This window comes from Vulpes vulpes, chromosome 14 (genome assembly GCF_048418805.1).
Source record: "Vulpes vulpes isolate BD-2025 chromosome 14, VulVul3, whole genome shotgun sequence".
Lineage (NCBI taxonomy): Eukaryota > Metazoa > Chordata > Mammalia > Carnivora > Canidae > Vulpes > Vulpes vulpes.
The window spans coordinates 4,185,881-4,327,364 of NC_132793.1; the positions used below are offsets into that span (position 1 = coordinate 4,185,881).

At 52.2% G+C, this 141,484-nt stretch overlaps 2 protein-coding genes and 1 long non-coding RNA gene across 9 annotated transcripts; 1 reads left to right on the plus strand and 2 right to left on the minus strand.

The window, feature by feature from the left end:
* Positions 1-44,195: 44,195 nt before the first annotated feature.
* NPEPL1 (aminopeptidase like 1) lies at positions 44,196-61,136 on the minus strand. Its single transcript, XM_072735515.1, has 12 exons — positions 60,889-61,136; positions 60,472-60,657; positions 59,883-60,053; positions 56,130-56,219; positions 55,630-55,711; positions 53,746-53,888; positions 48,602-48,679; positions 47,060-47,160; positions 46,472-46,595; positions 46,042-46,218; positions 45,459-45,569; positions 44,196-44,935 (listed from the first exon to the last, which is right to left on the minus strand). Exons 1-12 carry the CDS (start codon positions 61,036-61,038, stop codon positions 44,777-44,779), a joined length of 1,572 nt encoding a protein of 523 aa, XP_072591616.1. The 5' UTR covers positions 61,039-61,136; the 3' UTR covers positions 44,196-44,776.
* Positions 61,137-71,813: 10,677 nt separating this feature from the next.
* STX16 (syntaxin 16) lies at positions 71,814-98,334 on the minus strand. 7 transcript variants are annotated; one of them, XM_026015124.2, is made up of 10 exons: positions 97,061-98,334; positions 89,270-89,305; positions 89,107-89,118; positions 82,117-82,224; positions 81,588-81,728; positions 80,485-80,650; positions 79,325-79,416; positions 78,621-78,764; positions 77,246-77,326; positions 71,814-74,864 (listed from the first exon to the last, which is right to left on the minus strand). In XM_026015124.2, exons 1-10 carry the CDS (start codon positions 97,139-97,141, stop codon positions 74,760-74,762), a joined length of 966 nt encoding a protein of 321 aa, XP_025870909.1. In that variant the 5' UTR covers positions 97,142-98,334; the 3' UTR covers positions 71,814-74,759. The 7 variants fall into 7 exon arrangements, with proteins under 7 accessions (XP_025870909.1, XP_072591618.1, XP_025870910.1 ...); XM_072735517.1 differs by lacking the exons at positions 89,107-89,118; positions 89,270-89,305 and adding an exon at positions 82,349-82,464; XM_026015125.2 differs by lacking the exon at positions 89,270-89,305.
* On the plus strand, positions 89,930-97,127 carry LOC140595328 (uncharacterized). Its single transcript, XR_011996846.1, has 2 exons — positions 89,930-96,595; positions 96,934-97,127. It is a non-coding gene; the product is annotated as an uncharacterized lncRNA (long non-coding RNA).
* Positions 98,335-141,484: the final 43,150 nt, after the last annotated feature.

A 141,484-nucleotide genomic window follows, 5' to 3' on the forward strand; every position in this document is an offset into this window, starting at 1 on the left:
CAGCCTCTCCCCCGGAGATCGTGTCCAGCACCGCCAGGCTTCCAGCACCTTGTAAGCATCTGTTCCCCGACAGGGCTTCCATGGTTTGTTGAATGTTCTGTCCTCAATCTGTTGAGCTAAACTTGGTTTCTATGCTCTGCAGGTTTACGCTCTTTTGGAAGAAAGGGGGGTGGGGGGTGGGAAAGGATTCCTTTTGAGCAGCTTGCTAGACCTGTCTTGTTATATGAATGATCAATGCAATTCATCTTGAATTTTGATGCAAAAACTGATAGTGACATTTTACCAACAAAGATGTTAGCACAAAGATGTTACCTAGGCTAAGATGATTCCTTCAATTTATTTTTTTGCACACGTAGGGGTGCTGGGCTGTTGGAGCTGTCTTTAGGCAAGGTGTTGGAGCACTGGCAAAAAGATCAAGTCCCAACTGGCCACCATGAAGCCATTAAGTTGGCTCTGCTTTTCCCACCCTGGGAGCACAGGCCTCCCAAACAATCTGCCATCTTCTTCTTGCTCATTTCTTTCTTTGATACAGCTCTCCCCCTTTTGCTTCCTTTCTCTTATTTTTGAATTTCACCATGAGGAAGAGCCTGGGTAAGACTGGACCTATGCCAGTGTTCAGAGTGTGGGGAGCTAAGTAGCTATATGTGCGGGTCAATCAGTGGATGGAAGTGACAGAAATTGCTTCTTCTAGCTCAGAAAACAAAGGCAGGGCTCTTGAGCGTGGTGGGAACACGAGTTTCCCCTGGGATGACCCATCACCTGATGTAATTCATACATGAGAAGGTGATGCTTTGAGCCTTAACAGCTCAGACCCCCTTTGGTTTGCTTTGGTTGAACTCACTGTCCCCCAAAAGTCCACTTGCTTTCCTGGGTCTGAGCCTGAGTCCAAGCTGTCCTGGGCTTTAAAAGGAGCTACTGCTACTCTAGTTGGCCAGCACCATGCCCCGTTCTCCGACGCTCTATGACACATGCACCCCTGGCTGTACCCAGGAAGGTGTCAGGTGGCACACATATGAGTGTATTTTTGCTTAAAGGTCCAGTTAACTATCTTAATGCACATTTGAGGGGGAATATTTAGACCATCTAGATAGTGATTTCAAGGATTATCGCTTAGGATGAGGCTAAGTTTAAAAGGCGAATTGACTTATCAACTTTAAACAGTAAATAATATTGGAAAAACCATAGTGTGTACATGATTGAAGTTGGGGGTGGTGGTTACTGCTTCGCTGCTGGCTTAGGTGTGACTTCCCAAACTGTCTAAGCTCATGAAGACTCCCCAACCTGGACGCTCACCTCCCAATCTGAGGTTACCAAACCCTGCTTGTAATGCGCACCCCATCTTCTGGAGCGGACAGCAGGTTGGCGCTCTGGTTTCCCCCACCGCCGATCCTGGGCAGCCCCTAGGACAGCATCCTGTCCACCTGGGTGCACGAGATGTGGGCTGTTGGGCATGGCAGCTGCACTGTGGCTTCTCTAGCTAAGGGGAACTTGGCGGCGGACGTCCGGGCGTCTCTTGCCCTGCCCCGGGATTAGGGGAAAAGGCAAGCACAGAGACTGACAAAATGGCAAAGGTGTTTTGACTGGTGGAGAAGAAAATGGCTTTCTCTGTTTGTCTTCAATTGCCAGGATGGAGAAAATCAAAGCAAAGCAAAAGAAAATTGCTGCTCTGCAGTGAGCCCGCAGGAGTCCTGACGGCTTGGCGGTTACTGTGAGCCGCCTGGCCGCAGAGGAGGCTGCGAGAAGGGTTTGCGTCAAAGGCGACCTGCCCCCAGTGGTCCTGAAACAGGGACATTACACCGACCCGCCCAGCCCCCAGCCCCTCCGGGAGCCAACAGGAACACGGCTCTCTCCCTTCAGGACCCGAATAATGGAAGTGCCCTTTTGTCTGTTGCATCTCAAGGCTTCGGATTTGAAATTGTGCTTTGAGGTGAAATTCTGAACCCAACCTGAAGTCGCAGTAGGGACCCCTCCCCATTTGCAAAATAAAAACACCCCTGCTCCACAAGTGTCCTTTCTGCTTGAGCCCTGGCTCTCTGGAAATCTGTGGATTACTTAAATAACATTTTCTGCCTTCCAGTTTTGAGGTTTTTCAGAAACACGATTTCCCCAAAGGGCCAGGTGGCTAAAGAAGAAAGGCGTTTCATTTTTTATTGGTCACGAAATAAATAAAATATCTTTCCAAAGTTGTTACTTTTAAATTGGACTGGATTTTTCTCTTTCTTTCGGTTGAACAAGTTGAAGAAAATAATGTCATCTCTTGGCTACCGACCACTAAGATGATTCTGTTTTATCTGGCAATTTATATGCAGAGTGTGATGTATGGTTTAACCTTCCTAATTGGGGGACACACTGTCTGAATTAGTGACAAGTCTGAATTATGGTGCTTTTAAGAAAAAAAATCTTCCATTTGAGTACTTTCAAGTCCATGAAACCATTAGAACTGGTCTTCCGAAGTAGTGTCCAGTGAAGTCTCCCTGCGAATTTTCTTGAAGCAAAGAAAAGAAGAGCTTGTCAGCTTAAATGCCAGGCAGACGAGCACACACTTGAAAACAGCATATTATTTTAGGGTGTTTGAACATCTCCTTTCCGAATTTTATTTGCATGAGCTCATTTGTCCAAATGACTAATTTGGTGAGGTGGGCAGGTGGGGGGAAGGGTGGTTAATAAGCTCCCCTGTGCTGGTTCTGATTTCTTCAGTAGAAGAGTGAATTGTATTCCAGTCCCCTTCTGAGCGACCACAACCTGATCCAGTGTGGTAACGGCCGATAGCTTTTGGGGGTCACCTTTACTGAGGTGATGTCAGCGTGATGGAAGATGCTCAAGAGGAAGCATGGCGGCAGCCTTGGGTGAGGCATCCTCCCAGTGAGGCAGGGAGTGTTCACGGTTGCCTGGAGCCGAGCCCTCTGGAAGACCCAGTACTGGGGGCCAGTTGGGCCAAGTGGTTCTCCTCCGCACCAGCGTTCCCTGACGAGGGCCCACTCTCTGGGAAATGCCTGTCGTTTTAAACAAGGATGTGGCAAGGAGGCAGACAGGTGGCTCACGCTTGCCGCCCTGCCAGGGCTATTAGAAACAAGAAGCTGAGCGCCCGCCGTCGGGGCGGTGGGGGAGCAGGACCCCTCCACCTACCGGGGGCCGTGTGCTGTGTGCTCAGTGGCTCTGAGCTTACGCAGCAGAGACCGGAGGTCGGAGATCCCACGGCTAACAAGGTGGATGGATAGTAAAGGGAAACAGGAGTCCACAGGGGTCTAATGTGAAATATCAATACTCATACATAATTTAAATCCAGTTAGGGATAAAGGTAAACCTGTTTTGATGGTGCTCACTTCTGCTGTAGAACGTGCCAGAAGGGAGGAAGTTTTATGCTCAAAACGACATGCCCACCGTGTCGTCGAGACATCCAAATTTGTCTCAGGCACGGCCGGACTTGTCGTGAGGTCTGTGGGCAAAGCGGCAGGAGGGAAGGTGTTCCAAGGCTTTTGAGGACACATTTCCAAGCGATCCAGGGGGTAGCCCCGGCTTCTCTGCGACCCATGGCAAGGAAGAAGAACCAGCTGGAGGAGCCGAAGCAGAAATGAAAGACAATTAATTGGCCAAAGTCCAAAACAGCTTTCCAGGTGACTTTCCTTTGAACCGGACTCCAGGGCGTGTGTCCATGCAGTAGGATGCCTCTTGTGGTTTGAGGGGCAGTGAGTGAGCATCCCCCTACCATTCGGCGTCAATTGAAACGTGTGTGCGTGTGTGTGTGTGTGTATGTGTGTGTGTGTGTGTGATTGGATCCACACGTAGACGTCAGACATTGTAGAACAAAAGGCCAAGAGCTGAACTTCAGCCTGGGTTTATCTGGATTCCACTGGGTAATTTCTAATGGTAAAAAGAACCACCGTTGCTCTGGAGGCCTGCCACGGTGGGTGCTCGGGGTGTGACGTCGACGGTGCCTTCCCTCCGAGGGGCTCCTTTCCAACTCTTGGGAAAAATCGGAGGCATCATGGGGAAGCAGATCAACTGGTCGTCTTGGTGCAAATGACTCTCATTGTCAGGGACACATGCAGGACCCCGTGGAGATCAGGGGTGCTTATCTGGGGTCATCCACATTTATCTTTGGGGTATTTCGGACAGAAGGATAAATTCTTTGAAGAAATGTTTTAATCCTCTTCTTTGCTATGCCTTGGTTGCATGTCTCTGTTGCACTTTTACTATTTAGGGTCTTTTTTTTACTTAAGTGTGCATTTGGTCAAAAGTAATCACTCAGAAAAATATGGAAGAAAGGGAAAAAAATTCCATGTATTACTTGCTCTTTGCTCCTGTCTTAAAGGATCCCTTTTACTATTTTTTTGCAAAGCCAGAACTACTTAAAGCAGACCCAAGAAAGGCTGTCACCCCGTTTTAGCCTTTATACCAAACAGCGCTGGCTTTTCCGGGAATGAAGAGAGAGGTCATGCAGCGAAATTCCGTTTGGGGTTGACTTTGATGCTCCGACGTCTAGATGCAACTGTAAACATCTTTTAAATTCACAAACCACTCCTAAGAGCCTTTTCTCTTCTAAAAGGAAATTACTTGCAACAAATATGACATGGATTTTCCATCTCCCTTGATTAGTCTCATTTGGTCTGATTTTTATTATTTAAGGCTTACCGACAACGAGAATATACAGTTAGCAATGGTTCTAATTAGATTTTGTGACCTTTAAGGAAGAAAAGGCGGGTCTGGGTCCGGCTGGGCCTGAAACCGCCCGAGAACAGAGCCGGGTTTATGACTGCGTGTCCGCCAGCTCCCGCGGGGCGCTCCGCGTCGGCTCCCAGGACGAGGAGGGGTGCGGGAGGCAAGGGGAGAGGTGCGGGAGGGCCAGGGCGGCGCCGACGCCGAGGTGCTGTCGCCAAAGCGGGGCTTGTGTGCTGACTCCCGCCAACAGATGGTCCGCTAGGAAACAGTGGCGTCAAACAGATCTGCCTTGTGACTGGGTCCATTGAGAGCAAGTGGACTGAGCAGGAAAGATGAGGTCATGGGCACATATAGGAAGCATAGGGAATCTTTTATACGCGCTGATGAAGGGGGGGCATTATGGAGGTGTCCGCACAGCTGGGACAATGGGATATTTGCTGAAGGGCCAACTTGTTAGTCTGAGAGACTGGGGTTGGGGGTGGGATATGCATTTTTCCAAGCCTGTTTTCCATAATGGCTTGAGCTTTGGAACGCATTGACCGGACCCAGCGAGAGATAAATATGTGGTCTGTCGAGGGTCCAATCTTTCCTAAGTGAGGCATTCACAGGAGTTGCAACCCTGGGCCCCGACAAGCAGTAGACAGGAGCCAATACAAATTGGAAAGGCTTTCCTCTTTAGACAGACCTGCTTTTCCTAGCATCTGCAATGACGCTCAGGTGATCCAACATTAATGCCTGCAGTGTACCAGCGCCCCCCCAAAAGTGCCCACGGTGTTACGTATGGCTAAGGTGGACCGTGATGTCCACGGCCCATCGACACACCCGCCTTGGGCATACAGATAGCCCTGTTGGGATGGAGCAGACGTTTATGAAAACGTAAACCAAAAACAGATAAGAATCCCCAACCTGGCCACTTATCTTTGTTTTTCTTTGGTGTGATTCAGGAGGTGAGGGGCTGACAGAGTCACGAGGCCGAAGCTGAAGCTGGAGCAGAGAATTCAGACGAACCCAGTAGACGTGTCGAACACAGAAGTAACCACAGAAGAAAAGGCACGTTTTTAAGCCCGTGCAGACCTCTGACAAGCTCACTCGGGGATAAACCTGGAAGATAGAGTTCAGAGACACAAGAACCAAGTAAAACCTGATCCTGAATACAAAACTATTGAGCTTTCCAGAAGGCACTCAGCTGAGTGTGCCCCAGTGTTAGCAAAGTAAGAGAAGAGAGGGGCACCCCAGCCCTTCCCAGCGTGAGGTGGGCCTTTGTTTCTGTAAAACGTGGTCTTCAGGGGCCAGAGTGGACCCTGGCTCCCTCAGAGTGCTTTTCCCACTCACAAACCCATAAGAGAGAGGGCCGAAGTCACCCATGTCCCTGGGCTTGAGGAAGATGCGCGCATCTTCATGCGAAGATGGCAGCACTCAACCCAACAGCTGGCCTCACCCCGGGCCTCCCATTCATGATCTAGACAACCCCGGATTCTCCGCCCAGGTAAGGACGGTGATCCAAAGGTTAAGGAGGTTAAGTAAGCGGCTCAAGACCCCTCAGCTGGAACGTGCTGGATCCAGGCTCAGACCCGGGACTGAGCACCAAGGTGGGCCTCCTGCTGGACACGCTCTTCTTCTGGCTCATCCCTGCCCATCTATGAGTCAGCCTTCCCAGAGTATCCCATTCCCCCTTCATGATCCCCTAGGATCCTTCCCTCAGAGCGAGTTTGGGCGGCCCGGGATCAGATCCACCTCCACCCTCACTGGCTGGTGTGATCTTGGCCGAATCACTTAATTCTCTGCACCTCAGCTTCCCCGTCCGCACAAGGAGGCTTAACGAGCGACGCTAAGTCAGAGGGGGCTGCTGTAAGATTAAAGGGTCAAAACAGAACCACCCCAGCGCCCGGCAGACAGTAAGTGGCCAATCAGTGCTACTTATGATGCAGACCTTCGCACAGCCGCCCTGTCCTCAGGGGGCGGGCAGGGTGAGGTTGGCTAAGGGCACCCCGAGAAGGTCTCTCTCAGTTCTGTCCGGTGCCTGAGGGCTTCACCTCAGCTCCCACTTTGGACAGGATCCTGGGTCATCCAGGGAAATTCCTCCCAGCACAGGGGCCCCCACCCAGTGCTCCCCGGTCCTTAGCCGGTGGACCCGACAGATGTCATTGCTCTGTCTCTGTGAGGCAAGTGGACAAAAAAGAAATAGTGACGGGCTTGGTGGGCGTCTCATGGGCGGATTGTCACCGATCCCCTGGGCCGGGTTGGTTCTGTCACCAGCAGTGGTGAGTTGATGAGCCTCAGGAGGCTCCCTGGGATCCCTCTTGCCCTCTGCCCGCAGAGATCATGGCCCGCAGGCCGATCCCCGAGGTGCTCCCGGGCGCGGGGTGGGAGGGGGGGTCCCGGGGCCCCGTGTCGCTGTCGCGGTGGCCTTGCTGGGGAAGCATCGTGTGTGGTGGCGAGCTGTCAGGAAGGCAAGCCTTGCAACGGCAGACATGGCTTTCTCTTACGATATCAATTTCTTTTAATTATTCCATTCCAACAACTTTGAAAGTCACTCGGTAAGCTGACAGATGATTTATGCCCCGCATTAGCTCCTGGCGATGACGGCCGAAGGCCTGGGCCACCGCCCCGCCGGCTCTGTGCGCCCTCCCCTCGGCGGGCTGCGGCCCCGGGGAACGGCCACCTGCTGCCAGGCCTCCCCACCCTGGGGGCCTCCCTGGGGTGGGGGGCGTCCCTGTGATGGAAAGGAGACCTCCCCCCTTCTTTCCCTTCCTTCTCTTCACTGGCTTCTCTCCATGGTTTTCCTTAAGGTTATGAAGATCTGAAATCTCTCTGAAGGGAAGAGGCCTCCACGGAGAGCCCCCTGAGACGCAGAGGCTCCCCCTTGCAAGAGGGGCCACAGCAGACCTGGGACAGGAGGTGGGGTGCACCTAGGTAGTCAGGGGGTTACCTGGGTCTAAACACCTGCTCCAGGAAGACACTCAATCGCCTGACAACATGGAAACATAAAGGGCCGTAGAAGAGCACCACAGACACAAACGGGGCTTCAGGCTGGCCCCCCAAGAGCCACCGGGGGGGCCCCTGATGGTGGCAGCAGGTACTCGTTGCCCCAGGAGCCTCCCTGCCCCTGGAGGGTCGCAGGTGAGGGGCCCCCTGAAATCTCTGTCTCCCTGAAGGTCAAGACTGTTTTGTGGGCCAAGGACGTTTATAGAGCTGTAAAAGGGATCATTTTTGCTAATGCCATGAAATTACCCTCTGAGTCGAGTAACAGTGGCCCACGGCAGGTACAGAAGTCATTTTCCTCGAATGTGAAATCTGGCTTTTAGAGAAGTTGGAAGCGGCTCCAGCTGATGTTGACGGGGTCCCTTTTTCTGTGCACTATAAGTGATGCAGACGAGAGCTGTAACTTTGTAAATGGGCCACTTTAAAAAGTCGCCCGGGAGGGCTGGATGGAGCAGGTGCCATGTGCACACCTAATGGTAGAGCGTGAGGGAGGGCCTTGGGGAGCGAGGGGGGCCTGTCCCAGAACCTTCCTTCTGTTGCCCGGTGGCCAAGCGTGGCCGAGGCCTTGCAGGATGGAGGGAAGTGCAGACACCTGGCCGCGAGGAGCCCACCCTGGGTGGGGATGTGTGCGGGTCCCCGGAATCAGGGCAGGAGCATGAGAGGAAGGCAATGATGTTATCTCTGTTTGACAGCGGAGGAAACTGAGGCCAGACAGCACCTGTTGGCTTGCCCGAGGTCACACCGCCACCATACTCAGTGCCTCTGGGGGGTGGGATATCTGGGGGTTCCGGGCTGCCTGTCCCCCAAACCAGGCCACCACCTGGTGCCCAAGGACGCTGGAGAACTGTGTCTGCCCGGAGACTGGAGCCGCTGCTCCCTAGGAGGCCGGCTGGCTCCCAGCCCATCCCGCGGCTGCCGCCCCGATCCCAGCTCCTGCTCAGGCCCCAGGCCCTCAGCTGGCTCACGAGCCCTTCGTGCGCTGATGGGCATCTTACTCCCGGGAGCTCTGAGTTCTTCGAATTGTGAAATGATTCAACTTGTGCCTGGAGTGTCCCTTCCCCAGGCGTCTCTGCCCGGTGGGGCTTCCACCTGGCCTTCTGGACCAATCCAGTCCCCCCTCCAGGAAGCCTCCGGGCTCTCTGCTCTCCTTTGAAGTTCCGTGCCATCTCAGCAGTGGCTCTCATCCAGACCTGGGGCCCCAGACCTGTGCGTGTCCCCAGGACGCCTCTGCTCTCGGCGACGTGCGCCTGTGCAGACAGCGGCCTGCTGTGTTTGCGCCTGTGCCTCCGGCGTGTGGTGCCCGGTCTAGGACACAGCAGCCTCTCGGTGTCAGCTGGTGGCCTCGTCAAACAGAGTGATGCAGTGTCCGTGGATAACGCAGGAATAAACCTCAGACCGTCCGAGCGATCACAATCTCCAGATGAGAGAGCCTGGAATCATTTAAAAAGTTCAGAATGCCCTTTGATGCGAGTGCAATGGATGGGCTATCAAAGGGTTAAAAAAAATGATGTCTTTAGGGTCTAGAGAGGCCACAGGGATGGTAATGCACGTTTTCTGGGGGCCAGAGGGGATGGAGGGACGGCCCCAGCAGGAAGATAAGGAGGAGCTGACCCTGGGCAGGATGTCCCTTGCAGGCGGCAGGCCAGTGGGTCTCAGAGGCCCCCTGATAACCGGCGGCTTTCCCGTTCCCTCCCACCCATTTCGAGAATCCAAGACCGGCAGCACCAGCAGAAAGGCTCCTTTCAGGGTGTTGCCAGCTAGTGATGGGAAACTGAAGAGGCAGGAGTGATCTGTGACCCAGGTCAGGGACCAGCACGTTTCTCTCGTCCAGTGCGGCCGCCCAGACTGCCGTCCTTGGGTTGGCCCGTTAAGCTAGAGGCTGTAACGCTAGACACGCTAGCAGGCAAAGCAAGTGGTTCTTTGAACTTGATTACTTGTTTGAAAATACTTTACTCAATAGAGAAATTGTGAGCAATTGAGCTTTTTTGCAAATCACATATTTTTTTTTAAAATGCATCTGGGGAGTGCCTGTTAAATAGAAAACTTTATGGCTGAGTGCTCCGGGAGAGTGAAAAATTGCTCCCCGTGTAGAGTTTGGGAAAATGGTTATGTTTACATGTTGGGGTTTCTCAAGGTGGGGCCGTGCCCGCCTCAGCGAGGGCAGGGGGCCTGTCTTTGCCGGGGACTCTGCACCAGGCGGTTGTGTCCAAGCCTGAGATGCTGTGCACGATGCCGAGCTATCCCGTGACCCTTACGGGTCGCATGCTCCAGGCTTCCTCCGTCCTCTGTCTGCCCCCGCCCCCGCCAAGGGGCCACACTTGCAGGCCCAGGGCCCTCCAGATGCTTTCGGACGGCAGCGATCCCTTACACAGGCAGGTGCCAAGGGGAGGGTCCCTCGCAGACACAGCTCCCGCCGACAGACGAGGGACGCCACCTACCACCGTCCCCAACACCCTGCACACCTTCGACACGACCTCACAGCTGCGGGTCTAGTGCTGGAATCGAGTTAGTGACGCGGAGGGGCAGAGTCCTCAGGCTGTCTCCCTCCAGTGCTCACGCTCTCCCGAGAGTGTGTTTGCTTTCGGGAGTCCGAAGGAAGTGATTTAATGTGCTCCCGCGGCGCCCTGCACACAGTAGGTGCTCAGCAAACATTTGCTGATTGATCCCAGTGGGCTCTGGCCACGCGTGTTTCTATTATTTTGATTTAATTTTATGTTTTGGCATCTCGGACATGATTTACCACCTTCTTTCTCTCTGGTGTACTTTCTGACTCAGATGCAACATTTGTAAACTTGAAGACAGCTTGTCCGCGAAATTAATTAGAGCAAAAGTTAAGTGCCAGTCATTAGGTTCTTTCTCCCATCACATCATTTTTATAAGACTGTCTGAATGAACTATTGGTCCCCTGCCCCCAAGCGTCCTGGGCGGGGAGGAGGGGGGGCCTCCTAGATCTGAGGCCCCTCCTTGGGAGTCACTGGAAAACCCTCGCAGGGGCAGCCACTAGCCCTGGCTCTCTCCGCTCAGGCTCCTTATGCTCCGATACCCTAGCACGGCATGAGGCAGAAACAAGATTTGCATTGAAAAAAAAAATGAATAAACGCCATCACAAAGAATATTTTAATCCACTGGAAGGAATGTGCTTTTAAAAGTCCGTGCTATGTTTTTTTTTTTTATTGTTATATATAAATAGATCTTCCTAATTACAAATGAAACATCTAATTTGATTTACTGCCTATTGCTGATTCCAATAAAATTTAATTCACCTAAAAGTACTCCTATAATTTTGACTTTTGGTTCATACCCTCTCTTGGTCTGGCGCATCTGCATGGTTTCATGTCCTGCCCCGTCCTCTGTCCCACTGGGGTCTCTGCACAGGGGTGTGTCCCAGGTTGTCAAGAGAGGGGGCAGCGGGCCTAGCAAGATGCGGCCAAGGTCGTTGACTGGGGTCCACATCCCCTGCCACCACGTGGTTGGACAGCTGCCAGGAGTCGACAATATCTCTGACATGCGTGGCCTCTTCCTAACCTCCCACAGGACCCCGGGGCAGCGGCCGAATCACCCCAAGTCCTGCCAAATCCGAGGTGGTTCTCAGGGTGAAACCCACCTGCTCCTGCCCAGGGCCCGGGGAAGCTTCAGCTACTGTGCGTGGGGCCCAGCTCCGGATGGAGAGCACCGAACAGGGTGTCTTGTGGAGAGGGACCCACAGACTCCTGTCCCAGGAAGTGCCCCGTCGGGGTTTTGTGGGCCCAGAGACGGCTGTGGCATCTCCGTTCATGGTTCACCTGAATCAGGGGGCTGATTGTCCTTCCCCGCGTGGACTGACCAGCAAAAATACGTGTTTCTGCTTAAAGAGTGATGGAGGGTCCCAATGGCAAGTGCCTCCCAGGCCCTCCAGACCCACCCCCTGATCTTACAGACGAGGAGGCCAACGGGCAGCAGGCAAGACGGGGGCCTGACCCCACCGGAACAGGGGCTCTCCACCTGCAGGCCTGACCCCATGCGGCCCAGTGCCCCCCACCCCCGAGGGGGGCCCCCTAGGCATGAGGCGGTCTACCTGGCTGGAGAACCTGAACTTTTAGAAGTTTGTAAACTGAAGCATTAAAGAAATCCCAAGACGCTGCGTGTGCGGCTTTCCCTTCCCTGGTTTGGGATAAAGAACGGCCTCCCTCCCTGCGATGCGTGACAATCCAGCAGCGTTACCAGGTTGGGAACTTGGGGGTGAGCTTTTCCTCTTGCCAAAGGAAACAAAGCCACTTTTGAGCATTTTCAGCATACAAAGACAATCTCTTAAAATCACCACCCCGAGACTCGCTTGGGAGAGGGGACGGGCTGGGAGCACCGACTTAATCTGCCTGCCATGCATCAGATTGATTTAGCAGGCAACAAATGTCAGGAGAAATTAGAAAGCGGGTAATAGCCCAAAGAAATGAAAGAAGGCTGACCAGCCTTCAGCAGCGTCGCATGGGGCCAACTTGTGTATTCACGGTGGTTTCTGGGTTTTTTAAAAATTCTCCTTTAATCTCTAGCCTCTGCCGGCCACCAGAACGATCCCTTATGTTTACGAGGCCCGTCCGCACACACCAGGTGCTTTCCCGGGCCCTCACTTGTTCCAGGGCACGTGTGCGTGCCTGCGCGTGTGTGCATCGGGCTGCTTGCCAGGAATTTATCTCTTTCTTCTTTTCTTCGTTAGGCCATTGTTGCGGTCAGATATTTTTTGCACTTTGGACTCTTTCCTTGGACCACAAAACGACATGCTGGCCTCCTCGGGAGAAGCTATTCTCTCTGCCAGGTCTGGTGGGGATTGGACAGGGGGTGGCTGTGGTCGCTCGCCTGCTCGCCGCCGCCCCCCTGGGCTTCCATTCTTCCCGGGCCGTCGTCTCTGGTCACCGAGGCACGAGCTGGACCGACCAGGGCCAGAGTAGCGGTCCCGGTGCTGCCGATGAGGAGGCCCTGCCCCGGGGCCACCACTGCAGACACTGCGCGTGCTGCATGCCTGGTTCAGCATCTGGCTGCGCTGTTCCCAGTTCCAGGGTCTTCTCTCTTAAGGGGAGTTTTAAATGATTTGGTTTGAGGCTTTCCTGATCCCTGGCACGTGCCCGCAGGAGTCCGAGTATCTCACCTCGTGTGGCCCTTGCCCGGTGCCTGACCCCGGGAGCCGTCCTTATACCCCAGGGGGCGCCTGCCCCACTGGTCTCCGAGCCCCCGGCTCCCTGCCCATGCACTGAGGCCCTCTGCCGGGGTCCCCTTCCTGTCCAGGGTCCTATTTCATGCCTCTCTCCTCTGCATCCTCCCCACCGAAGCCTGCATGGGACCGGGAGCAAGGCTGGTCTGAGAGGTTGCCCTGTTGCACAGAAGGCAGTGCGCCCCCCGTTTCTGGAGCAGCCTGCAAAAGCGTCTTCCTGCTTCTGGGTCCTCCTTCCCCACTGGCCTTACCGCCTCCCAGTTCCTCCCAGGCATCCCCTGGCCAGTTCTTCCCTGCAGGTGCCAGTCTAGGTGTGGGGACACAGCCATGAGCGCAGTGCACCGTCTGCTCCTAGGTTGCTGGAATCCCAGTGTCGGGTCCCAGGAGCGGAGGGTGAACCTGCACACCTCACACCTGTTCATCATCCGGGGACCCTCCTGCAGCCACGTTCCATCTGTCTGGTTTTGGAGCAGCCCCCAGAAGAACGTTTTTACGAGACTTTTAGAGCCTTTGCTGAGCATCAGACTAATTGATTGTTGACTCTGTGAGTGGCCAGGGCAGAGAGGCGGCCGGGCTCTAAGGCCCCTTGAACCCTGAGGCTGAGGCCTGCTTGCCGGCCCCTCTGCCTGGCAAGGTCTGCTTCTGTGAGGGGTTCAGGGCCTCAGAGCCGCCCTTGTCCCTAAGAGGCAGGGTGCACATCCTTCTGGTCCTTTCTCCCTCCCTCCTGCAGATGCCCCTGTGTCCCTGGCTGGCATCCTTCTGGCCCCCCGCTGGCTTGGGAGCAGGAGTGTGTGGTCTGTGCCCCATGTGGTAGTGGCAACGCCCCACCGCCTGCCTCATCCCTCCAGGGCTTAGTGCTATGGGACCAGCCGCTGGCTGACCAGGCTTGTCGCGAAGAACAGAAAAGAACAGAAGGAAGGGAAGCAAAGCTGGCAGAGGGGCTCCAGGTGGTGGCCGCCTCCAGAGACAGGCCAGGCAGGACCAGTCATCCCAGGAACTGCCACGGCCGCTGTCACGGCCACTGCCAACCCACTGCTGGGCTTCCGGGGGGGGACAGCGGGCCATGCGAAGCAGGTGTAGGTTTGTCCTGAGCCCCTGACCTTCAAGGTCTGGCCCAACGAGGAACACTCATTAGTCTCAACCCACTTGTAGAGTATGGGAGAGTGTGGGCCACTGGGACCCCCAAGCCCCTGGGCTGGGAGGGGTCTGTTGGCCACCGCAGACTTCCTCCTCACCCCATGACATGTCTGTCTGCCAGCTTCCCCACCCCACCAGGCTTCTTCTCTCCAGCCTGTGGTCCAGACCAGACCCCTTGGGATCAGGGGAGGCAACAGAGCAAGCTCCTGTCCCCAGCCCAGATGCTCACGGAAGCCATGTGGCACCGGTCCACTTTCTCCCAGCCTAGGGTGGGGAGCAGGATGGTCCTGGCTAAAGCAGCTTCTGAAAGAAAAGGTCAAAAGGAAGGTCTGTATCATTGTGTCTTGCCAGAGGTTCCCCAAGACCCAGGATCCAGGAAGAGATGGGGCCTCGTCAGGAAGTCCCCATTCAGACAAAAGCAATCCAGTAGAAGGATGCTGATTTGGAAGCCACTGGAGAAAGCCAGGAAGCTGATCATTAAAAGGTGATTAGGAAAGCTCATTCAGGAGCGGTGGGAGAGCCGAGTCTAAGAGGAAGCCGATGAGGTGGGAGTCTCCCCCTTCCTCACGAACCCCTGGCTCTAGGTAGAACTGACCTGAAAAGCAGAGGTCCACAGTTACCATGGAGCCAAGTGCCCCTGGGAGGAAGACCTGGGCCCTCAGGTCTTAGAGATGGAGCTGGGCCATGGGAAGAGCAGACATGGGAGTCAGGTGCTAGGCTTGCATCTGCTGTTACTGAGAGCACCCACCCTTCTGTCTTGCTGGTCCCTCTGTAGGACTGCAGAAGACCATGTGTTCATCTTTGCTTTTGTCCAGGCCTTTGTCAATTCGTACTTGTCTCCTTCTGTCTATCCAATCATTCACCATCTAACCGTCTTTGATCTGGGCAACCACCCTCCTTCTATCTTTCCATGCTTCCTCTCTTTCACTGATATATCATCTCTATTCCAATACATCCATCTATCCATCTCCCCAACCACTGGGCAACCCACCTTCCCTTGCACTTGCCCACCAATCCATCCATCCATCCATCCATCCATCCATCCATCCACTCATCCTTCCATCCATCCACTTATCCATCCATCCATCTACTTATCCTCTATCCATTCACTCATCCATCCATCCATCTACTCACCTTCTATCCATCCACTCATCCATCCATCTATCCACTCATCCATCCATCCATCCATCCATCCACTCATCCATCCACTCACTCACCTTCTATCCATCCACTCATCCATCCTTCCACTTATCCTTCCATCCATCCACTTATCTTTCCACTCATCCACTCATCCACCCACCGGGTTCCCTGTCTGCCACCCTCATGTTCATCCATAGGAGTCCCTGTATATTGCAGATAATCACACATGTGCACAGTATTTTCTCATTTCCAGTGCTGTTTCGCATTGACTCCAACATATTATCTTCATAGCCACCCCATGGCATAGTCAGGTCAGGGCTCATCATCCTCATTTAGTTTGGAAATAGAACAACTTGCTTAGTTTCAAACAGTAAGGGTTAGAATCTGGTAGCATCCTACCACACCAGGCTGCATCTGACTTGCCTTTGGGTGAGACCCTAGAGATTGTGTGGTTGGGTTAGTTATGAGGTTTGACTAGGAGCAACCAGTCCTCATGGAAATGAAGGTATTACGAGAAAGAAGCCTAGCATTTGCTCAGAGGTTGGTCCCTGAAACCAGAGCAGCTTCCTTCTGTGTTCTTTGGAAATAAAGGTTTTGGGAAAATGAATCAGCTTTCCCACCCATCAACCAGCCTGGTGTGCAATATGTGTGTCCTCATGTATTTGGTGGAGGCACTCAATTTTGCCATTATCCTATTTGGCTACTGGGCCTTCAGGGTAAGCCAGTAAGCCCTGGGCCCACGCATCTCTCCCCAGACTGCTAAGCTTAGCACTTTGGTTTTCTGGGAACAACTGCCCAGAACTCTGGGTTCACGGAGCTGCACTTCCCCTCTGTTGTTGGGGGGCAGGGTGGCCATCAGTTGTCTTTAATAACCCAGGAAATGACAGTACAGCTTTGCCATTGGCTGTCTTAATAGCAGAGAGCGGTCTCTCTCTCTCAATCTCTTTCTCTCTTGAATAGCAATTCCACTGACTCTATTACCGAGATGGCTCTTGCCTTCCATGTCCTGTCCAAGTTGCTATGTTGTTCTTTTATTGTTTCTCTAAAAAGCTCTCTCTAATTAAGGTAAAAGCCAGACACAAACCGGGCTGGGCTGCGTTGTGAGGCACCTGGACTGAGCTGACTGCACAGGTTTCCTTAGGGGCCCTGCAGCTGTCACCTCCTCTTTGTCCAAGGCCTCTGGCTTCCCTTGAGGATCCATCGAAGCCTGGACCGTCACCCCAAGATGTGGGGGGCATTGGCCAGCCAGAGCGGGTCTGCTGGAAGAGACCGGACTGCCTGTAGCACCCTCCACTCTGCCTGTGTTCTGTGGCCAGAGGGCAAGGGGGGCGGTGACCATGGGAGCAGACAGGGTCCCCTCCAGCTTCAGATCTTAAGCGTTATGTCCTATTCTATGTCTTGAGGTTCAGGGAAGTGTCAAAGGCACTGAACTGAGGAAATGGGACAGGTGTCTGGGAACAACAAGCCAACAGTCCAAGCTGGAGAGCATCCAGCACCCTAGGGCCAGGAGGCTGGTCAAGGTCCTGGGGCACTCAATGGATGACGGCTCTGCTTAGGGACAGGAGAAGAAAGGTCAGGGGTTTTTCTGGAGTCAGGAGACATTAGAAGAAGACCTTGAAGATCAAGTCAGGAGAAAGAGACAGAGAGGGCACGCGAGAGCAGGAGAGGGTGTGAGAAATGGATCCCCAGCAGTTTTCAAGGAGCAAGGGAAGCACCACATGCATGAAGGCTCATAGAGCAAAAGACCAGCAGGAATTGGAGGCTGGTGCCCAAGCACAGGTTGGAGGGCGGTGGGGACTCCAAGAATCCAAGCTAAGAAGGGGACGTCTTCTGAGTCAGGAAGGTGCACTCAGCTCCGGGGTCCACTGCTCAGCCACAGCCCTCCTCCTAGGCCAGCCCTCTGGTCCTGGTAGAAATACTCAGCCCGACATGGCTGGGTCCCCTTGGAGGACAGGGTGGCTGAAGCATTCCTGGCAATGGTGCTCATCTAGTTTGGCACAATGCTGGTGGGTCAAGCCCTCCACCTGCAGAAACCCTTGCTGGGGAAGTATGCGTCCCAGGTCACCCCAACCTCAGCACCCACTTCCGCTCTCCCTCCTGCCCCGTGTCATTGGGAGGTATCTTTGCTGGCCTGTCGGTCCTCCCTGTTCCCTGTCCCTGGGAAGAAAAAAAGAGAGGAGACCCACCTGCCAAGGAAACATCTTGTAATTCCAAAGGAGTGAAAAGCAAAAGGCTCGCTGCTCATGTGTCTCTGCAGCTCCCCCGGCCCCAGCAGCTTTGTAAATAAGCCTGAGGAATATTTATCAGGCCTCATAAACTTCCCCCAGAGAGATTCCCCCAGGGACCACCCTGGCTCGGCCCAGCTGCACGTTGCTCCCTCCCTACAAAGCAGGCTGGCTGGGGACACAATGAGCTGTCCCCAGGTCCCAGCAAGGAAGCGGTGGGGGGACGCAAGGTGGTGTCACCTGCTGCCCTCCTCCTCCTCCCAGATTTAGAGGAGCAGTGCCACAAACCCTCCCTGATGGGGGCCCCCGGGGCCTCACCCTAAACTCTTCTCAGAGGGAAAAAGATATTTGCAGGGAGCTTACTGGGGGGCTCGTTCCTCCCACTTGGTCCGGAGCTTCCTGAAGCCCATCCGATCAGATGGTGTCCACTGGCCCAATGAAGAAGATTTAAGGATTATCTTAATAATAAATCAGCAACCAAGCAGCAGACAGCCCCGTAGCGGCGAGGCTTTAGCACCTGCAGCCGTGGCTGCGGCTCCTTTGTCAAGAGTAGATGAGGGGGAATAAAAACTCACTTTTTTCAGGAAAGCAAAGGGAGCCCAGGTGTCCCCAGGGGCCATCTGCCAGCCGAATCATTTGGGGAAAGGTAGTTTTATGGTTTTTCTTTCTTTCTCCTCCAACTAACAATTACTCTTGAAAGCAAAACCTCCTTTTCCCTCTCGGCTTGGCTGAGCCCAGTGAGCTAAGGGGGTTCCCGAGGGGTCAGGACAGCGGAGCACCGAGGCCCCGAGGCCTGGGCCCCAGGGGGGACCTGAAGGCCCAGTGGCAGCGGGATCACCAGCTCTCCGGGGCACGTGCAGGGCCTTAATCTCGACTGTGTGGCTCGGATCTGCACGGGATGAAACGCATCCACTGCGGCCAGTCTGCCCCTGCAGCCACCAAGCTGGATCCGTGGCAACTTCCTGACCCAAAACTTCAACTTGGTCAACCTCGTCTCGTTCCGAAGTGGAGGGGAGAACCAGCTTCAGATGCACCGGCTGGGACCTGCCGGGGGTGCGCGTGGCCTTCCCCGGGGCCACCTCTGGGCCCAGATCTGGACGACTGGGGTCTGTTTGATGGGGTCCTGGCCTGAGCAGGACCCGAGACCTGAGCACAGGCTGAACCACAAGAGGGAGAGGCCCTGTTCCCATATCTTCTCGCACTGATTGTCCCCCTACTGGATTCAGACTGGGTGCAACGTGTCTTCCAAGCCCAGAGAAGCCACCAGGCATCAATCAGTTCCCACCTCTGCATCTCTTCCCCCTACATCCCTACCAGCCACAGTTATTCAGGTGGGATGGGCTCGGCCCAGGAAAGGGGAGTCACATCAATGCTATGAGCACAAAGATGAGCCTGAACAATGGCAAAAGAGGCCGCATCGTGCCCTGAGGCAGGTCCCGCCGCTGCCACGCAGCTCCTAGCAAAGGACAGACCAGAGGACATCATTCTTGCCGAGATCACCAGCCACGCCACCGGCCACCGGCCCCGCCAACCGAGCAGCAGCGGTCGGGCATCCCACACCACCCATCCACATCGGCACCTTCTGGACCAGTTGGAGGAAAAGGCATCACCCAGACCCTCAGTCCTGTTGCGACTCCCCAGCCGAGGAGCTCTGAGCCCGCGTGTGGGCAGGAATCACAGGGACTGACCTTGAATGAGGCCGCACGGGGCTCAGGCACCGTGTCGGGCCATCCGCGCGTCCTTCCTTTCTCCGCTGCTCTTCTCTCCTCTTCCTTCTTTCAAAAAACAATTTCTATGTTAAATTTATCTGCCGTTTGCCAAACCTCTCGTTATGGTTAACTTTGGATGATTTGTTCTATTTTAAATTCTATAATAGTTGAGAACCATGGAGTCAAGTGTACATACACGCATGTATGCATAGATATATAAAGTAAGTGCAAAGGGGGATGCATTTCCACAGGCCGAGCACACGTCGTAACTGGCACCCAGGCCCCGAAACAGACCTTGGCCATATCCCGGAGCCCCCATCGTGCTCCCCTCGGCGGCTCCCTGCCCCTGCGATGGAACCCACCGCCCCGACTTCCAACAATGCAGATTAGGGTTTGCCTGCTTTAAAAAAAAAAAAAAATCAGTCGCTATGTTTTGCTTTGTTTTATTTTGTGAGACAGAGTACCATTTGTTTTCTTTTTAATTACATGCTTAGAAAGAGCACGTTTTAAAAATGGACTTTCTGAGGGACAAACAATATGTTACTTGTCCCCAAAATACGTGGGCAATATGTTAATAGACATTTTATTATCGTTTTGCTCTATGATCTGTTTTGTGGCTTGTCGCAGATTTTCTGAGCAGTGAATCTGGAACATTAAAGGGGGTGCGCGAGGGTGCGGTGGGGCTCGCTGCAGGGGGAGCAGCAGGATGTATTTGTGGTAGCTCTTTTATCCAGGCAAGAGTTACAGGCAGTAAATCCACACACAAGTGCACAATTTAATGAGTTTCGAGTAATGCAAATGCCCGTGCACCACCACTCCCAGCAAGCCAGAGAACATTTCTATTGTCCCAGAAAGTGCCCTCGTGGTCCTTCCGGGTCACACCCACCACAACCACTGCTCCCATTTCCATCGCTGTTGATCACTCTCCCTGCTCATGAACCGCATCCACGTGTAACCAGAGAACAGGTGCTCATTTACTTTCAGACTCATCCCTACTGTTGCATGTATCAGCTTATTCTTTTTTCTTTTACATTGAGTATTTCATTGTATGAACACATACAATGTGTTTTACGTTAATAGACGTTTCAGTTGTGCCCATTTTTTCGGAGGGACATATATTCTTTTCTCTTGATGGGATGAAATTGGTTCGTGATGGGCTGGTTGTGCGTCTACCCTTGTAAGAAGCTGAGCAACAGTCTCCAGAGTGGACGGGCCATCCCGCAGTCCTACCAGCACATTCTTGGGGAGGTGCTCCCCATCCTCACCAGCAAAACATACGATCCGTCACTTGGATGTCAACCATTCTGACCGATGCTGAGAGTGTCTCATTGTGCTTTTGTGTTTGCCCGGTGACCGGTGAGACCAAGTGAGTTTGCGTGGGCTTATCGCCCATTTGCGTGTCTTCCCTGTGAAGTGTCTACGCAGGTCTTGTTGTGTTTTTGTTCTATTTCTTATTGAATTTTAGGAATTCTTTATTCTGGATATAAGTTCCTTATCAGATACATGGATTGCAAATGTTTCCTTCCTCTCCGCGACTTGCCTTGTTACACACTCGGTGTTGACTTTGAGTGAGCAGAGGTACTTGTCATTCTGAAGAAGCCCAATTGGTCAATACTTAATTTTGATGGTGAGTGCCTTTTGGATCCTCTCTAAGAAATCTGCCTGCCTCAAGATCATGAAGATACTCTTGTATGTATTCTGCTAGAAACTTTATAGTTCTAGCTTGTGTGTGTAGGTTCTCTGATCTGCTTCAAATTAAATTTTATGTGTGGTGTGAACTAGAGGTCAAGGCTCATTTTTTCCTATATGTTTCCTGCTTTTCCTAGTCCATTTGCTGAAAAAACATTTCTTTCTCATTGAAGGTGCCACTGCCCTGACACCTCTGTAAAAAAATCAATTGACTGAATACATACAAATCTATCTCTGGATTCTTCATTATGATCCATTGATCTATTTCTCTGTGATTCCATCAATACCACACCATCTTGATTACGGTAGCTTTGGATGCATTTTGAAATCAGAAAGTGTGTGTTCCCCAGCTTGGGTGTTTATTTTCAAGATTGTTTTGGCTATTCTAGGTCCTTCACATTTCCATTTACATTTTAGAAACAATTTGTCAGAAACATTCTACAAAATGTCTCACCGATATTTGGATTGGAATTCTGTTGAAACTATAAATCTCCATAGTTCGGTTTGAAAGAACTCATGCCTTGGCAATACTGAGTCTCCGAGCCATCCACATGGTTTATCCGTTTAAGATTCTTAATTTCTCTTAGCATTGTCTTCTACTTTTTTATATACAGATGCAAGTTGGGACAACGTTTTTTTTAAAAAAATATTTTATTTATTTATTTGATAAGGAGAAGGAGTGGAGAGAGAATGGGAGAGAAAGAAGCATGAGCTGTGGGTAAAAGGCAGAGGGAAGGGGAGAAGCAGACTCTGCCACTGAGCAGGGAGCCTGATGTGGGGCTTGATCCCAGGACCCCATAATTGTGACCTGAGCTGAAGGCAGACATTTAACCGACTGAGCCACCCAGGTGCCCCTGGTGCCCAACTTTAAAGTCATTCTCAAGTATTTCGTGTTTTTTGATGCTATTGTCAATGGAATTGTTTCAAAATTTCATTTCCAATTATTTGCTGCTAGGATAAAAAATATAATTGATTTATATATTTGTATCCTATGGCCTGACTAAAAGTACTTATTAATCCTAGTAGTTACTTCCACATATTCTTTTAAAATTTTTTTAAATTTAAATTAAATTAATTAGCATATAATGGATTATTGGTTTCAGAAGTAGAGCTCAGTGATTCATCAGTTGCATGTGACACTCAGTGCCCATTACATCATGTGGCCTCCTTAACACCCATCACCTGGTTACCCCATCTCCCCACCCACATCCCCTCCAGCAACCCTCAGTTTGTTTCCTATGATTAAGAGTCTCTTATGGCTTTGTCTCCCTCTTTGATTTCTTTTTTTTAAAAAAAGATTTTATTTATTATTCATGAGAGACACAGAGAGAGAGAGAGAGAAAGAGAGAGAGAGAGAGAGAGAGAGGCAGAGACACAGGCAGAGAGAGAAGTAGGCTCCATGCAGGGGGCCCAATGCGGGACTTGATCCTGGGACTCCTAGACCATACCCGGGGCCGAAGGCAGGTGCTAAACTCCTGAGCCACCCAGGGATCCCTCCTTCTCTGATTTCATCTTCTTTTATTTTTTCCTCTCTTCTTCTATGATTCTCTGTTTTGTTTCTTAAATTCCACATATGAGTGAGAGCATATGATAATTGTCTTTCTCTGACTTATTTCACTAGCCTCTAGTTCCATCCATGTCATTGCAAATGTCAAGATTTAATTTCTTTTTGATGGCTGAGTAGTAGTCCACTGTGTGTGTGTGTGTGTGTGTGTGTGTGTGTGTGTGTGTGTGTCCCCTACATCTTCTTTTTCTGCTCATCTGCAGATGGACATCTGGACTCTTTCCATAGTTTGGCTATTGTGGACGTTGCTGCTATAAACACTGGGGTGCAGGTGCCCCTTCAGATCACTACATTTGTATCTTTGGGGTAAATATCTTAGTAGTGCAATTTCTGGGTCACAGGGTAGCTCTATTTTGAGCTTTCTCAGGACCCTCCACACTGTGTTCCAGAGAGGCTTCAGTTTGCATTTCCACCAACAGGGTAAGAGGGTTCCCCTTTCTCTGCATCCTCGCCAACATCTGTCATTTCCTGACTTGTTAATTTTAGTCATTCTGACTGGTGTGAGGTGGATCTCATGGTGGTTTTGATTTGTATTTCCCTGATGCCGAGTGATGTGGAGCATTGTTTCATATGCTTGTTGGCCATGTGTAGGGCTTCTTTGGAGAAATGTCTGTTCATGTCTTCTGCCCATTTCTTGACTGGATTAGTTGTTCTTTGGCTGTTGAGTTTGATAAGTTCTTCATAGATCTTGGATACTAGCCCTTTATCTGACCTGTCACCTGCAGATATCTTCTCCTGTTCTGTAGTTGCCTTTTGGTTTTGTTGACTGTTTCCTTTGCTGTGCAAGAGCTTTTTACCTTGATGAAGTCCCAATGGTTCATTTTGGCATTTACTTCCTTAGTCTTTGGAGACATGTCTAGCAGGAAGTTGCTGTGGCTGAGGTCAAAGAGGTTGACGCCTGTGTTCTCCTCTTGGATTTTAATATTTTCCTGTCTCACATTTAGGTCTTTCATCCATTTTGAGTCTATCTTTGTGTATGGTGTGAGGAAATGGTCCAGTTTCATTCTTCTGCATGTGGCTGTCCAATTTTCCCAGCACCATTTGTGAAGAGACAGTCTTTTTACCATTGGATATTCTTTCCTGCTTTGTTGGAGATTAGTTGATCATAGGGCTAGGGTCCATTTCTGGGGTCTCTATTCTGTTCCATTGATCTCTGTGTCTGTTTTTGTGTCAGGACCACACTGCCTGGATGATCACAGCTTTGTAATAGAACTTGAGGTCTGGGATTGTGACACTACCAGTTTTGGTTTTCTTTTTCAACATTCCTCTGGCTATTCAGGATCTCTTCTGGTTCCATAGAGATTTTAGGATTATTTGTTCCAGCTCTGTGAAATAAGTTGATGGTATTCTCATAGGTATTCCACTGAATGTACAGACTACTGTAGATAGCAAAGATATTTTAACAGTATTTGTTCTTCCAACCCATAAGTATGGAGAGTTTTTTCCATTTCTTTGTTTCTTCCTCAATTTCTTTCATGAGTATTCCATAGTTTTCTGAGTACAGATCTCTTGCCTCTTTGGTTAGGTTTATTTCTAGGTACCTTATGGTTGCAAATGAAAATGGAATTGATTCCTTGATTTCTCTTTCTTCTGTCTCATTGTTAGTGTATAGAAATGCCACCAATTTCCGTGCATTGATTTCATATCCTGCCACTTTGCTGTATTTCTGTATGAACTCTAGCAATTTTGGGGTCAAGTCTTTTGGGTTTTCCACATAGAGTATCATGTCAGCTGCGAAGAGTGAGTTTGACATCTTCTTTGTGAATTTGGATGCCTTTTATTTTCTTTTGTTGCCTGACTGCTGAGGCGAGGACTTCCAGTACTATGTTGAACAGCAGTGGTGAGAGTGGGCATCCTTGTCGTGTTCCTGACCTTAGTGGAAAAGCTTTTAATTTTTCCCCATTGAGAATGATATTCACTGTGGGCTTTTGTATATGGCTTTCATGATATTGAGGTGTGTTCCCTCTATCCCTACACTGTGAAGAGTTTTAATCAAGAAAGGATGCTGTACTTTGTCAAATGCTTTTTCTGCAGCTATTGAGAGAATCATATGGTTCTCGTCCTTTCTTTTATTAATGTAGTGTATCACATTGATTGATTTGTGGATGTTGAACCACCCTTGCAGCCCAGGAATAAATCCCACTTGATCGTGGTGAATAATCCTTTTAAAGTACTGTTGGATCCTATTAGCTAGTATTTTGGTGACAACTTTTGCATCCATGTTCATCAGGGATATTGGCCTATAATTGGCGAGGTCTTTGGGATCAAGGTAATTCTGGCCTCATAGAAAGACATTGGAAGCTTTCCTTCCATTTCTATTTTTTGAAACAGCTTCAGAAGAATCGGCATTAATTCTTCTTTAAATGTTTGGTAGAATTCCCCTGGGAATCCATCCGGCCCTAGACTCTTGTTTGTTGGGAGGTTTTTGATTACTGCTTCAATTTCCTTACTGGTTCTGGGTCTGGGCAGATTTTCTATTTCTTCCTGTTTCAGTTTTGGTAGTTTGTGCATCTCTAGGAATGCATCCATTTCTTCCCAATTGCCTAATTTGTTGGCACATAGTTGCTCATAACATATTCTTATAATTGTCTGTATTTCTTTGGTGTTGGTTGTGACCTCTCCTCTTTCATTCATGATTTTATTTATTTGGGTCCTTTCTCTTTTCTTTTTCATAAGTCTGACCAGGGGTTTATAAATCTTATTAATTCCTTCAAAGAACCAGCTTAGCTTCGTTGATCTGTTCTACTGTTCTTTTGGTTTCTGTTTCATTGATTTCTGCTCTAATCTTTATTATTTCTCTTCTCCTGCTGGGTTTAGGCTTTATTTGCTGTTCTTTTTCCAGCTCTTTGAGCTGTAAGGTTAGGATGTATATTTGAGATCTTTCTTGTTTTTTTTTTTTTTGTTTTGTTTTTGTTTTTGTTTTGAGAAAGTCTTGTGTTGCTGTATACGTCCCTCTTAGACCATCTTTGCTGCATCCCAAAGGTTTGATTATTTTCACATATCCTTTAAAATTTTTTTACATGGTCATGACATCTATATGCATAGTGAGGTTTGTGTTTTCTTTCCAATCTACACAACTTTTATTTTTCTTGCTTTATTACACTAACTGGGAATGTCAGTACAATGGTGAACAGCCAATGGTGAGGGCAGACATTCTTGCCTTGCTACTAGTCTTAGAGGAAAAGCCTTCAACGTTTCAGTAATAAATAAAATGTTAACTAGGATTTTCATATATGTGTATCCCTTATCAGATTGAAAAGGTTCTCTTTTTGTCCAAGTTTGGGAACAATTTTGGTCATGAATAAGCACTGAACTTTGTCAGATACCTTTTCTGTATCTTTTGAAATGATCATATGGTTTTACCCATTTATTTTGTTAATATGGTGAATATTGGTTGATTTAAAATCCTATACCAGCTTTGCGTTCTTTGAAAAGACTACTTAATTATGATGTATTATCACTCTACATGTCACTGAATTCAGTTTGCTAACATTACATTGGGATTTTTGCATCTGATGCATGAAGAATATCATGTGTATAGTTTTCTTAAAATGCCTCTGTCAGGATTTGGTGTCAGGATTACACTGACTTCCTAAGATGATTTGATAAATATTTTTCTTTTGTTTTTTTCTAAAGGAGTCGTGTAAAAGTTGTATTATTTTTTTCCTTGTGTGTTTGATAGAACTCACCAATAAAGCACTTAGGGCCTGGAATTTCCTTGTGTCATCTACATATCTTCTTTGGTAAAGTATGTGTTCAAATATTAAGGCTATTAAAAATCTTTTTTGTCATATCATTAAAGAATTATAAGAGTCTTGGGGATCCCTGGGTGGCTCAGTGGTTTAGCGCCTGCCTTTGGCCCAGGGTGTGATCCTGGAGTCCTGGGATCAAGTCCCGTGTTGGGCTCCTGGCATGGAGCCTGCTTCTCCCTCCTCCTGTGTCTCTGCCTCTCTCTCTCTCTCTCTCTGTCTCTCTGTTAAATAAATAAATAAATAAATAAATAAATAAATAAATAAATCTTTTAAAAAAAAGAATTATAAGAGTCTTTATGTATTGTGGATAAGAGTCTTTTGTCAATGATGTGTTCTGCAAACATTTCTCCCAGGCCATGACTTGCCTTTGCCTTTTCTTAACAGAGTCTTTGGGAAAACAAATGTTTTAAATTGTGATGAAACCCACTAGGATAATTCTCTCATGATCCAAGCTGTGGTGTGTTTCAACAGCTAGCTCCTTTTCACTGCTGAGTAGTATTTCACAGTATGGACATACCACAGCTTATTTAACCATGCTTCCAGTGAAGCCCATCTACGTTGTTTTCATTTTTTTTTTTAAAGTAGGCTCCACACTGAGCTCAAATGTGGAGCTAAAACTTACAACCTGAGATCAAGACCTGAGCTGAGATCAAGAGCCTTCACCAGCTGAGCCACAGAGGCGTCCGCATGTTGTTTCCTTTTTGCCTAGTATGACTAAATCTGCCATGAACATTTTTGTACAGGTTTTTGCATAAACATTAAGTTTTCATTTCTCTGGGTGAATGAACGTCCAAGTGTGCGACTGCTGGGGCATGTCGCAATCATGGTTCATAAGAAACTGCTACATCGTTTTCCAGATTGGCCCTACCATTTCACATTCCCACCATTGATGTACGAGTGACCTGGTTTCTCTACATCCTTCCCAGCATTTGATATTATCACTATTTTTTAAGCCATTCGGATAGATACACCATGATAGCTCATTAGAGGTTTCATTTGCATTTCCCTAATGGCTAATGACGCCGAGCAACTTTCCATGTGCTTATTTGCCATCTATATACCCTCTTCAGTGAAATGTCCATTTATGTCTTTGGCCTATATGATAATTGGACTGGTTGCTTCTTACAGTTTCGAGGATTCCTTATGCATTCTAGATACAAGTCATTTGCTGAATATGTGGTTTGCAGTTATTTCCTTGCAGTGTGTAGCCCGTCTTTTTATCCTCTTAACAGTCTTTTGCAGAGGAAAATTTTAAAATTTTGATGAGGTTCACTTTATCAGTTTTTCCTTTTACAGATCATGCTTTTGGGATCAATTTGAGGAACTCTTTGCCTAGTGCTAGACTCTGAAGATTTTTCTCTTCAGCATTTTTCTAAATGCTTTATGTATAGTATTTAGCTCAATGTTCATTATTTTGCCCATGGAGATCTAATTGCCTGTCTAGCACCATTTGTAGAAAGGCTGCCCTTCCTCTGTGAAACAGCTTTTTCACCTTTGTCAAGAGTCAGTCAGGCATGCATGTGCGGGTCTATTTCTGTGTTCTCCATCCTATTCCACTCATCTATGTGCTTTTCCCTCCACCGATCCCACACTGTCTTCATTCTGTAGCTACAGCATAAGCCTTCATGTCCGGTAAAGTAATTCCTCCCGCTTCGCTCTTCATTGCTGTTTTAGCTATCCCAGGGCCAGTACCTACGTAAATTTTAGAATATGCTTTTTTTTTTTTATGTCTATCACACAAACTTGGACTTTGATAGGAATTGCATTAAACCCATAGATCAGTTTGGGGTGAACTGACATCTTTATTACATTGAATCTTGCCATCCATAAATATGGTATGTTTCTCCATTTAGTTAGGTCTTTATTTCTTCAGCATTTTATAATTTTCAGCATATAAATCATGCACAGGTTTTGTTCCGTTTCCACTAAGGATTTGGTTTTCCTTGGAGCAATTGTACGTACTACTGTATCGTAAATACTTTTTTTAGAGCAGTTTTAGGTGCACAGCAAAATCAAGCAGCAGGTGTAGAGTTCTCATGTGACCCCCTCCCCCGTGCCAGCTACACACCCCCACTACACGCACAGCCTCCTTCATTGCCAATATCTCCCAAGAGTAGTACCTTTGATGCAGTTGATGAGCTACCCTGGCACGTCCTTACCACCCAGCATCCACAGTTTACAGTAGGTTTACTCTCAGGTTGTATGTTCTATGGGTTTAGACAAATGTATAATGGCCTGTACCACCACCCTAGTATCATACAGAGTAGTTCCACTGCCCCTCAAATCCTCTGTGCTCCATCTGTCCATCCCTCCTTGTCCCCAAGCCCCAATAACCACTCATGCCTCCATAGTTTTGTCTTTCCCAGAATGTCATATCGTTGGATGTAGCCTTTTCAGATTGGCTTATTTCACTTAGTAATATGCATTTAAATTTCTTCTTCGTGACTTGATAGCTCATATCCTTTTGGCCTTGAACAATATTCCATTGTTTGCATGTACTACAGGTTATTTATCCATTCGCTCACTGAAGGACACCTTGGTTGTTTCCAAGTTTTGGTCATTATCAACAAAAGCTGCTACAAATAGTTGTGTGCAGGTTCTGTGTGGAGGTTTTCAACTCATTTTGGGTAAAATACCAAGGATCATGATTGCTGGAAGGGACAGTAGGAGTACGTTTAAGTTTCTAAGGCACTGCCTACCTGTCTTCCAAATCAGCTGAGCCATTTTGCATTCCCACCAGCCGTGAGCGAGCGCGTCTACCGCCCCACATCGTCGCCAGCATTTGGTGTTTTCAGTGTTCTGGATTTTAGTCTAAGAAGTGTGCAGTGGTATCTCACCGTTTCAATGTACATTCCCCAGATATGATGTGGAACATGTCTTCATACTCTTATTTGGGCGTATGGCACCTTCGGTCAAGGTCTTTGGCCCATTCTGAAAGCAAGAGGTTTGTTTTCTTACTGTTGTGCTCTAAGAGTCTCCTGTATATTTCAGAGAACGATTCCTTTATCAGACATGCCTTTTGCACATAATTTCTCCCAGCCTGTGGCTTATCTTTTCATTCTTTTGGCAGTGTCTTTCACAGAGCAGAAATTTTTTAATTTTAATGAAATATAGCTTGTCAGTTTTCTTTTTATGAATCATCCTTCGGTGAACTTCAGACATGCTTCTCCTTTCCCTCCCTGCCCTCCCCAAGTCCCCGTCTACCAGTGGGACAGAATGGCTCTTTTGGGCTGGAGTCGGTTATTCCCTTCCTCCAGATCAGCAAGGCTCAGGGTAAAACCCCAGCAAGTTAGGCTCCGGTTAAGTCGTTTCTCAGAGGGCACGCGTTAGTGAGGAGAACACGAAGCTCTGTCTTATTTTCAAATGATTCCTACCCCTGCCAGGAGGATGAGGACATTTGTCTCTGATACTCACTGTGAGGACCTGGCTGACCTGAAGGTGGAACACATGAAAGTGGGGGGGCCCCCAGCGACTAGATCCCCTTGGAGTCTTTATCTCTAAGACTCGCCCACACGGAGTCAATCATAGCTTGGTTTTCTCTACTTTGATGCTGTCTCCTGTGGGGGTTTGTGGTTGCGGGTTTCTGCCCTGGTGAGTTGTGATGCTCCCTACTTGCCTGTTGGTCTCTTCAATCTGGGGGGGCCCTACAGTTTGCCCTGCGACCTCACTTCTCTAACAGATCAGAGAAGACTTGTCGACCAGTCAGCCTGTTCATCTGGGTCCTCGGTGTAGGACACAGTGGCAACTCCCAGCTTCTCACTGCCACGCTGGAAACCAGGAGTCCAGCGTTCTGTTTTAAATTTTGGTTTCCACGCGTCCTCCATCAACGTTTACAAATGTCATTGATTTTTGCACGTAGATATTGTATCTTGCAATATTGCTGAACGTATTTATTACTATTCAGAGGTTTTCGGGGGTGGGGGTTGGAGTTGGTTTCAAAGGTTATACTCAGATGCTCAAGTCACGTGCAAATAGAGACCGTGTCATTCGTCTTTTGCACTCTGTGTGCCTTTTCTTTCTTTTCCTTGCCTTATTACAGTAGCTTCAACACCCAGCACTATTTTAATCTTAAGGAGGAAACCCATCTTTTACTGTAAATTATGATGTTAGCGAAAGATTTCTGTTGTTCCTCATTGGGTTAATATCCCTTCTATTCCTAGGTGGCGGAGAGTTTTTACTGGGTATGGATATTGAATTTTGTCCAAGGCCTTTCGTGTACCTGTTGAGATGATCATATGCTTTTCGTCTATGGTCCATGGATATGAATTATGTTGATTTATTTTCTAACATCAAGGCAGGCTGAGTTCCCAGGACAAGTTTCCCCTCGTTATGAGATATTACATGTATATATGAATGGATTCAATTTGCAAGGATCTTGCAGGGGAGTTTTGCGTCTATGTTTATGAAGGATGTTGTTCCGTCGTTCTCTGTTCTTGTAATGTTTGCCTGGTTCTGATTGCAAAGCACCGCTGGCTGCGTACATGAGCTTTGACGTGCGTGCTCCTCTTCTATTTTCTGGATGAGTTTGCATGGAATTGGTATTATTTCTTCCGTAAATGTTCAGTAGAATTCACCAGCAAAGCTATTTGGGCCTGGAGTTGTCTTTGTGAGAAGGTTTTAAAGTTCAAATTCAATTTCTTTTAACAGTTCCAGGACTGTTCAGGCTCTGTTTCACCTTGAGTGAGTTCTGTGGTTTGTGTCTTTTAAGGAATTTGTCCATTTGATCTCAGTTACTGAATTTACGGGCAAATCGTTTCTCCTAATATTCACTTGATGACATCCTTTTCACCTCTATGGGATCTCTAATTTTGATATTCTGATCTCTAATTCTGATTTTTCTCTCCCAATCAATCTGAACAGAAGTTTATCAATTTTACTGACTCAAAAAATAAACTTTTGATTTTATTGACTTTTCTATATTGTTTTTCTCCTTCCTCTTATGCTTTGGGTTTAATTTACGTTTTTTAAAAATATGTTTTTAAGGTGGAAATTTAGGTCATTCAAGTTTTTTCCCCCACTTTTCTCATATACATTTGAAGTTTTCTTCTCAGTTCATAAATTTTAAGTCATGTTTTAATTTTCATTCAGTTCAAATATTTTATCCTTTCTACTGTGAAATTTTCTTTAACCCATGAATTAATTAGAAGTATATATTATAGTTTTAAATATTTGTGATATTCCAGGTATTTTGATATTTATTTCTAATTTAAGTCCACTGTGGTCAGAGAATATCATTTGTATAATTGCAATCTTTCTAAATTTATTGTTGTTTTAAATTTAAGTTGTTTCATGGCCCACAGTGTGGTCTAATTTGACAAATGTTCCACCTGCCCTTGAAGAGAACATGAATCCTACTGTTATTACTGACAGTACCATTCAAGTGTTCTAGATCTTCACTGACTTTCTGTCTGTTTTACCAATTATTAAGAGAAGGCTGTTGAAAACTGCGATTAACTCTGGATTTGCTTATTTTTCCTTGAAATCTGTCAATTTTTGAAGCTCTGTTCCTTGGTGCATACATATTCAGGACAATTAGTTTCTCTGGGTAAACAGTCCTCCTTAGGGGGCGCCTGGGGGGCTAAGCAGCTAAGCGTCTGCCATTGGTTTAGGTCGTGATCTCAGGGTCCTGGGATCAAGTCCTGCATCGGGCTCCCTGCTCTGTGGGGAGTCTGCTTCTCCCTTTGCCTCTGCTCCCCCCGTCTCTAATGAATAAACAAATAAAATCTTAAAAAAAAACAGTCCCCTTTATCCTTTAATATTCCTCGCTCATCAACCCATGTTGTCATATTTAACCGGGAAGCTCCAGCTTCTTTTTGGTAAATTCTAGAATTGCTTCTTTCTCCATCTTTCCATTCTTCTGCATAAATCTTGCAGTAGGTTTTTTACAGTCAGTACAGAGTTGAAATTTTTTTTTATATCCACTGCTACAGTCTCTTCCTTTTAACTGCTGTGTCTAGACTATTTGCATTTAATGTGAGAATTGGTGTGGTTGAGCTTAAATGATCTTGCATGTTTTTCCATCTACCCTCTGTTTGCCATTTCTTCTTCCTCCTTTTTTTAAAAATTTATTTATTCATGAGATACGCACATAGAGAGGCAGAAACACAAGCAGAGGAAGAAGCAGGCTCCGTGTGGGGAGCCTGATGCAGGACTCGATCCCAGGACCCCAGGATCACGACCTGAGCCAAAGGCCGATGCTCAACACTGAACCCCTCAGGCGCCCCTTCTTCTTTTCTTGTGGCTGGGGAGCCTCAGGGTCACAGCACAGGGAGTGGGATGCAGACAGCAGTCCTGCTCTCCATGAGCTGAGCAGAGTTTGGGGATCAGGGAGGCCAGGTTGTGAGAATCTGTGCCAGAAGAGGGAGAGAAAGGTGAACACGGAGAACACATCAGGCATCAGGAGGGGGTTCCCCTTGAGCCTAGCCAGGAAGCGCTGGAGGCGGTGGAAAGCCATGGGGGGAAAGCCTCAGGGAGATGAGTGCCTGCAGCTCAGGCACGGCCCCCAACCACGGGAACAGTCTCACGGTTGCGCAGGGCCCAGAGTACAGCACCGTGGACCACCGTCTTACCGGTGGCTTGTTTCTACGTGACCGGTTTCTGCCTTTGTTATTGCTTTCTTTATCCTCTGACATGGCAGTAATTTGCTCTTCTTTTTCTAGCTTCTTGAAAGGTAAAATATATCACAGATTTTTAAACCTTTCTCTCTTTTCCAGTACGAATGAAAACAAACAGGTGTCCCTCTACCCCCTGCGCAGCCACATCTGACAAGTTTTGACATGTTGAATTTTCATGACCATTCAGTCTAGTATTTAAAATTTTCCTTTGTGATTTCATCTTTGATCCACGTGTTATTTAAATATGTGTTGCATCGGGGCGCCTTGTTGGCTCAGTCAGCAGAGCATCTGCCTTTGGCTCAGGTCATGATCCCTGGGTCCGAGGATCGAGCCCCACGTGGGGCTTGCTGCTCAGTGGGGAGTCTGCTTCTCTCTCTCCTCCCTCCTCGTGCTCTATCACTATCTCTGTTGCTATCTCTCTCAAATAAATAAAAAAATCTTTAAAAAATTAAAATAATAAATATGTTTTGCATCGTTTCCGAATATTTGGGAGCTTTTCTATCTTTTTTATTGATTTCTAATTATGCACTCTGATTTCTATGCACTCTGTTCATAGAAAAATAAGACATCTGCGCAAGTTTTCAATCTTTTGAAATTTATGGAGACATTTTATGGCCCAGCATAGTGTCTATCCTGATGCATAGGCTTTGCTTGCCTAGGTCTTTCCACATCTACAAGGAAAGAACGTATATTCTGGAGTTGCTGGGTATGCTGTTCCACAAATGTCAAATAAGGAAAGGTGCTTGATAATGTTGGAATCTTTAATATGTCGATTTTGGGGGTCCAGTGTTACTATCAGTTTCAGAAAGCAAGTATTAAAAATCCATCTATGAAAAAAAAATCCATCTATGATTGCGGACTTCTCTATGCTTTTGGTTCTGCTGAATTTTTCCTTCATGTATATTGAAATTTTGGTATTAGGTGCACATGCATTTACGGTTGTTATGCTTTCCTGATGGACTGTGAAATGTTTTCATTATCATTATGAAATGTTCCTTTTTATCTCTGGTAATCTTTCCTGTAGCCTACTTTGTGTGATATTAATGTGACCAGGCCAACTTAATTGTGCTCACTGTTTGCATAATCTATTTTTTCTATCCTTTTACTTATAACCTGCCGTGTCTTTATGTTTTAACTATTTCATGTACGCTACATACGGTTAGATCTTGCATCTTTAAATCTAATTGAACAAGATTTGCCTTTTAATTGGAGTGTTTAGTCTACCTGTATTTTAATATAATGATTGATAAGGTCGGTTTAAGTCTACCCTTTGCTAATTTGATTTTAATGTGTCATTTTCTCCCTTCTCTGCTTTTTGCCTTCTCTTGGGTTAACAACATTTTAAAAGAATTTTTAATATTCCATTTTAGTTTCCTGTTATTAAAATATGCATCTTTACACTTTGTTTTTAATGTTTTTCCAGGGATCATAATATGCACTTTTTCCCCTCGATTTTTAAAATTTATGGTAAAATATACAAGCATAAAACCATGTATTCATTTTTAAGGGCACAATTTCAGTGGCATTAAATACATTCCTAATGTGCTATGGTCACCACCATCCACCTTCAGGACTTGCTTCATCTGCTAAAATGGAAACTTTGTCTTTTACCACTAAGTACCACGTTAGCAGTAGTTTTATTTTGTTTTGACTTTTGTAGATGCCCTTTACCGGGTTAAGGAAAGGCACCCCTCCATTCCTTGTTTAAAGAATTTTTGCCAAAAGTGGATGTTAAATTTGTCAAATACTTCTCCCTCAACTATTGAAACAGGACTTTCCTTCTGTAGTCTGTGAATATGGTCAATTGCATTGATTTATTTTCTAAAGTTTTTTAAAGTTGATATATTTTCTAAACAGTCTTGCGTTCCCAATATAAACCTCATTTGGTAATTTGGTATATTATCATTCTATATATTGCTGGATGTGATTTACCAATATATATTCTTTTGATCCACCAATATTTTGTTGATCTTTTTTTGCATATATATTCATGAGGTACATCGATCTTTAGCCTTCTTCTAACGTCTTTGGTGGTGACATCAAGGAGATGCTGGTGCTGCAAATAAGTTTGAATGTGCTCTCGCCTCTTCTTTTTTTTTTTTTTTTTTTCTCGCCTCTTCTATTTTCTGGAAGAGCTTATGCAGAATTGGTATTATTACTTCATTAAATGTTGGGAGAACTTGCCTTTGAAATAAGCTGGGCCTGGAGTTTTCGTTGTTGGAAGATTTTAATCTAAAAATTCAATTTCTTTAGTAGATATAGGCATATTCAGGTTATCTCTTTTGTCTTGAGTGAGTTTTGGTGTTTTGTGTCTTTCAATTAATTTGTTTGCTTCATCTAAATTGAATTTATGGCATAGAGAGATCACCTTACTATCTTTTTAATATCTGTAGCGCCTGCAGTGATATCCCATCTTTCATTTTTTTTTATATTTACAATTTATGTCTTTATTTTGTTCAGTTTGTCTAGAAAGTCATCAAGTGTACTGATCTTTTCAAATAACTTTTGGTTTCACTTATTTTCTCTATTTTTTAAATTCTCAATTATACGAATTTCTGCTCCTATATATTGTTTTTTCTCCCCTTCTTTCTTTGGATTTAATTTGCTCTTTTTCTAGTTTCTACAGTGGCATCCTAGATTATTTACTTAATACTTCCTGTGTGATCCACAGGTTATTTAGAGGTATGCTGTTTAATTTCCAAATATTTGTGGATTTTCCAGATGTCTTTCATTGATTTCCAGTTTAAGTCCCCTATAGTCAGAGAACATATACACTGTACAATTTTAATTCCTTTAAGGTTAATTTTTTAATGGCTCAGAATATGATTAATTTTCATGAATGCCCCATTTGCACTTGGGAAGAATAAGGGTTCTGTTACTGTTGGCGGGAGTGGTCTATAAATATCAACTAGGCCAAGCTAATGTGTTGTTCAGGTCTTCCCAAGCCTTGCTGATTTTCTGCCTTCTTCTATCGATTGCTGAGAAAGAAATGATTATGTCTCGAAATATAATTGTGGATTTGTCTATTTCTTCTTTCGCTTCAATCAGTTTTTGTCTCACCATGTCTGGTACTCTGGCATCGGGGGCGTCTGAATTCGGGACTGTTAGGTCTTGTGAGTTGATTCCTGCATCATTATGTAATGGCCTGTTTCTACCCGGTAGCTTTTTTTTTTTTTTTTTTGAAGTCTTCTTTGTCTGCTATTAATGTAGCCACTTCTGCTTTATTTTGATCAGTAGTAACTTGATATATCATTTTCCATCCTTGTGCTTTTAATCTACCAACACGGGGAGCCAGCAACCTTTTTCTGTGAAGAGCCAGTAAATACATATTTTAGTTTTTGTGGCTACATATGGCTTCTGTCTCCTCTTCCTCCGCCTCCTCTTCTTTGCAACCCTTAAAACTTGGGAAAACCCAAGACAGGGCCCAGGCTGCATGTGGTCTGTGGGGCAGTTTGTTGCTCCCTATACAATTATATTTAAGGTGCATTTCTTACAGGCAGCATCTAACTGGGCCTTTTTTTTCTCTCTTTAATCCAATGTGGTGACGTCTGTTTTTAATCACCGTGTTTAGATCGTTCACATTTAATGCAATTATTGCTATAGTTGAATTTAGGTCTTTACATCTTATTTTCCTATCTTCTTCATTTTTTTCCTCCTCTGTTCCCTTTTCTGCCTTTTGATTTATTTGAAAAACTTTTTTAGTATTCCATTTATTTTGTCTATTGGCTTTTGGCTATATCTCTTTGTGTTACTTTTTAGTTGTTGCTTTAGGGACAATATACGTATCGAACACCTCACAATCTATTTAGAGTTGACGTTTTACCACTGCATGTAAAACACAATCATAGAATCACCTTTACCTTCTCCAGGTTATACCCTCACCTTCTCTCTGTTATAGTTGTCAAAGGTATTGTATCTACTTACATCCCATCTCCCAATGTCACGCTTGCTTTTTAGTCACAGATATTTTAAAGCACTACGAGGGGGGAAATAAAAGTAGTCCATTCACCCAGATATTTAGCTTCTTTGTTGTTCCTCTTCTTCATCTCTGATGTTCCATGTTTTATCCTGTATCGTTTCCCTTTTGTCTGGAGAATGTTCTTTCATATTTCTTTTGGGGCAGCTCGGCTAGTGAATGAATGAATGCCTTGGGTTTTGTTTCTTTTTTTCTTCTCAGTGTGTCTTCATTTTGCCTTCATTCTTGAAAAATACCTTTGCTGGACTTTGAATTCTCAGTTGACAGTTCTTTCGTTGCACATTTTTAAAGATGTTCTGTTTCCCTATCTTTCACCACTGTTTCCAATGACAAATCTTCCGTCATTATTTCCCTGCAGGTAAGGGATAACTTTTTCCTGCCTTCAATATTTTTCTTTATCTTTGGTTTATAGTAATTTGGTTTTGATGTTTCTGGGTGTGGTTTTCTTTGAGTTCATACTGTTTGGCGTTCCGTAAGCCTCTTGAACCTGGAAATTTATGTCTTTTGATGTATTTGGGAAGGTTTGGTCATTATTTTTTTCAAAAACGTATTTTTTTCCCTTGGATGTTGGTAGAAACTGCAAATTTTGGGGCCATTTAAAATAAATATGTTCTGAAGATCCGCTGTGATACAGAGCGCCTATGATTAACAATACCGTAGTGTCTAAACAGCTTGCTAAGAGTGTGAATCTTCTAGGAGGTGCTCTTACCACAGAAGAGGACAGAGGAGACAGGGGACACTTAGAGGTGATGGAGGAGGTTGGCGCTGATAGTGACAATGCTGTCATGAGCATATGCTCAGCTCCAAATACGCCAATTATCTATAGTTTATAATTTAAAATAGAATCTCTTACAATTTATAGATTATAAATCTATAATTCAATTCATTAAATATATATAGCTTTTTCTGGGTCAATCATACTTCAAGAGAGTGGTTAACTTTTTCTTCTGCACCAATTCCTTTCCTTTCAGGGGTTTCAATGGTAAGAGTGTCGACAAGTCCCCAAGATGCTCAGTTTTTGAAGTACTATTGTTTTTTTTTGCTCTCAGTTCTTCAGATTAGACAGTATCAATTGATATATTTTCTAGCTTCCTGTCACCTTCATTCTGCTACTAGCCTATCCAGTGAGATTTTTTACATTTACATCACATACTTTGTTTCCCGGTTTGAAAATATTGATTTAAAGAAATAAAATAAAATAAAATAAAATAAAATAAAATAAAATAAAATAAAATATTGATTTTTTAAAAAAAATAAATTTTCTTTCATAAGAATTTACATACAAACATGTGGAGTGTTTCCAAACAGCCCTCACCCCGTTTTCCCTAATGTGAGCATCTTACTTGGCCATGTCCCATGGCATGTTTGTCAAAACTAAGACGCTAACATTGGCACGTGACTATTACCTAAACCCCAGACTCTCTTCAGCTTTCACCAGTTTTTACACGAATGTCCCTTTCTCATTCCAAGATTCAATCCAGGATACCACATTGCATTCGGTTGATTCTTTGTTATAGTTTGTCTTCCTTTGCCAAAACTTCTATTTTTCCGTTCATCCCAAGGCTGTTCAGCTTTACCTCATGAAGGATAATTAGGACAGCTGCTGCTGAGTCTGTGTCTGCTAATTCCAACATCTGGGTCATCTCAGGGTTGTCATCTCTTGATTGCCTTGTCCCTGGAGGTTTGGTCAGATTTTCCTGGTTCTCGGTATGCTGAGTAATGTGGATTTTCATCCTGGACATTTTGTTTGTTTTTGTTATGTGAGAAGACTGGATCCCGTTGAAAATGCTCTAGAGGATGTTGATCTCTCTCTCTCTCTCTCTCTGTCTCTCTCTCCCCGGCCTCCTCTTCTCCGGCCCTTCGGTGTCAGCAGGCGGTGTACCCAGCTGGGCTCAGGAGGGGCCCCCAGGAGGGCACTGGCTCGGAGCGGGCACCTCCCCGTGGGCCCGGCCTGCAGGGGCGGTCAGCGGGGCAACCGGGAGGCTCGCACTTTCCCTTCCCTGGCCTCTGGGGTCTGAAAATCCCCGCTTTCTCTGCGAGTCTGGTTTTCATGCTTAGGGGGCAGGATGAAGCCGGTGCCTCAGCGTCATCGTGGCTGGAACGGAGGTCAGACCAAGCTGTACGGGGGTGCTGACCGCGGACCTTGCTTCTTTGCCTCCAGGACATGCCCTGGCCCCCGTCACCACGACCGTCCTCTGGCCCCGCAGCCCCGAGCCCCACCTTCTCACCCCCACCCCAGGAAGACTGTGCCCCCTGCGCTAAGGGCTGGGGCCTCCCCAGCGGAGGAGTCACCTACGGGGCATCCCTCCCGTGGGCTCCCCCCCCCAACCGTTTCTTACCGCTCGTCACTCATCAGTAACTCCCAACGGTTGTGTGCTGTTTCTCAAGAGTTTACACTTGCTTATCCAGGGGGTTTTCTGTGACCACCAACACCGTTTTGACCCTCACAACCTCCTGCGAGGTGGACGTTAGTACCACGTTCTCCTTTTCCCGGTGAAGGGGCCGAAGGCTCAGGGCCATGAGGTCACACGACCAGGCAACAGCCGAGCAGGTGCCGGCAGGACCGCAAAGGGCAGGGATCGTGGAGTGACCACCGCGGAGGTGGAACGTGGCTTTTAGGGTCAGGCACCTAGGAATCAAAGCCCTTCAGACCTTTGCTGTCTTAGAGCTCGGGCCTTCACTGGAGCTGGAGTTGGTGGCAGTTACTAGTGAGTGTTGTGTTGGGGGCAGACCCCTGGGGAGCTGGAGACAGAGGGCTCTCTGAAAGGTGTGAATTCAACCTGTCTCTTGTCAGCTCAAAACTCCTCAATGGCTCCCATGGCCCTGAGAATAGAAACAAGTCCCGCCAGTGGCCTGCAAGACTGCGTGTGCTTCAGCCCAGCTCATCGCACCCACCCCTACCTCTCCGTACCCCCACCCATCTCTCCTTTCTGGCCAACTGACCTCCTGTCTGCTCCTCTAGCTTGCTGTGGCCCAGGGCCTTTGCACACACGGTTCCCTCTACCTGAAATTATTCTTTCAGGTTCTGCATCATTTAAAACTCACTCATCCTTGCAATCTCAGTTCCGATCTCATTTCCCCCAGAAAAGCTTTCCCCAGCTGGCCCTCTCCCTTGCTGTGCCTGCCCCTCTATCAAACCGCAGTCGGTGGGTTGTTTATTTACAGCACGTTTTCTTACCGGAGCCAGGGAGGAAACGGGACTGCACTGTCTTGCATCCACAGGAGCAAAGGGCCCTTCCTTGGGGGCCCAGCAGCCTGGCAGGACTGTGTTCACCAGGCCCTTCTGACCTAAGGCCCATTACCCGTGGATTACATTTAACTGGTCTCTGAAAAACTTCCCCCAAAAAAAGAAAGAAAGAAAAGAAAAGAAAAAAAAAAGCCCCTTGTGGCCTGCCTGTGCTCAGAACCTCCCCAAGATGCTTTCCAGTGGGCAGCTGGTGGCGAGCGTGGGTGCCTGAGTCTTGCCGGTTAAGCGAACCACGGTCAAGCCACCGTGAACCCCCACTTGGAGCAGCCGCAGGTCGGCAGGAAGGCTGGTGTCCAGGCGCATGGCGGGCAGTGGGAAGCCAGGCTCTGACCGCCCCACGGCCTCCGCTGTGCCGAGCGTGACCCACCCGGCCTTCCTGCCCCCGGGAGCCTGCCCCGCGTGCCCTCTCGCCGCTAAAGGAGGCGCAGGTGTGGGGAGGTCCGTGGGAGGGCGCGCACCGGGCTGGGCTGCCCTGGAGGCAGCGATCAGGTGCAGGGCACTGGCCACCTGGGTTGAGGGTCTTGACACCCGCCCCCCATCCTGACGCACAGGCCAGCCTCCACACCCCACATCCTGGAGGGAAATAAGATCATTTGCTACGTACTAGGCCGACTGCTTATGAAACCTTAGCTATTCGAGTGGTTGCCAGTAAGACCCTCGTGGCTGGTGCAAGAAAGTGAGCATTGGAGGTAGGCCTGCGGAGACCTCCTGGCACCCGCGCCTCACTCGGCGCACACCCCTAGCAGGGCTGGCTTCCCCTGTGAGGCTGCTGGAAACCACCTTGGCCAGAAGCTGGGTGCCCACAAGAGGGATGAGCTTTCCAGGTATTGCATACAGGTGGCATCTAATAAGTACTACTGGATGAGGAGGCCGTCCATCACCACGCTGGGCCAGCCGTGCTCATGGCCACCACTGAAAGGTGGTGACTGTGGGAGGAGAGGGACTGTCTCGTAGTTGGGGACTCAGGGGCCGGGGGCAGAGTCCCCGCACAGCCTGTCCCATCCACTGCTCGGCCAGAGGCCACCGCTTGTCCCCATCGTGCTAACGCTGAACGTAAACCAGACCTCAGAGCTTTCCAGTTTGGGGATTTGGGTTTTGATTTTGTTTTCCTGCCCGAAGAAGGCTCTCTGGACTCCTCCCAAGAGCTCTCAGGACCACAGCGGGAACCCACTGGGAAACAGCCCCCCGGTGGGAAGTGCGAGAGGACCTGTCCCACCTCCTGGGGAGGGTGGCTTCCCTGATGCTGATGCTCCCCTATGCTCTCCATGCTCCTGCGCTCACATACCTGGCCCCGTGGACCACCCCCGGCGGGGGGAAGGGAGGGCAGGGCAGGGGCGTGAGGGGGCGGCCTGGCCCAGGGACGGTGCGTTCTCAGAAGCGGCGCCTGGCTCGGGGCGTGGGGTGCGGGGCCGCTCCGCTCGCTCCAGGATGACAATGCCTCACATGTGCGTGGGGCCTGGTACTTTTCCAAGGGCTTTTAAATGCATTATCTTGTTGGCTCATTTGAGGCAAGGACTCAGAAGCAGACTGGAAAACAAGTGATTTACTGAATTCCGAGTGGAGAGGAAGCCGAATGCAACGTGTGTGTGTGTTTTTGCTGAATTTCAAACCAAAACAACCTTTTGTTAAAGAACAAACAAATAAACAAAAATGCTGAGCACCAATTCACCAGGGAACACAGTCTGAACAGAGGTTCTGGGCAGAGAATCACGCAGCAAATCTGAGTGCAGCGAACATGTGCTGGGGGAGGGGCTGCTGGGGCCCCGGAGGTGCTCCCAAGGGCCCCCCGAGAGCTGTGAGGGGGCATCCAGCGTGCACCGGGACAAGGCTGGTGCTGCCAGGCGACTGCAAACACGGGGTCCTCGGGGAGGGAGCCGGGGGGAGCCCCAGGGGAGGCCCTGCACAGGGCGAGAGGAGGGGGTGCATTTGGGGCCTCCGGCCATGCTGAGCCTGGGGGACACTGCGCTGCCTACAGGGGCAGCACCGGAAGGTCCTGGGGCCCCATCAGCGCCACTGGGAGCAGCACGGGAGCCGTGAGGGGCGGTGGGACGTCCTGAACCGACTGAATGGTCAGCATTCCCCGAATGGGGTGATTTCATCGGGTTTGAATTGCTTCTTTGAAATAAGTCCATTCCCCTGATTTTGGGAGGCACAAAAATGAGAAGTGACAGCTGGAAATGTGTGCGGGTGTTTGGGGGTTGGGCAGGTCCATGACCCAGGCCAGGCGGGAGGTGCAGTTGCTCTATGGGCCACGCTCCCCGAGCCCTGACTGGGGGACCCCCGTCCTGCGGGCACAAGGTCCCCCTGAAGGCCTGTGGTTTCTCCCCGCTGGAGGCCGACTTCCCGAGGCCAGCTGCTCGGGGAGCGGGGCGTGGGTGGACGGACAGACAGCCTGGCTCTGGCCTGGGCTCCGCGGCCCTAAGAACCGCCCCGAGCGCTGGGGTTTTCAGACCTTCCTGGGCTCTGCCCGCCGGCTCCCCAGAACTGTCCTGGGAGGGAGAGGGAGCTGGAGGCCTGTGCAGCCGGCGCCCTGGAAACCCGCCGGCTTCCAGGCATGCAGGGCACAAGCAGGCCGGGCCTCGGCGCTGCCACAGAGGACGGTGCCACCCGCCTGCCGAGCCTGGGGGAAGCCGGGAATCCTCTTGGCCACTGCTGTCCTCTCCCCGAAAGAGGCATCTCCAGCGACGCACGCCTGCAGGGCGACCTGGGACCTTGCTCCAGTCCAAGCAGGCGCCGGGGTCCCCCAGGCCCACCCGAAGGAGGCTTCGGCCGCCAGGGCCCCTGCTTGCTCCTCCGCCCCCGGCCCCCAGCGGCGTGGGGCTGCGGCCTCCTGTCCCAGGGGGCTGCTGAGGCCGGCGGGGCACCCACCTCCACAGGCCGAGTCCACCATCCTGGGTGTGCGGGGCTCCGCACCCACCTCCTCGGGACCACGAGCTGGGCAAGCTGCACCCTGCGCCCACCGACCTTGTGCCGCTTGCTGGAAACCACGATCAAGGGGACCCGCCGGCGCCCACCTGTCCCCCCAGCGCCGGCCGCCCCTGACCCTGCTGCTGGGGCTCCGGTGTGGCTCGGGGAAGCGGCCGCCCCGTCTTCGAGCCCTTTGGCCCTGGGCAAAGCGAGGCCTTTGGCTCACCCCCCACGGTCCCCCTGACGCCCGGCGTGCAGGCCGGCCCGAAAGCCTGCAGCTGGTCCCCAGCTGGGTCCCCGGCCCTGGGGCTGCCTTTGTGCCTGCACAAGGGAGACTCAGTTCATCCCCTGCTCCTTGACCCTGCATCCTGCAGCCCCCTGGTGGGGGGAGCCGACAGTGCCAGCTGCCCGGAGAGGGAGAGGGAGAGGGAGCCAGACCACCTCGGTGACCTCCGCCTCCTCCAGGGCGGCTGGGGAAGCTGGAGAGAGCTGCCTAGTGCAAGGCCATTAAGCAGGCTAATGAACCGTGAAGGCTCCTGGCCCCTCCGGCCCCCCACGGTGCCTCCCCTCGGCTCACAGAGCCCGCTGCCCACCTACCACCTTGTGACTGCTATTATTGTCACTTAGCGTGTCGGGCCATGGTTTTCCCAGACAGGGCCGGGGCCTCGGAGCTGCTCCTTGCCTTTTCCGGGCCCAGCCAGCACCGCGCGCGGCAGGCAGTTAATAAATATTTGTGTGGGATCGAGCCCACAAAGTCACCTTGATTTCCAGAGCTGGGGAAGGGACTTGGGAGTCTGGGGACCCTTGAGCAGGGGGGAGGCGGTCAGTGGGCCAGGGCACAGCCGGGTGACTCGCGTCCCGCAGCCGTGGTCTCCACCTCCCTCCCAGCGGAGGCGGTGCCCGATCCCCCACACCTTCCTCTCCGTCCAGGCAGCCCACCGGGATGGAGCAGCACAGGGGGAAGCTGGCTCCCAGGTGCCCTGAGGCCTGCCTCACGTGCCACACGCACACCCGGGAGGGGAGTCTCCGGAATCCGTGTCCTTCAGCACTGAGGCTGTGCCAGGGGGCCTCGACACGCCTGACTCCATACAGCACCGGCCCCCTGACCAGCTCAGGGGGGAGCACACCACAGGGGCGCAGGAGAGCCCCCCAGACAGCCCCGGGGGCCTCCAGGGGGAGTCTGCTCCATAAAAGCTCAGAAAACCGACACAGCCTGGGCCAGGCAGCCACTGATGGAGACCCCGGCCCGCTCCGGCCCCCTCCCGGGCTCCAGCGCTCCCAGGAGCAACAGTGAGGTCACGCAGCCGCATCTCAATGCTGGACTCTGGTTTTCAAGAAGGTGCGAGTATCTGGAGCCTCAGAGCCATGGACAGGCCTCAGGGTGAGAGACAGAGGAGACGGAGGCAGAGGTGTGACGTGATACAGCTGTGTTTACTTCAACCTCCAGGGAATCCTAAGGGCCCAGAGACTCCCCTTGTGCTGTAAGATTGTGTCCCTGAAACAAGTCACCTCCAGCCTTCCAGAGGGGTGGGCTGCCTGGAGGCAGTGGCAGCCCTGGCTGGAGCACGGGCCTGGGCTCTCTAGAATGTGGGTGCCATGGGCAGGGTCTGGGGCCAAAGACAAAGCCATGGGCACCCACCGTGTGTACTGAGCAGGGGCAGGAGGCCCAAAGGGCCACCCATGCCTCCAGGAGCCTCCGCAGGAGGGAGCAGAGTCTGTAGAGGCTCACGGAGAGGCTGGAAGATCACTGGAACAGCAGCAAGCCATAGTGCTCCCCACCCAGCAAGCTGAAGTGCTCCCCACCCATCCCAGGCCATCCTCCAGACCCTAAGCTCTCTTCTACGACAGAAGGAGCTGTTTCTACCACTGTGACAACTACAAATAAAAACAAACCAAAGCCTATCTTAAGATATAATCTTCCAATTGCTTAAAATTAATCAGTGCAAAGTGAGGTAAAGAGCCTTGTGTCACAGGGGGCCGGGGAGTGCCGGCCTCACACGAGCCTGCGCCTCTTGGAGTCCCTCTCCACGTCCCCCTCCTGGGCATCCACTTCGCAGCCGAGTGGGGACACCAGGTTCAGCAGAGGGTCCTCAGAGGCCCGGCCGAAGAGCGCCAGCAGGAGGGCGACACCGAAGCCCGTGGCGCGCTCACCCTGGGGATGGAGGACAGGCTGGAGACCCTCTGGCAGGCTGAGCCCGGCCTCGTCGGTGAGCCCAGCTCTGCGGGAAGAGGCTCCCAGTCCAGGGTGAAGGCGCACACCCCCCACTTACCCTATGGCCTCCCTCCTGCTCTCCTGTCACTCCCAGGACCCAGTGGGGGACAGGGTGGTGGGATGGCTCCGGGCATGCTGGCCCCAACCCCCAGGTCTTCTTGGGTGGGACAGGGTGAGCTGAGGGCCCTGGGCCTCCAGCTGAGGATAGGCTGGCTAGAGAGGGGCCGCCACAGCAGCCACTCTGTTTCCAGGGACGAGGAGACCAGAGGCTGGGGCGCAGCTGGCCGGAGGTCAGGCCACAGGCAGTGCGACCCCAACACAGAACCTTCTGAGAGCCCAGCCTGGAGCCAGAAAGGGGTTCTGAATGCATGTGGGAGTGGGAGCAGCCAGGGCAGCGTGTGGGGTGTGCAGGGGCATCCGGGCAGGTGGGGGAGAAGGGCATGGGGGAGGGGCCTGGACTCACGGCGTGCACTGGAGCGGCGATGTCCAGGTGGACCCAGACCCCAGGCCAGTCAAAGCCAATGTGTGAGGCGATGAAGAGCCCAGCACAGGAGCTAGGGCTGTTGTCCCGGTCCTGGGGGGACAGAGAACACATCGTGACCTTTCCGGCCCGGGCAGTCGGGGCATGGAGTGGGGGGTGCTCCGCCAAAGTGCATCTGGGGCTGCCTCTGCTTGGACCCGTGTGGATGCCACTATGCCCTCTCAGCCACCGCCCTCAGCCACGGCCTCCCCCCGGTGGCTGCAAGAAGGGTCCTGGGGGTGGGGGTCTACTGCCAGGACACTGCAGAGAGGGACCCCAAGGACCTCGCACATGGGTTAAGGGGTCTGCCTTCACCTGGGGGCCACTGGAGCCAGCGAGGCAGCCGACCCAGAGAGGGGGCACTCCTGGCCCTGGTCACCCTGGATGCGCCGGCAGGGCGACCAGCGAGAGACCCGTCCCCGCTCCGGGGGCTTCCACCCTGAGCATGGATCTGGGGTGCCCCGCTGTGTCTGGGGTTCCCCGGGCTCCCCCAGGCCGGGGCTCGGCGGGCGCCCTGCGAACCTACCGCCACCGAGTTCTTCATGTCGGCCACGGCCGAGGTGAACTCGCTGAAGTGCAGCTCGGGGCAGTAGACCAGGGGATGCACCAGGTCCCCGCACCTCCGCCCGGCCTTCACGCAGGCCGCCTCCCACTCGGCGCTGTTGGTGAGCACGGCGGCGTGGTACTTGCCGGTGGCGATGCCCTGGCAGGGGGGGTGGGGCGCAGGCAGGAGGCGGGTGAGAAGCAGAGCAAGCAACCAGAGCGTGAGCGGCCCCCCGGGGGACGGCGCCCCTCGGCTGCCCGGTGCTGGGACCAAGCCCCCCAGCTCTGCACCCCAGCGCGCCGGGCACCAGGGACTCGGGGCACCCCGGCCTCCTCAGCCTCATCGGCCAGGCCTCCTGGGTTAGGACAGCTGCAGCTCCGCCCCTGGGGTCCCTGGGGTCCCGGCGGCCCACCTGAGCCCCGGTCAGCGTGGCCATGTCCAGGATGATGTCGGCGCCCAGGTCCTTGCAGGCGTAGGACACACCGTCTGCCAGCACCAGTCTGCCCTCCGCGTCGGTGTTGTTGATTTCCACGGTCCTGGGCGCAGCAGAGACCCCGGCTCAGGGACCCTGCTGCCTGGGGCACTGCGGGGGAGGCCCTGGGAACCCGGGAGCCTCCACTCACCCCTCCCCCACTGTCCTCCCCCAGGAGCCAGGGAAAGCCACCCAGCCCCCGGCGCCTCAGTTTCTTCGTCTGCAGGATGGGAGAGTAAGGCTGTGCGGGTGGCATAGACGGCGCTGGGCCAGCCCTTGCCCACAAGGCCAGATGCTGGGTAAATGCAAAAGGAGAGGCACATCTCGGGGTCACCCTGGGGACCAGCAACCCTGGATGGGGAGGTGAGTGGACTCTCCTACTGTGAGCCCAGGTCACCTGCTCCTGGGCTGCACCTGCGCCCTTCTAGGGGTGTCCTTCGGCAGCCAAGAAGGAGCTGGGCAGCCCTGACAGGGAGAGGGCCCCCCTGCGAGCTGTGGCAGGGCCAGTGGCGAGGGGAGCAGCCTTACTTCCCCGAGTACAGCAGGTGGATGTCGTCAGGCCTCGTAGCGTTGGGACCCACAGAGTTCTCCGCCAAGCAGAACACGGCGTGGAGGTTGTCTTTGAAACCCTGGAGGGAACAGGGGCAGAGGGAACAGAGGCTGGCCGCGCATGGGGGAGGGAGGACGGGCCGGAGTGCTCCACGCCCCTGGGCAGACGGAGGCCCGGGGGGCAGAGAGCAGACTCCCCACGGTGGGGGGCCGTGCCTCCTCCAGCAGAGCCCCCACGATGCAGCAATGAGCCAGGGGTGGGGCTGGGCTCCCCGCTGCAATCCTGGCTCTACCACCCGGCTGGGCGTGAGCCGGGCTGGAAGCTCAGCCCCTGCGGCCCGTCCACAAAGCGTGGTCAGCGGTCAGTGTCCCCGCGGCACAAACCCCCGAGCTGCGCACGGCCGCACCAAAGCAAGCCAGACTCAAGCAGAGGCGTGGGGGCTGGGGACAGCTTGCCTCACAGAAATTTAGGCCCGAGGTTAGGGGTCTGATGCCAAATACGACGTTTGTACGCTGAGAAGTGTGCAGAAGGCAGGCTGAGGCAGGTTCTGCCGTCCAGGGGTCCTGAGCCCGCCCCTGGGGGGTCCCACGTGCTGTCCCTGCCGGTCCTCTGCTCCCGGACACCAGCCCTTAACTGGGACGCGTCTCCTCTGGGCACCAGGCATGCCAGGCCCCCTCCCGCGCCCTCCAGCCTTACAGACAGCTCCGTCAGACACGGCGGCGTTCCCTGCCGCAGGTGCCCCTAACGCCACAGGTGCAGTCCTTCACCTGCTCCCAGGCACTGCCCCACTCGGGTTCTAGCAGCGGTGCTCGCTCTCACCCGAGGCGGTAGTCACAGTGCTGCCTGCCCCGCAGCGACCTGCTGCTTCCATCCCTCCTCTGCAGCGGGCAAGGGTAGGGGGCTCTCCAGAAACAGCGCTCCCTCCCCTACTTATTCATTCGACGCTTGGTTCGTACTTAGGGATGTACAGGTTCTTAGTTTAAGTTATAAGCCATCACCATTATTTATTTTATTTTGTGGCTCACATCAAGGCCTACAGAATTTGGAGTTAAGAGTGGGGCCTCTAGGCCGTGGCCTTTGGGGGGTAGGGGACCCTCAGCACCCCGCTACGGCACCCTTGGAGTCCTGAGACCATTCGAGGCCACCAGCTGATGAAGCCGTGCTAGCTGCCAAGTGGCTCCCTATGAACAGGGAGTCCGAGCCCTGAGCATTCTACATGCTGGGGCGCTTCCCAGACAGCCCGTCCAGATGCCAAGACAGACCTGGCCACTCAAGAAGAGGTGCTACTTTCAGGAGAGGTGACACCCCCAGGAGAGGTGACACTCAGGTAGTGGAGCCCTGGCGACAGGCAGGCAGCTCTGGGAGCCCTGGGTGCCCAATGTGACAGTGCAGAGGTGGGGGAGAAGCACGGAGCCAGGGGTCGTAGGAGCACCTGGGCAGGGACCTGGGGGAGGAGGGTGGACAGCTCACACCAGGGAGCCCCCCTCCGGGAGGACTGCAGAGGGCAGGGCTGCACTCACCTGCTTGATGGCAGCTCTGAAGGCCCCCAGGACGGCCGCGGCACCCCCGCAGTCCCTCTTCATCCCAGGCATGGTGGTCTGGAAGGGGCACAAAGAGCGTGAGTGGATGTTGACCTGCGGGGCCCGCTGCCAGGTGCCCACAGCACACACAGAACCCAAGAAACTCCCACTGGTCAAGTGGCTGTTGCAATGGGACAGAATGGCCCAGAAGCAATGGGACAGAATAGCCAAAGGCGATGGGATCTTTTTGCTGGAGCAGAGCTTTGGGGGTTACCTGATGAACCAGAGGTGGGAGGGGATGGGGACCCGGGGCGCTGTGGCCTGGCTCCCACGACACTGCCACCCTGGCCCGTCTCCGGGGCTGCCAAGGACCCCTGGGGTCTGTCTGCATCGGCCCTCTGTGCCCCTGTGCCCAGCCTCCCTCCCTGACGCCACCACCGAGGCGGCCGTTCTGCAGCACCCCACCCTGCCCTGGCTACCAGCCGCCCGGGGAGCGGGCCCCGCAACCTGCCGCCACCTGGCCTCAGCGACCCCTTCGGCCTCAGCTCTCTCTGCTCCTGGCGTCACTGCCTCAAACAACCCGCCGGGGTTCACGTGAACCCTTCCCCAATGTCGCTGTCGCGTCCCCATGCCACCCCACCGCCCGCCCCGTCGCTGTCTAATGAGGGCCGTGAGTGGCGCAGGCTCCCTCCCGCCGCAGCGGGAACTGTGATTTTCTACAAACCGGTTGAGAGTGGTTACACATTTTTACATTTTATAGGTTCCCAGCTCTAATTGACAAGTTCATACTTTAAATTAACAACAGGTCATCGGATGTAGGATTTGGGTTTGAAATGTACGGAGTGATTTTTTTTTGAACCCTTATCGGATTACACGAGCCTCAAGTTTTAATGGAAAGTATTTTTAGACATAAACCGAGCTGCTTTTACAATTAAGTTGAGTGAAAATGACCCAGCTCGCACTATTGAAAATAAGCTGTCTCTTTGACCTAATCGGCGAGAAAGCACAGAATTGTTTAAATGGAAAAACGGGGCCTCAGATCTGGAATCAAACCACTCGCAAAACGGCCCCTACGGAGTAGCTCAAGGCGGCCACTGAAATTGTGTCTGCCTGTCACCCGGGCGGCCTCCCAACCAGACAGGACAAGCGCCAAACTGCAAATGTAACTCAATTGACTGTGTGAGCTTTGCAGACTGCCCCCCGCACCCCCCCCCCCCCCAGGTTGCTCCTGTGTTTATGAAAGACACGATTTCCGGAGTCACTCGAAGACGTCACCTCCCGTTTCAGGGGGTTGACACCCGCCCGACACAGCAGAGCAATGGTGGGCCGCAGCCACGGCGGGGACGGTCCCTGGCCTCGCCTCTGCTCTCCAGGGAAGTAAAGCACCGCGACCCCACCGGAGTCTCCTCGCTGAAGCAGGAGAATCACCAACCGTTCGAAAGCTCAAGCGCCGGACGAAGGTGTTTTCAATATTGTGTGTGATGGAGGGGAAGGTTCGCACACAGCGTCCCCCGCTGTCCCCAGGTGCTGGCCGGGTGCGTAGAGCGGGAGCCTGGGACTCCACAGCACCGTCGTTACTTCAAACAACAACTGCCACGCGATGGGTTACTGGGACTCGGGTACCTAACTGATGTGTCCTCAAGAAGAGCAAAGTGAACCTCTCCCTTCAGGAGAACCGCTGGCTGTCACTGTGCCAGTGGTAACATTTGAGCTTTCAAGCAAACAAACAAAAAAATCACAACCTTGAAAAACCTGTATGTGCGTCCGTGACAGCTTCTTAATAGCGATTTTTAAAATGAGGTGGATGGTGGTACCCAGCGTGACTTCCAAAAATTATCCCACGTTGGGCCAAAATGTGGAGGTTCCACAGAGCTCCGGGAACCACGTCTTCTGAAGGACCCGTGCGTATTACGAAATCATGTATTCAAAGCTCAAGGTAGGCCCTCGACGCTAGGGTAACCGTACAGACTCACTGTTGGTTTCTGGCCCACACGATCACTCGCCTTTCAGAGCTACCCACTTGTCGAGTTTTGGTGTAATAGCAAAGAAGAATGTCCTTCGTGATCTGTAAAGGGCACCAAAACATTTCTCCCTTTTCCAACTACAAAGTGAATGAGGCCAGATTTTCTTTTTCTATTTCGACTAAGACAACATATCACAACAGACTAAACAGAGAGGCAGACACACGACCACAGCTCTCTCCTATTAAGGCGGATGTGCGAGAGAGATTGGCAAAATGTAAAACAATGCCACTCTTCTCAAGAACTTCTTTTTGTTTTGGAAAATCTAGTTAATTTTCATGAAATTGTCTTACTGACATTAAAGTGCAATGGATTTATACGGTTGTTTTGCAATAAATTACTACATATCTTTCCCAGTCTTAATTTCTAATATGGTAAACATCAATAGACATCATTCTTATGAAAAAAAAAATCTCCTTGGGATCAATGCTTTCTTAAGAGAGGAAGGGGTCCTGAGATTAACACATCTGAGACCTGCGTTCACATTGACTCTGGTTTGGCTTCGACGGCTTTGGACATGGAGCGGCGGCTCGTCCTCCACAACTGGATCGGGTGCCCTCCCCCCACAGCAAAATGAGTAACTCCCAGGAGCCTCCGCTTCTCACACTGGCCCTCCGACAAGCCAGCAGCCCACACAAGCATCGGACCCTAGGAGGAAGGAGCTTACAATTCTACCCACCAGCACTCAGGTGCCTCCAGGGCAAGAGAGAGAGGGGTGGCCCCGTGGATGAGAGAGGGCTGCCAGGACCAGGTGCAGCTAGAGGGGGCGCACTGTCTGTGGAGGGTCTGAGAACTAAATACAAATACGTTTTGTAAAAAAAAAAAAAAAAAAAATCAACTAAAAGTCAGCCGCTGTCATTGGTGGCAAAATGGTTCTCTTGAAAAATCTGCTGGAGTGAGTTCTAATCAGATAGGAGGTTCAAACCCGGCTGTTCTAATTACTTATCCTTCACCAGGTACCCAGCTGGCCCCACAGGCACAGGCTCCTCCCGGCAGGGAATGGAATCGGAGCCACGTCCACGGTGCCTGCGATGCCACACTTCTGCCTCTAGCAGTGGACTCCCAGCAAACGCACGGGTGCGGGGAGCCCGGGACTCTCAGCTTCCCCCCGTCTACGGGAGCTACTGGACTCGGGTTTAACACTTCGGTACTCCACAGACCTGTGAAGGCCGCTGGACTCAGGCTCAAAGAGCCGAAGACACGGAGGGGATCAGGATCTCTGGCGTTTCTCGGGAAATGCCAGCCTCTGCCAACCGATCCTGATGGGAAAGCCTTCTCCTGGGTGTCTGTGTCCTGACTGCTTCAGGCAATAGAAACTCTGCAAAATTAAAACTGATCGGGTTGTGGGACCAACCACGAGTGCAGACGGACGGACACATCTGGTACCTCTGCCCACGTAGTGAATGTCAAGATGCGGAAAAGATCAGTTTTGATAAAGTCAGTGACAAATCTGCAGAAGCGACAGGCCTGAAAACAGAAACTTGGAACGCTAACATCCGTTTTACCACAATGGACCAGTAGGGAGGCATAAGTTCTTTCCATCCCCAACATCACAGTAACATTAATTAAAAGTGTCCAAAAAAAAAGTGTCCACCCGGTGCTGTTTTATGTGCACTGTAATACTTATATATTCATTTACTTATTTATTTTAAAGATTTTGCTTTTAAGTCATCTCTCCACCCAACATGAGGCTCGAACTCACGGCCCCAAGATCAAGAGTCACACACTCCACTGACCGAGCCAGTCAGGAGTCCTTGTGATATTTATTTTAATTTTTTACCGGCATGATAATATGTATGGAATTCAACAAGGGTGAATTCACTATTGGTGTTTGCTTCTTTACACCTTTATTATCGGATCATTTCCTGATTAGTCCTGAAAAGACTAATTGCTTACGGGGTTGGGGGGGGGGGCGGCCGGGAGGGACGTTAAACAAAAGACCATCCACTCTAGGTACCAAACACACTCGGCTAATGGTGCAAGTGGTCGCACACAATCTCTCCCTCAAATAGCGACTGACACTGCGGTTCAGGTCAGAAAGTGCTAGAACCGCAGCGAGCCAGACCGTGCGGGCTGCGTCCGTGGGGCGGCGCCTCTCAGCTCCCACGGGCTGCCGCCAGATACCCTGAGTTTCCAGAAGGTCAGACAGCCAGTCTTCTGTGAGCATTGTTCCTGTTTTTAAAATATTGGTAAGTAATTCAGATTACAGACCAGCCCTGGGGCCAACAGGACACATCTGTGAGCACGCGGGCTGCCAACCCTCGATGTGAGCTTGGCTTGTCCTCTCTCTTCTAGAGCTTTCTCTCTGGGAAGGCTGCCCCTCTTCTCCCAGGTCTCCAGGGGCACGGATTTCACATGTCTGCTCCTTCCCGGGCCTTCTGGGTCCTGGCACCACAGAGCCCAGGCCAGGCCCGGTGCCCAGGAGTTGCTCAACCCGAGTGTGTGACATGAGCAGATGAAGACGTGTCCCTCCTCCCCTTCCTGGTGCCACCTTGGCTCCCGACGTACAGCAGGCCCGAATGTGCCGGGCGTGGAGGCGGGCAGGTGCAGCCGCAGCCGGGGTCCGTGGGGGCCCAGCCTCCCGACGTGATTGGACCTAGAGGCTCCATAGGAGAGACCCCTGTGGCCGCGCCTCCTGGGAACACGGGCGGGCGGCTTGCGTGTGGGCCCACGGCCCTCGGCCTTCACGGGGCGGCCTGCTCGCCAGGCTGGCTCGTGCACACCGCGCCAAGCTTTCTGTCCTTGCAAACCCCAACGGTCGTGGGGACAGTGGGCACCACCCGCACCCTTCTCTTCAGACAGGACCACCGATTCCCTAAACCTTGCCTCGGTAGGCTTGTTTTCCAGCCTTTTAATCCTGACTGTGGCTTTTCTCTGGATCCTGTCCAGACTCTTTGTTCCCAGACCCCTGCGTGGAGTGTGGACACAAAACTGTCTCCCCCTGGGAAGCGGGATCAGCCCTGCTGACTCTCCTGAACCTGGCTGCCCGGAGGCACGCCCCAGTGCCAAGGTCCCAGAAAATTTGCTCGCTGTCTTCCTCTGGCGCCTCTGAGACTAACAAGGCCACCCTGAGCCCTCCCTGCCCCTGGACCTGCCCAAGCACTGGGCCCCCCAGCACCTCACCTTCCCTTTGATGCTGAGACCCCCGGTGTCATAGACGATCCCTTTGCCCACCCATGCAATGGTCTGGGTGGCTCCTTCTGGGGTGTGGCTGAGGACGGCCAGCGCGGGGGGGTGGAGGGCAGCTTTGCCAACACCATAGATACCTACAGAAAGCACAGGGGGAGGGTCAGTTGGACTCAGGCTGAACTGAGCGGAGAACCCCCAGCAGCCCCCCGGAACCAACAGCTCTCCCCCCGCCCCCAAAATATCCACTGGCGTGTGAATATTTCTCCTGGAGAGTGTGCAGCCCAAGCCCGAGCTCCCTGCTCCCTCTCCTGCCCCCTGGCCAGCGTGGGATCGGGGAATGCAAATCAGTTCCAATGCTCTGGGACTGCGAACGAATTCTATGCAAAGTATCGTTAAGCAAGAAAACCCGCTGAGAAAAAAAAAAAAGCAAAACAAAACTGTATCATTCCCAGAAAGAATTGAACAGGATTGCAGAATGAAATGATTTTTGGATAATGCTTCAAGGCCACTCCAGCCCACGCTCGTTTTCCCCTCCCGGAGCCCTCCGTGCACTCAGAGCCGCACCCCCCTTTCCGAGCCCGCTCCCCCACTGCCTTGCCGTTGGGTTCATGGGCCCCATCTTCTCAAGAAAGCCTCTTGTGGGCAGAGACCATGCCTCAAGGTCCCCCAGTAACCGAAATGAAGAATCACGAAAATCAGGATGAGAACCGATAATGGCCGCCCGACAGACGCCCCATCCTGCAAGACCCGCTGCCAACGCCATGTCCTCTGTGAAGATTTCCCTGACGCGAGTAGCCTGTCCCTCCACGTGTTGGTGCCTTACATGTTCCTTGGCAGGTCCTCTAGGAGAGTCCCCACAGATCCCCGCCTCTGCGCCTTCTGGAACATGTGGATCCCTTCTCCCCAAGTGTGGACGGAACCTTAGGTCTCACTTCCCGACATGTTAGAAGTGCTGAGCTCCTACTTCCAAGATTAGTTTGCAAACAAAGACCTTGCCTCCCTCTTGCCTGCTCACTCTTCCTCTCTTCCTCACCCAGAAACCTTGCTTCGAGCGAAGCGGCGGCTACCTGTGAGCTGCTCACGGAGAGGCCCACGTGACAAGGAATGGCCAGCATGGCCCCAAGGCCTGGTGACAACACTGTGAGTGAGACTGGCTGGGACCACATCACCAGCCCCAGTCGAGCCTTCAGATGACAGCTGACCTGATCAACACATCGTTCTCCACCTGGGAGAGAACCCAGGCCCAGGACCCAGCCCAGCCATGCCCGATGCCCCTCACACAGGACTGTGTGTTGCCTTCAGTCACTTCCTTCTGGAGTAAGTTGTTGGGCAGCCATGGATAAGGAATACGGTGACCACCCCAGCAGGACTGAAAGTGCCTTATCCTACTTGTCACCATACCTCCAGTGCCTGGGGGGGCAGGGAGGATGGGCCTGGTCAACAGGAAAGGCCCTCTGAGGAGGTGGCTTCGACCCGAGACATACAGGATGAGATGGCCCCGCTGTGAAAGTATCTCAGGAAGTGACTCCAGGGAAAGGGAGCTGTAATGATGAGGCCCTGATGTGAACGTGGGCTTGTGTAATCAAGGAGCAGAAAGGTCCCGCTGAGTTGGCCCAGCGAGCCAGGACAACAGCCCTTGCGGACAGGGAGTGGGCCGGAGAAGGACTTGGACACGGCAGCTTCCAGAATCTGAATCAGTGCCTCCTTTCTCCCCTAGAGATGGTCTGCTTCCCAAGGTCTGGCCTTGGGGTTGGACACAGGCTGGCTCCTTTCAAGGGAAGCCTGAGGCAACACAGCATGTGACCCACTGCCACCCTGCCACCCCCAGCACCCAGGACCAGCCCCAGGCCACGGCCCACAAGGCCTAGCCTGACCCACCTCCAAATCCTCTGGTTTTCAGCTCCTCGTCCCGGATGATAGTTGGGGTGATCCCCAGATCTTTTCCAACTTTCTTAATCTCCTGGACACGTTCGTGGAAAAAACAACATAAAAGACACGTGAAGATGGCTTAAATTAAGGCAAGGCTGAGGCTCCGGGCCAGGGATGAGCCGACGCCTGCGTGGCGGAGAGGAGTGGGCTCGGAAGCCAGGGCCTCAAGTCTCTCAGCTTTGAGCACGATGAAATCCAGGACAGAAGGTTCACCCTCCAAACTACAATTTCCTGCAGATCATGGCTGCAGGCCTGCAGAGAGGCTTTGGGGAGGAGGCTCTGTCCCCCCTCCACCCTCAGCAGAGGCCGGGGGGCCCCTCGCAGCTGAGTGGACAGCAGGACCCTGCCCGCAGCAGCCCCGGGTGTCCCCGGTGCCCTCTGACTTCTGGGGGCTCTCCCACCGCCTCTCCCACCCTGGTCCCACCCTATGACTCCCTGGGGCCACGAACCTCGAGGAAGGTGTCTGTGTTCATCTCATTGCAAGGAGTGTCCACGATCCGGGCAGCCAGCCGCACGCCTTCTGTGGCGTTTGTTAAGCACTGGGGGGAAGAAACCAGAGGCATCACTGGGGACCTAGGACCAAGGAGGAAGAGCTGTCCCTCCCTGTCCATTCCCCCGGGGACCAAAGGCATCGGCAGCACATGCCACTGTGGGGAGGTTTCGGGGCTGCTGATGGGTCATCGAGGGGCAGGTCAGGGGGAAACCAGAGCCACGGTGCCTGTGACCCACCCCGCCATCTACGGAGAGTTCAACACAGCTCCACACCTCGCCTCCAGGTTACACAAAGATCCTTCGGCCTAGCATCCCCACCTGCTGTAAGTGGGGCCCCCCTTCCTTTCCAGGGCTCTCCTGCTGCTCACTCTGCTCATCCTGGTGGCAGGTGGTCCTCATACCTGGCCCTGAATGCATGCTGTGCGCTTCCACCTCGGGCTTCCCTTCCTCCCCTAGATGCCACGAACTCTCTTGGGGGAGGTGCTGTCCTTTGCTATGGGCTGAATGCCTGCACCGCCCCCCAACTCATATGTCGCCCCCCAACTCATGTCGGAGCCCTAAGCCCCAATGTGATGGAGGGTGGGGCCCACGGTGGGATTAGCGTCCTCATAGGAAGAGGGAGGGCACAGCCAGAAGGCCACCCCTGCAAACCAGGAAGGGATCCTCATCAGAGCCCACCCTGATCCCAGACGTCCAGCCTCTAGAACTGTGCAAAATAAAAGTTTGTTGGTGAAGCCACCCCATCTGCAGTGTTTTGCTGTGGCCGCCCCAGCTGACCGATGCGCCCTCCCTTCGCCTCTTGTCAAGATCCTAGCCACCCTTGGTGGCACTTAAAGGCCATGCCTTCTGGAAGCTTCCTCCCAAAGGAATAAACGTTCTCTTCGTCCTGTGCCCCTGGACCCGCTGGTCCCCCTTGTGGCCCTCTGGTCAGGGGGTAGCATTTTTCTCCTGTGGGAGTGTCACAGACTCTCTGCCCTTGTGTAGCTCGCACGCTGGCCCAGAGCCTAGAAGGGGACGGGGACCCGACCCCGTCCTGCACCCAGCCCTGGAGACGGACATATGTGCTCCAGCATAGGGGCCGCACAGGACCCCCCCGGCTGTCCTCCCCACCCCCCCCCGCCCCCACTTTCTGCAAAGAACCTCCGTCCTGCTTCTGCTTAGGCAAAAACCGCTCCTGGAGGTTCTTGGCCCTCTCGCTCGTCTCCGCCCAGCTGCTGCCCACGGCGCCCCGTCCGCACCCCGATGCCCGCCCCCACCCCCAGCTTCAGACACGGGGCGCGCCAGCCGCCTCTCCCAGCGCAGGAAAGACGCAGCATCCAGAGGGCAGAGCTGCGCAGGTGAGCGGAGGCGCCGACGGCGTGGGCATCGTCGCCTTCCCGGCACCCGGCGCCCCGTCCTCTGCGGCAGCCCGGCCACCTCCCAGGCCCGGCAGGATTGCTCCGAGAGCTTCTGCCCTCCCGAGGTAATTAAACCCCAAAGCCTCAAAGGCAGAGACACAGGACTTGACAGCTCGGATATGAGATGTGACCGTGTGGTCTCCGCCGCCTGCCAGCGGGCTCTCCTCTGGGAGGCCGAGGGTCTCTGTCTGTGGGCGTCGCAGAGACCGTGGCTCATCTGTGACGCAGCCCGTGGCTGTCTGGAAGTGCGTCAGTGCCCTAAGGCTCGTCTCTAAGGAGGCCCTCCGTGGGCTCAGAGCTCCAGAGGCAGCGCGGCCGGGCCAGAGCACGGCCAGCACCTGCGGGGGAGGCTGGGGGTGGCCAGGGAGGCTCCCGGGGACCCTCTGCCACCACGCAGCCTCATGGCCTTGGGGAAGAGCTTGTGCCTCATCGTATCCCAGGGTCGATCACTCATTCATTCATTCATTCATTCATTCATTCATTCCGTTCACGTTTTTATGAGCACCTACTGCATGCCAGGCTGCACACAAGACTCGGAGAATTCAAAGATGTCTAAGGTTCTCCAGTCCAGCCGAGAATCACAACACATCAGTCCATCTAACACTCCAGGGCAGGAGGGTATGAGAGACCGCATGGACCCGGGGGGAGGAGGCCCCCAGAATATGGAAAAGGCTACACAGGGTGGCCCATGTTCCAAGACAGACAGGAGAGCAGGCTGGCAGGTGGTGGGCCCCGTTAAGACCTGGCTCGGCCTCTGGCTGGCATGGGCCCGCTCAGTCACCAACGTCTCTGAGCCTCAGTCTGCTGAGCCCTACGACGGGAGGAATAGCAGGTCCCATCTCTGAGGACCAAGGGGCCGCCCGCATGTATGCCAGCGAAGAGCGGTGGTGGGAGGGGAAGTGGAGGGAGGGCACCTGGAAGCAGTGAGACCAGCGGGGCCTGTGGGGGGTGCGGGTGGGGGCTCCCCCAGGCCGCGGCGGCACCCAAGCAGAATGCACTGGCTGTGGGGGACAAGGAGACCCACCGACCCACCGGGCCTCGTCACATGGTGGGCCAACGCTGGGGCCACACACTGGGTCCTTGTCCCCGGAAGCTCCTGTCCCAGTGCAGGCCACAGAAGCTAAGCAAAGATGTGTCACATCAGTCGGGATGGCACCCAGCGGGCAGAGGGCCCGACCCCGAGGGAAGCCGTGTCAGCCCATGGCCAGCTCCCCCTGGAAGGACAGAAGCCAGATGGAGGCCAGGCAGGCCTGGAGCAGGAGGGGCCTGGAGAGGGAAGCTGAGGAGAATGGAGCCTGGAGAGGCCCCAGGCCCCGGGGTCTGCAGGGTCATGGCCCAGAACTCAAAAGGAATTCCCTGCAGCTAGAGGGCAGGGGTGGTCTTCGGCGCCTGTCGTTGGGATGGAGCCCAAAGGCCCTCCAAGAACCCAGAGAAGAGGAAGAGAGCCGGGAATGCCAGACTGCTCGGGAAAGGCGGCAGGCTGGAGGGGGCATGGGAAGGAGGCACGACTCTGGGGGGCTGGGGGGGGCCGGCCCTGCAAGGAGGGATGACAAATGTTCATGTCCAGCAGACAGGGCCCTTAAAACAATGTCAGGAAGTGGGGTGGAAACTCGATTTTGGTGGGCTGAGGGGGGAAAGGGGAGGTAAGACAGGCAAAGCAATTAGACCATGTTTTTTCAGAGTTTGGAGATCAGTGGAAGAAAAGAAAAGGAGCTGTTGCAAGATGGTAGACACGGAAGCGTGTCCTCTCCTGCTAGAGCAAAGAATCCAGGCGGAGGAGGCGGCGGGTGAGGGGTGCCGGCGGGACAGCAGTGCGGGGTGGGGTGGGAAGGGCAGCCGGGCCGGGAGGGTGGGGCCCCGGCCGTGGGGTCTGGGAGAGTCGCCAGGAAGGCACCCGATGTTGGGCCCACACCGGGACTTCTAACCCGGAATCCCCCCCCGCCCTTCTGGCCTCAAAAGGATTATTCTGAAGATCCAGTGAGTAACACATGTCAAAGTGCGCCGCAGAGGGAACCGTGGGTGACACATGTCAAAGTGCGCCGCAGAGGGAACCGTGGTCCCCGTGCCGGCAGGATGCTCCGATAAGCAGCAGCGTGCTGGGCGCGGGGCAGGTGCTCGGGAGCTCCTTGCTCTAAGGGCCTGCGGTCCTGCCCAGGGCCCGGCCTGGGTCTGGAAAGGCCTCCAGGGCCTCCTCGGGGACGCCACAGCACCGCCGGCCCGGCCTCCCCGGGAGGGCACAGCCCGGGCTCCCCGGCTCCCCTTCCAGCCGCCCCAGCTGGTGCGGGGACGCGGCGCGAGCTTGCAGACACCCACTTGCAGAGTGGACACCTCCACCGGCCCGTTGTCTTGTCCCACCAGGAAAAACTCTACCGTCACCGTCTTCTTCTCCGAGCGGCGCGAAGCCCCGGAGCGGTGGGTGAAGAGCGGGAAGGCCCGGGCCAGGGCGCAGGCGGAGGCGAAGGCGTCCGAGCGCTCGCACACCATCTGCGGCACAGAGAGGCGGCCGTGACCGGGGGAGGGGGAAGCCTGGGGAGCCCCCCCACCCTGCCCCGCAAAGTGGCCTTGGTGGGGACAGTTGGGGCAGCAGAGTCGCTGCGCGGGGCCTTCCCGGGGCCACCGTCTCCCCGCGGGAGAAGGCAAACGTGGGCCCGGGCCGTGGACTGCCTCCAAGACGGGAAGTGCCACGTGGAGGGGCGCGGGCGCGGGAAGTCTGGGTCTGGGTCTCAGGTCTGCCGCCAAAACTGATCCGGGGTAAATGGCCTGATGTCTGTGACCTCAGCGTCCCCGTCTGTAGGCAGGGCTGCCGCGTCCTGGGTCGGGGCCGCACGGCCTCCCCGGAGGGCCCGAGAGCCGGGGTGCCCGGCCCCGCGGGGGGCTGAGCAGGGCGGCCCCGGGCACTCACCAGAATGCACCGATGGGTCCCGGGGGGCAGGCAGGTCCGCACGAGCCGGGTGACGAAGTGGGCAGCCGAGGGGCTGTTGTGCCGGCTGAGCCTGGAGGGCAGGGCGGCCACGGTGGCATAGTTCAGGTAGAGGGGGCAGCTGTCCGTGGGGTTGGGGTTGAGCGTGCTTAGGGCCGCCTGCCAGAGCTGCGGGGAGACAAGAGCGGGCCCTTCACCGGGCGCACGCGGGGAGCCGGGCCCTGCACGAGGCCGAGGCCGCTCACGGCACCGCCCCGCCCGCCTGGGCCGAGGCCCTGGGCATGGGGCGGCCCGGCCCGGCCGGTGCCCCGGGGCGGCTTCCGGAGCTGGGCGGCTCCCCGCGGGGCGGCGGGGCCCTCGAGGGCAGGGGGCGGGGGCCTGGGCGCCGCGGCCGCTCACCTCCTCGGTGACCCGGGGCTGCAGCTTCCCGCGGACGTGGCTCCAGGGCACGCGGTGCAGGTGATGCAACTGCCCGAGCAGCAGCAGGGGCCGGCTCTGCGGGTCGGCGTCCCCCGCGCTCGCCTGGAACTGCAGCCCCACGTTCGCCATCTTCGCCGGCCCGCGCCCCCCCCCGCCGCCGCCCCCGCGCCCGCCCCCGCGCCCGCCCCCGTCCCGCTCCGCTGGGCTCCGCTGGGCTCCGCTCCGGCCGCCCCGGCGCCGCCCCGGCCCTGCCCGGCCGCCCCGGCCCCGCCTCCCCCGCCGCTCCGGGCCGCTCGCGAGACGTGCAGGGCCCGCCCGGGGCGCGAGGGGGCGCGAGGGGGCGCGAGGGGGCGCGAGGGGGCGCCGGGCCCGCGGGGCGGAGCGGCCGCCCCGACCCCCGGCGCCCCCGGACCCGGAGAGCAGGGCGGCCCCGAGCGCGGCCCCGGCCCGGGCAGGCCCCAGGCGCGCAGGCCCGGCCAGGCCCCGGCAGCTGCAGGCTGCAGGCCCGGGCAGGCCGCAGGCCCCGCAGATCCCGGGCTGGGCCCCGCGGCCCCGGGAGCAAACAGAGCTTGGCCCGGTGGCCCTGACCTCCGGCAGGTCGTGAGCAGACCCAGGCCCACCCCGAAGTCCACCCCGGCGGCTCCCTCCGGGCACCCAGCAGGCCCAGCTTCTCCCGGGGGACCTGGGTGGCCCCCTGCGCTGGCAGGGCAGGCCCTTACCACGCTGGTGCCGCCTCCCGGGTGTGGATGGGCTCCGTGATGCCTTGGATCCGCGCCAGCTCCTGCCCTAGGCCCCTGGGCCTGGCTGGCCGGGCGGTGTGGGCAGGTCCTCTCTCCTCAGTTAATGGGCTCCTTGACTTTGGTCGGCCCCCCACTATTTTGCATCCCTCCTGGATGTGAGTCGGGGGTCAGGATGTGGGTTTCCACCCAGGTTACTGCTTCTGGGACAGCCGAAGAGAAGCTCGGGCATCGGCCCCGCCGGTGGAGGGCCCTGCTCCCGCCCACCCCTCCGCCAAGCTGCCCCCTGGAGACCCCCCTGGAGCCCCCCCCCCCCCCCTGCCTGGGGAGAGAGGAGGAGGCAAGAGCAGCACCGGAGCCACTCTCACCGAGGGAAGGCTCATCAAGGAGGGTACCCGGAGGGAGGTTGTCGGGGGCGTGTGGTGGGTGGCAGTGGGGCCCTGGGTAAGGGGCGAGGGGGCACCTGCTGGGCGGCGGGTGTGCCGTTGGTGAGGGTCCCGGCTCCCGCTGTAACTCAGATGCATGGTTCAGGGAGTGACGGCCTAGCTGAGGAAGCTCCACGGGGACTCATTTAAAAATAAAGATCTTGCCCACATCCTGACTGCTCAAGGGCCTGCTGGTACCCCTCTCCGTTATCTCCACGTGCCACTCTTCTCCTTTTGAGTTTCTTTTTCATTATCAACCTTAAAAAAAAAATAGCAAAGCCAACTCCCGATCACGGCCTCCAAGGCTTTCGGCCCCTACTTCCTGGCACGTCTCCCCCACTCCCTGACTCACAACCCACCCTTGAGCCACAGCGTCAGCTGCCCTGGCAGCTGCCCTGTGTGTCCCCCTCGGTTCTGAGCCAGGGTCCCTGGTGCCCGGTAGATGGTGGAGACCGGAGAGCCTCCGCATTCTGAAGGCAGGGCTCGTGTCTCCTTTTTTCTCCAGGGCCTAGCACAGGGCAGGTGCCAAAAACGCAGTTGTTGAATGAGTGAAAGGAATTCCTCCGAAACCCACTGCTTTTCCAACATAAAAGTCGACGCTAATTGGATCTTATTTTCCTCAAAAGATTTTTACAGCAGCTGAATGTTTTCACACATTTGTAAAGGGTATGAAGAGCATGTATGAAGATCTATCACTCTTTCTTCTGTTTGCAAATACGCCGCAGACAGGCACAGAGCACTGCGGCGGAGGGGCCAGGCCGCGGGGGATCTTCTCGGAGGGTGAGCTCGGCCCCAATGGGTAAAACAGAACCCCCCTCAGACAGACGGGGCGGGGGAAGGCATATGGGGAAGGGGGGAAAGCCTGGAAAGACAGCGGAGACCCACAGTGCCCACGCGGCTCTGAATCCCGTGGGTAGGAACGCGGGGTTAAGCCTAATTTTGGATGCAATACACTGAATGTTTCAAACAGGAAATGGAGTTCCTTTTACTTGGGTATGAATTTCTGAATGCAAAACAGATTTATTTTTATTTTGATAGCTTTGGATACCCTGTGCATGGCATCGGGACACCGGCCCCGCGGTTCTCTTCCCAGAGAACAGAGAAGGAGTGGGCTGTGGTTGCAAACCGGGGATTCACTCCGCAGACTCGTGCACGCTAGGGAAGGATCCAAGACGTGTCTTGGCAAGCCAGGTCTGGCAGTGTGGCGTACAGGGAGTTGGAGGGGGAGAGAAACTGTTGGTGGAGAGATCATTCTGGAGATTTTCCTTTTATAATTCTTCCATATGTAAGAATAACCCCAGCGACCCCACGGAAGGATGAACGAGATGACTCAGTTCAACCAGCATTTCTCGAACACTTATGATACACAAAGCAAAGGAAAATGTGAGATGCTTGTTAGAAGCAGATAATCCTGATTTTGGGTCTAAGCACCACCCTCCCTCCCCACCCCCCTGCCGGGTTGAAGAAATCCAAACCAAACAGAAAGCTAAGGAATTATTTCACTTCAAATGCCTGCCAATTTCCTCAAGATGTAGCTTGTGACAGATACAAATATATTCCAGGAAAGTACTTTCCCCTTTGCACTGCAGACTTTCCAGACTTCAACATAAATAAGACAGGCGGCACTTTGTTTAGATAAATTTTTATGAAGGTATTAATCCGCAGCTTGGTATATATTTCACTGTCAATGAAAAATCCACCTCCATTTAATTTTCTTTAAAAAGTGAAAATTCAAAACAACTCACCAGATCTTTAACGCAACCCAAGAAGTAACTCATGTTTTTGATGAGGTGCGACTCGTTCCGAATTCAACCGGGCGTTGAGACTTAGCAGTTGAGGAAACAAGGCTTCAACTGCACGGAATCAGAATGAAGTCCCCAGGACTTATTAGGAAGCTTTTGGTACAGTTCACGTTCTAGAACACATTTCTGAGATCCTATCATGTAAGATGGCCCTGGGTGTACGAAGTGCGCGTTTACGTATTAATTTCGCGCCGGGAGAAAAATCTCCTCTAATGCCTGCTCGGGCTGATTGCCTCGAGATTCTCAGATTCCATTATTCTGATGTGAGAAACACTCATCCCCTTGGAGCACTTGCTGCTGCCTTCTGGTATTTTCACTCATTCCTTTATTCAATATATTTTTGTTGAATATCAGTTCCCAAGAGCTCTAGGCCAGGTCAGGCTGTGGGGATCCACTGGTGCGTGCACAGCCAGGGGAGCAAATACAGCGGTAAAACCTAGCAGTCCAGTCCCGGGGAGAAGAGTGAGCTTGGATGAGCGATCCAAGGACGAGTCCAGGTGTCCCAGGCAGTCCGATCCCCGACAAGGGAGTTGTCCACGCAAGGGCTCACAATACTAAAGGGCCTGGTCCCCTTGGACCCATCACAAGCTCGTGTGCGCACACGTAAAGTGCTCATGAGAAGTGCGCTGAGCCACGGAGTTTGAATTTGACCTCGTGGGTGACAAAGCCAGGGGAAGTGCCTCCGTCAAGACTAACATGGACTCGGCAGCCCCGGTGGCTCAGCGGTGTAGCGCTGCCTTCAGCCCAGGGCGGGATCCTAGGGTCCTGGGATCGAGGTCCGCATCGGGCTCTCTGCAGGGAGTCTGCTTCTCCCTCTGCCTGTGTCTCTGCCTCTCTCTCTCTCTGTCTCTCTCTGTCTCTCATAAATAAATAAATAAAATCTTAAAAAAAAAAAAAAAGACTAGCATGGACCCAAGTTAGGGTTCATTCCTGGTGGATGGCGAGCTGCTGCTGCACATGCCAGAGGGACCAGAGGCAGGCTCAGCTCCATGACCTCCCTCCTTGGAGCAGCTGGCCTAGGGGTGAGGATGGAACACCTGCACGACTTCCTTCTGGGATGTGGCCTGGGGTATGGACGTCTGCGCCTTCCCTCGCCACACCAGTGGTGGCTGCACGTCAGCGAGTGCCTGCCTTGCCTGCCTCAGTTACACTCTGTAAATTGTCAGGTGTGCCACCCAGAAGATTCGCGCTAAATGTTCCCTGAAGGGTTGAAAAGGAACCTAACTGCCGTGAAAATCACATTTCTCTAGAAACTTTTTTCAGCAGTGCATTAACTTATGGAAACGTTGAGGGCGCCTGGGTGGCTCAGTTGGTCAAGCGTCTGCCTTTGGCTCAGGTCGTGATCCTGGAGTTCCGGGATGGAATCCCAGATCGGGCTCCCCGCTCAGTGGGGAGTCTGCTTCTTCTTCTACCCCTCACCCCACTCATGTGCACTCTCTCTCTCTCTCAAATTAAATCTTTTTAAAAAAAAGTATGGAAATGTTGAAAAATCACCACAATGAATACTTGAATGCCCTTTACCTAGATCAGGTGTGTGTGTGTGTGTGTGTACATGTATTATTTTCTGCACTATTTAAAGTTAGTTACTTACACTTAACCTTAAATACCTCAGTGTGAGACTCTCTTTTAGGAACAAAGACACTAGCCCACATAATCACAATATCCTGATCAGACCCATGGAGAATTAGCATCGAAACAATGCTATTATAGAATACACAGTCCACAGTGAAATTTGTTTTAATTGTCCCCAAAACGTCCTTCACTGCCTTTTCAAACTCCAGAACCTAAATCAGGACCAGGCGTTCCGCCTGGTTGTCAATTCTCTCGGTCTCCCTGAATCCAGAACAATCCCTGCCTTTGTCCTTCCTGACATTGACAGGTGGTGGAGAAGGTCCCACAGTCTGGATTTGCTGGATCATTTCCTTATGATTCAATTCGGGTGCAACGCCTCGTGGCTGCCCCTGGACCTCGTCGGGAGCCTCACGATCCACGTCTCCCGTCACCCGCCAAGGTGGGCTGTTGGCTCACGGGGGCCGGCCAGATCCCTGCCCGGTAAAGGCCCGTTTCCCTCTGCATTATTCAGAGCATTCAGCTCGGCGTCCTCTTCAAAATGCATGGAGACTCTGAGGCCGGCAGAGTGTCGTCTCCTGACCTCTCCCCCAGAAGCTTCCATCTGATCTCCTCTGCCTGTTGATCTCTGCCTGAATCAAGGCCTGGTTGCAACAGGGGGATTTTCCAGCTGGATTCTCCCTTCCGTGCTCCCCACCTGGAAGTCTCGAGTGGAGACCTCCCTCCCTCCCCTCATCCCCAGGCCCAGCTCCCATCATCTGGGGGCCAGTGCAAAAAAAGAAATCGCAGGGCCTCTTTTTCAAGAGAGAAACTTCAAGATAGTGGCAACAGGGGATTAACCCGAAACCGGGCCTGTGTCACGGGGTGGTGGCTGCGGGCTCCGGGGCCGGCCTTGCCCCAGTTCTGTCCCTATGTCTGGATCTTTCACGGTCACTGGCCCATCAGGCCAGCCAGGGCCCCATCAGGCGGGCACTCGAGTCTTTTTTCACTTGTTCCTATCAGTCTCCAAGGACTCCTGTCCTCCTTGGAACAGGAAGATGATCCCAGGCTCACGCTGCTCCTTCCTCGCCCCAAATCGAGTCGGCTGGGCCTCCCAGGAGCCCTGTCTCCTGGCGATCGCGGGGGATGGCGGTTCGGATTCCCATCTGGAAATCCAGTTGGGTGTGTGGAGCGTGCTCACTGCTCCTTTGCTCGGCTTCTGATCCTTTTAGGGAAATCGGATTCCTTGGATTTGAAGCCCGGGTTGGTTATGGGGCTCTTCCTCCAGTGCTTCCCTCCCCCCAGTGAGAACCAGAGCTCCCAGCACCGTCCACGGACACTCGGGTGGTCTTTCCCACGGCACTCCCCACAACAAACCCACTACCTTGAGGTCGGGGGTGTTCTTGGACTGATCCCACTGGCATAGTCAACATTTACTCGGCTCTTGTGTGGTCTGTCCGTCTGACAGCTATCTGGACTCCTAGGTTTCTGTCTGTACTGAACCGGAGGGTTTGATGTTTTCTTTTTCTTTTCTTTTTTTTTTTTTTTTACATTTTCTTTTCTGAATTTGTACGTTTATGTAGCTCAAAAGTGGAAACTGCAGGAAGGGAATGCTCACAGAAGTCCCCCATCCCTTGCACTCCTTTCCCACTCATCCCCCTAGAGGTAACCATTTTTATCAGGTTTTGGTTTATCTTTCCTGGTTCTTTTTGGAAAGAAAAAAAAAACCGCTTATGCGCATTCACGGATCTATACAAAAGACAGCACGTTGCATGTAATCTTTTGCACTTTGCTTGAAAAGCACATTCTGTGATTTCATCTAAAGCGCTTTTTACCTTCTGATATCAGCGCGATGAGAGAATGGTGTTAATAAAAATGTACTGGAGGAACCACTTATTAACAACAAAAAGTGTTCCTTCCCACATCAGTTTTTAGGACTTTTCGATAAAATGAGGGGCTGAGCTAGTTGCTCTGGGCAGTCCCCCGCTGTTCCCTCAGTCTAAATTATCCTCCCAGGAAGGCCACCGTGTCGGACAGTAATAACCCTCCTGTCTCGGGGACCAAATTCTTATTTACTTCTGAACAGCAGCAAAATTATTTTTGTAGCTGCAGAAGTTTTCAAGGGCATGTGGGAGACCTGGGGCCTTGGGATGGGGGGGGCGGGTGCAGGCCGGGAGAGAGGTCATTAACCCACCAAAGGTGGCTCCGTGTTCCTTGAGGCTACTCAGCATATGGAAATGCAGGTGTGTGGAAAGGCAGCGGGAGGGGGGCAAATGTTTATTTTGATCAAGAGAAGTCTTTTCTTTAGGAAAACCTTCACCTACAGGATCCTTTCAAGCTGTCTGTTTCTCTAGTGCGTCAAAAAAGAAGAGTCAATCTTCAAAAAACCCGAATCACATTTTTTTTTTTCCTCCAGAAACACCCTCGTGGAAAGCAACCCATCTGTCTGCATCATGTCAGTGCGGATCTTTTACACAGCAAAAACAAACAAACAAACAAAAAAACAGTCACAAATCTGTTGCTGAGGCTCGGGGCAGCTGAGCAGCATGAGCAAAGGGTGGGGGGCAGAAAAGCTAAGCAGGAATTGTTAGTTTTTCTTAAGGGCCCCAAGAAGGAAATTCAATATATAGATATGTATACATATTTATCTATGTATCTATTTATATATTTTTTTCCTCACTAATTCTAGAAGGTTCCATCTCTCAGGCTGGTTCATAGTTATGGATGGATGGAAAGCACTGGATTGGAGCAACCGTACCTATGTTACAATGCAGGTTAAAATGCCAGATTGGAAATAAGATCTCTTACCCCTGGCTCAGTGATTTACAAAACTGGACTGACCTTATAACCCAAACAGAATAAAAAGCATCCAACCGGCTTCCTGGTTCTCCTGACATCTTCCTAAATCCAAATACTTAAACGTCACCTATGAGAACCCCAAGAAGACATCCTGAAGTCCTTTTCGGAACACATGGGGAACACGCGGCCAATACACAGTGTAAAGGACGATTTTTAAAACATGATTTCTTTGCCACCTTATAAACTCCCGCGAAACCGAGTGCTTCCACGTGTGCCAGCCCCCGAGGGTGTACACACACGGAGACCTCTCTTTTTCCTCTTTAGGTGAGGTTACTTGCCGAGCGGGGACCAGGGCTCCCCAGGGTGGGCTCTGGGAACCCGAGGGGAGGAAGCGCCGGGGCTGGGGGCGGCCTGGGGGCTGCCCGGGCCGGGGTCACGGTCGGCTGGCGTGCGGGCACCGCGGCTGGGGACCTCGGAGGTGCATTTTTGTGCAACACGCACGACGTCTGCCTCCGCGAGGCACGATGGAAGTGCTCGAGTTCTGTGTAAATTTAATTATTAGCATGAACTGAAGGTACTGTCATTGTTTAACTCAGCCGACCTTTTAAATGGATAACCAACCTTGAGGCTTAATTGGATTTAAAAAAAAATCAATTTCTAGCCATTGCATAGTGTGGAAATGAAGTGCTACATGCTCAGGCAATTGTACAATCAGTTTTCGCTCCAGCCTATTTTTTATTATTTACAACTTTAAAATGACATCCTCTGTCTTGGGAAGTGTTCCGTGTACACATATGCCTTCCGCAAGGGCTCACCCAGACCCATGCACACGCGCCGCGTCATGTCACCCAAGAGTCACAAGAGTTCAGTGGCGGGATTAGTCAGCAGCAATCTCTTCACACCAATTACACGAAAAACTGAACTAAGGATAATGACATACCACTGTTTGCAAATCTCTCCCAGCCTCAGTCTGGTCTCATCTTTGTAATAAGGAAAAAAAATCCTTGAGGAGCCTTTACCACATCCCATCTTGACCATTAAATCTTTCTGGAAGAAGGTCATTTAATTTTATGGAAAGAAATGAACAATTAAAATGGCATAAGCAGCAATAGTGCTGGTCTGGAAATTAGAAAGTTGAAGATTCTGGTTCCTGCCCCGGGTTATACAGGTCGTGTGACCTCGGCGGGCCCACGGGAGGGTCTCAGTTTCCCTGCTTGGGGAAGCGGGGGTTGGGGCGGGGGTGGGGGAGCGGGGTTAGATGGTCTCGCTGCCCAAGCAGCAAGGGGAAGGGAGATCGGTCTTGGGGTCCTGAGTCGGAACACCAAGTTAAAAAAAACAAACGTGATTCCCTCAGCACTTCCTCCGAGACACCAAATGATGCAAACCAGAGCCCCTTTTGCCTCCATTACATCTATAAAATGAGAGAAATAGTGATTACTAATGGCAGAATTGGGATGATTAGCTAAAAGCAATTTCAGAATAATAGTTGACAAACAGAAAACACTAAACCCAGTGGTCTACTTTCACTAAGTCTAATTTAAATGTACATTGTATTGAATGGAGTCTCATTTAAATGGTCCATTTTAGCCAGATTACGGAGCTGAAGTGGAGGCCCACACAATTATCCTAAGCATTCAGGACAGTCCAGAGAGCTAATTTGGACAATTGGACAAATGATTATTTTCTTTTGCCTCAATTGACCAGATAATTGTGCACAAGTCTCTGCCATTTGACTCCATGGAATGTCCCTTTGTTGGTAAGAAGGCCTGGCCAGAGACCGGTAGAAGGAGGTCGAGGGTGGTGTGCAGCTGGGGACAAGGCTGACGCCCACGGTCTAACTCCGAGTCCCAAGTCTGGAACGCCCTCAGAGGCGCTGGAAGTCTCTCGGCACGCCCACCCAGTGTGCACATGGGCTCACCCGAGTACCCATTTCCCTCAATTTCAAAACAAAACTAAATGGAAACATCAGGCAACAGGGTCAGAGGTGGCATCTGGATGGTCAAGGGAATCTGGAGAGAGAAAATCAGAGGAAGTTCTGAGAGCTCACACACACCGAGATATACAGTTCCAAGCCCACGTTTATACGGACACACGCTGCTCCGTTTCAACGGTAGCCAAGAGTTTGCCTACCTGGTGCTGTGCTGTCCTGCCTGCACCTGCCTATCAAACACCCGTCTGTGAAGCCGCACCCCAGGCCTCTCCACCGGGCCCCCACGGGTTTTCACGGGGATGAGGGAGCCCGAAGAGCAAACTTAAGCCAGCGTGTTAGGATAACGCTCTCTCCTAAGCTGAGCGATACATTACGCCAGGCTGGCGAGTCATTTTGCCGTGGCGACGAGAGACCAGCGAGAATGCTAGGTCGCTCAAATTTGGGGTGACGATCAGAGCTCTTGGAGGAGGGGTGCTAGACTTAGCGGGCAAATCTACACCCAGCCGTCCTCCTACATCGGTGTGGGCCTTCCAAAGGAGCGAGGTGGCCCACGCTCCTGTGCCTCCGGGCAGGTCGCACCGGAGGGCCAGGACCGAGCCTTCGTAGCGCTCCACTCCCCGGCCAACGTGGCTGGCGGTACCTGCACACGCCTGCGGTGCCACCCAAAATTCAGCTGGAAACACGACCCAGGAGCTGACCACACAGGAGGCACACACACCCCCTGCAGAGCCCACAGGCCATTCACACACGTTGCCACTTACACGACCGTCCCATCATCCCATCAGGGGTGGGGGCTTTCTTCAATGCTATCGCTGGTCAGAATGTTCTTGAAGCCTGCGGTGAACGTCTATCCTTTGAGAGGTGGGTTTGATGCTTGGACAGAGCCAGCGGCTTTTTAACAAGTTGAGGAGATAGAATTTCTGGCCAAAAACCAAGGTGAGAGCACAACCAGAGAAGGTTGCTCCCTTTATGTGGTTCATCAACAGGCGCTGGAGGTAATTAATTGCTCTAAGCAACAGGAGCATCTCAGGACGAAATGCCTGGCTTGCCAAGGTGACTCCTGGGAAAAGCCCGCTCCCATGTAGTAGACTCTGGTGTTTAACTACACAAAGACAGACCTCATCACGCCTGGATGATGTGAAAGGTAACGCTTGGGTGACAAAGACGCACCCCGGCCTTTGAGGAGGAGCCGAGACACAGGGACAGTCAAGGGGAAACAGTCCTGGCTCTGACTTCAGCTGGCCAAGACCATCCCCGAGGTTTTCAGTGTAATAGAACAGGGAACATCCAAAGTCACTTAGAAATTCAAGTCTCCTGGAGCCTGGCTATGACTTCTCAGCAAGGCACACAGACTAAATTTTATTGGAAGATCTCCAAATGTTTCTTGGTATGTATATGAAGCATACATTTTCATAAGAAAAATAATTGTCTGCCGTTTAGGCAGTTTCCCTTTTGTACACTGGATAGCAGACAGATTGGTCCCTCTGCGAGCATCCATTAGGCAGATGGATGGACTTTCAGACACTGAGGCAAGGCCTCAGACACAAAACAAATAGTCATGGGCCCAAACGATCACAGAATGGACCAGGCCCTCCCGTAACACAGATGCATTTGAAGAAAACACGAGCCCCATCGTTAAAATTAATACTAGGATTGCAGGATGTTCTTTAATCCGCATGATTGCTTTATTGTACAAAAAGTTTCCAGTAACAGTAAATTAGTTTTAAAAAAGGACAAAAAAAAAAGTCATTTTGGATAGAAGCGCTTCACTAATTGCTTTATTTAAGCACACAAGAAAAAAAGTCTTATCTGACCAATTAGGTTGGAAGGGTTTTATTACCTTTAAGAAGCCATTAGCTAGGATAAAACACTGAAAGCACTTGTGTCAAAACAAATAAATAATGCTCTCTCAATTAGCAGAGAAAGCGGTAAATCCGTTAAATTAGAGACATACACTGCTTCACGCCCATGGCAAAGCCAGCACCCCCACCCCCAAATTAATACAAGAGACAGTAGATTTCAGTTACGACCTAGGGAAAGATCAGGAGCTTTGGAGACCTGACAGTAAACATTTACTTCTCTCGTCCCCAGTCCCATCCGAGGAGCCACCCCAGGACACCGAAGGGAGCAGGTGCTCGGTGGCTGAGCCCAGAGCTGCCCAGAAGGAGCTCTCCCTGCTGGCCCTCTTCTCTGGTTGCATCCCAGGAGAGGGGAGGGACCCCCCCACCCCCCACCCCGGAGCCCAACAGAGAGGGATGGCTTGGCCTTCCCACAGACAATGGCTGTCGGCAGGAAAAGGAGCCCCCATCGCCTTCAGCCGGGAAGGATGACCCCAAGGGTACTAGGACTCCATTACCAATTTTCTCTTACTTCCTCCAAGGCTGTTGATCTTTCCCTAAGTAAAGGCTCAAAAGAAAAGTACAGTGTTTCGCACAGGCTCTGGGGCTGCTTCCCGCCTTGGGACAAGGGAATGGCAGCAGACAGCTGGGGCTTTCGCTGGCACTGCACTGGCTTCACACCATTCGAGGTTCTTAAAACCACTCCTATTTAGATCTATTATTTTACCCAGATGGGTTGGGGGGTGCAAAAACCAACCCCTATCACCCCCTATCAACTGAAAATAAATATAAATAAACGGTGAAAAAAAATTTTTTTTTTTGGTAATCCTTTCTTAAAAGGTCACCTTCCTTCAAGGGAAGACTGAGCATCTTAAAAGCTTTACCAATAATCCAGCACCACCACTGCAGACTGTCAGGGAGGGAAGACCCCTGATCCTCAGGCCCCGTTCCTCGGAGCGCTGGTCTCGGGGATCGCCTCGACTCTGCCACTGGATTAGAATCTGCTGTGAGCAGACAATGCCTAGAGCTATTCTCAAGATCTGTAGAAGCCCCACATTTCAGGGGTGATCAGGGAGGTGGTGGATTTGTTTTCCTGACCTTTCTCCCTAATAAATAATTGTTTGTCAGGGAATACCATGCGATTTCCCGAAATGCCAGGGACACCCTTAGATCATTCCACAGCCACATCAGTAATGAGAAATCAGTGGGGGCCTGAAGTCGCAAACAACTTGGAAAAGGGAAGGCTGGAGCGTGGGTTTGGGTATTAAGACCATGATCTGTTTGGATGACTTGAACCTCTGGACTTGAGTTTAAGTTTCTGGAAACAACTTCAAAGTCAATTCTAAAGAGACATTTTATGTGATTGATCCAAATAAAACATAGCACATTTAATGAGGTCATGCTCTTCTTAAACGTTTTTAGGAGAGGCAAACAACAATGGAAACGCCATCAAAAATTATACAAAGGCCATTAAAAAGATACCGTTATCTCAAGACCAAATAGAACATGAACAACTTCAGCTTTCAGAGTTACCATCACCTTACACATTATTCTACAGTTCCAGGAATATATTCGAGCACCATATTGATAATAGGTAAGTAAACGGCAAAGGCCTACTTTGGCGATCTGATTCATGCTCACGCAAATGAGGGATTTCCTAATCAAGATTTTCAGAATCTGCAGGAACATGCCTACTTTCGGGGCATGTTAAGTAGCAGTGGAAGAGCCGATAAATCATACCACTGGTGGAATATTTTACTTTGAAATGGAGTGATGTTTGGTTAATAATTTGAGATCCACTAATCCTAAATGGGGTGACCCATTTAGAATGGCCTCTGTGTAAATTCACAGTTCATTAAATGGTGTCTGGTTTGAACAGGCCATTATGTGGTTAGTATATAAGTAATGGATTGAGCAAGGACGGCTGGGGACGAGTACAGGGACACACTGGCTGATTCTGGTGACTTTCATGACACTGCCAATCTTCCATTTTCATGTTTTCATGTGAGGTTGGTTCAAATCACCAACTTTTAAATTTAGGTGGTTTTGTGAGTAACCCCTTTTGGTTTACAGTAGAAAACGCAGGGCACAAATCCTAGATGAGGAATAGTCCATTTACAATTAATTTAAACTTATGAAGCTGTTTTAACTGGCCCATCTAAATGTGTTAATTAACATCAATGATGGTTTCTTATTTTTCACACTTTGTTACTCTGATCATTAACAGTGATGGAAAAGCTAAATTAAGTTAATGGGGAACGGATTATAAATTCTTAAAGGACTTCTCAGTTTGTTTTCAACTGGAAAATATAGAGAGAAAGATGAAGAGGCATTTTTGCCTCTACTCATAAATTTTTGGTACCAAATTTTTTAAAAACCACATGGTTTTTAAAAAAATGTTTCCAAAAATTATTTTAACATGCTGCTCAGACATGACGGCTAAAAAAATAGCATATGCACATACAGTATCGACCAGCTTGTGGCGTGCCTGTAAACATTCAACTCATTTTCTCTTTCTAAAAAAAATATATATTATAACCGATGACAGAGCTCAATCTCTATTCTGCAGCAGTAGCAAAGGTCCTTAAATTCTTGACCATGAAGGAAAACCAGAAGCCCGTTCCCTCTGCTTGAGCACGACTGTAAGGAGTCCAGGCCAGTGCTCGCTGCCCCCGCGCGGTCCGCGGCCCGCGCCTCTGCTGTGCCCGCAGGGCGGCTGAGCCCCTCGCGCCGGGAGTCCACGCAGGCAGCACACGCAGCCCCACGGACGCCTAGTGAGACTTCACGCCGATGAGGACAACAATGAGGACAACGATGAGGACAAATAATATTAAAATCACAAGCATCTTCCGATTCTTCTTTTGATACTGCTCTGCCTACAGAGAGAGGGGGGAAAAGGCCGTCATTTTCCCAAAAATCCAAAATCAAGCCTCGCTTGTTTCCAGTTCTGGGCTTGCAGTCTGTCTGTGTCACTGGCATCTCTGCCACGGGCTACGTCACATCATTATAATCCCTTCTACCAATTCAAGCAAATTTAATCAACACAGCGGACGACTTCCATGACCCTGGAGCCACCTATTTACCCCAGATGCACTAATGCAAGGGGGGGAGGGTGCTGGAATCCACTCTTAAGACAAAGGCTGGCAGGAGGAGTCCAAGGATTGGCCACGTGGCCCCGCTTCTCCTACTTCCACTGACTGGGAGGAAGCCTTCTTTCAACGAAAGCCTCCCGTCTCTGGACACAGTTCTTTGGATGAACGCACACCTCCTTCATGGTGACGTCAAAATACTGGCTAAGGTTACCCCAACCAGCGCGTGTAGAACTGGTGGGCCCGCGGGGGGCTGTGTTCTGCCTCCCCTGATTTTGGAAATAAGAACACACTCCTCCCTTTGAAATAGCAATGGGAAGTGTGTGCCCCATGGTTCTCAAGTGCAGAAAGAACCGCCCTGAGATAATCTCTCGCTGTGTTTCTGCTTCCAGCGCTCAGCATCCTTGCAGTCCTCCCCTGCCAACTTCAGCCTGGATGCCCCGGGCTGGGGTAAACCCTCAGTTACACCATGCCTCTTGTGCACAAATGCAAAAATGCCCCGCCTGGGTTCCTGGGAACTGACCAGAAAAAAGGAGTGTGGACAAGGAGGAGGTTCTGCGGGTGTCGCTAACCATACCTAGGGACAGCATGCCCTGTCCTTCCCCAGGCGGGGCCCTTTCCCAGGGAAGGACATGAAGGAGACAGCTGGATAGAAACGTCTGCTAAGAAAATCCAATCTTTTCTGCTTTACTTCCATGTTTCCCCACCAACCTCCTGACTGGTAGTTCTGTTACCTAAGAACTACACCCACTGGGAGCCACTCATCAGCCAGGAGGAAACATCAGGATGGACAGGTTAACCTGTCTGGAGAATCTGGCCTGCGTGAAGCCACTCCCCAGGCTCAATCTTCCTTCAATGAGGTGACTGCCAAGGAAACGGCCAGCCATGCCACTGACAGCAATGTGACTTGAGAGATAAGAAGGAGCATGCTTACTTTTCTAATAAGGAACCCAGAACACCAGGGAAACCAATACTAAATGATATACTTTAAAGCCTCTCAAAATGATTTATAAAGTAGAACCTAAAACAAAATTTTTAGTTCCCACTAGATTTGTACACTCCTGCGGAGAAAGCTTTGCCCTTTATCTGTGCTTTATTACAAAACATGTTTCACTAGTTTTTATTTAAGAAACTTCAAAACCAATGCATAATTCAACAGCATATCAGAAACTGGATATTATAGAGTGGAAAACTCAAGTTAGTTATAACTGTTTTCATACACAAGGCTCAGCAGCAAAATGAATCTAAATGCTTAAAAAGCCCTCTGCCTACCAGAGGCAGGCCTTTTCTTTCCATCGTGCGTTAGAGTCTTATTCCCACCCTGCTGCGGCAGTGAGCACACGGAAGAGAAAGCGAAGGGTTTCTGGTCAGACCTCGGTAGGTCTCACTTTCTGTAAACCTGACACCATTCTCAGACGGGGCCGCCGCTGCCTCAGAGGGCAACCAGCTTCAGAAAAGCGACAGAGCAGTACATTAGTGGACTGGAAAAATGCTCATTATATGGCTACAAATATCACAGGGTCTCAAAGATACAAGAAAATGGACAGAATTTATTTTATTTGTGAAGTATTAGCATTCCTTTTAAAAAAAACATGCACCCAATTATATACGAGATCCACTCGGCAGCATGTGTATGTTTCTCATCACTGATGACAAGATTTCTAAGATGCTTCCCGTTTATTTTTAACAAATATCATGAAAGATATTCCGGAAATAGCTACCTTATTAGCAAAGAGTAAGAGAGCTACTCTCACTTCAACAAACTACTCTCTTCTCAAGGTAGCACACAGATATACTGCAGTAATTAAAAGGGAAAATGAGATTTTTATCTGCTCCAGAATGATCCTCCACTAGCAATTCATCAGAAAGGTGTCACAGCAAGAGACCTGAGTCAGCAGCAACAAGCACACAGAACGTTCAACACACACCTAGCAGGTGCCCATTCCCTTGATTCCCTAAAGCAAGATGATTCAAAGAATCAAAGACTTGCCAAAAGAAAGAAATGCCCAAATCTTTTATAATCTATCATCACAGAAAGGAGTTCTCGACAACTTCAAATCGAAGTGCGAGGTGTACCTCGAACCACTCCCCACAGTACAATGGCCAACAACCCACGTGACCAGCTCTGACTAAAATGACCCCGGACACCTGGACACGTACGACATTACCTTGTGAAGCTGTTTCAAGCCATCTTCAGTTTTGATACAGGACTGCTCAACATTATAGTCAATTCTATCAAGGACTGTACCCTGGGTGATAAATGACAGTTACAGACGATCAACAACTGCAACTGGAAACGTGGAATTTCAAAACTGAGATATGCAAATTGCAGACATCATTATCCACAGGATTATCTGTTTTACTTAACTCCTGCTGTAAAGGTACACACGGAAAGCTCTGGAATCCATCATCAAGCAATATTAGGCACTCAATGGCAGAGCGCTGTGTTAGTCACAATAAAGTATAACTCATGAGAAAGAAATACTGACAAATTGAGGTTTCTTTTTTGGATTTAGCCACTCTAAGATATGCCACATTCAGACTTACTGGGGCTTTAAAAAAATATACGGTTCAGTGGAAATAGGCTCTGAGAGGCGAAAGGCTGGCTTCTGTGCCCATTTGCCGCTTAAATACTTGGATTCAAGTAAGCAGAGAGAGCTGGTTAAGCTAGACCCGGTTATGATTAGGCCTGGAAATAGACTATCCTGTCTATAAACGTCAACACGGGTTTCCATGGGTCAGAGCAAAGACGGTGAGCTCCAATCCACCATGTAAAATTACACGTTTGCCTCAAGGAGAATTTTGTTTTTAATTGTTTAATCTGTCGGTTCAAACGGAGAGAAGGGAACACCAGGCTATGTGGAAGAACAGGGCTCTTAATGGAACACACTGTATCAGAAGAGATAGCAAGAGCAGTTCCTTGGGAACCGTGGGAGTAATTACTGTAACTAGATCTTCCATGGCCTCAACACTCCATTGTGCAGCTGGTTGCAGGGGGATCAGGACCCAAATCCCTGCTGGCAAGATAATAAAATACCCTAATCAGATTGTAACAGTGAACAAACAATTTAATTCTACTTGAAAGCTAGTGGTTCCAGTTGCCCTTACACAATAACCTGCCAAAATTAGCAGGGAAACCTTATCTATTGCCAGAATCATTGCTGAGTGGGGGCAGAACCCACCAGACCCCCGAAGTAGGGTGGTCCCATGAGCATCCTTGGTGTATGGGCAAAGAATCTGAGATCTTCTACTGATACCTATTTTTTACTTAAAAAATAAAAGGTTATCAATAGTTTTATAGGGAATGACATTAGTATATGTGCATAATTTGCATATACAGATCTCTGTGCGGAGAAAATATACACATATTTGTGTGTGCATGTACACGCAAAAGTGTGAGCACGCACAACACACATACATACATATGTGGAGGGGCAGGAGGGTCAAATTTTGTTTCCTGACAGGAATACGGAATGAAAAGTTTCAAGAAGGACCAGATGTCATGGCAGGAAAACTCAACGATGAGGAAAGTAAACCACGTACCTGCTCCACAATCATTGCTCCTAAGTCCCTAAATATTTCATTCAGGTCAGAAATGGATTGCACGATCTGGCGAATTTCCCGCTCCCTCTCCTCCACCATCAGAGTGTTCTGCTCCACCAGCACTAACTGGTCATCTGTAAAACCCTAGCAAAACAAAAAGTACAGGATTTGTGTGTCAGATTCTCTTCTCCCACCTCCAGAAAGGTATGGTGTACCGCTGTAGGTATCATTTAAAGAATGAATTCTGAAAATACTTCTATAAAGCACATAAACACAACACATAAGCACTTATTTTTCCCTAGCGGGAAAGATCCAAATTCCTAAAACAAGCAGGACCTAAAGCACTAGTGGCCAAAGCAGGGGACATGAAGAGAACCCATGTCTGCAGCTACACAAGGGCTGAGTAGCAAAACCACCAGGGATAGCCTTGCGCTTCTCTGGGTTCCTCCCAATGAGGGGTGTGCAGACTGCTTTCCCGAAGGTTCTGGAAGGCAGATTACAAGGCCTCCTTGTAGCCTATAGAAAGGAAGAAACAGTATGGCCCCCATGACTGTTCTTCCACCTGCTGCAAAAACTACTTGATGGATGTACAAGTCAAGCAGTGCTGACCCATTTGCATTGCACAGAAGTTACAGGTCTATGAAGAGAAGGAACAGAACGGAGTGCAAATGTACAGCAGTCAACCTTGCAGCCCCTTCACGTACCCGATCATAAAGAGTATTATCGTCTCCATCATCCATTAGTGGTACTGATGTATCAAAAAAATGCTGGGATCTTTCCTCTCGATTCTTCATGCCTATCATAGATAGGAATTCACTTTACTCGAATATGTAAACCATCCTGGGTACTGTTCCACCATTAAAAAGGGGAAATCTAGAGTAAAACTCAACAGTCAAAATGGAGATATTCTTAGCTTTACAGGAAGCCTATCTCCAACAGAGGTGGGGGGAAGAGTAAAGGATTATAAACATATAACAATATGCAAGCATTGGGGGTTATTCCAGACAAAATCACATTATAAATGTGTACTATTCACTTGATGCCGAGTGAGTGACAAAATGACACTTAAAACAATCTGAGAATCTCTAAGAGAGGCAGAAATATTTAATCTAACTGCTGCTACAAAACATTTTTTTAAATCAATATTTCTTTCTGGAAGCATCTCTAGTAACAATTCCAAATGACCCTAATCGAATTTTAGAAGTAATAAAATTAAAATACAAATATGCCAGAGTGAGGGGCAATTATTATTAAATTTTTTTTGGAGTGTGTGGGGATATTATTGATTACAATGGCAATAAAGGAAAACCCAATTTATGAGGTAATTCGAATAAAGATGTGGCCAGAACCGGACTTTTCAGGGCCTCCGAAGAAAAGGTACGCTGAAATCACTAGTGCCAAAGCAGCAAGTGGCTCAACTACTCCCAAAAAGGTTTTCAGGCATTCAAATACTTCAGTTGTTATGCAAATATGAAGCTTTCATGTGATTACAACTTATTTTACTTATCTGTTAGCAGCTTCCCCCAACCCAACATCTGGAAAGCTCCAGGTTTTATAAATGTGCTAGAATGATTTTCAAATTCTTGAAGCTCGACACAGAGTACGTTGTGCTTTGTTGTGTGTGAACTATTGCAACCCCGGTCCTCAGCCTCCGTCCATGGGGGCGGGGCGGGGCCAGCTGCCAGTTGCCAGTTGCCAGTTGCCATGGAAGGTGTGAATGTGCTCAAGGGGTTAAGGATGAGGGTACAGGAAGAAACGGAGAACTAGCAGCAAAAAGGAAGGATGAAAACAGAGAGTGGCCCATGATCCTGGTGCTGAAACTTTCATGACTCAAAATCCCTGAAATCAGCCTGGTGACACTCACGTTTGAGGTAGCCCGACTGTGCGCGCCGGAAGCTGGTGGACAGCTCCTGCAGAGCTTGCGCCAGGGAGGCCACCACGTTGCGAAGGAGCCGCTCCTCCTGCTCGGAGCAGGCCCTGCGGGCCCGGCTGGGCAGAGCCTGCACCGCACGCTGGCACCTGTGAAAGAGCTGGGAGAGGAAGCACACGGCTCCCAGCGAGCCGTGAAGGGAGACCCTGAGTGCTAGTGTGTCTGCACTCACGAGTCTGAGAGACATCAAACGCTCTGTTCACACGGATGAGCCTCGAGAAAGGTGACCAGATCAAAGTGATCTGAGGCCTCATTTATATGCACAGAAAGACTGATCGGGATGTGAACAAACGCTGTGTGCTTGTGCGCTGTGTGCTGGAGCACTCCATCACATTCTCAGGCTCCATCACCACGTGTTGCTCTATTATTGCAACCTTCTCATTTAATCCCTATCACTACCCTGGGGCAGGTATTAATATTATTGTTCCCATTTTATAGACAAGAACACCAGAGTCACAGGGCTTAAATGAGAACCACGGTGTTGTTACCCTGCTAAGAGCTGGAATTCAAACATTGCAACACACAGGGCTTTCCTACAGCACATCACCCCTTCACCGATGACCAGCATCAGGAGACGAAGACAAATAAAAAATGTACACACTAAACTTTACATGCTAGTCATATAATTTAAAATTACTCAAATTTAACATTTTACAAGGAATTTTTCTAAGGTACTGAGTTTCTCGAGGATACTAATATACTCAAGCCTAGGGCAACAGCTCCCAATCTTTTCCAATTATGAGGACCATTTTTTAAGATGAAAAATTTTTAAGCACTAGTGTACAATAGAAGTTAGTCCGTTCACGGTGGTAACTATCAACAGCTGAGAAAACAGTCTCCATTCCTCTAAGACCATGCTGATACCTGGGGGAGCTCAGGTCCTCCTGTCCCTTTGTGAACTTCAGGTTGGGAAGTGCAGCTCTGGGAAATGGGCGTGTGATCTGTTTTACAGTCTATACCTCGTGATGCCTTTTGAGGGAGTCATAAGAAGGTTGGGAAATGCCCCTTCCAACCTGGGGACCCATTTTCATCCTCACCTGAGTAATCTCTTGGGTGGTTATTTCAATGGCGTGCTCCTGCTCACTGCTGTCATCCAGGGTGGGTCTGTTTAAATGCTGGTCATGAAGGCTGGCTAATTCCTTCATCTTCAGTTTAATTCGGCCAACATCGTACTGTATCTAAACAAATGAAATCACCAGGACTCCTCTGACACCTGCCAGGCATCTGTCTACCTCCTAGACAATTAAGCTACACTCAAGTACAGAGTTCAGGCTTCAGTCAACTTGTAGGGTAGCTGATGTGTGAGCAACTTTCAAGTCCGGTACCACGCCTCATTATACAGTTCCAGTTTCTCTCTATAATCCAGGTAGTTACTACTAACGCCAAGGTCACTAACATAACATCCCCTTTCTTTCTTGTGGTGGGTGAACTAAATAAACCTAAAGCAAAATATTTCTAGGGACATGCATTCAAGGGTAGCCAAATCAGTTTTTATGGCAGATATCTTAACAAATGTTGGCATCATAATTACTTAAAGAAATAAAGTATGAAACTAATTCAACTTACTTCATCCACTCCATCCACCCATTTAGGAGGTGACCGTTTTGTCACACCAATTGCTGCTTCTGGATCTAAGCTAATGCCTGATACCAGAGCCATACGGTCATCAGCAAGCTACAGAGAAATAAAGGGACATTAAAAAAAATTATTCATATTCCATTTTCATATGCATACTCTTACACCCTCTTAAATCTCGCTCCCTAAGAAGACAAAGAAATGGAGGAGTAAGTGCACTTGCCTGATCATAAGCTTGCTCTGATACTGCTAGGATTTGGGACTGTTTTCCTATCTTTTCATGCACCAGTTCTTAATTTTCTTGGACATACTTGTGAACATGAATTTGACTTGATCTGGCTATAGAAATGTAATAAAAAAAATCAACAAAAGATCCTTAACAGAAAGACCTCTTAGTAGTAGTACTACATTTGACAGGATGGCATGAACCTCAACAATTAATGCGATCAGATACAAGTTTAAAAAAAAAATACTGGGCTACAAATGGAACTCACACAAAATGTTCAATAGGAGCAAGGTTCACTTACACACATTTAGCTTATTTTGGAAATAGGGCTGATCCAGTTATCTTGGTCACAAGATCATTAACCGTGTGTTAAAATGTGTGAAAGAACTGCCTAAAACGATTAGCAAATTACCCACCATTTGGCAAAAGCAATCCTGAAAAACCTCAATGCAATCCTGACTGTCGCTTCCTTTCTTCGGCTCAATGTCCACCGGCAACGTTCTCACTTACTTTGCAATGATACCGAGAGCTCTCGTTGATTTTCCCTGTATAAGACACTGCCTTAGAAAGTCCTGAAGATGGGGAGGGAGATCGTGGGTCTGGCTTGGTTAAGCTGTTCTCTTGCCTGGAGGCAGTGAACAGGTTGAAAGAATCTTGAGGTGCCCTCCGGAGCTCAGAATTTATAATTGCCAGTTTCCAAAGATCCAAATCATGATAAAAAAAATAATGGAAAACAGTATATAAAAGTCTTGTACAGGTAATACTTTGTAAATTTTCTAAATCATAGTGTAAAAATGGATAAAGAATTTATATTGCTTTTCTCCCCCCCCTTGCATTTATCTAAATTTATTTTTTCATTCATTCAGCAAAAACACGTTTGCTTTTCTAATTAAGGAACAAGACAAAATTTAAAAATCCACAGACAAAGGGAAAAAAATAGAACATAAGGAAAAAATCTACATTAAAAGAATTCTTCAAGTAATAAGCCCTAAATCCTCAACAGTTTACAGCAAGATTCCTACAAGCAAACTGGCATCTTGCATCTGTGCCCCCCCCCAAGGCCCCCACCCCCTCGCCCAGTTCTGCCCCCATGGGCTTAGGGCATTCTGTGTGTTCATGGATCACCCCGCGTGCAATGACCACACTGAAGGGACCAGAATCCTCAATAACTACTCCCAGAGCGTCTGTGAGTCGTGATTAAGTCACCAGCATTCCGCCGCCGCGTGGACCCTGCAGGACCACAGTGTCATTTCAGGTCGTAAACAAATGGTGTGTCATCCAACCTGCACGATCTGGGGCTCTGAGTCCATGAAGGGGTAATTCTCAACCACGGCCACCCTGTTTGTTTGTTTTCAAGAGTTCACTAATAGGGATCTTTGATTCTTTTTATTGTTTTAATCCTCACAGAAACTAAGTGAGCTAGGAACTATTATTTCAATCTATAAATGAGGAAATTGAAACTCAGAAAAGTTAAGTAGCTTGCCCAAGGTCACAAAGCTATTATGTGACAGATTAAAACCGGGTCGGCTGACTCCAGAAGCCCCATCTACTCCACAAGCTGCCCATCACTTTGTCAGGCCTGTGAAATATAACTGCAATTTGCTAAGAAAACAAATCAGGACAACAAGTCTTCAGAACGAAACACCACCAGGAAGCACAGTCCTCAGACCCTCTCCGCACCAGCAGTTCCAAGGACTACAGGTCAGGCTCCCAGTAAGCGCATGTGCATCAACAAAAAGCACCTTCCCTCGCTGACCATCCACGGGTGTGGCGGTGAGGTTCAGACCTCATCCTACACAGAGCAGGGACAGACAGTGAGAAGCAGGGCCACTTATTCCTCCAAAGTCACCAAAAGATATGCAACTCTGTGCAAGGCACAGTGACCAAAACAGGAGAGACAAACCAAAAAAGCCAATCCCACCATCTGCCAGCTGCACAGCAGGTGCTGGACACAGAGCTGTGGGCCCTACTGGAGCAGAACTTAAACCTCAACCTCCAGCTGTTTATACCAAGCAAAACCCAAAATTGCTAAGGTACCTCTTCATGGGTCACGGTACTTCCAACGACGCCAGCTTATTATTGAATCTGCTACATTGTATTATTCTATCATTTTCAATAGAGTAATAATTTGTTTTGTTTACGGCTTTTAAATTCACAATCTCATTTTGTACCGTTTTTACTGTTTATACAAATACATTAAACTAAAAATGATATAGAGGTGATATTTACCTAAATTTATCTAGATAGTAATTAGTATCAATTTATCTGAAACAAATGAGAAATGTCAATCACACATGAAAAGTCACTTGAAGCAGATTCACCTTTTTAAGTAGTACTGAATTTTACATAAGAGTTGTGCTCCCCCCCAAAATGCATGTAAATTAAAACTGGGGCAAACACTCTCTTTAAATGTTCTAAGGAAGCCTGTTGATGAACAGACCCCTACCCGAAGGGGACAGATGGCAGCACACAAAGCTGGCCCTAGCAACCCCGTACACTGTATCAGGGTTTTGCCAGTAAGATAAGATTTTTTGGGACTGCCAACTTGAAGTATAGGAAAAGTTGTCCCCTTTTAAATACAGTGTATAGCCACAGCTCATCAGGAAAAAGAAATTCAGCAGTACTCAAATGAAACGTGTCATTTATTTTACCAGTATGAATTTAAAATTAAAAAAAACAAAAACAAAACAAAACACCATTTTGAGAAGGTAAACATAATTGAAGATAAATGTCAATTATTTGAAATAGGAATATGAACATTAAAAATACGTATTTTAAGTGCAAAATAATCACTCTTTCAGTTTCTAAAACCTCACTTCACATTTAAAAACATGTTTTCCTATTTTTTAAAGACCCAGGACACATCATTTTTCAAACTACCATTCTAGTCAATACAGGCTTTAAAAAAAGAAAAAGCCAAATTTTTAACTCTCTTTACTTCTCCTTGCTGAATTTCGGCTTATCCCCTCTCCGAATATAGGATACTGGTGTCTTTAAAGCTTTTCTCAAATGAACTTCTGCTTCTGCAGTAAAAAAATCTTTCCATATTTTTTAAATTAAAAAAAGCATTAACAGAAATTGTACGTATGAAAAGTAAGAATTTCAGAATTCTTGTCTCTGATTTGTGGCTGTGTCCTCCTAGAGCTACAGGGGTGTGCGACCCTAACCTTGATTCACTAGCGCAGGGAAATTGCAACCGAAGACCGACACAGCACACCCAAAGGCTTCTTGCTAGTCTCACTGAAGTTATCTTTTGCCCTTGGTCCACTTTAGATGTTGACATTTGTCCCTTTAAAGAGCACCAGACAGTACGGACAAGTTGTTGATCTATGGAAGGAACGTGCACACTTACATACCCTTATAAATCTGGCTGCTCCAAATATAGAGCCCTTCTACTCTTAGAAAAAACCCTGCCTTTACGAGAAGGCTGATTTAGTGTCCTGTAAGATTAAGGACATGGCAAAGCCTCTGTTGAGATTAGCATAGTCAGACACACTCCCTGCCACCCCAACCCCACATCTAAAAAAAATAATCTAAGTTCAACCATAATGCATTGGTAACAAGAAACAATATGGACAATTCTGGACTGTTTGTGGCAATAACATTTGAGAAGTCCAGAAAGGATGCTGAAAATCATAGCCTGGCCACTCACGCTTCCACGTGAGACTCTAGGAGCGCGTATGATGAAGTCAGGCCACGGGCATAACTCATGGGGCTCGGACGGCTCGAGGACTCTGCTAATAGACAATTAGGCTTACAAAATCTCAGTTTTTTGAAGGAGTAAATAAGCACATGGATAAAAGAGAATCAAGAGATGTCAGCACTACATTGTGCTTTTAAAAATCTGTGATAGTTTTTAAAATAGTGATTACTTTTTCTGGTTATGAAACAATAAATGTTCAAAATAGATACTTTTTTAAATGTACAAAAAATTGAGAAATAAAAAAATCAGAGAATCATATCATCCAGACAGATATAAATGTTGCTATTGCACTGATTTTCCTTTTTTCTCAGTTATTACACACACCCTTAAAAAAAATCCGTAGGGGCAATGATGGGCTGTGCTGTCGGTACTGCCCTTCCCTTCAACAAGTCTTCAGAGGGGATTGTCCTCTGAACATATTGTGCAAATATGGACACTGAGCAGCGCCCCCTCGCCGCCCACAGCTCCCCAGCAATAGAGACTTTCTGAGCAAAAAACCAGCGGGCCCAGCCTATGGCCTGTTTCCCCACTGTATCACTTCACCCTGCCCAGGCTATGTGGTTTGAGAGCTTGACATTTACTTCTTGTAATTTTTTATTATGTCCTATTATGAATTTAAAAAACCCAACAGCTTGGGAGATGACTTTGTTATAGGAAAGGAAGCAGATTAGAGCAGGAGCAAAGGCAAGGGGCAGATTCTTCTCTGGATAAGAGAGTAAATGGTGAGTGAGCTTCCTCCTTAGGGACACCTCACTTGGTACTTCTGGAAAACAAAGAGTAGTATCCCCAGGGTGCAGATTTTCAAGTTGATTTGAGTAGAATGATGATCTAACGTGGACACACTGCAGGATGCTACCAGATGGCTTTACTCTGGGAGACCCAAGGGATGCAGTCAGGAAAGTCTGCTCAGGTCTCAACTACAAAGAGGTGGGCTTCCATCTAACTCATGCCCAGAGCTGGAGGGTCACTCTCAGTGTCCCCAGAGGGCACTGATTTGAAGCCCCACTGCAGCTCTGGTGAAGCAAGGCTCTGGATACCATTCCCAAACATTCCCAGCTCCTAACTCAGCACCTGGGAACTTAATAATGATAAATATACAATTATTAGCTGAGTCAACACACAATAAACAAATGGAATAAAGTAAATAAAATACATTATCATGTACAGTTCTAGCAGCTATACTTCAAGATATAATGGCTCTGGATAAAGGACATGAAGGGCCAAGCGAAGTGCTCAAGAGGATGAGGTGGCCATGTGTACCCAAAACAGTGACTGGACTTTGAGTCCAGTGACTTTGGACTTTGAGCTTTGAATTCCAACAGCATGTGAGTTGTGTGTGGCAAACTGGCTTTCCATGTAGGGTCTCTAGTGACAGAATGTAGGGACCCCCTTTAAACACTCAGAAGCTAAGAAGAAGAAAAGCAGAAGGGCCTGCTGATTCCTACAGTGGGTGCTCAATTTGTGAAGTAGGAAAGACTGGAAATGGGCTCCAAGGACAGAGCCCTAAGTAACATAGCTAGATGTGCTCCTCATCACACACTTCTTTTTTGGGGGCCACAAGCCCTGCATCTCCCAACTGTTCAGGAAGAGATAATACCTATTCTATAAGACCCACATGCATCCCATCTGCTGTGCTCCAGAGATGCTTCACTTCACTATGTGCTGCAGTGGTTTCCCTCCAGGGCCCAAGGGCCCAGGCTCAGGCTGGGTGCTGGCAGGGAGCCCATGGTACCTGGCTCAATGAGCTACCCATTTAAGAGTAGCTGTTTTTAAATCCTACTTGTTTTTTTAATAACAAAAGTAATACACGCACATGTTTGAAAAATAGATATCTAACCTAAGAAAAGGGCAAGTAATAGACAGGAAGTTTCCCCTCCATCCCACACCATTCCTGGAAGATGTCCACTGTTAATTGTTTATTGTATCTCTTCAGAAATCTTCTAAGTACATACAAGCATCAGTGTGAGTTCTTCTTCTCAAAATCAAAAACAGAAAGAGTGGGAATCACACGTGCACACTATCTGGCACCAGGCTCCTTGGCACTTAGTGATGGGTCTGGGAGCTGAGTCTGCTGAAGCCCACAGGGACAGGCCATGTTTTGTAAGAAGGACGGACAATCAAGACGCTACCTCATTTATTTAACTAGTTCCCGATGAAGGATATTCAAGTTGGTCCCTGTCTATTGCTATTATCAAGTAGTTAAAAAAGATTTTAGAGCTTACAGGTAGATCTTAATCTAGTTAGGAGCCTCACTGGTTTTGAAGACAGTCACCCTAATCCCACACCTCACTGGTTACACTTCTAAATTAAAACATAGCCAAAAATCATCCCCCACCATCACTCTTATTAAAAAGCCTACCCTCTGGAAAAATATTTTTACCCCTTCACGGCTGAAATAGGTAATGGAGACATGAAACGGACAGCCGCAATTCAGTCTCCTTTTTCCTCAACCCTTTCATTAGTGCTCCTAGCATAAAGTGCTATGAGTATGCACCCTCTCCATCTTCTCGGTGAACTGTTAGTAAGTCAGGAAAAGGCCAAAAGTGTTCTGCGGGAAGGGCGCAGAAAGTGGACCCCACAATGCCAAGTTCCGTCAGCATGCACAGTGGGTCACTGGCTGCACCCCAAACCCAGGGGCCGTGAAGCCTCCTTGGCAGGTCCAGGGGGTCTGAGCCCTCCTTCCTTTAGGCTCTCCCTAGACATCGTGTCCTTTTGCACTCCACATGAGTTGCACACATAATCCAAAAAACAATCTGGCCTTTTGGAAGTTCAAGAAAAGGCTCAACCATTACTGTTGCCAAGGTTGAGACCCTTTCCTAAGAGCAGTAAATAATAATAGTTCCTTAAACCCTTCTCTAAACCACCAATTTACCTGGTGTGAAAGCATATTAAATAAATCCTGAGGATTAAACTGTTAAACACAACAATTATAAGTAATCAAAATAAATGCTAAAATACATTTAAGCTCTGTTAGCATTTTGTATATGACCAAAGACTTCAGAAAAAACAGACATAATTTTATTAACATACAAAAATATTCAAAACACAATACCTCATCCAGCTCCTGAAGAGAGATGTTGTTCCCATCAGTCCCATCCAGTTAGGGATAGCAAAGAGAAGAGAAGGATGGGACAGACAGATAAGGTATGGTCAGTTGAGAAAATATTTTGATCTTAAACAACTCTGAAGTTGACTAAAAATAAAGATCTACTAACCAAAGCATTTAAAAAATCTCCCCCTTTTGATTGTTCCTTTAAAAAAAAAAAAAAGCTACATCAATATACATTTACTTTTTTTATTTACTGTGATTGTTATTTCGGTGAATGAGATAGGAAACAAACAATAAACAATTGTAAAAATACAGCAAAGCAAATAAAATACACTAGCTTTAGTTTCACTAAAATATAATGCTAATCTGTTTCATAAATATAAAATATCACACACAATATTCTAAATTTCCCTTAGGAAGATAAAAATAAGGGAGCAAAGCTAAAATGCTGTTTTACTATGTCAAATAAGTGTATATTTTAGCATGCAAATCAACCCTGCAAATGCAGCAAAATTAGAAAATGAACAACCCACAAGAATCGTCTATGGCTGTATTCAGATAATATTTGAGTGACCACACATGTAAGGTCTCCACAAATTCAATCCCGCAGACACGGCTTTATCCGTGGTAATAAGCAAGCCGAGAAACCATTCTTCCCCGGAGAGAGACACAGGTGGTAAAAGAAAAGAAAAACTCTTCCCATTTGCTTGCCATGTATTATTATTAGTCTAGAAAGCACATAGTTATTTATAAAGCTATTAGAAAAGCCAGTAAACAAAACAAAACAAAAAGATTAGGAGATTTTTTTTTAAGGGGGGTAGGAAGGAAGAAGCACCGGCAGCCAGAGGATTAAGTTTCAATTTAAAACTAAAGGTTCTTTTCCAAATCAACATGGAACTCTATCCTCTGAACAGATATTTACTAATGATAGATAATCTAAACAATTAGGTCTTTTTTTCTCTTCTACAGTATTGATCAGTGAAATAATTAGTGGTAAATTTCAATAATAAACCGTGTGGGTTTTTTTATGCTTAGCAGCACATTTAGAAAATTAAAAAACGTAACTTCCTTATTTAAAAATTAATAGTGCAAATGAAACTGGTCTATCAGGGCCAAAATATTATTAAACAATGACAGTAATAAAAAGTGTCATCGAGCAATATTCCTCCATGTAAAAATTCAATTAGCTGATACTATAGAAAGCTGAAAGTCCTCTTCATTCCTTCCACAATTTGCTGAGAGCAAAGAGAATTTTATTTATATACACACCCTGCCCTAATAGTAGTACTAGAAGATTTTAATAGAGTAGATAGTGTCAAATGGAAATCTGATTTAATTACCTTTTACTTTAAAAAGAAAAAAAGAAAATGTTTTTATTTTTTAAAAGCTTAACATTTTTCATCAAGAAAGCACTAAAATATTTTTGTTAATAAAACAAGGCACAGGACAAAACCCCTAACTCCGGTATCTGCCTATCCATCTGCCTGTTGTGCAGCAGCTCCTGGGCATCTAATCTTTGAACAAAGTATTACTGCAAACCACGGTGAAGATCTCTGCTACACAGGAGCCTGTCCTCCTAGATTATTAACCAAGCACACACCCTGATCTTTTGGTTTCTACAATTATTAGTTGATAAGAGGTGGTATCAGAATCACGGGCTAGATAAAGCTCCTTCTGTTGCAAATAAGAAAACTAAGCTTCAGAATGTATATATCCGTTTCCCTAAAGTCCCAGGGCTTAATGGCTGAGATGAGGACAGACCCAGGTGTTCAGGCCTCCTTCCACCATCTCTAATGTATTAACAATTCTGGGAACTACTAGCCATAGGCACCTACTACCATACCACATTGGGAATTAAATTCAGGTCATCTTTTCAAAGAGCTCCCCCCACCCCATTTTGCTACTTAAAAATAGAAGGCCTTTAAAACTCCCCCAGCCACCAAATTACCAGAAAATTCTGTCAAGACCTAAATTAAAACATTTAGAATTACCATCAGGAAAAACCAAAATACAGCCAAATGAAAACACCTTACTATACATCATCACCTTCTAAATCTTTATAACGTCTAAATCTAGGTTTCTGACCTGCCCATGGCATATAATCAAGCAAATATTGAAAACTCCAAGCAGCATGTGGAATTTATAGTCTCAAGAACTTTCTACATAAAACTGAAAAGTAAGTGGAAACCCATCTGTGTTTACTCAGGAAGTCTGGGAAAGTTAAGCAAACGGAGTTGGAAGCACAGGTCTATGCTATAGTGCTATTTACTTTATTTCCGTGACTGCCCAAATCAAAGTTTGCTTCACTTTTATCCAACAAAGTACCCTTATTCTCAAGTAAGCCTCACTGCTCAAAGGGAATCTTTAGAGGCAGGAAAGCAAATGGATCTAAAGAGAAATATACAATGATTTCATACTTGGATTCTAAAGACAGAGAATGAATTTTCCAGCAGACTCAGTATGGACTAGAACCTTCAATACGCTGGTAAAAACAGACTCTGTATGGTTGCAAACTGACATATAGAAGATGCTAACCTCGTGTAAGAAGGAAAAAAAACCCAACCCACACACACATCAAGATTTAAACAATGGGTCCTTCCATTTTGCAGGACCTGTACCACCAGTTCTGGAAAGGAAGTCAACACTACTGTGGCCCAGTGGGTTAGCACAGGGCTCTGGGGCCAGGGCCGCCAGGCAGGTGACACTGGGCAAGCTCCCTGACTCCTGCAAACCTTAGTTCCCTCATCTGCATCACGAGGAAACAACAGCACCTATGTGAGGATGAAATGAGGCTGCACGTGGAAAGGGCCCCTGCACCCACGGCTCAGTGCCAGGCACATGGTGCGCACTCAGTAAAACTTGGCTAATACTACAGTCCTGACTGAAGAAGGACTTCGGGTTTCTTACCACCTTAGTTAATCCTTAGTATCTTTTTTCCCCCTAAAACACACCATGTTTTATTAAAAATAATGTGCTAGTTTGAAACTAATCTAAGACCAATTAACTCTAGCTTCCATTTATAGACTATGCATTATTTTAAAGCAGAGGATAGATCAAGCGGTAAACACTAAACAAGTCGCCCCAATCCCTCTATTAGATCCATTCCAGATCAAAGGCAATCACACGTCCAACAGCACCTCATCAGATCCGAACAGCAACTCAACTACTTTTTATTCATGTCAGACTCTACACATTTTTGGGGATGATTATTTTACTTTGTAAATTCATTTCGGTTTCTTAAAGCCAAGCTGCCTATAACTGCTTGAATGAGGTGGTGTCTTAAAACCTGCACTTGGCTGAAACAATGTCAAAGTTATTTCTGCAAAGTACTGAAGCTGCTTCCCAGGATTTCTGCGTGACACTGGGCTATCGGGCACAGCGATGTTGTTGACCATTTCCCCTTTTCAAATTAAAGCTGGGGCTGTGTGCCTGGGTCAGGAGAAATAGTGCATTGGAAGAGAAATCACCTAACTCAAACTCCTCAACTTAAAAATAAGGCAAAAGATGTCAGGATTAAAAACCATGCCTACAGACACGTTATGGGTCAGCCGCAGAGCAGGACATACCCCTCCCTAAATTCCCAGACTTTGAGTCCAGTGCTCTTAATTTCACACCTGCCCTGAGGTACAACGGTGATGGAGGAATCCAACACCGAGGCCCAAACACAATGAATGAGAAATGCCAACCACTGCATATTGTTCCACATCTTAAAAAAAAAAAAAATCAAACCCCAGTCTAACAATTAGTTTTACTAGTATCTATACAAGCAAAACCACAATTAAGTAGAATTTTGCTCAGCTCTGGGTGCTCAACTTGAAAAAGCAGACAGAAACACTAGATTTCATTCACAGGCAAGAAACTTAACCAGGCTGTCTGAGCCGGGGACTGCTGAGCCAGAGAAAGCTGTCGGCAACGCGAAGGCTGCAGGGTTATCATGCAGAAGAAGGAAGAGGCTTCCCGTGTCAGAGACCCTGAGGGCCTGAACGAGAGGTAGGACCACAGGATACAAGGTACAGGGTTGGGGATTCATTCGGGCGAATCCTTTTTTTGGTAGCACAAGAGGTGGGGTGAATGGCTGCTGGAATTTCCTATAGGCATCACAGAAAGTGGTCAAGGACGGGAGGCAGAGGGGTTATCACAGAGGGGATGTTGGGTCAAGGACCTTTAGGTCTCTGCTGGCCCTCCGGACTTAGCTTGTTTTGTCACTGTACATCCTCCTTCAATTCCTGCTTAGCTGTGACATATTTGCCTGAATGCTGCCCAAATCTGTTTTAGTATGCATATATATAGGTACACAAAATAAGGCCACCATCACCACCACCCAACTTGTTTTTTTCCTTCAAACTAGGATGCAAAAAAAAAAAAAAAAGAAAGAAAGAAAGAAAAAAAAAGGCATGTTTAAGTTTCTTGAATGATAGGGCTTTAGGTGTACTTTGAGGGGTGTGAGGTACATACATGTATCAACTTTACAGTCAATTTCCACAGCCTTTTCCTTAAATAAGTTTGTGAAAATTCAGATTTAAAACTTGAAAACAAAACAAAACAAAACCTCCACAGCCTCCCCCCTGCCAAACTATCAGTTCAATGTGATTTAATTTGGGTTGTGTGTGAAGTAACAAGCACACTGAAATGAACTTCTGCAGCTTTTTTTTTTCTAATGAGGAATTAGAAATTTCAGGTTATGATTTTTTAAATCAAGTTAAACTCTAGAATTTGGTTGCTTCCTTTTTAATTACCTAAGTTTTAGATATTTACAAATTGTTTCCCCTTGTTTTATTCATGCCTTTAATGACCTGTATCTTTTTAAAGCTTTTACTTAAAAATTTTCAAACATACAGAAAAGTATGTAAAATGGTATAATGTCTCTCCACATGTTTCTCAGCCGACTTAACAATCAGTAACACTTTGCCTTACTGGTTTCATTTATGGAGGGTTGAGTATATACAAAAGTGGCATTTTAACATTTGACTACTAAACATTTCAGTAGGTATCTCTAATAAAATTAACAAATTTAATTATCATTAGTTTAATTAATAATTTCTTAGTACCACGTAAAACCTAGTTCATGTTCAAATTTAATAGCTAGGATTTTGTTTGACTTGCTAGATGGTTTTGAAATTTGCAATTCAGAAATGAAGTATTAACATTGCTATGAGCTAGACATGCAGTGAAAAACACTGCATAAGTTATTTGATAGAGTTTTTAAAAACTGTGTTAGATGTGGCTTTCCCCCAAAAATGTTTATAGCACTTTCCCAACTTCCAGAAAAGTCCAAAGAATTATACCCTCCACTTAGTTAACGTCTTGCCATGTTTTTGTGTTGTGTGTGCAGAATAGTTTCTGTTGAATCAACTGTAAGCAAACTGAAGATTGCCAGTTTGAATACTTTGCCCCTAAATGCTTCAGAAAAATCTGACATGCCATGTGTTTTTTTTTTAATGCAAACAATTAAAAATATGAATGTGTGCTTTCTTTTTAAATTCTAACTCAAGCAAACCATTTTTGTTTAATTGCAAATTCTATTTTTTTTGATTCTCTGAACTGACTACAAGGATGTTTTCCATGATCTGATTGCTTACAATCTGAGAAAGATTTCAAATAGACTAATCTAAGCATGTAACATTTTAAATGGTAAAGCATATAAAAAATATTTTTTAATGTTCTTAGATATGTATATTTAGTCTGATTCAGAAATCTGTTTTCAAGAAATTGTCTGAGTTTGCTATACATGTCTGTACCTTTTGTTAATATTATCTATTTTTTTCCAAATTATATTCTCCAGGTATCCATATTTAATTAGCCTTAGCTTAACACATGTATTTTTTTAATTGCCTAACTTAGAAAACCATTTAAAAAATTGGTTTGACTTAGAAATGGACTTCTAAAAAGCTGCCCGGCTTAGACACCAGGTTTCCAAACTGTCTGACTTAATGATTAATAATAATAATAATAAAAGTCTCATGTTACCCAACGGTTCAGGGTGTTTTGAACCTTATATGATTAAAAATTTAAAAGCAAACAACGTTTTTCAATAAAGTAAAACCGGTACCTTAGAAACATCAACGCGAGTTTTAGTCCTGTGGGGTTCCCCCCCCCCCCCCCATCAGGTAGCATAAAATCAAGTCATGTAAGGAATATGCAATTTTGACTTCTTATTTGATAAAACTAAAGTTCCATCGATGAGTTTTATTCATTCCGTTTCTACTCTCTAATTCTTGGCTTATTTCAGAACATTCTTTCCAAAATCAGCATTGAAATTAGCCCGTGTCCACTTACACTTATTTCAGTATAGTACCATTTCTTTCAGTTAAATGCAGAAAAAAACCTTCAAATTCTCAAGTAAATAAAAATCTAAACACACTCTGTCCATGTTTTCTATGCTTTTTGGACCTGACTTTACACGATTTTATTCCTGAAACTGTTCACATGGCTTAAATGAGCTTTTTCTATAGGAGCAATATGGCCAAAGACATTTTCCACTTGTGATTTACAAAAAGGAAAAACTGTCTTTGCGGATGCTCTGCCAATAATCAAGACCCATGACATGATTTTTCTGAAGCATTTAGCAAAGTCCTAAAGGAAAAAAATTAAAAGGCAATATGGTTCCTAAGAGGTGAAATAAGTGTGAGATCCCCACAGCTGTATATTTCAAGTATAATCCCTGAGAATCTGGTTTGGGGTGACTTTATTTCCCTCATCCTCCAAGCCTGTCTCTGTTCAAACCTAGCCAGTCTACAGCAAGGAGCTCCCACCCACCCCCAACTACAAACTAGTTTCATAACTTCACTTTTCAATTTAAGGTATTCCCAAGCTCATCATCTTCTTGCATAAACCATGCCTACCCGTCCCCTCATTTATCAGAGCAAGAAACTGAAGCTCAGTAAAGGAAAGGAGACCTCATCAAAAAACAAACAAAACCACCTCAGTCATCTTCCCAGGCCTTCCCTAGAACAGATTCTACCGCTGGACTAAAGAAAGGTTCAGGTTAATTAAATTAAAAAAAAAAAAAAAAACCACATGTGCTATTTTGAAGGTTAATTTTCACATACACACCACGTTTTTTTCTTTTCTTTTTTTTTTAAAGTTCGAATGGAGGGAAAAAGCTTAATTTCCTGTGTGGGAAATGGAAAACGAAGAACCTAGCACCTTACAGGTCTCACAAACACGAGCCCCCAGGAAAAAAAAAAAAAAAAAAAACCAGAGAGGCAATTATTCAGAGGGAACGCGGCCACACCGAGGAGGGCGGCGAGGCCATTAAAAGAAAACGGGTGGGAAAGGCTTAAAAAAAAAAAAAAAAAAAAAAAAAAAGGCAAACAACAACACCAACCAAAAAAAAAAAAAAAAGGCAGCAAAAAAACCCACAACAAAACACAACACACACACACACAAAGCCTCCTCCTTTTGGGGGTGGAGGGGGGTTGGGAGGGTGTCTTTCATTTGCAAGGAAGGATCCGGGCTCTGTGATCCTGCAACCCCAGCTCTCAGGACCAAAGTGAGGCCCAGCGTGGGGGTGGGGGGAGGGGGGCTGCAACGGAAAGAAACAAAAAGGCTCCAGGAGGGCCCCCATTTCCCCCACCCCCCACCCCCAATCTTCGTGTTAAAACATATGCAAATGGGAGGCGGCCAGTCGTGCGGCGACGGGCCCGGGCTCGGGCTCGGGCTCGGGCCCCGGCCCGGGCGGGGGTGGGGTGGGGAGGTGGGGGCGGGGGAGGGCGCGGAAGTGCGGAGCGCGGGCCTCCCGCTGGCGGCTCCCCGTCCAGGGTTATGGGCGCCCCCGGACCCTGCGTTTCCGGTGCCTCTGAGGCTGCTCACTCTTCTTTCCTTCCACAGAGAGACAGACAGACAGACAGACAGGCAGCCCGCAGTGCACACGGGCGTGCGTCGGGGGGGCCGCCGGGAGACTCACCGCAGCAATGCTACGTGAATGCAGAGGGCTGGAGGTGGTGTGACTACTCACTTGCTCGGCTAACAGCTGCCGGGTTTGGATGGAATTATTCCGCAACAACAAGAAAGCGTCGGTTAAACGCCTGGTGGCCATGCCTCACCCTTTGTGACCCCCCGCTCAGGGGCCCCCCGCCCACTTAGCGTCCTGGTTTGTTCACTTTCTCGCCGGCGGCCCGGCCGGGGCGGCCCACCCTGCACAGAGGCCGCGCGGGACGAGGCCTCGGGGCCCCGCGGCGCCGCGTTGCGCCTCGCCGAGGCGCGGAGACCCCTCCCCAAATAACCTCCTCGGCTTGCCGATTGTCTGACTCCCCCTCCTCACGGCCGGCCTTCGATCTCCAAGCGCCGGGATCCCCCCAATCCCGGCCTCGCTGGCCCGCGTCCCGGAGACCCCACCCCAATCCGGCCTCGGATCTACAAGCGTCGGGCTCGCCAATCCGGCCGGGCACGGGGAGGCCCTGAAGCCCCCTACCCCGCGGGCTCGGGGACCCCCGGGGCCCGCGGCCCCTGCCCCGCGGCCGGCCTCGGACTCAGTTTCCCCGCCAGAGGCCCGGCCTGCGCCTCCTGGTCCTGGGCACGAGCCGGGGCGGGCCTGGGCCCTGGACTCCAGGGCGCCCGGCCCCCCCCGCCCCTCGCCTGGGCCTCGTGCGGGCCTGCTGAGGCCCGGGCCCGGCCGCCTGACCCCTTCCCCTCCGGGGCGGCCCGCTCCTCCACTGCCACCGCGGCCTGCGGCTCCGGGAGGGCAGCGGGGCCTGCTCCCCGCACTCCTCACTCCCGTCCGGCTCCCTCCATCCCCGGATCTGACTGCAGCTCGGCCCCGGGCCGTTTCCGCGCTGTGGTCCCGGGCTCTGGCGTCCCCCCTGGCCCTCTTCCTGTCCGTCCCTCGCGAGTGCCCCCCTGCGACGTTCGCTAGGCCTGCTCGCAACGTTCCGGGCGCGGGAGCTCCCTGCCCCGCTGCCCCAGGGCGCGGGAGCGCTCCGCCCTCGGCTCCCGGGGCGCTCCCTGCCGGGGCACGGGCCTGCCGCCGCCCGGAGAGGGCCCGGGCCCCGGAAGCGCGCGCGCGGGCGGGCTCGGGCCTCGGGGGCGCGACCCCCGGCCGCGCGGCGCTGCCGGGGCCTGGGCGCGCACGTTAGAGTGGAGGCGGGCGGCAGGCAGCTGCGGGCCCGCACCGAGCCCAGGTCGCAGGCGCGCGCGGACTTGGGGCGGGAGAGCAAAAGTTGGAGACGACTGCCTCTGGAGGCCGGGCACGCTCCACTGCAGGCGGCGGCTCGCGCTCGCTTTTTTTTTTTTTTTTTTTTTTTCAATTCTGAAAAGAGTCGTATCCGAAAAACAACCCGGAGAGAGAGAGGGGGAGACGGGGGGGAAAAACACAAAAAAGCGAGCGCCAGAGCTCGCAGGCCGCCCGGCCGTCGGGGGTCGCGGGGGGCGCAGGCCCTCCCCCGCCGCCCGCCTTCTGCAGGGGGCACTGCAGGGTCGCGGAAGCTCGAGCGGAAAAGTTCCCCGAAGCTCGGCCGGACCCCCGCCCTGCGCGCTCCGCTCCGTCCTGCCGGGGGGCGCGGGCGCCGCGGACCTCCGCTGTGGGCCCCGGCCCCGCGCCCCCCGCGCCCCCCGCGCCCCCCGCGCCCCTCACCCCGACCCGGCCGACGAACCCGCCCGCACCCGCCTTCCCGCGCTGGGCCCCGCGACCCCGACGCGCCGTCCCGACCGGGGCTGGGGCTGCGGGCGGGGGCTCCGCGGGGGGCTCCAGGCGCCCGACCCCGACCCCGAGCCCGAGCCCCAACGAGCGTCCGACTCGGGGCCGCCCCACGCGCGCCCCGAAGTCGAGGCCTGAGCGGGCGCCGTCGGGGCCCAGCGGCCGGGGGGTCTCGGAACCGGGCCGAGAGCGCCTCCCCGGGCCCAGGGGTCTCGGAACCGGGCCGGGAGCGCCTCCCCGGGACTCGGCGGGGGGGTCTCCGGGGCGGGAGGTCACCCCCAGCGCGCGCCGTCGGGGCCCAGCAGCCTTAGGGCCTCGGAACCGGGCCGGGAGCGCTTCCCCGGGCCTGGGGGTTTCCCAGAACCGGGCCAGGAGCGCGTCCCCAGGACTGGAGGGTCCCGGAACCGGGCCGGGAGCGCCTCCCCGGGCCCAGGGGTCTCGGAACCCTGCCGGGAGCGCCTCCCCGGGACTCGGCGGGGGGGTCTCTGGGGCGGGAGGTCACCCCCAGCGCGCGCCGTCTGGGCCCAGCAGCCTTAGGGTCTCGGAACCGGGCTGGGAGCGCTTCCCCGGGCCTGGGGTTTTCCCAGAACCGGACCAGGAGCGCGTCCCCAGGACTGGGGGGTCCCGGAACCGGGCCGGGAGCGCGTCCCTGGGCCTGGGGGGGGTCTCAGAACCGGGCCGGGAGCGCTTCCCCGGGCCTGGGGTTTTCCCAGAACCGGACCAGGAGCGCGCCCCAAGACTGGAGGGTCCCGGAACTGGGCCGGGAGCGCCTCCCCGGGCCCAGGGGTCTCGGAACCGGGCCGGGAGCGCTTCCCCGGGCCTGGGGTTTTCCCAGAACCGGGCCAGGAGCGCGCCCCCAGGACTGGAGGGTCCCGGAACCGGGCCGGGAGCGCCTCCCCGGGCCTTCGCAGTGAGGTCTCCGCGGCGGGACGTCAAGCCGAGCGGGAGCCGTCTGGGCCCAGCGGCCCGGGATCCCGGAACCCAGCCGGGGGCGCCTCCCCGGGCCTCGGGGGTCTCGGAGTCCGGCCGGGAAGCCTCCCCGGGGCTGGGCGGAGGGGTGTCTGCGGCGGGAGGTCGCCCCGAGACCCGGGCGTTGACCCAACCTTGCCCCCGCGCGCGCCCCCGCCGCCCCCAGCGCCCCCGCGTGCTGCGCGCCGCGCTCGCCGGAGACCCCGAGGCCGGGCGGGCTCAGCGGGCAGCACGGGGGAGCCGGGCCGGGGCGACCCGCACGGTTCCATCCTGCCCAGGGGAGGACGTGCCCCTGCGGCGCTTGTGCAGCTAACAATGCCCGTGAAGAGCCCCGGGGAAGATGAAAAGGCGGAGCAGCGAGGGAAGGGAGCGGCCGGGACCCGGGAGCCGGGCGCGCGGCGAGGCAGGGGCTTCGGCTCGGAGCCGGGGGGCGGCGGGGGGCGCGGACCCGGGGCGCCCCCCTCCCCGCCCGAGCCCGCGGCCGCCCCGGTGGGGTGGGGGGTGCAGGCCGCCGCCGCCCGGGCGCCCACCGCACTCGCGCGGCGCGGGGACTCCGGGGAGCCGGGCAGTGCGCACCCCCCGGGGCGAGGCGGGCGCCCCTTTGCCGATGGCGGGACCCCCCGGGCTGCGAGCCCAGGCGCGGGGCGCAGGGCCCGGGCCCGGCTCGGAGAGCACATATTGCGAATAACAACCGAGCCGGTGTTTGGGTTAGGGACCTCAGGTCAGTGTGGTCGGCGCCCTGCGCCTCGCTCTGGAGCACTCATCACCTTGCAAAGCAGAGACTTGTTTACTGGCACTGGCTCTCCTCCCCGGCGGGAACGCGGTCTTCCTCCTAGCAGGGACCGTGTTTTATTCATCTTTGTACTCCCTGCCATCTCACCTGGCTCGGAAGAGGCTCCGGACAAAGGTGTTTTCAATACGCCTATGAATGAAGGAGAGACCCACGGCTTAGTCCCCAAACTCTCTGACCTCCCTCGAGTGACTTTAAGCCTTTAGAGACCACATCTGTTAAGAATGGGGGGGGGGGGGAATGTGGGGTTTTAATAATCCTTGTAATCCGTGCCCTGTCTGCCTCTCTGGGGCTATCGTGAAGATCAAGTGGGATACGGGTGAAAACCTTTGTAAACCATCAGATGCTGAGCAAATAGTATATAGGATGGTTATTCATTCATTCCCTTCGCAGGGAAAGCTTTTAACAAAGTAATTCCTGGGCTTGTTTTTCAGCAGATGGTGGTCGCCCGTCCCGGTCAGTCTTAAATATTTATTGCAGGACAATCTCGTTCTTACATTTAGGAAATCAATCAGGCTTCCATTTCTTAGAAACGAACAGTGCTCGCGCACATAAATAATGGAAGAAAAATCCTGTATTCCCAAAACAGCTACCCCAAGCAACCCAAGGGCCCGAGAGCAGGGAAATCATGAAGAATCCATGAGATTGGCATAGCAACTCAAAGGCAGTGCCGTACAGCTATAAGCCAGCCGCATCCAGGCATGGGGTTGTGTGCGTGAAATAGTGTTAAATGAAAAGGAGAGAGCCCTGGATTGGACAGGCACACTAGCAGAGGTGGTGTCCATGTACACCCTGACCCATATTGGAAGCACGGCGGGGGGAGAGGGATGTAAATCATTATATTTGAATGTTCCTTGGCTGTTTTATTTTCCTGTCAAGTGGCTTAAGCCTGATTTTTTTTTTTTTTTAAGCATTCCCTCATGGCCAAGTATGTGTTTCCTTGGAATTGAAATCTAGGTTGATGGTTTTATATTTTAAAAGCTTTCATTGTGACTCATTCTTGGCCTAGGATAGGATTCTGTAATACTCCCCAAGCTCAAAGAGCCTGGGTGTCCTGTTTCTTGGGCTCTGTTAGTACCCACTTTCTAACATTTTGCCAATGGATCTAAGAAGTCACTCTTGGAGACAAGTGTTTCATTGTCCTCCTGTCATCTTAATCAGTGCGGAAGGGAACCATAAACATGGAATTTCCCGGCTGAAGCCAGACGACGGTAGGGGCAGGAGAAGGTTTTCAAGTGCTGACAAGTTAGTGGTTAGACAATATGGGTCAGCAGTGCGAGACTCACACCCTTCGGTGGAGAAGTGGAGATGGGACAGGGCTGGCGAGGCCCTTATTCGGGGCCGGTGCATAGTAAGTGCTCCGTAAATGGGCAACGTGGTTTATTACAGCAGCTGTCTTGCTGACACACAAAAGCTCTGCTCTCCCTGGAAGGGACCAGCTCCAAAGAGTAGGGCAGCGTGGTGGGCACTGGGTGCTCTCCAAGCACGTTTTTGGGATTTCTGCTCTGTTTGGGTTTCCAGATGTGTCTACGATGGTACTTTCACGTGGACGTGGTCCTCTCAAATGGACACCTTTTAACTTTGACCTTTATAGTGCCTATTGAAAGACAGATGGGCAGTCTTTTATCAAGACGAGCAGCAAAAGCCTGATAAATATCTCATTTGCACAGATCTGACACAACAGGCAGATTCTGGCCAGATTTGGGAAACAGGAGCTTTATGTTCTGTCTCTCCAAATAGCTCCTCGAAACCTTGAATGTCTCCAATCTCAGAGAACTCCTTAGCTCTGTCTTCAGCCGCGACACCCCCCGCAAGCAGAATGACTCCAAACGGAGGCAACGGTTTTTGTTTCGTCCAGGCTCTATTATACCAGGTCGTAATACCAGACAATTCAGTTCAATGGGCGTTTCTACGAACCCAGCAGTGGCTGTATCTAGCTCTTGCCGGGTGCTGCTCAAAGGGATGACACAGAGAGCAAAACCCTTGCCTTCAAGGAATTTGCAGTCTCTACTGACTGCGCCCGCACGCCGGTTCTCACTCTCTCTCCCACGCCAGCCTCTCTTCCCCTCCATCCACTCTGCACGCTGCGGCCGTGTGACCTTTCCAAAGCGCAAACCTCATCATGTCACTGCCTGATTGAAGCCCTGAAACAGCTTCCCTCCGGCCCACACCCGCGACACTCAGCAGAAAACAGGTGCTCTCTAAGCCAGGCCCTCACTAATAGTAACTAATGATGGTCTTTTCATGGTTGGCAGAAAAAAAATTAACTTAATTGATGGAATAGTCTCCATTTTAAGTGTTTCTCTCCTCACTTTTCTTAAGCCTTTGGTCCCTGCTACCGCTTGGCTGTATTCGATTATACTATAAGACTATATCTGGGGGGCACCTGGGTGGTTCAGTCAGTTAAGCGTCTGCCTTTGGCTCAGGTCATGATCCCAGGGTCTTGGGATCGAGCCCCACATTGGGCTCCCTGCTCGGCGAGGAGTCTGCTTCTCCCTCTCCACCTGCCTCTCCCCACAGCTCATGTTCTCTCTTACTCTCTCTCTGTCTCTCAAATAAATAAAATCTTAAAAAAAAAAAAAAGACTATATCTGATTTGTCCCAGAATCATGAATTTCATGAATTTTTTTTCACGTATCAACATTTCCCGTGTTCTGCATGGAGCTGTTCTGCTTTCTCAACACAGTGGAGTGTCCACTGGGATGGAGGCCTGACATTCAAGGCCATTCCCAATTGGCCCACCTAAGTGGTGAGCTTTTAAGTGCCTGGATTTCAAGTCTTGCCCATCAGCTTGTTTAACTCTTCCTTTAAGACTTAGTGCCACCTGTCCTCTGGTGTAATAAATATTTGTGAAATGGATGAACACATGGATTTATAGAAAGATAAGATTAAACATATGAACTACCCGAGAATACCAGATGGTCAGTACCCTAAGAGGGTGGCATGGACAGAGTACAGTGGCCCTGTCTTCCCCATCACTTGCTGCGCTTTAGCCCCACTAACCTTCTTACTATTCCTCAAACCTTAGCACTTGCTGTCCCCTGCTCACCTAGGCTCTTCACGTGACTGGCTCCCTCTCATGATTCAGGTCTCAGATCACCCCATAAAAAGTAGCAGCCCAACCTTGCCCATGCCATTGGGAAACAGCTGTCCTCTCCCAGAGCTCTAGGCCCTTCATACCATGGGCCCATGCTCAGTCAACCTCAAGACTCAGTCAACACCTAACCTCATGGGTTTGGGTCTTTGAGGCGGAGAAAGAGATCTGTTTGGTAATAGCTCATGCCAGCAAAGCCTATCTTCCATACTCTTTTTTTTTTTTCTCTCTCTCTCTCTCCCTCTCCAAGATGATGTTGACACATGTGTACTCAAATAAACCAACCTTCCCATCTTAACCATCTCCCTTGGCAGGAACAATAAGTTGATGTGCCAAGTCAGGGCTGACCTGTATGACTCAACCCTTGAAAGATATAAAGGAAATCATTGTGTTTTCACCGTAAAAGGTAGTGAGGCACTGAACTCATCCATCTCGTTTCTTCCCATGACTGTAGCCACTGACCTGTTTGTGGTTCTCTGTGTGATGTGTGAATGCAGAGCTGGACTCTAGTCCTCACCCAATGCCACCGTTGTAAGCAGCATTCTCTCATTAGCTGTGTGGCCTTGTGTGGATCAGGAGTCCTTTGGATGCAAGTAGCAGAATCCGAATCATATTGGCTTAACCTTAAAAACAAATGCGTTGGCCCAAATAGCATTAAAAGAAAAGAAAAGAAAAAAACAACCCCCAAAACAAGTCAGCAAAGCTAGATCCGGAGGGTACACCGGTATCTACAACAGTCTCCCCGTCTGTCAGCCTTTCCTTCCTCTGCGCTGGATCATGCTCAGGCTAGTTCTCCCCAGGAGGTAGCAAATTGCTATCTGGAAGCTCTGCCCTGGCATCTCACAGCAGAGCAACCCCATAGGACAGACACTTCTCATCCCTAATGAGTCCAACAGAAGTTCTAGAATTAACTCTCATTGAGCTGTCTTGAGTCATATCCTCATCTCTAGTCCTGAAACCCTAAACTGAGGCTGGGAAGTAGGGATCACCTAATTGGCCAGGCCTGGGTCGTGTGACCGCTTCTGGACTCTGGAAGGTGAGGGAGGCCGGGTCAGAGCCACCCAAACAAAATGCTCTACAAGTTTTTCTTTCTTGAAATCTGCATTGGATCCAAGAAAAGGGACGCTAAGTTGCTCAGATGGCGACAGATTTCTGCCTTGGGCAAGTTTTCGATCTTCCTCCGTGCCCTTCCCACGTTGCCATCTGCCCTTCCTGAAACTCACTCCTCTGGCTCCTGGAACTTTGGTGGAGACGGGTCATCCTTCACAAGCTCTCCATCACCCCGCCCCCAAATGTTGGTTTGCCTCTAATCTTTCGTAGGCTTTTCTTGTCCTACCCTTCACCTGCCTGTGGTTTCAGGTGCTACCTACCTGCAAGCTATCTCTGCAAATGCCACCCTCTGCTCTCACCTCTCATTCTGAGCACTCCATTCCAGCTGCATGAAGCTGCCTGGATGTCCTACACATCCCACAGCGCACCTCAGCTTCCCATCCAGGTATGTTCCTCCTCTTCCTCTATTACAGAGCTTCATCAATGGCACTACCAGTCATTCAGTCCCCAGAAACAGAGCCCCACCATTCCAACTCCTCTCTGCCTGAACCAATATATCATTCCTGACCAGAGTAGGGGAATGTCCACAGCCCTTCCTCCTGTCCATCCCCAGGGCTGCTCCACTGGTCTTGTCTATTTTGCCTGGAAAATCACAACAATAGCCAGGCTACCTGGTCTCCATGCTTCCAAAGCTGGTCCCTGCTGTAGGAGAAATGATCACCTTTCTGACAAGATCAATTGTTCACGTTCCTCTCCTGATCAGACCCTTGCTTTGTTATCCCACCACCTACAGGAAAAAAATTAACTCCTTAACTTTGCCTCTAAAAGCTTAAAGTGCCCATGGTCTCTCGAATCACACCTGCTGCAAATCCTTTGCCTTGTGGAACATTCTCCACCCACCTCATGCTTGTGCTTTTTGTCACTTCTGACATGTACTGTCCTCTGCCTCGAAGAGGTTCCTCTATTCCCACCCTCTTCTCCTGGAACGTTCTCACTCACCTTTCAAGATCATGATGATGATGTCATTGATGAGGCCTTCCCCTTCCTCGAGGGAACATCAGTCATTTTTGCTTCTCAGAGCACAAGGCACCATGTTCATTAGTGGCTTGCAGGGTATACCACCTTGTCTTGGGTTTTCCCATGTGTCGCCTCCGGGGGATTCGAAAAGGGCAGGCGCCGGCCTATCCACCACTGAGTCTCCAGTGCCTGCCCATGGAAGCTCTCATTCATCCTGCACCACCTAATGAATGACATGTGAGCCTCCCTCACGGGGGATGCAGAGTGAGGTGGGCCCACCAGGATCAGAGAGGGCCAGGAGGCATCACAGGTATCCTGGTAGGGAGAAGGATCCTGCTTTACAACCACAGCCCCAGGGTCAGGATATGAGGTTTCTGAGGCTGGGCCAAGCAGAGTCCAGGTAAATGTCTTTAGGGCCTGCTACCTGTAATCGGGAGCCATCCATAAGCCTCAAGGCCTCAAGGGGTATCTGGGCTAATGAGAAGGTTGTGATGAAGAAGACAGGGAAAGAATCTAGCTAAATTTTGTGTCTCCAATTGTCACATCTCCTCCTCCTTTTGAAAGGCCAGTTCATCCTCAGCTGGCAGTCTAAATCAATTTGAGTCTCAAGGTTGGATTGTCAGTGATAAACACATGTCCCTGGTACTCTCTTTTTCTTTTTTTCCTTCCAAAGTTCAGTAGCAAACCTAGTTAAATGTTTTCTTTGGCTCTATTAGATGTGACTTCACTATTCTCCCCTGATGGGATCCACAGCCTGTTTCATGTCTTTTTGATGGAAATAAAGACTGATTGAGTCGGACTCATGTCAAATTATCTCTGGAAATATGACTGGACGTGGGGTCTGGGTGAAGCTCATTCGATTCTCTCTGGGTGCTCCATTTCTCATGAGGAGCCAGGAAAGCAGGATGCATGTTATGTGCACCTTCTGAGGGAGAGAGGTTTTCGGGCCCATGGGGACTGTAGAGTTGACATAACTGGGAGTCACTTGTGTGGAAGGCCCAATGCAAGTAGGGTGGGGAAGGGTAGGATGGGTCTAGAGAGAAGCCAAGCGCCCATGGCCTCCTCTGCATGGGTGGTATCTCCTACTACAAAGGCTATCGTGATCATGACGTTTAGCGCCTCCTCATCGCCCCGAGGACCATTTCCAGCAATCAGTATTAAGATCTGAGCCAATCAATGAAGGGACCAATTGCTTTACCAATACGGAAGAATTGAACAGCCACAATGAGCCCAGCATTGCGGGAGATGCTAGAGCTGTGTAAGACACTCTGCTCTCAAAGAACTCACAGCCTAGCTGGGGACACAAAGCCAACAGACGGGAAACAATTAGTGAGCAATGGAGCTTGAAAAAATATGCCAAAGTGACTATAAAGGCAGCAGCGGTTCAGAAAAGGGAGAGATTGATCATCTCAGCGGAAGCCTCCTTCATGAAGGAGGTAAGAGGAAGACCTACGCCTCGAAGGCCCGGAAAAAGCTTCAGAAACCCAAGGGCATGGCAGAGATGGGGGTGGGCGTGGGCCAAGCTGCAGAAGCAGTGCTCAGGGGAAGGCAGGTGAGGGACGAGGGGGGAGTGTGACGGAGCTGGGACGGGGTGGGGGGGGAACAGGTGGTGAGAGAGGAGGATGCCCCCAAATTACAGATCTGGAGGGCCCTGAAAGTCAAGGCTTTCACTCTGATGTTTATTCAGTTCACAAACATTTATCACGTGCCGACTGTGCCCGCCACTGTGAACAGTGCTGGAGATTCAGGGATGGACAAGGCACCAGGACAGTCAAACACGGGGACCCCTCATAGTCAGTGCTACCATGGAGGAAAGCATGAGGGGCCTGGGAGCTGAAGAGGAGCAGCCAGCCTGACTCAGCAAAGATTTAAGCGGGCCTCGTGGAGGGAATGTCAGAGAGTGCAAGGGATCAGCAGGACATCAGAGGGGCAGAGGCAAGACCTGGGCAGGAACAAAGATGTTCGCTGCAATGTTGTTTATCAGAGCAAAAGAGTGAAAGCAATCTGCATTTCCAACAAAATGTGACCAGTTAAATCAATTATGGTCCCCCCATAGGAATCCCATGGAGCAGTTCAAAGAATAAAGCGGTTCAGCATACATTGACTTGGAAAGGTCTCCAAGACAGAGTGTTAAGGAAAAAAACCCTGCAAGATCCAGAAAAAAAAAAAAATACTGTTTGCCATCTTTCTTTTTTTTTTTTTTTTTCCATCTTTCGTGTGAGAAACATACATATAGATTTCTTTGGCAAATGACTAGATTTCTCTGGAAAGAGACACGAGAAACATGGAATGATAATTGTTCCCAGGGAGGGGAAGGGGGAAGAGGACAGGGAGGAAGGCTTATGTCACTCAGGCTCCACGTGAAATGATTCCATAAGGAGAGGGTGCTTGAAATCTGAATCTTAAGAAGTGCTGAAGCCCACCCAGGTGGAAGGGCGAGGAGCAGCATTCTGGCACGGGGGACAGGCCAGATGTGACCCCCTGGGGAGGGTTGGGAGGAAGGTTCTCTTGCGACAGGCGGCTGCCAGGTCAACAAAGCCTGGACCACAAAGAGAATGAGGTGCTGGGCTGAGTTCACACTTGGGTCTGAAACCACGCACTCACCCTGTTAGCGTTAGGTGGACCTCGTAGGATGGCTTCCCCTTGTGTGAGCTTGCGGTCTCACTCTGGCTGGGCTGCTATAACAGAGTACACAGACCAGGGGGTTTATAAACGGCAGAAATCTACTTCTTGCAGTTCTGGAGGCTGGAAGGCCAAGACCACGGTGGCAGCACAGCCACGTTCTGGTGGATGGAGCCGAGGAGCTCGGTGGGGTCTCTTTCATAAGAAAGGGCACTGATGGCATTTGTGAGGACTCCACCCTCATGACATAGTCTCCTCCCAAAGGCTCTGCCTCCTAACACCATCACATTGGAGGTCCGGATCTCAACAAATAAATTTCGGCGGAGGGGGGGGGGGGGCACGCAGATGTTCAGACCCCAGCACGTGGCCTTGCTGAAATGCACTTCCTAGAATTTCCTTCCTCCTGTGTTGACAGCGAGTACGGGCTACCAGGAGATGCCTGCAAGATCTGGAAGGCACTGTCCTGTTCCCACCTTGGGGTACAACGAGAACAAACCAATGTGATGCTTGCCTTCCCACGGTTCACTTTCTAGCAGGGGGAAGCAGAAAATAAGCCAAAAATAAATAATGTGAGCTCAGAGATCGAGAAGTGCCAGGAGAAAACCAAAAGGGAGCTGGGGGCTGCTCTAGACAGGGAATATTTCAGGGGGGCCTCTCAGAACAAGCAACGGAGCCAAGGAGGGAGATCAAGCCGGGTGAGACCAGAGCCAAAGGTTTTGTTGGCCTTGGAAGCCAGAGTCAGGAGTTTGGATTTTATTCTAAGAGCATCCTGGAATCTAGGCATCTTTCAAAGTTGGCTGCGTGAAAGTTCCCACGTAGCTTTTCCTTTGAAAAGTGGGGATGAAACAGGGTTTTGGGGGGGCGGTGTGTCAGGGCAGGGGATGGTGGGAAGATTTCATGTGTCTGCCTTTGCCTGGGGTTGACCTGAAGCCCTTTCCATCCTGTATCTGTGTGAGGAGGACCCGACTCCCTGCTGGTCTCACCAGAATTCTGTCTTTCCAAGAAAATCAGACTTCCTCCCACTAAGGAGTTTTTTTTCCAGGGCCCCTGATAAAAGCATCATGTGGAAGCTGAATTACTCGTGTGGTTTTACGCTTCATTTCCCTAGGATGTCATTAGCAACATCAGGCACTTCTGTCTTCATTCGATAGAATTTCCTACCCTGTTCTGCCTGGAACAGAGGGAAAACAAAAGGAAGACGTGGTGTCGGGAAGTTGGCTTGGGAGCAGTGGAGCGGCCCTTTCGGGGCTTCGGGGAGTCCAGCAGAGGGAGAGCCCCTCACAGCATGACAGATGGCAGCCATCGTCCCAAGGGGTCACTGTTTAGCCCCACGTACCCTGGCTCCTGTTCCAAACCTCTTGGCCGTAGCATTTCTAATTGATTTAGAAATAACGAATGTACTGGCAAGACGCCCAGAGACCACGCAGGCCAGAGAAGCGAGGCCATTTGTCCAAGGCCACACAGCTGCCCAGTGCCAGCGTTGGCCTTAAACCCAGTGCAAGTCCCAGAGCAGCCCTTTAGTGCACCGCCACGTCCCTCAGAGAAGAATTAGCGCCTTCCCAAAGTCCACCATGAAGACCAGTATCTCCCATGCGTGATTCTCACACATGGAGAGCGTGTGGGGACAACGGGCGCTGTTTCTCAGTCTGGAGACGAAATCGCTTAGACCACTATCTAGTTCAGAAGCAGGGCCTGGGGTGAGGTATGTAGGTCAGAGGGAAGAGAAGCAAGGAGCCATTTATATGCTGGTAAAAGGACTCAGACCCTCTTGCCAAGCCACCCATGTTAGAACACATCCAGCTTTCCTTGGAACCACCCGGTGTGTAGTAGGTCTTCACCGAACATGGGGTGGATGGGTCAATAGGTGGCTGACCACCCCGTGGGAGTGCTGGCTGCACTCAACTCGTCTCCCATCATTCAAAGACCTAAAGCTCCACCTTTATGAAGCCTTCCTGGATTGATGGAAGAATGCATGGATTCTTTGGCCTTGACCAGTGTTTCTGGACTCATTGGTCATCCCAGTAAAGGTCCCAGAGCTGAGTCTCACTGGCCTGACTTAGGTCACCCAACCCAATTGGTTGTTCTCACCCGGGGAGTGAGGCTCCGTCTGGCCCGGCAGGGTTCACCTATTTATCAGAGAGCCAGAGGTGGGCCGGCTCCCCCTCAGACCGCCCAGACCGAGGCAGGTGAGGGATGCTTTCCCAATGAAAATCACAGATTGCTACCAGAAGAAGGAAGAGCAGGTGCTGGGCAGGCCAGGAGCCGCGAGCCCCAGGAACCGAAGGCAAGCACTTCCTTATCTCCCTCTCCGACCACAGAGAGCCGTGGGACTATGTATACCCGATTCATTTCTATATTATGCTCAAGCAGAGTGAGGGCTTTGTAAATATTTGTTGAGTGAATGAAAGAATAAATGAATAGCAAATGAATGAATGAACCTCCTGAGAGCAGAGGCGGTCCTTGCGGTGGGAATAAAGCAGGGCCCCAGACCAGAGGCACAGGGAAGGGCCCAGACCCCCACTGGGCTACCCGGTATGCGGAGAGCGTGCGGGGCTGCAGCGGCTGGATCACTCCCCCCAATGGCTCTTGGGCCTGAAGTTCACCAGGAACTGGCAAGCGGGGGGCAGGTCTGCGGGCTTAGGGTGCAGTGTGGTGTGAAATGAGGGGCTCTCTCCTCAAATGCATCCGCCTTGGCCAGTGGCCCCGGTCCTGGAGGAACTTTCAAGGCAACAGATGGATCCGGAGTGATAGGAGAGAGCCCCCGGGCGTGATAATTTCCTTGCTCCTTGGAAGCTGAGCCCTTGCCAGCCCAGGATGGAGGATCATCGATAGGTATTTTTCTTGAGTCGGGGGATGGGCTGGTGGAGGCCCACATCGCATCGCATCCCGCAGCCCCGGCCTGGACGAGGCCTCCCTGGGGTGGGCCTGGCCCATGTGGGGCTCTCTGGGCCTGAATGAGAGCAGCAGCGCCGGGCAGATGTGACAGTGACTGGACCTGTAAGTCTTCAGTTTCCAGGAAAGGGAGCTGCCGTGGACAATCGTGAACATTTAACATTTGGAAAGGATGAGGGGCGGGGCCATGCGTGTCTGAGGCCGCCCTGGGATGCTTTCCTGCAAACCCCAGGGCTCGGTTTCCCATGTGGAGGGAGAAGCTTTGTCACAGCTCCTTGATCTTTGAAAATGAGAGGCACATGGAGGATGGAACAATCTGGTGGCCCCCCAAGGGCCTACTAGGAAAGGAACATCCCAGCCTCTCGGCTCACGAAGAGAAAGCACGTTGGTTTCTTGAAAACACGCCTGGCCGTGTGCCTTCTTGTGTGCATGTGTGTGTGTGCTGTGGGGGAGCTGCTGTGGCTACAGTGAGGCTCGGCTCCCGAAATGCATCACCTCCCACAAGTGAGAAGCCTCCTCCCCAAATTCCCGTGGACGCGCTGCCTGAGCACCCACACAGGGCTGCTCGGCGCTCTGGCCTCTCCATGCCTCGGAAAGGCCTCACCTGAACACTTCCTTCCTTCTGGTTTCTGGGCCTCTCAAGCACACAGTTCCCCCGCTGGCTCTACTCCCCTTCCTCTGCTGCGGAAGGGGGCTGGAAGGGTTCTGGGACTCTCTCTCTCATTGGCCTTCTTGCTGAAGGTGTCCCAGGCCACCCACCCCGGAGTAGGGAAGGGAACGGGATGGTGGTGATGCCTGCAGGTGAGTCTTCCTGCCCACCCGACACCTCAGTTTGCTCCTGCCACGAATGGGCGTGGCTACCCTTGACCCACGGCACAGTCCCGAGGGACACGATCGCGGCAGGTGTCCCGCTAAAGGGAGGCGGGAGAGGACGCTCCCTGGACTGGGCCCCACCCCGGGCGCTGCGGGGCTGCGTAGTGCCCTGTGGTGTTTAGCAGCATCCCTGGTCTGCATCCATGAGATGCCAGTGGCTCCCCCTGGGACTGGGACAGCCCAAAGTGTCTCTAGACACCTCCGGATGTCCCCTGGGGACCCCCGACCGGGGTCCAGACCCATGGTTCTTCACGTCCGGAGCTCTGGATGGTGGCCCTGTGGCTGGTAACTGTCTCGACTTGATGCTCTTCAGAGAGGCTCCTGGAGACTCCGGCGCTGGGGCACGGACGCTGACCCTGCGAGGGACCGGGGAGGACTGTGGCCCCCTCACCTGCACCCTCGTGGCCATCAACCCGGACGCCTCTCCCTTGGTGTTCGGAAGGGGCGTCCCCTCCTCTGAATGCTCAGAAAGGTGCTCGGGACGCAGAGAAGGCTGCCTGTGTCCGCCGGGAGCATCCCGAGCGTGGACGCGACCCGAGCGGCCGGCGGGGACCGAGGGGAGTGTGCGGATCCACAGCCCATCCGCTCCAGCCAGGCCGGCAGCGCTCGGGGCCTGGGCCTGGTGGGTCCTCGACGGAGCTCCCCTCTACGTGGCTCCCCAACCTGGTGGGGATGGCCTGACCTTTACTTTCCATACACGTTCAGTTCTAATTTTTTTTTCCTGGTTTCTTGGCTCTGGAAAAAGTGGAAAAAACGTACACAGTGACCATACTGTTGATGTCTTGGTCAGGGAGGAGGAAAGATTTCACAGTTACTGAGAGAAAACACTGGTTGACATGTGGGCTAATAAATCACGCCCACATTTATGCATTTGCGGGTGTGGGTCTATACGGTATTTTTCCTTTCTCGAGAAGAGAATTTAAGCTCTAGACTCTCTGACAAGGCCCCATTAAATAGGGCCTTTCTCCCGCCTGCTGAGGGCTGCTTTTATAAGAGTGTTTATCAAACAGAACCCGAGCCCCCTTTCCCCTCCACCGGGAGGGCACCTCTGGGGGAGGCGAGCGCGGCTCCTTGGCATCAAGTTCGCAGAACCAGAGATGGCAAAGGTGCCATCCCGAGCAGGGGCCGCGGTGCCCGGCATCTCAGACAGCACCGGGCGTCCGTCGGCACTCGGTCGGCGTAGGAAGAACGACTGCTGGTCTCCGGGTTGGCAAGAAGGTTGGCCTTTGCCCTCAGCACGTTGCCTGTCTCCTCCCTGGCAGCCGGGTCCCTCCACCACCTCGCTCTCGGTCCCCTCTCTTCATCCGGCCTGTGGTCGGTAGGCTATAAAATGACTGCTGAATAACTATCGATCAAATAACAAATATTTTTAACATCTATCATGTATATGCCACTGGGTTAAGACCTAGAAAATGTATGGGGCTTTGGGGAGGGGGAATGAGGTTCTCAGTTATGAATGATGGCGAAAACGTGGCAGGCCCGTGCCCACTCTCCCCTCCCACGCTCCGAGCAGACATTGCTAATCAATCACTGTGCGTGTAGCCCCGGAATTCTGTTTGACACGGGGCCCCCGGGCGGCTCCTCCCTGGGAAGGTCTATTAGTACAGAGCTCTGGGAGATAAGGGGTCACCTGCTCAATCAGCGAGAAGTGTCACATCAATCTTGGGGGATCAGCGGGATAAGAGACATCCTGTTGCCCTATTTTATCTTGGGAGGATAAGAAACCCACGTCTCGTAACGTAAGGAACTTAAGAGGTGAAGCTGCAGGTGATGACGGCTAGATGAGGCCGGGGGGAGGGGGGCAAGAGGCCTAGATGTTCTGTGGTCCTGACACTCACCTCCACTGAGGCCACCCTGAAGGGCTTCCTGGAGGAGGTGACATGCCAGTACGACAGCAGTCTCACCTCTCCTGGGGCATTTGTCTTTGATTAAATGGCAAGCCTGCATCCCTGCCCCTCACTGGGGCCCACGGCTATCCAGCCATGGTGGTCTTGGACATATTCCTTTCAAGGGGCCCTGGTGTCTTCTGTTCCCTCTGCCTGAAATGCTCTCGCCCTCGCTCAGCCCGTGGCTGGCTCCTTCCCATTCTCCAGACCCCAGCCTGAACGGCTCCTCCTCAGGGAAGTCCTCCGGCCGCCCTCTGCCAGCAGGTCTGCGCATAAGCCTCTATCTCAGCGCCTTGGTGAGCGGCGAGCACATCATAGATACTCATAAATATTTGTCCAAAGAATGAACAAGAAATAAAGCCCAGAGGGTTTCGTGGAAGGCACTGGGGACAAGGCGGCCTTTGCAAAACCTCTCCGTAGAGCAGCTAATTACAGTACATATTTCATGGAGCCCGGGTCGTACTCCGAAGCTGCCAGAGCTCTTGCACCGCAAAACTCACGCCGGAGCCCCCGTCCCCCCGCACTGAGTCACCGGCCCTCTGTGAAGTTGGCTTCTGCATGTGCCCTGCCACCTGGACGCTCTAGGAGCCCGGCCCACATGGGGGCGAGGTTCTGGGGGATTGTCCATCCATTTCTCCCAGTGTCACCAGCCATGGGAGCCCCAGGGAGCCCAGAACAGTCCCCACCACAGCCCGGTCCACCCTCCCCTTTGCCACCTCCTCGCCAGGGCCCAGTGCCAGACCCGAGGGTCTCAGATTTCTGCAACTTTCTCCCAACCAGGTTCAGATGAACTCCTTGGGGTTATCTTAGTTTTGTGTGGCTGTTGTAACATTGTGCCACAACTGGGTGGCTCAAGACAGCAGGGATTTCCTCTCTCCCAGCGCTGGAGGCCTGATATCTGAAATCGAGGGGCACACAGGGCCACGCACCCTCCGCAGGCTCCAGGGGAGGGTCTGTTCGTGTCTCTTCCAGACTCGGGGGCTCCACCCCCACCTTCACAAGGGCCTCTTCCCTTGTGGCTCTGGTGTCCTCTCCTCTTCCTCTAGGGACACCTGTCATTGTATTTAGGATCCATCCTCACCCAGGATAGTTTCATCTCAAGATCCTTAACTAAGTATACCCTCAAAGATGCCACTCCCAAAGAAGGTCACTGAGGTTCTGGGTGGATGTGGGATGGGGGTGTGGGGAACACCCCTTGGTCCACTACCGGGGCATTGGCAGCCGTGGGCAGAGATGCCTAAGTACCCAGGGATGCCTGTAGAGCCAGGGGCTCCCGATCCCCCGGGCAGCACACTCTCAGAGGGGCGCTCTCTCTTGGGGGGTCTGTGCATACCCCGTCCTCCGGGATGGCCGCGGAAGGCGTCATCTGCAGGGGCCAGCTGGAGGTCACAGCACCTTGGATTTCATCAGCATCATCACCAATTTTCACTGTTTTCATTGTGTGGGTGTGTGTTGAACTTGTTTTGTTTCTTAAAAGGCAGAGTGGGGCCAGGAAGGCGTCTTTAGGTCCTTGTAATGTTCCACGGGCTGACAGAGGATCCATTGTCCGCAAGTCCAGGGGCCCTCTGGGGAGATGTAGGTCTCTCTCCTTCTGGGGCCTGGGGCTGGTCTCAGCTGTCCCCAAATCCGGATTTGCTGGGAAGTGGGCTGCAGAATGGACCCCGGGAGAGTCATAAACCCCAGGCAGGAATGAAGCGTGGTTTAAAATGTGAGGATTTGAATGGAATAATATACAGCCTGGGAGATAAGCCTCTTCTTATTCCGGGCCTGGATTGCTGTCACAAAGCCCGCAGATGGGATTACTGCAAAGAACGGAACCAGGAAAGAAGCATAATGACCTGCCTGCCTGCCTGCCTGCCTTCCAGGGGCAGAGACGGTCAGCCAGCCTCACCCGCGGGGGCGTGGGGGCAGCGGGGCCAGGGCCAGGGAGACCGCGTGGGGGGAGGTCGGAAGGAGGCCTTTGCCACGTGCCAGCTTCTCTCCATCTCTTCGGCCCTGCCCCCCGCTCTGAGCTCCCGGGAGCCCCCCCCTGCGCCCCTCAAACATCTTCCACACAGGAACCAGAGGAAGGGCTTAAAAATCGGGTGAGGGGGGTCAAATGGGCGGAGCCCCATAGGATGGTCCAGTAATAACCACTTCACGGAAAATATCAAGGATGAGATATCTTTTAAAATATATTTACTTATTTTATATATAATCTGTGCCACATACATGTATATTTTTATGTTCTATCCATATGACGCTTGGAGTCAATCTAGATCTCCCTCTGGCCTGGGCCAGGGGGAGTAGATGTAGGCACAGGGAAGGAAGGTCTGCCCCCCACCTGGCAGTGAGCAGTGGGGTCCCCCCTCCCCGCAGCCCCCTGCACGCAGGGCCTCTCTCAGCTCCCCCAGGCCAGCGCACTCCCACTGCGACCCCTCCTCCTTGCTGACCCTGCTGGGGAGAAGTTGATGCGCATCTCTGCCTACAAGCCCTCTACTCTTCAAAAGTCACGCACAGCTCTTGAGACCAAAACAACCAGCTTTTGGCCCAGGTTTGAAGGGTCCTTGACTCTGCGAGGCCAGGGAATCAATGCATCCCTCAGGAGGGAAGAGCACCTGGAGTGTCCACCTGGATTCCAGAACACTCCAAGCAAGTCCACGGGCACCCTGGTCAGGTGGCTTCCGGAGCACCTGTGTCACACCTGGCACAAGAAAGGGGCTTGATACATACCTGAGAAGACCAAACAGCAGAGACACGAACAATAGTGCCAATATCAGTGGCACGGGCAACCGATGGTGGAGCACTTCATTCTTCACAAGGAGACACACCCCTCGGCCAGATGGTGGCAAGACCAGGTGCCTTTGGGGTAGGGGCAGGGGAGAGAGATGCTGGCCCATCGCCTGGCCCTTTGGAAGCTCACATCTAGTTAGAAAGACAAGATATTGAAAACCTCACCGCTGATAAGGGTTAAACAGCCGGTCAATACAACAATAGGAAAGATATTCAAGACATTACATGATTAATTGCCCGGAGAATCGTAGGGATGATAAATGTTTTAGGAACTCAGGGGAAGGAGCCTTTTTTTTTTTTTCCCAAGCTGGGCAGAATGGATACCATGGGGGCGACTGTGCCCTTTCAAAGGGGGCTGGTGGGGCTGGGGCCTAAGGGGGCCACTGTCTGGGGGACTCCCGATGGTGGGAGTTTGGGGGGAGAGCCTTATTTTTAAGGAGTGGGTGTGACATTCAGTTGCCCATGGTGGAGTCTCCAGAAAACCAGTGAATTTGTGGAAATGGGGAGCACGTCGAGGCTTGCTATTTATCACCCACCCCCCAGCTGTTTCGGTCTCCCCAGGACAAGCCACCGTCTGAAATCTCCCCTCTGGAGGAGGCACCAGAATTCGGTGTTCGCACTGTGGGAAACAAGGGCAAAGACGCAGGCTTTGAGCCCCGAAAGCAGCTGGGGCCTCTCTCCCCTGGCAAACGGGTCCCACGTAATATTACAAAAACACATCGTTTTCATGGTTGTGATAAGACTGACAAGTGTTTGGATTTTGCCCCAAAATTTCAAGAGGCCAGAGCCGAGAAGTTTCTTTGAAGCTTTCAGAGCTCTGGATTGTGTTCAGTTTGGGTATCTATTAAGAAAACAGCCATTTCATCACGGCTAGTACCGTAAATTGGTTCGTGGATGCCCAAGGCTCTATATCATTAAATCGTGTCGCTATCGATAAATGGCCTTCAGGCGGGTTCTCTGGGAGCAAGGTTATCTGCCCGCTTAGAACCTCCAACCCGGATTGGCGAGGCGCAGCTCTCTGCAGCCCTGGGCCAGACAGGCGTTCCCAACCCCGCGAACAATCCAGAAAGGCCTGCTGCCCTTCCAGGGCCGGATGGGGTCAGGGTGCAGCTGCCCCTCGGCCCAGCGGGCCCCGCCCTGGGCTCGGGCTGTCCCCGCGGTGAGAAAGCAGATGGCTGAGCATGAATCACGGGCTGTCATCTGCAGGGGCGACGTCACAGCTGGGGAGGGGGCTTCTGGAGCCGGGAGCGACCCAGAGAGAAATGTGCTGGGCGCTGAATTAGCCGTGGTGCCTCCCTCTCCCGCTCGCTCGCTCTCTTTTCCTCTCACCCCTCGAACCTAACTGACTCGAATCCCTCATGAAATCCCTAGCATCTCCAGAGGGCATCTCTGTCCCCGGTGGGAAGCTGTTGGCCTGCGCCTTCCCCAGCTGCACCTTCAAAGGACAGAACCGTGGTGAGCGGTCCCACAGAGGCCACGGAGCTGGGGCTGGGACAGAGCCCCACGGTGCCACACCGGTTGGGCCCAGCCCCCCAGCTTCCCAGCCTGTAAAATGGGTTTGCAGTGGGGATGACATCCAATAACGCACCCCAGCGGAGAGCCAGTCTAGACGCGGGTGGTCCTGTCCCCAGGAGAGCAAGTGTCCTCAGGCTTTTCCTCCAAACCCCCTCCAAAGGCTCAGACCCCGGCAAGGGGAGGGAGAGGGGACAGGCTGGGGAGGCAGGAAGGTGGTTGGTTTGCCCAGAAGTCAGAGGCTTGAGGAAGGGGGAGATGGGAAGGGTCAGCACGTCTGTGGGGCTTTCCTGGTCCCGCCAGGGCCTTGGTGCAACCCCTGAGGCCTGCAGAAGTTTGGCCAAGCCAACGGGGCTGGCAGGGGGGTGGGGGTGGGGAAGATTTTCCAGGCTGGACAGAGCTACAAAGCCCCAGAGGTAGCAACAGCCCCGTGTTTATGGGACAGCCAGGAGCGGTGGCAGCAGGCAGGGGAGGGGGGAAGGAGGGAGTCTGTTGTTCTATGAAATTAAAAATAAGTTCTATATGTTGATGGTCCCCAAGGAAGGTGGCCTGGCCGCTCAAGGCCCTGGCAGGCGTTGGAAGACAGGCTCTCCGAGGGACGGGGCCTGTGGGGGGCACGCCACCAAACACGACGTCAGCTGTTCGAGCCTTTGGAGGCAAACAGTATTCCGTGAGCTCCCCTCCCCGGCACACGACGCCGTCGGGACAGTAAGCTGGAAGGAAACAAGCAGAGGAGAGCCTTCCAGAGACCCCAGACCGGATGCTCCCCAACGACAAGGCTGGTGAGAGAGAAGTTCCCAGAACCAGGAACAATAGCCGTCACTCTGCAGCCCTGAGGTCCTTCACCCCACTGGCCGGCAGTGACAAGACGGTGCCTTGCCCAGTACAGAAACTCTGAGGGGCTGCCGTCCCCACTCCCCGGCCTGCCAGGGAAGTCCAAACCCGTGGCCTGGTTTTGCAGGCCCTCCCCTGGGAGGTGGAAACCGCGATGGAGAGTGTGGCTCCAGAGCCCAGAGGCCTAGTAGGACACAGGCTCCACCGCCATGCTCCATGGCACCGCCCCCCACACCCCTGTTCTTCCCCTGCCACCTGGAAGCCCTGGTGGAGAATCCTTCCATTGAGCCCTGGTCCTGAGGACTGAACGGTACAACATGTCACACGTGCCAGCCACTCAATAAATGTCTCCTGTTGTTCCGTTGCAAGGGAGGCACCACATCCCCCTCTAAGTGGTGGGGAAATAGGATCCAAGGAGGTGAGGGGCTTGCCTGAGGCCTCCCAGCCAGAAAGCTGTGGAGCCAAGAGGGAGCCCAGGCCTAAATGTTCTTGCCCACCTCACTTCTTTGTCTCCCCCGGTCACCCTTCTCTTCCCCCACAGCCCTGCCGCACGCCTGGGCAGCCCACCCAGTCCCTGGCCTGGCCCACTCCGATGCCACTTCCACCCAGCACCATCTTGGTTCCCCACCTGGATCTGGGCTTCTCTCCTGGACTCTTCCACTGGCCACGCCACACTCCGCCTTGCATCTGGGCTGCCTGGGGCTGTGTCTGGCTCTCTCCTGGGAAAGTGAGCCGCCCCGCAGGTAGTTGGCACCCAACCTATGTGTGGTAAGTGGAACTGGGCATCACCTTAGTCTTGTGACCCTGGGTGGACATCACGGTGCAGTTGTCCGTGTGTATCCCACAGACTCTTCTAGAAAAGCAACTTCAGCAGATGCAATGGATCCTCTGAAGGAAGACAATTCTCACTCTGAGGCCAATCAAGACAAGGGACCTGCAGAATCCACTAGTGTCATGTCTGTAGAGTTCCTTGGACTCAACGCAGGGAGAGGAAGGGAAAGAGGAGCAGAGGTGGAAGGGGGTGGAGAAGAAGTAACAGAGATAAGGAAGGTGGGGGAGCAGAGGAAGCAAAGCAAAGACCCCAGAAGGAGGGAGCCAGAACAAGAGGGTCGAAGGGAAAAGTTTGAGACAATCAAGAGAGATGGAACAACCTTTGGTGGTTGGAGCTCCACCATCTTGCAGGTTCACCCAGGAAACCCATATCTAATCCCAAAGTTGGACCATCCCTGAGTCGGGCACTGGCAGGCCAGGGCGCAGCCACAGAGCGGAACATCGCCGAGGTGCTGGGCAAAGGGAAGGCTGCGTGGCAGGAAGGCCCACAGCCACGGTGTGGCTTTAGCTCCCAGGCCCTCGAGGGCGGGCACGGGCATTTATTCCCAGCACAGCCTTCTGATCAGAAATATCCGACACCCAAACCTTTTAAAGCTTTTGCCGTTAATAGCGTGATTTCTTTCTCTGTCATCAGTGGTAACAAACAGATCTATAAAGGGTTTTAAAAGTGCTACAAATAGCTCCTCCAGTCCCCCGAAGTCAAGCTCATTGGGGAAATGGCTGATTGTCTTTCTCCCCGCCGGTCTGTGTGTTTGCACACGGGTGATAGACGGCGCTCACCTCTGCGGTCTGCAGGCCGGGTGTGCCCCTCTGGGGGTGGGGGCGACTCTCCACCCCCCCACTCTGCCCCTCTGCCCCCGGCCTCCTTCCCAGGGGTAGGGGGCGATGAGGGCGAGGCAGGCCAGGCTAGGAATGTAAAGCTTCTGCAGGTGCAGGGCCCGGCCCCCACTGGTGGTGTTCATGTCCTGGGACACGAATAAGTGTGGACGGTGTTTCCAGCGGTCCCAGCAGCTATGATGGGACGTGGAGCAGCGCCTCTCCCCGTCGGTCTGTTTTTTGTTACATGTCTGTCTGTCTGCCCACCTGTCTCTCTGTCTGTCCACCACCTGTCCCTCGCACCAGCCCCAGGCGGCCCGCTCAGGGCACGACGCGCCCCCAGGACCTCTGAGGGGACCCGCCGGGGCAGTGCATCCTCCGTCTCTAAGCCCATCTCTCTCCATCCTACCTCAAGAGGTGCCACTTTCAACACGACAGCAAGTGCAGGCGTGGGTGTGGGCGGCCGGGTGCGGGGGGTGCAGGGGGGGCCTGGGCCGAGAAGGGAGGCCAGCAGGGATTCGGTGCCAGCACGGCCCCCACATCTGCATTCAGACGGTGAGTGACTCACCCGGCAAGTGGTGTGACTCAGCCTGGCCACACACCGATGAGACCGGCATTAAAAATGCACAGTGATGATGGGCGAGCCAGCAGATAGCCCCGGACGATGCCACACACGCACACTCACACACATCTACCTGTGCACACTCACAGCACACTCCTACGCACCCACCCATGCACGCTCTCCCACCCGACACACACATACGTGCGCACACACACAGCTGCTTCCTTTCCTTTTTTTCCTAGCCCCCCCCTTTTTGTTTCTTCCCAGAGTTGTCCCTCTCCCGTCCCTCCCGGGGACGTCACACCCCAGCCCACCATATCCCGGCCGTCTGTGACCGCGACACATTACTGCAGGGCCGGGTCCCTCGGGCCCTTGTCTGTGAGACATGGAGGCTTACAAATGCCACCTCCTGCATTAAGCTCCATGCCCAGTACTTGGAGCAAGGCCGGGCACACGGCGGGTGCCCGGGGTTGGCCTGGGCCCCTGCAGCGAGGATCACCGGTGGAGTCCTCCGTCCAGCAGGCGCCTACTGGGTGCCTGGTCTATGCCCACCATCCTCCACAGGCCCAAGGGCCGTGCGCGGAGCCGGCTGCTAAACAAGCGAATTACATGCAAGGCGGCGAGTCAATTATGGAGCTTCCCGGCTAAGTGGGCGGGGGGGTGGGGCGCAGCAGGCCGGTCCCCGGAGGAAAACCGCAGCAGGATGGGGAGGCGGCAGCGGGGCAGGCGGACGGCCCCCAGCAGTGCCAAGTGCTGCCTGGTTTGGTTACTCTTGCAAATAGTGCAGGGACAAGAGTCCATAGGGACTCAAGAGCTGGGGATGTGGCCTGTGGCCAGAGGGTGGGCCGTCAGCCCTGAGATGACCGAGGCTAGGTGGGAAGAGCACCCGCTCCCTGGGACCCTAATTTTTGTGATTCTTTGGGAGGAAGTGCAGGATATCTTCTATGAGTGATGCTCCTTTGGTTGATAAGAAAAGAAACCCAGTTCGATGGGGCTCAGGGAAACACGTGGGATTTCAACTGATTCATGAAAGTGCACATCTAGAGTGCTAGGGTGGATTTCAGGCCCGGTAAGATCCAGAGACCTCAAAGCTGCCATGAGCATCTTGCTCCACTCTGAGCTCTGGGTTTCCTCTGCATTGACTTCATTTCTAGAAGGCTCTAGGCACGCATCACCTGCACAGTGGCTCGTGATGGGTCCTGTTTTATAGACTCTCTGATTGGCCAACCCAAGGAAAAGCCTTCCTTCATTACAGCCCCACTCAGAACCCCATGACTGTGTCTCCTTGACCCACTGGGTTATGTGCCCATCTCTAAGTGAGCCACAGTGGCCAGAGGATGGAATGCTCTGACTGACTGACCAGCCAGGGTCATAGGTTCCACGCAGACCTCATGCATTACAGATTGGGGAAGGGTAGTTCCCTTCACCCCCAAAGGAAAACCAAGGCACCACAACCAGAAGAAGGGGAAAAGATGCTGGACCATCAGAAGCAACAATGTCTTTCTCCTCCAGCAGCAGGGTGACAGCCTGCCTCTAAGGGGGTGATGGAAAGCAGCCGGAGGGCAGCTGAGAGCAAGGGGGCAGAAAGTTGAGAGGGGCACCAGGGGGCAGGGGCCAGGCTGCATCCCCAGTTAGAGACTGGAGTTCAAGGTGAATGAGGATGGGGGACTATAGTGAGCCGACGGCGTTCCTTGGGGTGGGGGCAGTAGATCCCATAAGTAGGACTGATTTCTGAGGGCTGCCAAATGACCACAAACTGGAAGGCTTTCAACAACAGAAATATCTTCTCCCACAGTTCTGGAGGCCAGAAGCCCAAAGTCAAGGTGTTGCTGGCAGGGCCACGGTCCTCTGAGGTGTGTGGGGAAGGGTCTGTTCCAGGCCTTTTTCCCAGCTTCTGGTGGCCGCCAGCAATCCTCGGAGATCTTTGGGTGAGACGCATCGCCCCACTCCCTGCCACCATCGCAGGGCTGCCTTCCCGAGTCTGCGCGTCTCCTCTCTATCTCTTATGGGGACTCATGGCATTAGCTTCGGGGTGCTCCCTAATCCAGAGGACCTCATCTCCAGACCTTAGTCATACCTGCAAAGGTCCTTATGCCAGATAAGGTCACATTGTAAGGATCTGAGTGGATATATCTTTTGGGAGGAACAATTAAAAACCCATTCCAGGGGGCTTGATTTTTTTTTTTTTTTAAGATTTTATTGGCTCCCTTGCCGATCTACCCAAATGTTACTAAGCATCAACCACGTGTACACAGTGTGTCCGGCTCGATGAGGGGGTGGCAGTGGAGGTGGTGACACCCTACCCCCCCCTTGCTGGTGCTCACCCTCCAGCTGGGGGTGTGGACACTGCGACAGAGCCAATTCCAGGCACGTACGTGCCTCCCCGGCCAGTCAGCAAAGCCCCTGGAGGAGGTGGCGTGGCCAGGGTCAGCCGCAGAGCAAGGGAGAAAGTGTGCGGGACCGGATTGAACCCAGGGGACCGGGGCGGGGTGGTGGTGGTGGTGGTGGTGGCTGAGAATAGGAGGCGCAAGCGGTGTGAAGGAGACCAGTCCCTCAGCAGGTGGGATGGAGGGTCGGATGGGGACCCCCATCTTTGGACGGTCGCGGGGGCCTTCTAGAGGAGGCGGCTGGGGTCCAGGGCTGTGATTTCCATAGCAGCTCTAAGTGCTGCGCTTACAGCTCGAGCCCCCGGCGGGAGCCCCCGGAGCTTTAGAAAGTGTTCGCTGTGGCGCGCCCGGGCCAACAGAACGAAACTCTACACCGAGGTCAGACCCTCGTGGGGACCCAGTCTTCATTTTCTTGGGCTCCAACCTGGTGGGTCTCGTCAGCAGTCCAAGACCACCTTGTGAAACCAGAAGGCGTGACAAAGGCTTCCTGCAGGGTTCTGGGAAGCCCTGGGTCGCTGCCCTGAGCACTACCCATCTGGCCTCCCCAGGCCTGGGGAGGGAGGGAGGAAGAGGCCCCCCGACAAGGAGGAGAGGCCCTCAGCAGGGAGCTCTCAGAGCCCCAAACCCACCCCGCGAGGTGGCTTGGCAAAGCAGGCTCGCCCTTCACCGGGATTCTTGTTGCTCGTGGATACCGAAGGGTTTGGGGCGATCATCTCTGGGACCACCCAGGAGTGGGCCAGGTTTAGATGCCAGATTTATGAAATAGAACCACACACACACACACACACACACACACGAATATGCTCTCATGCTCACACATAAGCACACACATTCACTAGACAGTTCCCACTCACAGGAGAAAGTGAGAGGAGAGAGGAGGGAGAAGGAAGACAAGTCGCCAAACTCTCGAGGTCACAAAGTACCCGCTCCTGTGAGGGGTTCCTGCAGATCTTGGATTCCCAGATGCTCACTGGGGCCCGCTGACCCATCTCCATCCCCTGATCAGGGGAAGGCTGCCTTTCAGGCCTGGAGAGAGGTGACTCTTGGCATGTGTGTAGCCATGCCCTAGCTAAGGGAGCATCCACGTGGCCCAGGGACACTTCTGTCTCTCTCCCCAAGGCTCAGAGGACGGAGATCCCACCTACCACCACCACCTCCATAGCAAGAACCAAAGGGGCAGACTTCCCACCAGGGCCCACCATGGCAGGGACCAGGGACCAGTCATGCTGGTTGTAACCATGCCCTGAGCTCCTCCTCATGTCACACATGGGACATAGAGGTCCAGAAATAAGGCTTGAATGAATGATCCACCTTATGGGGTAGGCAGCATTTATATTGAGGACAATGACATGTGTGTGAGGCTCACCCAAGGTCACAACCAGTATTACGTGCTAGAGCCAAGACACGGACCCCGGTCTACTAACTCTGAAGCCATTCGTATGAATTCCCTGTTGCTGCTGTTCCAAACTACCACCAACATAGTGGCTTAAAACAACACAGATCTAGTGTCCTACAGTCCTGGACGTCAGAAGTCCAACATGGGTCTCACCAGGTGAAGCCAGCTCTTGCCAGTACCAGTTCCTCCTGGAGACTCTGTGGCACAGTCCATTTCCTTTCCTCTTCCAGATTCTAGCAGCTTCCCACATTCCTTGGTTCATGGCCCCATTCCCCCACCTGCAAAGCTACAGATATGCATCCCTGACTTTGCTTCTGCTGTTACATTTCTGTTTGACTCCAGCCTGGAATGTTCTCTGATTTTAAGGATCTGTGTCATTAGATTGGACCTAACCTTTTAACCCAGAATAATCTCCCCATCTCAAGGTCTATAATTTAATCATGTCTGCAAAATTCCTTTTCACAGGTTCCAGGGATTAGGATGTGGGCAGCTCTGGGGAGCCAGAAGTCTGCTCAGGATTGTATAGCAGTGCTCTTAGCTGCTTCCCAGGCAGCCAGAACCTCCAGGAGCCTCCTGACAGAGCCCAGCTCTATCTGTAGGACACTCGGCCTAAAATCCAGGTGGAGCTAGCATGAACAGGTCACGCTGTCCCACTGGAACCACCCCAGCAGGGCCCTGGAGGTGCAAGGCAAGGTGTCGGCAGTGAGGCTGGCAAAGAGGAGAGCAAGCATGCTGTGTGGGAGGCAGAGGGCATTTGGGGAGCGCAGGAAGGTCCCTGTGCTGGAGAGTGGGATGCAGTGCTGGCAGTCCATCAAGAGGAGGGAAGGTGGGGCTGCCAGAGGTCAGTAGAGGCTGGACCACAAAGGGCCTGTGTTGTATTCCAGAAGACTTGCTGAGGTGGTGCTTGGAGAGGGCAAGACTGGAAACTAGGGCTCCTCCCAGGAGGCTCCAGGGTGATTGAGAGGTGGGGGCAGCTGCAGGCAGGTGGTAGTGGTGGAGGTGGAGATAGAAGAATGCTTTCAAGAGCTGTCAGTGGGGGAACTGACAAGTCTTGGTGATTAATTGAGTGAGAGGGTGGTCTGGGAAAGGGAGGTCAAGGACTCAGGCTGGGGCTGCCCAAAGTAAAATTGATTTGGGGATAGAATAAGTGTTTCTCCCTTTTATGAGGCAATGAGATACAACTCTGCTTGACTTGGTCCTCCAGACAAGATAAACTAGCCCCTTGACCCTAAGAACTGGGTCTGGGGAATCTGCTCCTCCTTCCTTGAGTCACCTCTTCATTTTGCTGTGCAGGCTGCACACCATGGGAGGGCTGTTATGGAGACGTACCCCATAATGACAGTCTTAAAACTCACTTGAATTAGTGTTTGTCTAGGTGAAAAAGTCCTCTGGTCTTGGCTCTGAATGCCACTCAGTGACCCAGTCATGCCCAGAATGGAAACCCATTCCATTCCCAGGAAGGGGTGAGAGAGGATGGGGAAAGGGGAAAATAGGTATTTTCTTTCCCAAACTGACCCTAACTCAGCCTGAACCTGAACTAATATTAAACTTGATCCCAAGCCCACTGGAAACCTAACTGCAACTCCAACCACAATTCAACCCAACTCGACTTGCAGTCCTAACTCTAACTCCAGCCCTAAACCCAACTCAATTCAACCTCAACCCCAAATGTAGCCCCAATCCTAAACCCAACCCAACCCAATTCATTATCACTCCAAATCTAACCCTAGCCCTAAACCCAACCCAACCCAATCCAACTCAACCTCAACCCCAAATCTAGGCCCAGTCCAATCCAACCTAACCCAACTCAATGTTACTCCTCTCTAAATCTATCTTAAACCCAACACGACTTTAGCCCCATCTCAACCCAACCCAACCCAATTCTAATCCAAACTTTACTCCTGATCCTAAATCTTACTCTAACCCTGACCACAACTCAAAGCTTACACAATTCTAATTTCAAGAAGTTCTCCATTGGTGCTTTCTCAGAAAGCAGCTCCCTGTACATTGAGGTGAAGCACACAAGCCCTATTGGCCTCATTCCCCCAAAGGTAAAATGAACAAAGAGGTAGTGAGCCCCAGGAGCACCAGGACTGAAGTTCCGGCCCCTGGGACCAATGCTGGAGCCACATCCAGGACTTGGTGGAAGTCTGCCCTGGGCAGAGCCCCGGCACCTGTCTTTTGCCTCGATTGCCCGTTGGATCCTGCACCCTGTTGCTGAGATCCCCTGGCTGGGGTGGATTGAACAGCACATCGCCAGGCTGGCCAAGGGAAATGGGATGACCTTGGGCCTGACTTCATGTTTTCGACAAGCTTAAGGAAGCTGGGAAGGGAGGGGCAGAGAGGTGCAGAAGAGGAGCCCTGGGAAAGAGGGAGTTAGCAGTGAGAGTAGACGTGAGAGCCCTTCCAAAAGGAAAGAAAATTGGGCTGTCACCAAGACGCTATTATCCTGCTTCCTCCAATCTGCTTAATCCTCTGAGTGGGGAGCTGGGGGGAGAGGAAGGCATCCAAAAAGCAGACACCCAAACCAGCATACTTCCCCGCTGAGAGAAGCAGACGAGAGTTCCAGATGCAGGCAGCAGCTGCCCATCCTCACTGCCTCCAGGCCCACGGTGTTTATCTAATCTTGGCTGCCAAGCACACGCTGGTACCTGCCGGCCCAACCATCCCTCCCATGGGCCACCTCCTGGCCTGCCCATGGCCTGCTCTGAGGGGCAGGGGGCCATGAACACCCACCCTGGGGCAAGGTTTCTCTCCAGGGTGGGGGTGATGAGCCTGGGGCTTCTGGCCTGGGCCCCAGCATTTGAGGCATGCGCATTTGCTTGCAGGCAGCAGCCCTGACATATCTCACTGTCCTCGACCAGAGGGAAAGGTGCAGGCGGCTGCATGTTTTCCGCTGTCGTCCAAGGCGGTTTGGAAGCATGAGTGTCCGGGTGTCCCCTACAAATGTCTCAGCTTCAATATAGAGCCTGAGGGATGCTGGCAGTGGCCTGCTCTGCCTGCCTGCTGCCGGATAGAACAGGTCCTGTGCTGGCTGGCCTGACACAGGACCTGCCTGGAAGAGAGGTCAGGCCTGAGCTGAGAATCCTGCCTCCACCACCAAGTCAGGAGTGTCATGGGCCTCACCGTGACTGGCCTGGAGCTACCCTACCCTCGTCCCAAGCAGTAGTGTGGGGATGAACAGGGTTGGAGCTGAGCTGCTGCAGGAGGTTGAGGGGGTCCCCACAGGCCAGGAGGGGCTCAAAGCTTGGTCCCTGCCCTCAGGGAAGAGTTGGCATCTGCACTTTATTTACAGTCTGAAAAGCATCAGCTCAGGGCATTGGCCTGTGCTCGGAGGACGCTGATCCTGCTCCCAAAGCTCTCCTGGCTCTCTGCACCCACCGGGAGACACGGGGACGGGGAGATGAGATCATGATAGTGCTCGCTCAGCCACCGCTCCCGACGTCAAACCAGTCAGTACACACAACGTCTGCACGGATCCAGCACTTACCACACTACCTATTAAGCACTCAAGAAATTACTGATTATCACTATTATTGTTTTTTGTCCTTGTTCCTCACCCTTTGTGGCGCGGTAAGATTGGCGGTCTCCGCCACCTTGCCTGAAGTGGGCAGGCTTTTGCTATTATCCCTCATCACGTTCTTTTCTTCTCCTTCATGGCACGTTGCACATTTGTAATTATATGTTGACGTGCCTGGTTCTCTTATTTTGTGCCTTTCCTCCACCAGACTGGGGCACCGGAGGGGACGGGCTGGGTTTTGCTCCTCACTGCATGGCTGGAGCCCGGCGCAGCCTCAGTGAGCGCCGGTCCCAGGAAATATTGAACACTAATAGTATTTACCCGATCAGATGGCCGGTCCAGTTTAGTAAGGGAGGGGGCTGGGGGCGGGTAGGGGTGCCAAGCCAGCCTGGCCTCACTGCATGGTGACGACCCGGCCACCTGCCTGGCCCATGAGCCCTGCAGCTGCTCTGGCCATTGACTCCAGCTCATGGGGGCTTGAATTTGTTGAAGCTTGTCCGAAGTCCAAGGCATACACCCCCAAGTAGGGCCCATGGGGAACGAATTTCTCAGTCAATACCCCAGCAATCAAATCATGCCTCAGCCCCCGAAACACTGTGCAGCATCTCCAATCACACAGCCAACACATCAAAGCTAAGACAGGTCTTGAAATATGAGTATGAGCCGAACCCAGGGCCTTTCTCCTCTCGAGGTCTCCTGAGCCACCTGTGTGGCTGAAGAGCCCGACGGCGGCCTTCTTCTACACAGACCCCAACAGGCAGAACTGCTTTCTTTGCTGAATTTGCTCAGGGCTCTGTTCTCTACAACACACCCGTTGTAGTTTCAGGGAAACAGGAAAAGGAAAGAGCCCCTCACATTCCCAACACAAAACAAGCAGACTTGCTTTCATGGAAAAGTCCTAGCAGAACAGGGTATGCTGAGTATCCAGAAAACAGATAAATCACAAGTGAAAGCCCGAAAGACAGTAAGCAGATGGCTGGAGATGTTTGCACGGTTATTACAGTGAGACTTTCTGTAAAGCTCGGGCACTTGGCAGGAAGCCAGAGGGTGACCTCGGATGGAGGGTGTGCTTTGCCCAAATCCCTGAGCTGCCCAGGGAAGGGAACTGTGCTCCAGGCCTTAAACTGGACCGAAGAACTGAGGCCCCAAATGCAACAATCACACACAGAGAGCCACTCGAAAGGAATCTGGAAGCCCCGTCAAATAAAAACACCAAGGAGGGGGGGCTTCCCTAAATGGACCCGCTCCCTCTGTGTCCAGGGAGCTTATATTACCAAGATGGAAAGCGTTGAGATCTTAACACACTGCAGAGCTTGGTGCTGCTTGGACAGACCTGGCTGGCCCCGAAAAGGGACTTGCCACACGTACGCGGGAGCAATTAGAAGCCCACTGCACGGGCCATTGTGTTTAATGGTTACAAAGGCGCTTGTGGCTGCTTATGTGTGTCCACTCGGTCACAAATGTCAGCTGTTCCCATCTCCGTGATTTGCATGAAATCGCTCTAGACACAAGCTGGCCTGCAATTTAAGGACTGCTCACAGCTGGAGGGATCCCATGGACTGCGAAAATAAGCTTGCCCTCGCTAGGTGCCACCTTCCCCAGGGCGGAGAGGGGGGCGCGGGGAGGATGACACAGCCCCACCTCCCATATTCACAATGTCCAGCACACAATCAGTGATCAGTAAATAGTTGGCAAAGGAGGAAAGGAAAAGTGGAGTCTCTTATCCCTCCCTCTCTTCCTCCAAAACCTTTCTTATCCTTCAGGGCCCCTTCAAGGACACGATTCCCTGGAGCCAGTGCCCCTCCCAGAACTAGCCATGCCACATGGAGCTGGACGTGAGCCCTCGTCTTCACCCCAACCTCTCAAGGCAGGGCCAGACACGCAGCAGGTGCTCGGTCAAGAGCTGTCCTTTGACTGTGAGTAGGGAAAGAAGAGACGTGGTCTTGTCTGCTCGGACATTCCCATCAACCCTGTGGAGTCCCGCTCGCTCAGGGCTCACGAAGCCGATGCAGGGAAGCGGGAAGGACGGCCTCTGCCTTCATTTGGTAGCGGAGGAAAGGCAGTGAGTGAAAAGTGGCGGGTAAATGCCAATCAAAACCACAGCGAGGTACCGCATCGCCCCCTCCGGGATGGCTAGAATCATGAAGACGGGCGAGAACCGGCGTTGGCGAGGGTGCGAGAAACCGGGAGCCCGGCGTGCTGCTGTGGAACGGAGGAAAGTGTAGCTGCTTCGGAAAACAGTCTGGTGGTTCTTCAAAAACTTAAAACATAGTGTTGCCCTATGATCCCGTAGTTCCACTCTCGGGTATATGCCCAAGACAACTGAGAACACGCATCCACACCAAAACCCGCGTGAATGTTCATAACGGCGCCGCTCACAATAGGCAAAATGTGGAACCGCCCAATGTCCATCAGCTGATGCACTAAGAAATAAGATACAGCGTATCCGCACATTGGGATGTTATTCAGCCACAGAGGGACAGCGTGCTGGTACCTGCCAGGACACGGAGGTACTTGGAGAACAGGACGCCAAATGACCGAAAAAAAAAAAATCACAAAAAACCACATGTTGTATGAGCCCATTTATAAGTAATGTCCAGAATCCACAAGTCTCCACAGATAGAAAGCAGATCAGTGTCAGCTCAGGGGTGCAGGGGACATGGGATAGGAGCAGGGGGTGACAGTGGGTGTTTGGGGGTGACGAAATGCTCTAGAATTTCAGTCATGCCGATGGTGGCACACCCCTGTCAGCAGGCCAAAAGCCACGGAACCGTATATTTTACGTGGCTGAATTGCATGGCTGGTGAGTTCCGTCGCAATAGTCTATGAGAAACGAGGGATGCGGGTTCGCGTCTTGCCCTGGCCACTTCCTGACTGCCTTGAGCTCCTCACGGCATGACCAGGACGGCCATCCTGTGGGTTTGCTGGGAGATGAAACGAGAGGCGACCCACAGAAGACTTAGCTCCCCGCCAGGCACAGAGTGAGCCCCCCCTTGACGTACGTGGCACCGGCTTATGGAGCGCTTCCCCCCACCCGAGACTGGTGGGGGTTGAGACAGGGGCTCCCCTCTCAAACTGACCAGTGGCCACAGATGCCCTCGGCTGCACAGCTGCCCTGCGCCTCTCAGCTCCCTGGACCTTCTAAAGGACACCGACCGCTAGAGAGGGTGCCACACTGGCTCACTTTTGGCCAAGTGTCGCCAGGAAGAAAGGCCAGGTGGGATTTAGTTAGCAGACACCGCCCCCCATCTGAGACCCCTGGAGCCCTGAGCGCAGAGGGAACTGTGGCCTGTGTATTAGACATTTCCCTGGTGCGGCTGTGGCTTCCCCACCCCACGCCAGGCTCGGCCCCACACGGTCCCCTGTGCTGTGTCTCTGGCCGCACCTGGCCCAGCAGCTCTGAAGGACAGTGACCTGCCCTGGCCTGCCCTGCCCTGCCCAGGCCTTACTCTGCCCTCGCCCCCCGCCCCCCGTCCCGGGGGTGCCTACCAACCACGTGCATGTGCGTGTGTGCGCTCTGCGCCTCCTTTCCCTCATCCCATTGGTCACGGCAATCATGTCATGCCAGCCCCCCTAAAAATGTGTCACAGCTGGGCCCTGGCGCCACCGTGAGCTCTCTGCCCACCTCACCTTGCTGTTCTTTTTGGGAGGAAATGCATTAAAGGAGGAAGAGCGTGCGGACAGCTCCTGATTACCATTTCCTGCGCTGCCAGCGAACACCAGCCTCAAACCCAGCCCGAGCCCTGGTGAGGTCTTTGGCCCAGGGGGCATAGGAATCGCCTGCATCCTGCAGACAGGGCATCCCAGGGAGGGATTCACGCCTGCCGCTTTCCAGGGGACACATGCAGGGTCCATGACGACCAGGAAAGCAGGCCACGGGGGAGCCCAGGGTGGGGGTGGCGGCGGTGGGAGCGGGCGCTGCGTCAGCGTGCCCCGTGTGCGGTGCTCCGGTTCCTCATCTGTGATACAGGGATGGGAGGTCCCGGTGAGAAAGGTGTGCAAAGCCAGTGCCCTGAACCCAGAGGGCACAGCGAGTGCCGGCGGGGCCGTGGCCGCATCTCCCATTTCGACACACACAAGCTCACCTGCGGGCCCGGTGTTGGGCAACCTGTGTGTAGGCCTGGGACCCCGGCCCACCGAGGGGGGGGTGCAAAGACGAACAGGGATCTTGCCCATGACACCGGCACGGCTGGAGGCACTTTACACGTGGGAATCTCCACATCCCCGTGGTGACCCCGTAAAGCAGGGACTGCTTTTTGCCACATTTTCACAGGTGAGCAAACGGAGGCAAAGAAAGATTGAGTCATTTTGTCCAAAGATGCACAGCTCCGAAATGGCAGTGAGTCCTGGAAACTGCCTTCCAACAAAAAGCCAGCTCCCCGCCCCTCCCCTGCGCTATTTATGAGCCTGGTGACTTTAGGGTGTCCCCTGCCCTCCCAGAGGAGGTGAGCCTGCCCGTTTCTGATGGAACCTCCGGGTGGAGGGTACAGAAGGGCTCCAGGGGCACACAGGACCCGCTGCCCTAAAGCTCAAGCAGTGACCTTGCCGCTTACAGGGTCGACAGGTGGGAGGTGAGTGGCCCATGGTGACACCCCCTCCCCCTCCCGTGGAGGCCGAGCAGGGGGAGGCGGGGCCCACAGCCCGGGAGCGTGAATGAGCTGGCGAGTGCGTGAGCAGAATGGGACCGCCTGGTGGGCATGGGCCTAGGGGGTGGGCAGGCCAGCCTCTGAAGCAAGGGCAACCTCACGGGTGACCCTGGGGCCCCAGGGAGGCCTCCGTGTGCAGGCTGCCAGGCCGGGGTGGCGAGGGGTCGTGCCCCTCTCCCTGTGGGCTCTCGGATGTTCTGGCGCATGCATGCATATGCGTGTGTGCGGGTTCACCGGCCCAGAGATGGGTCCCCCGAGGCCCCTCCAGGGTCAGCCTGGCCAGTGGAGCAGCTGGTTCTGAGCAGCACCTCCTGCTCCCCGCCCCCCACGGCAGACCCCGGGCCCCCCTGCTGCCCTGTTCTGAAAGCACAGTCCCCTCCTGCCGTTCACCCTGCCCGTCCCCCCTCTTAGCTACAGAGAGGTCCTCCTGTCCCCCGAAAGACCATGGGTGTCCCTGTTCTCTGTCCCCCAAGGCACACCCTGCTTTCCTCTAGTGCTGAGCACCTGTGGGGGCCTCGTTCCCTCTGGACTGTGACAGACAGCTGTGCGTCCCCGTCTCCACTGGATTCCCAACACCCAGACTCACGGAGTAATCGTGAGAGGGTGGGAGGCAAGGAGAAAGGTCTCTTTCTCGGAGCGGGCCGCAATCACGGAGTTCCCCCTGGGGGAGTGGCTGAGAGGCCTCTGTGCTCTGGGGCAGAGCCCCAGGGCCCATTCTCTGCCGCTCTTGCCCAACTAACCCAAACCAACCCAGTGGCCGTGGCAGCGCAGGCTCTGGCCACTGGGTCCCAGCAGAGCCGGGCCGCCCGGCACCCCACCACCCCCACGGCATCAGGGCATCTGTGTAAGAACAAACTCTCAGTTGGGCACCTGGGTGGCTCAGTGGCTGAGCATCTGCCTTCGGCTCAGGGCGTGATCCTGGGGTCCCGGGATCGAGTCCCGCATCGGGCTCCCCGTAGGGAGCCTGCTTCTCCTTCTGCCTGTGTTTCTGCGTCTCCCATAAATAAATAAATTTTTTTTTTTAGAAGAACAAGCTCCCTGTGTGCTGAGGCCGCATGTCGGGCCAACACTGACACGGGCCCAGGGACGTGGCATCTAAGTTGGGGATCCCGATGTCGGTGGTGGGGCCGCCTCAGTGGCAGGAGGTGGTGGTGGTGGCCCCTGCACTTCAGGACAGGTCCCCGGGCCCAGACCTTCCTCAGTTTTGTCCTCTTCGGTTAAAATCACCCCTCGCCCTTCTGCGGGCCGACGACTCAGAGAGACGCTGAGCAGGTTTCATTCCAAGACTTTTGTTTTCCCTTTCCCTCCTCTTTCCTGACTGCGCATTCCTCGCCCCTCCTGAGAACAGTGGGGTCTCTGCTCGGGGAAGCCCCTTTGTCTCTTTCCCTTCTTCCCTTTCCTATTTATTTATTTATTTATTTACTTATTTATTCTAGGAAATGACCAGCCACTGTCTTCTCCTCGGAGGGTCGGAAGGAGAAAGGAAGCCCTGAGCGTGCTGAATGCAACGTGGTCTATTTGGAGCTCCGGGAAGCCCGCGGCCTGCGAACCGTCTCCTGTTAACGTGCGGGAAGAAAAGTAGGGGAAGAAAAGCCTTTCCCTCTCCACCTCCCACCCAGCCCCCTCCTTAAAAGGCGGGGGGGATGGTTTCTGTCCATTCAGGTTCCCACAGTGATATAATGTAAGTTTTTAAAACAACACAAACATTTACCTTGGCAGATGGCCCCATGGAAAGAATAGGCGTTATCGACACAACAGAATGACTTAAAACAGACAAGATGCCCTCCCCAAGGAAGCAGGAACGTGGCAGCTCCCTCCGCAGGGCTATTCACCGGCTGCCAGAGCAAACAAGGCCGGCCCAGGGCCTCCTGCAGGGGTGCAGGTCCGGGGCAGCCCCCCCATCTGCAGGGAGCTGCCCCTTGTCCATTGTCCTCTGCCCCTCGGGAGCCTTGGGGCTGCTCCCTGAGAAGTGTTAGTGGTCTGAGCGGCCTAGTTACTAGAGGGGACAGGGAGGGAAGGGGGGGACGAGGACTCTGGAAGTGTGGAGAGAAGCAGGGGGAGTGGGAGGTGGGAGCCGTCCTCTCCAGCCCCCTGAATTTTCCAAGCCAGGGGGCCGGCGGGAGGGGGGGTAAGAAGTCGGGTGGGAAGTGCAGAAACTGCAGTCCGGCTCCCCGCCCTGCCCTTCCCACCGAGCGCGCTTCTCCTTCCCTTGCTGGGCCTCTGTGTGTGACCTGCCGGCTGGTGGGGCTGGTGGAAAGGGAGCCGCGGCCCCGGGTCGGCGCGGTGTCACCCGGGGGCAAGGGGCCAGAGGGCGCCCGGTCAGCACTCACAGGGGGGTCCTGAGGGAGGACCCAAGGGTTTGGAAGGTTGGCAGGAGGCTCCAGGTGCACGTTCCCTTCCACACCTGGGGAGAGCACCCCACCCCACCGGGCTCAGCGGGGAGACACGGTGGGGCCAGAGCCGGGCCCCTGGGCCCTTGGCCTGTAAGGATGGGGAAACTGAGGCCCAGAGATGTTTAGGTCACTGCCCAGTTCAAGCTCACCATTCCGGCACTGGCCGGAGACAGCCCAAAGGCACTGGTGCCACCCCACTCTCCTTCCGGGCACCTCCACCAGAGGCCCCCCCCGGCAGGAGCACCCACGGGCGGTCTCTGTGGCCCATGCATGTCCCCCTGTGACTCCTGGGCGGGGAGGGTGCTGGCTGGCGGCCATCCTTCCAAGAGGCCCATCTGCTTGGGGCCCAGGAGGAAGGAAGTCTGCACGGAGGTGCTCTAAGCTCACAGAGCCCGGGGGCTCTCCGAGGCCTTGTCTGAGCGTCAGTTTTCATTAGTGCCACCTGTCCCGTTTGTCTGGATCTTTCTGCCTAATTGAATTCTGGGTCGCTGCACAGCCCTGCTCACTTGTGGAGACGCAACAGGGAGGTTTTAAGAAAATGCCCCTTTAGGAGAAATGGGAAAACCGAGGCCTGGATCCCACTCTTGCAGCTCTGAGGCTTCCCTCCCTGCCCCCCCCCTTTCCCTGGGTCCCAGGTGGGGGTCCTGGGCATTTCCCCGAGCGATGACACACGTGAGGGGTCCCCACTCTCACGGCCCACATCTGTAAGGTGGGGGTGACAGCTGCGGTCAATCACCAGGGCAGTAAAAGACCTTGGCTGGGCCTCCTGCCCATACAAGCCGGTCCTGAGGACCTCCCAGGCCCAGCCCTAGACCAGGAGCTGGGGGCACTCGAAAGCCCCTGCCTCTGTGGAGCTTATCATGTCACACAGGGAGAAGGACGAGAAAAGGGCACACAAAGGAAAAAGCAGAATTGTTATTCATGATTAAAGCAATAAAAAAATGAAGTCAAGCAGGACTGGGCAGCATGGGGAGCCCGCCTCAGATCTGGTGGTCTGGGAAGGGACAGGTGAGCTGTGGCTTGGAGGCTGAGAAGAACACAGACCTGGGAAGAGGGTTCTAGGCAGTGGAATAGCATGTGCAAAGGCCCTGAGGCAGGACAGGCTTGGTGGCCCATGTGCTGGAGCCCACTCAGGGAGGAGGGCGGTAGGAGAGGGGGGAGAGGAAGGAACCAGGGCTGGACCACCCGGGGACCAGGGTGACCTTTCTGTCCTAAGACTGTGAGTCCTCACCAAGCTCTGAGGGTCCAGATCAGGAGAGTGAGGGGCTTACCTTCTGCCTAGGGAGTCATAGAAACGGTGCAAACCCTTCCCTCTCTGCCTTTGCCAGGCCAAAGCATACAGAGGGTCAGGGGGACACTGGGTACAGTGGCCATAAGGCTGGGGATGGTGACCCCGGCTCCTGCGTGTGACAGCTGGTTATGCCCCTCCGATACCGCTATGGTCCCCAGCGGGGACCCAAGGACAGGCCCCGGGGGTGGTGGTGACGCTGGAACCAGTCCGGACACCCAGCAGAAACAAGTCCTGGAGGGCTCACCTTGGAACGCACCACCTCCCCCTAGGACGACTGGCCCAGGTCCCTGCGCAAACAATAATAACAGTTTCAGTAATAATAGCAGCGGCTCGCTCACTGAGTGCTTACGCTGGGCCCCGCGCTGCGCCGTACACGCCACGCCACGCCAATCGACTCACGTCATCTAGACAGTAACCACGTGAGAGAGCTCCAAGCCACTTGCCTGAGGTCACACAGCTGGAGAGTGACTGAGGCGGGATTGGACCCCCGGTGGGTGGCTCCCAAACCCAAGCTCCTGAGGGCTCCTCCAGCACCCCTGCTGCCGGCAGCAGTCTCGGGAAAGCAGCCAGGGTTCACTGTGCATCCTCCAGGCCGGGGTGCCCCCTGTACACACACCCCCCCCACATCTGGCGTTCCAGAACCTTCCGGAACCCCCCTGAGGAGCATTTCCCTGTGATCTTTCCCAGCTGCCCCTCCCACGAAGTCTCAGCACCACAGATAAACTGGGCATCTCTTTATGCATCTGCGCTTTGTCCCTAGAGAGCAAAATCTGTGCCCCGCGTCCAGGAGGCAGACTCGGCCCCCCGGGTGGTGGGTGGTAGCGAGATGCCATGCTCTGCCTCAGTGGCCCCAGGGGTCTCACGACCACTCTGCGGCCCATGTGACTGCTGGGCTAGCTCTGCGGGGAGCCTGAGGCTCGAGGGGGTGCGAGTCCTGCTCCCAGGTCGTAGGGCAGAGCCAGGGTCTGACTGTGGGGCCACGGCCAGCCAGGCGACACGGTACACGCGGAGATGACACACACATCCCGGGACCGAGGGATCGGGGCCACCCGCTCCCCGAAACCCAGTGCGACGTGTTCGCACGTGCCGTTCCCAGAAGGGCGTTGCCCCCGGGAGGCCCTGACCCCGAGCAAGGCCCCAGGGTGGCCCCTGAGGGAGGAAAACACTGTCACCCGCTGGGCCCCAGGCTGGCGGCACTGACGCCGGGCCCCCTCCCTCCTTCGGGGAGGAAGTCGGGAACGCCGTGGGAAATGGAGCCAACGGGACTGATTTACCTCCCCGGCCGGGCCCACTGACCTTTCTCCTGAGAAAAATGCTCACAGCAAGCAAATCCAGGCCTTCACCCGGCCCCCGAAATAGCTGGCACCTCCGGCCTGGGCCTCCACGTCCTGAGGAAGCTCCTTGGAGTGGCCGAGGAACAATGGGGCATTGTGCGGCCCGGGGCCTCCCAGACAGGAAGCCGGGTCCCGCAGAGCCATCCGACGGTGACCCCGCCGCCCCGGGGCCCACACGTGTGACCCAGATGCCAGGTGTGGCCTGGCTTCCACCAGCTGGAGCAGGGCGAGGAGAGGGAGGGCAGGAAGCGCCAGATGGCCGCCTCACCCCTGCGTCGCAGGGCCTGGGCAGAAGCGTGGCGGGCGATGCAGGAGTGAAGGCACGGACAGCCAGGGAGGCAGGGAGTCATGCCAAGCCCTGGCTGGACCCTGGCTGGACCCTGGCTGGGAAGTCCCTCCAGAAGGCTCTTCGAGACGTCGGGGACAAAGCCCAGTTCCAAAGGCCAACAGCTGGCAAGCGTCTGCTGTGCCAAAGGCTGCATCGTGCGTGGTGACGCGCCATGTCACTAGGCTCTCCTCCCCCGCACTCCCCGCTCTTACTCCGGCTGCCCTGACCCCTTGCCATTCCTTGAATGCGCTGTGCACCCCGGGGCCTTTGCACTTGCGGCTCCAGCCCCTGGAATGCTCTTCTTCCAGCTTCCGATGCCATCTCTGCAGAGAGCCTTCCCTGACCAGGTCCTCCCTCTCTATCCCCTCGCCTCACGTCTTCGGTGGTGCACCAACCTTGAGGCATCACGGTGGCCTTTGTTTTGCAGTTGATTTCTGCCTCTTGCCCTCGAACGTCAGCTCTGAGGGGACAGGGGCTCTGTTGGCGTGTTCCTGGCCGGGTCCCCGTGTCTGCACACAGAGGGGTTCAGTTGGCATTTGTTGAATGGTCACCTTGGCACATCCGCTTGGTTTGTGCAGTGTTTGCGTCTTCCCCGGTTTAAAGAGGAGCACGTTCACGCCACCAAAGAGGAACTAGCAAAAAGGCAGTGTGGCTCAAGTGTAGGGAGCGTCAGGCAAGGAGGTGAGATCTTCTGAGTCCTGCTGGGGGGTGGGCATGCAACCCGAAGGGCCGAGACCAGCTGGGAAGCCGGGGAGACACAGCAGGCAAGAGATGAAGGTGGCCTGGCCGGGGAGCTGCAGGGCCCTGGATGGACGGCAGCGGCACGCGCCAGGACCACTGAGGCCTCCTCGGAGCCCCCGAGCTCGCCTGCCGTTCTTGGGGCTGCTGCTGTGTGACCTCCCGTGAGATGCTTACCCTCTCCGAAACGCACACGGGACGATGGTGGCAGCTGTGCTATGGGAGGCCGTTGGGACGTCCTGCCTCTGCCGTCAGAGCCCTGGGAAGGTTGAACCCTAGGAAACTGCTCTTTTATATGGATCCAAAATGCCAAATATTGGCCATTTCCCATGGTTAACAGTATTAACCACGTGAGATGTCAGCTGTCATTTAAAGTCAGCTGCGCTTTCACACGAAATGCCTCCAGGGTACCCAGGGGGACACTGCAAAGTCACATATGAAAGCGCTTAGCTAACTCTCGGAGTGAAGCAGATATTATTTACAAACATGAGTATGGACTTCACTTTGAAATAAAGCCCAGAGCCTGGTCCCTGAATTCATAAGGAATGGGGGTTCGGTCACCCAAAAAGAGCCCCCCGAGGGGGAAGACCAGACCTTTTTAGGCACAGATATTAAGCTTGCACACGTGCCCCAGATACAGTTGGTCTTTTGGGATGAAGTCACAGTTACCAAATTCACAGGAGACTGAGGTCTAACCTCAGTTAGAGGTTAACTGCCTGTTTGCTTCTCCCCGCCCCCCCCCCCCCCCCCCCCGTCCCCCTGCCTGTTTGCTTCTCCATCTGAAGGGACAAATGTGCCTCCTGGCAGGACTGGGATCCGTGGGTTTGGTCTCCACGGCTTCTGCTTGTCGCCATGAAGGACTCCGGAGAGTCAAACGGGCCTTCGAAAGACTGACGTCGGCACAGGAGTCAGAGAAGCACCACCCAGGAGACGGAAACGCCCGCGAGACAATCCACGGACTCCAGCGGGGGCGGATGAACATGATTCGCACCAGGAGGCACCAGGAAGCACGGCCCGAGACCTGGCGACTCTCCTTGACAGGCGTTGGCTACGTGTGAGCAAGCCCCTGGGCTCCGACCCCTCCTCTGTCCCCAGCACCCCGTGCCCAGCACCCCGCGCCCTCCCCTCACCCTCTTGTCACTGCCTGGAGCTCCCAAACCTCCTGGTGGGAACCGGTGTGAGGTCAAACGTTTTGATGGTGATGCTCAGGATCTCAGAAGGGACCAGAACGAAGGGAGGCAGGAGCACAATTTAGGGTCTGGGCCTGAACGCAGGCCTGGTGCTCACCATGTCCCACGCTCCTCCTCCTTCCCTGCAGCCCCTGCCCACTCTCCTAGGAATTCACCTGAACATGAAATGAGCCCCACAAAGCCATGATCAAGCTGGGGTTTTCCCCCAAACCATCTTCTGTTCTTGGGAGCCCTCGCCTGCACCAGCGTGGGGCGGGGGGGGGGGGGGGCGCCCTGGGAGCCTCCTGCCCGCGGCCTCCCCCTCGGCCTCGTCCTGACCTTGTGGGCTGTGTCCCCTGGGCCCCGGGGAAGGGAGTCGGAGCGGATGTGGCCGGGAGGCAGGTGCAGCCAGGGGATGCCCTGCCCTCCCGCTGCCGCGCAGACCGTACCTGGGGCCCAGGGTCCAGCGGAAACGAGCCGACTGGCGTGTGGCTGGGGCGCCCGAGCCAGGGGCCCGGCCCCAGGGCAGAGGGCTCTGCTGCGGCCGGCGGGGGGCGAGGCAGGAGACGGGGACCATGTCTATTTTGGCACCAGCCGCCTCAGCAAAGCCACAGAGAACATTTCACCACAAACTAGCAGGACCCAGGTGGCAAATGGCCTCCTTTCCCTTCCTCCCTCAGACCCCACAGCCCTTGGTTGGCTGTGGAAGGGACCCAGAGCACCGGATTCTCGGGCCTTCATCCTTCTGCTCCTTCCACCCAGGGACCCACGTGGATCGGAGGTGCTGGAGATCGTGACGAGCAAAAGGACACACGGCTCCCGCCCTCTCAGAGCTCATGGACCAGCGGAGAGGGAATGAAACCATTCTGCCTCTGCGTCTCTTCATTCTAGTCCCTTCCGAGATACCAAGTGTCACACCAAAAACGTCCGACTCCACACCCTGCTCCGGGTGGACATCGAGCCACAGCTCCGAGTCCAATGAAGGAGGAGTGTGGGGTGCTACTGGCAATTAGAGGGGACAGGCA

Coding starts and splice junctions, on each gene's coding strand:
- NPEPL1 (XM_072735515.1), bottom strand. CDS start 61,038: ATGGCGAACGTGGGGCTGCAGTTCCAGGCGAGCGCGGGGGACGCCGAC. Junction 53,889..55,629: donor GAAAACCAGAGGATTTGGAG/GTGGGTCAGGCT, acceptor TGCTTTCTGTAG/GTATCTATGGTGTTGGCAAA. Junction 46,219..46,471: donor CCACGCTGACCGGGGCTCAG/GTGGGCCGCCGG, acceptor CCCCCCTGCCAG/GGCATCGCCACCGGCAAGTA.
- STX16 (XM_026015122.2), bottom strand. CDS start 97,141: ATGGCCACCAGGCGTTTAACCGACGCTTTCTTGTTGTTGCGGAATAAT. Junction 80,651..81,587: donor CCACCCAAGAGATTACTCAG/GTGAGGATGAAA, acceptor TTCCTCTCCCAG/CTCTTTCACAGGTGCCAGCG. Junction 78,765..79,324: donor ATAATACTCTTTATGATCGG/GTACGTGAAGGG, acceptor TTGTTTTGCTAG/GGTTTTACAGATGACCAGTT.